Source organism: Manis javanica, chromosome 10, assembly GCF_040802235.1.
Source record: "Manis javanica isolate MJ-LG chromosome 10, MJ_LKY, whole genome shotgun sequence".
Taxonomy (NCBI): Eukaryota; Metazoa; Chordata; class Mammalia; order Pholidota; family Manidae; genus Manis; species Manis javanica.
The window spans coordinates 32078061-32200811 of record NC_133165.1 but is presented as its reverse complement, the minus strand read 5'-3'; the positions used below and the strand labels follow the sequence as shown (position 1 = coordinate 32200811).

The 122751-nt window shown below is 43.0% G+C and overlaps 4 protein-coding genes across 11 annotated transcripts; 2 read left to right on the top strand and 2 right to left on the bottom strand.

The window, feature by feature from the left end:
• The first annotated feature begins 19406 nt into the window (after positions 1–19406).
• Positions 19407–51988, top strand: ZNF12 (zinc finger protein 12). Of its 8 annotated transcripts, none has more exons than XR_012122167.1 (7): positions 19408–20466; positions 21409–21469; positions 26087–26213; positions 26485–26580; positions 27258–27337; positions 30047–30163; positions 51877–51988. XR_012122167.1 is itself a non-coding variant. In XM_073215101.1 (6 exons), the coding sequence occupies exons 2-6, from the start codon at positions 21455–21457 to the stop codon at positions 51900–51902; spliced, it is 381 nt and encodes a 126-aa protein (XP_073071202.1). In that variant the 5' UTR covers positions 19407–20466; positions 21409–21454; the 3' UTR covers positions 51903–51981. The 8 variants fall into 8 exon arrangements, 5 of the variants coding, with proteins under 5 accessions (XP_073071202.1, XP_036859586.2, XP_036859587.2 ...); XR_012122168.1 differs by lacking the exon at positions 51877–51988 and adding an exon at positions 31173–31330 and having other exon boundaries at positions 30047–30151; XR_012122166.1 differs by lacking the exon at positions 51877–51988 and adding an exon at positions 31173–31330.
• Positions 23355–118316, bottom strand: LOC108404770 (uncharacterized). The gene is made up of 8 exons (XM_073214263.1): positions 118305–118316; positions 118000–118235; positions 116619–116677; positions 97598–97656; positions 76787–76928; positions 76427–76574; positions 73727–73854; positions 23355–25971 (listed from the first exon to the last, which is right to left on the bottom strand). The coding sequence occupies exons 1-6, from the start codon at positions 118314–118316 to the stop codon at positions 76432–76434; spliced, it is 651 nt and encodes a 216-aa protein (XP_073070364.1). The 3' UTR covers positions 23355–25971; positions 73727–73854; positions 76427–76431.
• On the bottom strand, positions 49946–67794 carry LOC118969402 (uncharacterized). The gene is given in 3 exon segments (XM_037003693.2): positions 49946–50816; positions 66302–66629; positions 66632–67794. Coding segments are annotated over 3 exon segments (1173 nt in total). The 5' UTR covers positions 67326–67794; the 3' UTR covers positions 49946–50665.
• LOC108404771 (putative speedy protein E7) lies at positions 106645–110134 on the top strand. The gene is made up of 4 exons (XM_073214135.1): positions 106645–107068; positions 107521–107579; positions 108028–108113; positions 109543–110134. The coding sequence occupies exons 1-4, from the start codon at positions 106645–106647 to the stop codon at positions 109865–109867; spliced, it is 894 nt and encodes a 297-aa protein (XP_073070236.1). The 3' UTR covers positions 109868–110134.
• Positions 118317–122751: the final 4435 nt, after the last annotated feature.

Sequence of the window (122751 nt, the reverse complement as noted above, 5' to 3'; positions counted from 1 at the left end):
ACAAAGAATAAAGTGAGGGGGGGGGATTGTGCTCCCTGTCTTCAAGCTCTACTACAAAGCCACAATAATCAAGACAATTTGGTACTGGCACAAGAACAGACCCATAGACCAGTGGAACAGTACAGAGGAGGCAGATATTAACCCAAACATATATGGTCATTAATATACAACAGAGGTGCCATAGATATGCAATGGGGGAAATGACAGCCTCATCAACAGTTGGTGTTTGCAAAACTAGACAGCTACATGTAAGAGAATGAGACTGAATTATTGTCAAACCCATACGCAAAAGTAAAATCAAAATGGATCAAAGACCTGAATGTGGGTCATGAAACCATAAAACTCTTAGAAAAAAAATAGGCAAAATCTCTTGGACATAAACATGAACAACTTCTTCACGCACATATCTCCCTGGGCAAGGGAAACAAAAGCGAAAATGTACAAGTGGGTCTATATCAAACTAAAAAGCTTGTGTACAGCAAAGGACACCATCAAGAGAACAAAAAGACATCCTACAATACGGGAGAACATATTCATAAATGACATGTCTGACAAGGGGTTGACATCCAAATTACATAAAGAGCTCACGCAGCTCATCACACAAAAAGCAAATAAGCCAACTAAAAAATGGGTAGAGGAGCTGAACAGACACTTCTCCAAAGAAGAAATGCAGATGACCAACAGTCACATGAAAAGATGCTCCACATCCCTAATCATCAGAGAAATGCAAATTAAAACCACAATGAGATACCATCTCACACAAGTTAAGATGGCCAACATCCAAAATACAAAGAGCAACAAGGATGCCAAGAAAGGGGAACCCCCCTACACTGCTGGTGGGAATGTAAACTATTTCAACCATTGTGGAAAGCAGTATGGATGTTCCTTAAAAAACTAAAAATAGACATAACATTTGACCCAGGAATTCCACTCCTAGGAATTTACTCTAAGAATACAGCAGCCCAGTTGAAAAAGACATATGCACCCCTATGTTTATTGCAACACTATTTACAATAGCCAAGAAATGGAAGCAGCCTGATTGTCCATCAGTAGATGAATGGATAAAGAAGAGGTGGTACATATACACAATGGAATATTGTTCAGTCATGAGAAGAAAACAAATCATACCATTTGTAGCAACATGGATGGAGCTAGAGGGTATTATGCTCAGTGAAATAAGCCAGGTGGAGAAGGACAAATATCAAATGATTACACTCATCTGTGGAATATAAGAACAAAGAAAAAAGTGAAGGAACAGCACAGAGGCAGACTCACAGAACCCAAGGATGAACTAACAGTTACCAAAGGGAAAGGGACAGGGTAGGATGGGTGGGAAGGGAGGGATAAGGGGGAGAAAAGAGGCATTATGATTAGCACACATAATGTAGCGGGGAGCAACATGGGAAAGGCAGTGTATGCAGAGAAGACAAGTAATGATTCTGTAGCATCTTGCTGCACTGATGGATAGTGACTGTAATGGAGTATGTGGGCGGGACTTGATATTGAGGGGAGTCTAGTGACCATAATGTTCAAGTAATTTTACATTAACGATACCAAAATATACAACAACAACAAAAATGCCACATACAGAGAAAGACTTAGTGGGGAAACCTCCAATTCAGGAGAGACAAGGATGTTTTGTGAAGGTGGGGGCACACAGGGGCACAGACGCAGACTGGAAACCACCCACTTGAAGGCTTGCCACAAGCCAGGTGGCTCCTCCTGAGCTCTGAGCCTCTGCTTTTCACCTGGGCATCTGAATCTCACGTTTTCTTTTTCAATTTTTACTGTGGTAAAATAACATAAAGCTTACTGTTTGACCCATTTTTAAGGGGACAGTTCTGGGGCACTGAGCATTTTAAACTTTACAGCTGTCCCTGACCATCCATCTCCAGATTGACACTACACCCATTAAAGAACACCTGCCCTGTCTCCCCTCCACTCCCTGGCACCCACCATCCTCCCCTCTGTCTCTATAGCTTTGGCTCTTCTGGGTCCCTCATTTAAGTGGAATCCTACAAAACTGGTCCATTTGTGTGTGGCTTATTTCATTCAGCACAGTGTCCTCAAGGGCCACCTATGTGGCAGCACATGCCAGAACTCCCTTTTTAAGGATGAGTAATATGCATTTTATATACATATACACATACCACATTTTACTTATCCATCCATCAGATATTTGGGTTGTTCCTGCATTTTGGCTCTGTGTCTTACTTTCGATCCATTGCTTGAATTGGTGAGAAGGACATCCCTTTTACAGGATATACGTGAAGTTTTATTTTGTATTTTGATGACTTCCATTGTCATCAATGGAATGGTTTAGACCATACCAAGGATGAGTAAAGTCCAATCAGTTCATCTGGAAAACAATATGGAGGTTCCGAAAAGATTAAAAATAGAACCAGCATATGAACCAGCAATTCCACTTATGGGTGTTCATCCAAGGCAGATGAAAACAGGATCTTGAGATGTGTGCACTCCCATGGCCACCTCAGTATTATTCACATTTTCCAAGATAGGGAAGCAACCTAAGTGGCCATCAGCAGATAAATGGATAAAGAAGATGTGGTTGACAGATACTGATCTGCACAGAATGGAATATTATTCAGCCACGAGAAAGATGGAAATCCTGTATGGATGGACCTGAAGGGTATTATGCTAAGTGAAAGAGGCCACACAGATAAAGGCAAGTTCTGTGTGGTCTCACTTCCATGTGGCATCTAAAATAAAGAAATCAAATTCAAAGAAACAGAAAGGAGAGAAGGGTTTCCCAGGAGCTGAGGGGTGGTCTCTGAGCTTCCCCTTCTGTGACCCATATTGAAGCCCCAGGAAAATGACAGTGAGTCCTAAAGACAGAAAAGAATTCTGTGATGGGGACATGGAGAGGTGGTGCTTGGTACGGACCTCTCAGATCCTGTGCCTGAATTAAGGGCTACTTATTAAGGGCAACTGCTGGTGTTTAACTTTTATGCATTCCCCTTCCCCTATGGCTGAGACACTCTTAGTGGACCCCAAAATAAGCTTAGTTGTATTGTTGTCCTTGCCTCTCTGACAAGTGTTGCAAAAGTGACGTAAGTACCAGAGTGCCCATTTCCATGCTCTGCTCTTGTTTTGAAATAAAGATTCATCCTTTGTAAGACATTTTCAGGATTGTCTCATTTTCTTTGTTGAGATAGCAAGTCCTTCCCCACCATCTGGTCTTAAATTTCTTCATCTATAAAATAAAACACTTAGGCTGAACTGAAAGGGGCTTTCCTGTGTTAACATAACCAAGGCAGTGAGAAAGCAGCCACAGGAAAATTGACAGAACCGGGGACATAGTGTTTGGGGTGAATTGTATCCCCCCAAAACTCATATGTTGGAGTCCAAAACCCTACTTGTCATTGGAAATAAGGGCTTTACAGATGCAATCAAGTTAAAGTGAGGTGATTAGGGTGGACCTTAACCCAGTATGACTAGTGTATCCTTTTAAAAAGGGATATTTGAACACAGAGATACAAATAGAGGAAAGACACTGAGAAGAGAAGGAGAGAGGGCACAGCCATCTACAAGCCAAGGAGAGAGGCTGTGAACACATCCTTCCCCCACAGCCCTCAGAGAGAACCAACCCTTCTCACAGACACCTTGACGTTCTGGCCTCCAGAATGTATGACAGTAGACTTCTGTGGTTTAAGCCGCCCGGTTGATGGTTTTTGTTACTGTGTCCTTAGGAAACTGATAGAACCAGTATTTTGAATGAGAAGGAATTCCGATTTGACACTTTCCTGACCCTGCTGCTTCCCCTTCCTTTAATGTAAGATGGGTCCCTAGCCCTCAAAGAAGAACCCCTTCTTTTATGCCAGATCAGAAACACAAGCTTTCTTAGTTTCTGACGGTTCCCAGTCAGAGTAACCTCATGAGTTTTGAAGAGACAGTTGAAAGCTTTTAAGAAATAGAATGATTTCCAAATCTTGAAGATGGGTGCCAGTTATCTTCATAAAACTGATGCATTAAAGAGAAAGAATAATTAGGAGTAAACACGGGCAACAGCTTAAAAAATTAAGGATGGGAGAGGCTTCTTCAAGTAATGTCAAAACATGAAAAGTATGAGGAGGAAGTGAAACAATTGTACACAACAGATTAACAATGTCTATGGGAAAATAAAAGTAAGTTAAAAAGATAGATGACAAATTGGAGAAATAGTTGTGTTTTACTCAAATACAAATACAAATAGAGATAGTTTTCTATTCTAAATAGCAGTATATGAAGAAAGTTGAATGAAGCCACAGTAAAAGGTGGATTTCTGGCGAAGATGGACTCACAGGGCAGAATTTACCCTCCCAGATTAAACAAGCTTTCAATACGGGGGATGTAAAGTGACTGTTTTTAGCCGTTTGGAGAGAGGGGTGAGCCCCGCGAGCAATCCAGCTCACGGCCCAGGGAGTGTCCTGGTCACCGTACAGCGCAGGGGACCTGGGAGCGCAGCACGGCGCTGAGCTGCAGGGACGCAGTGGAACGTTGAGTGGGGCACGGCAGCTGGGAATCAGCGGGCACAGAGGCAGTGCCGGGCGGGTGCAGAGGCCATCCCAGTCTTGAGGTGAGCACCGGTCAGTGAAGGCGGGGAGGGAAAAACTGGCGCCCAGGACCCAGATTAGGAGTGCTGTGTGTCCTCACGGTTGGGCGCCAGGTAATCAGTGCAGCTTCCATCCTTCTGGTGAAAATGGAAAAGAGCAGAGAAATGAACCCTTGGAGGTGTCCCAGAAGATGGTGGTCCCTGTCATCTTCTTACGGAAAATACTGGAAAACCTGAACTGGATCAGTGACGGAAGAACCAAGCGACTCTCGGAGGTCTTGGAGTGTTGAGGTTTTATTTTACACGTGCGGGCTTAGAGGGGAGTAATCTCCCAAGGTCTGGTCCCCGAACAAAGGCAAGGGGAACAATATACATCTTTCTGCCTCCGTATCTGCAGCATTTCTACATGCAACGACAAACGAGCAAGCAAGGGGGAGTAAGTGCCTGGCATATCGAGGAGAGAAGGGGAGTGGGAAGTTAATGGAGTTTCTCTTTTCTTTGTTAAGAAGAGTAGTAGAAGGGAGCCACCTGGACTAGATTGCTGTCCTTATAAATTTTTTCCCTATCAATCTGAATTCCAGCATTCCATCGGTAAGAATTCAGGCACGGGTACGCTTATCAGCAGCAAGACCTGGGAAAGACTTCCTGGTCTCGCAGCCTCTGTGAAGAGCAATTGTGGAGAGGCACACGTTTTGCGCAGGATTAGTTTAATGCAGCAGTTTGGTGGGAGAAATTGGGAATGGGTTTGGGGCCGATTCATCTAGATGAATCCATACTACCTATTCCCTTTTTATTTATTTTTTCCCTTTTTAAAAATTAAGGTATTATCGATATACACTCTTACGATATACACATGAAAAAACAATGTGGTTACTACATTCACGCATGTTATCGTGTCCCCCCCCATACCCCATTATAGTTACTGCTCAACAGTATAGTAAGATGCCACAGAGTCACTATTAGCCTTCTCTGTGCTACACTGTCTTCCCCATGATCCCCCCACACCATGTGTGCCAATCATAATACCCCTCAATCCCCTTTTCCCTCCCTTCCCACCTGCCTTTCCCCACCCCTCCCCCCTGGTAACTGCTAGTCCCTTCTTGGAGTCTGTGAGTCTGTTGCTGTTTTGTTCCTTCAGTTTTGCTTCACAAATGAGGGAAATCATTTGGCACTCATATTTTTCCGCCTGGCTTATTTCACTGAGCATAATATCCTCCAGCGCCATCCATTTTGTTGCAAATGCTAAGATTTGTTTCTTTCTTATGGTTTAATACTATTCCATTGTTTATATGTACCACGTCTTCTTTATCCATTCATCTACTGGTAGACACTTAGGTTGTTTCCGTATCTTGGCTATTGTAAATAGTGCTGCAATAAACATAGGGGTGCATATGCCTTTTTGAATCAGAGAAATTATGTTCTTTGGGTAAATTCCTAGGAGTGAAATTCCTGGGTCAAGTGTATTTCTATTTTTAGTTTTTTGAAGAACCTCATATTGCTTTCCACAATGGTTGAACTAGCTTACATTCCCACCAGCAGTATAGGAGGGTTCCCCTTTCTCCACATCCTCGCCAGCATTTGCTGTTCTTAGTCTTTTTGATACTGCCATCCTACCTGTGTGAGGTGATATCTCATTGTTGTTTTTATTTGCAATTCCCTGATAATTAGTGATGTGGAGAATCTTTTCATGTGCCTGTTGGCCATCTGAATTTCTTCTTTGGAGAACTGTCTGTTCATATCCTCTGCCCGTTTTTTAATTGGATCATTTGCTATTTGGATGTTGAGGGGTGTGAGTTCTTTATATATTTTGGATGTTAACCCCTTGTCAGATAAGTCATTTACAAATATATTCTCCCATATTGTAGGACGCCTTCATGTTCTCTTGATGGTGTCCTTTGCTGTACAGAAACTTTCAAGTTTGATGTACTCCCATGTGTTCATTTTTGCTTCTGTTTCCCTTGCTTGAGCAGATGCACTCAGAAAAAAGTTGCTCATGTTTATATTCAAGAGATTTATGTCTATGTTTTCTTCTAAGAGTTCTATGGTTTCATAACTTACATTCAGGTCTTTGATCCATTTTAGAGTTTACTTTTCTGTATGGGGTTAGACAATTACCAAGTTTCATTCTCTTGCATGTAGCTGTCCAGTTTTGCCAACACCAGTTGTTAACAAGGCTGTCATTTCCCCATTGTATATCCATGACTCCTTTATCATATATTAATTGACCATATATGCTTGTGTTTATATCTTGGCTCTCTAGTCTTTTCCATTGGTCTATGGGTCTTTTCTTGTGCCAGTACTAAATTGTCTTGATTGTGTGGCTTTGTAGTAGAACTTGAAGTTGGGGAGGGTAATCCACCCAGCTTTATTCTTCCTTTTCATGATTGCTTTGGCTATGCGGGGTCTTTTGTGGTTCCATATGAATTGTAGAACAATTTGCTCTAGTTCATTGAAGAATGCTGTTGGTATTTTGATAGGGATTGCATTGAATCAGTAGATTGCTTTAGGCAGGATGGCCATTTTGACAATATTAATTCTTCCTATCCATGAGCACGGGATGTGTTTCCATTTATTGGTATCTTCTTTCATTTCTCTCAGGAGTATCTTGTAGTTTTCAGGGTATAGGTCTTTCACTTCCTTGGTTAGGTTTATTCCTAGGTATTTTATTCTTTTTGATGCAATTGTGAATAAAATTGTTTTCCTGATTTCTGTTTCTCCTAGCTCATTGTTAGTGTAGAGGAGTGCAACAGATTTCTGTGTATTAATTTTGTATCCTGCAACTTTGCTGAAATCAGATATTAGATCTAGCAGTTTTGGAGTGGATTCTTTAGGTTTTTTTATGTACAGTATCCTGTCATCTGCAAACAGGGAAAGTTTAACTTCTTCCTTGCCAATCTGGATGCTTTTTATTTCTTTGTGTTGTCTGATTGCCGGGGCTAGGACCTCCAGTACTATGTTGAATAAAAGTGGAGAGAGTGGGCATCCTTGTCTTGTTCCTGATCTCAAAGGAAAAGCTTTCAAGTTCTTGCTATTAAGTGTAATGTTGGCTGTGGGTTTGTCATATACGGCCTTTATTATGTTGAGGTACTTGCCCTCTATACCCATTTTTTGAGACTTTTTATCATGAATGGATGTTGAATTTTGTTGAATGCTTTTCAGCATCTATGGAGATGATCATGTGGTTTTTGTCCTTCTTTTTGTGGATGTGGTGGATGATGTTGATGGATTTCCTAATGTTGTACCATCCTTGCATCTCTGGGATGAATCCCACTTGGTCATGGTGGATGATCTTTCTTGATGTACTTTTGAATTCGGTTTGCTAATATTTTGTTGAGTTTACTTGCATCTATGTTCTTCAGGTATATTGCTCTGTAGTTTTATTTTTTGTGGTGTCTTTGCCTGGTTTTGGTAGTAGAGTGATGTTGGCCTCGTAGAATGAGGTTGGGAGTATTCCTCCTCTTCTCCTTTTTGGAAAACTTTAAGGAGGATGGGTATTAGGTCTTCACTAAATGTTTGATAAAATTCAGCAGTGAAATTAAATACCTAGGAATAAACTTAACCAAGAAAGTGAAAGACTTATACTTATACTCTGAAAACTACAAGACACTTATGAGAGAAATGAAAGAAGAAACCAATAAATGGAAACACAGCCTGTGGCTCATGGATAGGAAGAACTAATATTGTCAAAATGGCCATCCTGCCTAAAGCAATCTACTGATTCAATGCAATTCCTATCAAAATACCAACAGCATTCTTCAATGAACTACAGCAAATAGCTCTAAAATTCATATGGAACCACAAAAGACCCCAAATAGCCAAAGCAATCATGAGAAGGAAAAATAAAGCTGGGGGATTACCCTCCCCAACTTCAAGCTCTGCTACAGAGCCACAGTAATCAAGACAATTTGGTACTGGCACAAAAACAGACTCATAGACCCATGGAACAGATTACAGAGGCCAGATAAAAGCCCAAGCATATGTGGTCAATTAACATACGATAAAGGAGCCATGGATATACAATGGGGAAATAACAGCCTCGTGAACAGCTGGTGTTGGCAAAACTGGACAGCTACATGCAAGAGAATGAGATTGGATTGTTGTCTAACCCCATACACAAAAGTAAACTCGAAATGGATCAAAGTCTTGAATGTGAGTCATGAAACCATAAAACTCTTAGAAAAAAATAGGCAAAAATCTCTTGGACATAAACATGAGCGACTTCTTCATGAACATATCTCTCTGGGCAAGGGAAATAGAAGCAAAAATGAACAAGTGGGATTATATCAAACTAAAAAGCTTCTGTACAGCAAAGGACACCATCAATAGAACAAAAAGACATCCTACAGTATGGGAGAACATATTCATAAATGACATGTCTGACAAGGGGTTGACATCCAAATTACATAAAGAGCTCATGCACCTCAACACACAAAAAGCAAATAAGCAAATTAAAAAATGGGCAGAGGAGCTGAACAGACACTTCTCCAAAGAAGAAATTCAGAAGGCAAACAGTCACATGAAATGATGCTCCACATCCCTATTCATCAGAGAAACGCAAATTAAAACCACAATGAGATATCACCTCACACCAGTTAGGATGACCAACATCCAAAAGACAAACAACAACAAATGCTGGTGAGGATGCCAAGAAAGGGGAACCCTCCTGCACTGTTGGTGGGAATGTAAACTAGTTCAACCATTGTGGTAAGCAGTATGGAGGTTCCTCAAAAAAATGAAAATAGACTCACAATTTGACCCAGGAATTCCACTCTTAGGAATTTAACCTAAGAATGCAGCAGCCCAGTTTGAAAAAGACAGATACACCCCTATGTTTATCGCAGCACTATTGACAATAGCCAGAAATGTAGTCAACCTAAGTGTCCATCAGTAGATGAATGGATAAAGAAGATGTGGTACATATACACAATGGAATATTATTCAGCCATAAGAAGAAAACAAATCCTACCATTTGCAACAACATGGATGGAGCTAGAGGGTATTACATTCACTGAAATAAGCCAGGCAGAGAAAGACAAGTACCAAATGATTTCACTCATCTGTGGAGTATTAGAACAAAGAAAAAACTGAAGGAACAAAGCAGAAGCAGACTCACAAAACCCAAGAATGGACTAACAGTTACCAAAGGGAAAGGAACTGGGGAGGATGGGTGGGAAGGGAGGGATAAGGAGGAAAAGGGGGCATTAGGATTAGAACACATAATGTAGAGGGGGCGACATGGGGAAGGCAGTATAGCTCAGAGAAGACAAGTAGTGATTCTATAGCATCTTACTACACTGATGGACAGTGACTGTAATGGGGGTGGGGTGGGGACTTGATGATAGGGAGAGTTTAGTAACCATAATGTTGTTCATGTGGTTGTACATTAATGATAGCAAAATAAAAAAAATTACCAATGAAACCATCTGGTCCAGAGGTTTTATTCTTAGGTAGTTTTTGGATTACCAGTTCAATTTCCTTGCTGGTAATTGGTCTTTTCAGATTTTCTGTTTCTTCCTGAGTTAGCCTTGGAAGGATGTATTTTTCTAGAAAGTTATTCATTCTTCTAGGTTATGCAGTTTATTAGCATATAATTTTTCATAGTATTTTCTCATAATTCTTTGTATTTCTGTGGTGTCTGTAGTGATTTTTCCTCTCATTTCTGATTCTGTTTATGTGTGTAGACTCCCTTTTTTTCTTGATATTCTTGCTAGGAGTTTATTTTTTTATTTTCTTGAAGAACCAGCTCCTACTTTCATTGATTCTATTGTTTTATTCTTAATTTTATTTATTCCTGCTCTAATCTTTATTATGTCCCTCCTTCTACTGACTTTGGGTCTCATTTGTCCTTCCTTTTCTAGTTTCATAAATTTTGAGTTTAGACTATTCATTTGGGATTGTTCTTTTCTGAGGTAGGCCTGTATTGCAATATCCTTCCTTTTTAGCATGGCCTTCGTTGTGTCCCACAGATTTTGTGGTGTTGAATTGTTGTCATTTGTCTCCATATATTGCTTGATCTCTGTTTTTATTTGGTCATTGATCCATGGTTCATTTAGGAGCATGTTATTAAGCCTCCATGTGTTTGTGGGCTTTCTTGTTTTCTTTGTGTAATTTACTTCTAGTTTCATACCTTTGTGATCTGAGAAGCTGGTTGGTATAAGTTCAATCTTTCTGAATTTACTGAGGCTCTTTTTGTGGACTAGCATATGATCTGTTCTTGAAAATGTTCCATGTGCACTTGAGCAGAATGTGTATCCTGTTGATTTTGGAGGAAGTGTTCTGTAGATGTCCGTTAAGTCTATCTGTTCTAAGACATTGTTCAGTGTCCCTGTCGCTTTATTTATATTCTGTCTCATTGGTCTGTCATTTGGGATGAGTGGAGTGTTGAAATTTCCTAGAATTAATGCATTGTATCCTATTTCCCCCTTTTATTCTGTTAGTATTTGTTTAACATATATAGGTAATCCTGTGTTGGGTGCATAGATATTTTCTTTCTTTTTTTTTGTTATCATTAATCTACAATTACATGAGGAACATTATGTTTACTAGGCTCCCCCCTTCACCAAGTCTCCCCCACAAACCCCATTACAGTCACTGTCCATCAGTGTAGTAAGCTGCTGTAGAGTCACTACTTGTCCTCTTTGTGTTGCGCATCCCTCCCTGTGCCCCCCCATATTATACATGCTAATTGTAATGCCCCCTTTCTTTCCCCTGACCCCTCTTATCCCTCCCTTCCCACCCATCCTCCCCAGTCCCTTTCCCTTTGGTAACTGTTAGTCCGTTCTTGGGTTCTGTGATCCTGGTGCTGTTTTGTTCCTTCAGTTTTTTCTTTGCTCTTAAAAGCCACATATGAGTGAAATCATTTGATACTTGTCCTTCTCCGCCTGGCTTATTTCACTGAGCATAATACCCTCTAGGCCCATCCATGTTGTTGCAAATGGTAGGATTTGTTTTCTTCTTATGGCTGAATAATATTTCATTGTGTATATATACCACATCTTCTTTATCCATTCATCCACTGATGGACACTTAGGTTGCTTCCATTTTTTGGCTACTGTAAATAATGCTGTGATAAACATAGGGGTGCATCTGTCTTTTTCAAACTGGGCTGCTGTATTCTTAGGTTAAATTCCTAGAAGTGGAATTCCTGGGTCACATGGTATTTCTATTTTGAGCTTTTTGAGGAACCTCAATATTGCTATCCACAATGGTTGTACTAATTTACACACACCCCGAGCAGTTTAGGAGGGTTCCCTTTTCTCCACAACCTCACCAACATTTGTTGTTGTTTGTCTTTTGAATGGTGGTGATCCTTACTGGTGTGAGGTGATATCTCATTGTGGTTTTAATTTGCATTTCTCTGGTGACTAGCGATGTGAAGCATCTTTTCATGTGTCTGTTGGCCATCTGAATTTCTTCTTTGGAGAAGTGTCTGTTCAGCTCCTCTGCCCATATTTTAATTGGATTATTTGCTTTTTCTTTGTTGAGGTGCATGAGCTCTTTATATATTTTGGATGTCAACCCTTTATCGATTTGTCATTTACGAATATATTCTCCCATACTGTAGGGTATGTTTTTGTTCTATTGATGGTGTCCTTTGCTGTATAGAAGCTTTTCAGCTTGATATAGTCCCACTTGCTCACTTTTGCTTTTGTTTCCCTTGCCCGGGGAGATATGTTCATGAAGAAGTCGCTCATGTTTCTGTCTAAGAGATTTTTGCCTATGTTTTTTTCTAAGAGTTTTATGGTTTCATAACTTACATTCAGGTCTTTGATTCATTTCGAATTCACTTTTGTATATGGGGTTAGACTATTATCCAGTTTCATTCTCTTACATGTAGCTGTGCAGTTTTGCCAACACCAGCTGTTGAAAAGGCTGTCATTTTCCCATTGTATGTTGAGTATTTTTGCATCTATGTTCATCAGGGACATTGATGTGTAATTTTCTTTTTTGATGGGGTCTTTGCCTGGTTTTGGTATTAGGGTGATGTTGGCTTCATAGAATGAGTTTGGGAGTATTCCCTCCTCTTCTATTTTTTGGAAAACTTGAAGGAGAATGGGTATTATGTCTTCTCTGTATGTCTGATAAAGTTCCGTGGTAAATCCATCTGGCCTGGGGATTTTGCCCTTGGGTAGATTTTTTTATTACTGCTTCAATTTCATTGCTGGTACTTGGTCTGTTTAGATTTTCTGTTTCTTCCTTGATCAGTCTTGGAAGGTTGTAGTTTTCTAGAAAGTTGTCCATTTGTTCTAGGTTTTCCAGCTTGTTAGCATATAGGTTTTCATAGTATTCTCTAATAATTCTTTGTATTTCTGTGGGGTCCGTCGTGATTTTTCCTTTCTCGTTTCTGATTCTGTTGATGTGTATTGATTCTCTTTTTCTCTTAGCAAGTCTGGCTAGAGGCTTATCTACTTTATTTATTTTCTTAGAGAACCAGCTTGGTTTCATTGATTTTTTTCTATTGTTTTATTCTTCTCAATTTTATTTATTTCTTCTCTAATCTTTGTAATGTCCCTCCTTCTGCTGACTTTAGGCCTCATTTGTTCTTTTTCCACTTTTGATAATTGTGACTTTAGACTATTCATTTGGGATTGTTTTTCCTTCTTTAAATATGCCTGGATTGTTACATACTTCCCTCTTAAACCTGCCTTTGCTGCATCCCACAGAAGTTGGGGCTTTGTGTTGTTGTTGTCATTTGTTTCCATATATTGCTTGATCTGTATTTTAATCTGGTCATTGATCCATTAATTATTTAGGAGCATGTTGTTAAGCCTCCATATATTTGTGCGCCTTTTTGCTTCCTTTGTACAATTTCTTTCTAGTTTTATACCTTTTTAGTCTGAGAAGTTGGTTGGTAGAGTTTCAATCTTTTTGAATTATTGAGGCTCTTTTTTGGCTTAGTATGTGGTCTATTCTGGAGAATGTTCCATGTGCACTTGAGAAGAATGTGTATCCTCCTTCTTTTGGATGTAGAGTTCTATAGATGTCTATTAGGTCCATCTGTTCTAGTGTATTTTTCAGTGCCTGTGTGTCCTTACTTATTTTCTGTCTGGTGGATCTGTCCTTTGGAGTGAGTGGTGTGTTGAAGTCTCCTAAAATGAGTGCATTGTGTTCTATTTCCTCCTTTAATTCTGTTAGTATTTGCTTCACATATGTTGGTGCTCCTGTACTGGGTGCATATATATTTATAATGGTTATATCTTCTTGTTGGACTGACCCCTTTATCATTATGTAATGTCCTTCTTAATCTCTTGTTACTTTCTTTGTTTTGAAGTCTATTTTGTCTGATACTAGTACTGCAACACCTACTTTTTTCTCCTTGTTGTTTGCATGAAATATCTTTTTCCATCCCTTGACTTTTAGTCTGTGCATGTCTTTGGATTTGAGCTGAGTCTCTTGTAAGCAGCATATAGATGGGCATTGCTTTTTTATCCATTCTATTAGTCTGTGTCTTTTGATTGGTGCATTCAGTCCATTTACATTTAGGGTGATTATTGAAAGATATGTACTTATTGCCATTGCAGGCTTTAGATTCATGGTTACAAAGGTTCAAGATTAGCTTCTTTACTATCTTACCATCTAACTTAACTCACTTACTGATATATTATAAACACAGTCTGATGATTGTTTATTTCTCCTCCTCCATTCTTTATATGTTAGGTGTTTTATTTTGTGCTCTTTTGTGTTTCCTTTGACTGGTTTTGTGGGTAGTTGATATTATTTTTTGCCTTTCGTTAGTATTTGGTTGGTCTGCTTTCTTTGCTGTGCTTGTATCTTAGCCCCTCCCTGAGCACTGGGTTCTCGCAAGTGTAGGTGTAGCCTGGCTGTTGTACTGTATCTTCTGGTCTCTCTTTTAGGAATAGTTGTATTTGTTGTATTTCCAAAATGTATATGGTTTTGGGAGGAGATTTCCGCTGCCCTACTCATGCTGCCATCTTGGTTCCTCTGGTACATATATATTTTTACTGGTTATATCCTCTTGTTGGACTGAACCCTTTATCCTTATGTAATGTCCTTCTTTGTCTCTTATTACTTTCTTTGTTTTGAAGTCTATTTTGTGTGATACAAGCACTGCAACTCTTGCTTTTTTCTCCCTGTTAGTTGCATGAAATATCTTTTTCCATCCCTTTACTTTCAGTCTGTGTATGTCTTTGGGTTTGAAGTGAGTCTCTTGTAGGCAGCATATAGATGGGTCTTGTTTTTTTATCCATTCAGTGACTCTATGTCTTTTGATTGGTGCATTTAGATCATTTACATTTAGGGTGATTATTGGTAGGTATGTACTCTTCGCTATTGCAGGCTTTAGATTTGTGGTTGCCAAAGGTTCACAGGTAACTTCCTTACTATCTAAGCATCTAACTTAATTCACTTAGTATGCTATTACAAACACAATCTAAGGGTTCTTTTTTATTTGTCCTTGTTTTTCTTCCTCCACCATTCTTTATATGTTGAGTATCATATTCTGTACTCTTTATCTATCCCTTGACTGACTTTGGGGGTAGTTGATTTGATTTTACATCTGCTTAGTAATTAATTGTTCTACTTTGCTGTGGTTTTATTTACCCTGGTGACTTCTATTTAGTCTTCAGAATACTTCCATGGCATAGCAGTTCCTCCAAATTGCACTGTAGAGATGGTTTGTGGGAGGTAAATTCTCTCAGCTTTTGCTTATCTGGAAATTGTTTAATCCCTCCTTCAAAATTAATTAAATGACAACCTTGCCAGATAAAGTAATCTTGGTTCCAGGCCCTTCTGCTTCATTGCATTACATATATCTTGCCACTCCCTTCTTGCCTGTAAGGTTTCTGTTGAGAAGTCTGATGGTAGTCTAATGGGTTTTCCTTTGTATGTGATCTTTTTTCTCACTCTAGCTGCTTTTAATAGTCTGTCTTAATCCTTGATCTTTGCCATTTTATTATTATATGTCTTGATGTTGTCTTCCTGGGGTCCCTTGTGTTGGGAGATCAGTGCTCCTCCATGGCTTGAGAGAGTCTCCTTTGCCAGATTGGGGAAGTTTTCAGCAATTACCTCCTCAGAGACACTTTCAATCCCTTTTTCTCTCTCTTCTTTTTCTGGTGCCCCCATAATGCAAATATTCCGTTTGGATTGGTCACACAGTTTCCTCAGTATTCTTTCTTTCTTAGAGATCCTTTTTTTTGCTATGTGCCTCAGCTTCTTTGTATTCCTCTTCTTTAATTTCTATTCCATTTACTGGCTCTTCTACTACATCGAATCTGCTTTTAAATCCCTCCATTGTATGTTTCATTGTAAATATGGAATGTCTTAATGTTTGAATCTCCATCTTAAATTCATTCCTGAGGTCTTGAATATTTTTCTGTACCTACATGAGCATGTTTATGATTTTTATTTTGAACTCTCTTTCAGATTAGTGAGTTCAGTTTCATTTGGCCCTTTTTCTAGGGTTTGTGAGATTTTGGTCTGAACCACATTCCTTTGACATTTCATATTTCTATGTGGTGCCCTCTACTGCCCAGAAGCTCCAGTCTCTGGAGCTGCTCAGGCCCTAGAGTGAGGTTGGGGGTCATAGGGGAGCGAAGCTGGTACCCTGGGGTTAGGAAAGATCTGTTTCCTGATTCCCGTCTGCCCTGCCTGTCCCCAGTGTCATAGCCAGTGGGCCGAGCACACACATGTAAGCCTCTTGCTTGGCATCTCTAGCTGTTGTAGGTGGGTCCTCCATCTACCTGGCCTGATACCAGCGCAGTGACTGCTGGTTTGTGAGCAGGTGCCAGCAGGGCAGGAGGAAGGCTCAGCACGCTGCATTTCACAGTGGGTGGCCTCGTAGCTGAGTACCCAGCCAAGGGAATGGAGCGCCTGAAGCTCCTCAAAGTTCCCAACCTGCTGGGAAGAGCACGCCCAGACAACCTTGTCCACCTATCCCTTCTCCTGCACAGCAAGCTCTGTGCAAATCCCGCCCCTTCACCAGCACTCTCAGAGCTAGGAAGCCTCTCAGACTGCCTGCCTTTCCTTTCCTTTGTTCCAGAGTGGCCAGATGTGGATCCCCCTCCTCCAAAAATGGCCAGAATCTCAGTCTTTCAAGCACTTCCCCTATCGCAGCTCCCCAACCCCACCAACCTCCAGAGCACCACACAATGTAGGTTTGTGGTTCAAAGCAGACCTCCAAGGCTGGGTGTTCAGCAGTTCTAGGCTTCCACCCCCTCCCCTCTCATTTCTTTTCCTCTCGCTGGTGAGCTGGGGGGGCGGAAGGGCTTGGGTCCCGCTGGATCAAGGCTTTGGTGCATTATCCTGTTCCCTGACATCTGTTCTGTTCATGAGGTCTGCATGCAGTCTGGTGTAGCCTTCTTTCCTGTTGCTATTTTAGGGTTAGTTGTATTAACTATATTTTTGTACTATATGTGGTTTTGGGAGGAGTTCCCGGTCTCACCTCTCATGCTGCCATCTTGAATCCCAATATCCTCCTCCATTCTTGATATATTACTAATCATATTCTGTATTCTTTGTCCCTTTTTATTACCTCTGGTGACACCTATTTAACCTTAGGAACACTTCCATCTGTAGGAGTCCCTCCAAAATACACTGTAGAGATGGTTTATGGGAGGTAAATTCTCTCAGCTTTTGCTTATCTGGAAATTGTTTAATCCCTTCTTCAAATTTAAATGATATTCTTGCTGGATAGAGTATTCTTTGTTTGAGGCCCTTCTGCTTCATTGCATTAAATACATCATGCATTCCCTTCTGGCCTGTAAGGTTTCTGCTGAGAAGTCTGATGATAGCCTGATGGGTTTTCCTTTGTAGGCGGTCTTTTTTTCTCTCTCTGGCTGCTTTTAATAGTCTGTCCTTATCCTTGATCTTTGTCATTTTAATTATTATATGTCTTGGTGTTGCCCTCCTTGGGTCCCTTGTGTTGGGAGATCTGTGTACCTCCATGGCCTGAGAGACTGTCTCCTTCCCCAGACTGGGGAATTTTTCAGCATTTAACTCCTCAAAGACACTTTCAATCCCTTTTTCTCTCTTCTTCTTCTTTTGGTACACCTATAATGTGAATATTGTTCCATTTGGTCACACATTCCTCTCAGTATTCTTTCATTCCTAGAGATCCTTTTTTCTCTCTGTGCTTCAGCTTCTTTTTATTCCTCTTCTCTAATTTCTATTTCATTTATCATCACCTCCACCATATCTAATCTGCTTTTAATACCCTCCATTTTGTTCCTCAATGATTGGATCTCTGTCATAAATTCATTCCTGAATTCTTGAATACTTTTCTGTACCTCCAGGAGCATGTTTATGATTTTTATTTTGAAAGTCTTTCAGAAAGATTTATTAGTTCATTCTCCGTTGATCCTTTTTCTGGTGTTGAAATTTTGCATTGAACCAGGTTCCTTTGACGTTTCATATTTGTATGTGGTGCCCTTTAGTGCCCAGAAGCTCTACTCTCTGGAGCTGCTCAGCCCCTGGAGTGATGTTGAGGGTTGCAGGGGAGTGGTGCTGGTGCCTGGGGGAGGAAAAAGCTGCTTCCCGGCTGCTATGCCTGTCTCCACTGCCTGAACCAGTGGGCAGAACACACAGGTGTAATCCTCTATACTTTGTGTTTGTAGCTGCTGTAGGTGGGGCTTCCCTCTGGCTGGCCTGACACCAGGGCAGGGTTTGCTGGTTTGCAAGCCAGGTATGGGCTTACCAGGAGGAAGAAGTAGCAGGCTGCATTATCACTGTGGGGGGCCTTGGAGCATGGCCAGCCAGGGGAATGGAGCCCCTGAAGATCTGGACAATTTTGTCTGCCTGTCCTTTCTCCTGATCAGTAAATTCTGTGCAATCCTTGCCCCTTTAGCAGCCCTCTTGGTTTTAGGAAGTCTCTCAGACTTCCCATCCAGATTAGTCGGATATGAATCCCTGTTTTCCACAAGCAGCTGGAATCTCAGTCTCTCCAGGTATTCTGCCTGTTTTAGCTTTCCAACCCCACTATCCACCAGAGCACCATGCAATGTAGTTTCATGCTCTCAGAGTAGACTGCCAGGGCTAGGTATTCAGCAGTCCTACATCTCCACTCCCTCCCCGCTCTGTTTCTCTTCCTCCCGGCCCGGTCACAGCTTTGGTATGTTACCCTGTTCCATGAGATCTTTTCTTTTCTCCAGGTTCATGCAGTCTGGTGCAGCCTTCTTTCCTGCTGCTCTTTCAGGATTAGTTGCATGAATTATGTTTTCATATTATATGTGGTTTTAGGAGGAGGTCTCTGTCTCACCTCTCACGCCGCCATCTTTGATCCTATAACTATTCCCTTTTTAAAGAATATTTCTGTGAGAAAAGTTTAATATAAATAATTTCTCTGTCCCTTTCATATGTATCCAAATCTTTTAGAAAGCTAAATAAGTCCCTTGTCAACATTATAACCGAGGAATGTCTTTCCTAATGGGTGAGAGCCATCGCTTTGAAATGTAAACCTCAAAGAACACTGTCCTCCCCATCACCACAGGAGTTTAGGCTAGAAGGTAGGCACCTTGTTCTGAACTGTAACCACCGCTTGTCAGATCTGAGAAGTTTTGTTTTCCTTTGGATAAGGGCAGTTAACTAGCATAATGGTGACCCGGATTACCAGGTGAATTTAGAATGAACTATGGCAGAATATACAGCAAAAAAAGCTTTTATATGAAAAAGGTTACCGTGTATCTTGAGTTCATGTGTGTAATGAATTGTATCTGCTGACCTACATAAAAAGATGAGGAGCTACATAAAATCACGAGGCTCATGCCTTCCTAATTCCCACATATGTGGAGAGGAGGTTCCCCTGTTGGAGATTTCAATACCACCACCTCCCCTCCCCCACCAACCCCCTGCTTCAAGAAACAATTGACAAAGAACAAGGTTATATTATTTCACTCAAAAACGGATAAATCGTTGTCCTTAGGATCCCACTTTTGAAAAATGACATTTTTATGTAACATAAACACAATCCTGGTTAAGAAGCAAGATCCCAGGTATCTTTTCTTTTTTCGATTCCTGGGTATTCTCTGATTTTTCTAGTTTTTATGCATTAGTTGTGTATAAGTGCTACAATTTCCATTTGGGTCCCCTTCCTTGGAGGAACCATGTGCCCGTGGTAATACGGTTTTAAGTCACGGCTGGGCATTAATCGCATCCTATTATCACTAGGACTTTAGTGAACTTTCTATTATCTCAGCCAAGTGAACACGGCACACACCCTTTCCTTCCTCTTCTGCTTGGGGGGAATCTCAGTTGTAACCCGAAAGACCTCAGGGCAAAGGCCCAGGGATCCGGGACGCAATCACACAGGCCCTGCTGAGGCGGCACCTTTCCCTGCTCCTGAACGTTAACTGGTTGCGGAGCCCCCGTCCCGCCGCCCTAGCTCTCCGCACAGCGCCCCAAAGCCGGTAGGTGAGATTTAGACTGGAAATAAATTCCCTAAACTGACGGCGCGTGGACTTATGGGAAAGAGAGTCCTGGCATTTGTGGAGCTAGCGGGCGTGCGGCCCGGCAGGCGGACTTCCGGCGTCCTCAGCGCGAGTGCCGCTGGCCGTGGGGGAGCGTTCGCGCCGGCGCAGTGCCGCCGCGTCGACCTCGCTTCCTGTCCGTGCGCAGATCACCGCTGACCCCGTTTCCCAGGCTTTGGCCTGCGGCGGGCGAGGATCCCGGGCCTCCGGAGTTGGTGGCCGTCCGGCCGGGCCGGCACCCACCTGACGCGCGGCTGTGCGGGCAAGGGTTCACACGGGCTGGCCGAGGGGCCGGAGGAAGGACGCCCGGCCGAGGCGCTATCGGCAAGGGCCCGAAGGCCTCTGCGGGCTGGGAGGCGCTTGTGCCCGGGGGCCGAGCCCGCTCCTCGGCCCGCAACCGTGCGCGGTGCAGCGGAGGTGGCTGGAGGGAATCGCCCGCAGGAGCAGCGCCCTGGAGCCCTGAGAGCCGCCGGCGGATCGTCGAGTGCCGGCGCGGTAAGTTGTGCACCGCGGGCCTGGCAGCGGAGCGGGGCTCGGGAGAGCGCGCCCCGAACGAGACGCGAGCGCCGCGCGAGACACTCTGGCCGGGCTCGGGGCCGTTGCTCCCCGCGGTTGGGAGCTGCAGGTTGCTGAGCAGCAGGCGGGCCCCCAGCCTCGGCCGCTGACGTGGTCCCCAGTCCAGCCTGCGCACCCGACACCTCCGCCTCCCCTCGCCCTCTCCAGACTCCGAACAGGTCTCTAGATGGCCTTAAGGGCGTTTGTTGTCTCGCCTGAGTGAAGCTGACCCCCTCGGTTCCGCCCTGTGGAGCAGTGTAGTCCGTGCGGGACAGGTGTGCAGGGTTCTTTCCTACCGCCTCGGCTGACGAAGGAAGAGGTTGGACCCGATAAAGGAGAGGACTTATCCAAGGTCCCGGGTCTGTGCTTGAGTTGCTAACAGGGCTCAAATTCCCTGAACAGAACACGTGTTCACTGTGTTACATTTAAATCAAAGTCATTTTCTTGATAAAAGATTATTTTGAGCAGCACACCCAAGTTTGTACAGATAACTGAAAGATTTAGCCTTGCCCACCTGTATCCCTTTACTCAGCGTCCTGTGGATTTTCTGTTCTTAATAGTTTTTAAGTTAGTAAGAGAATTAGATCACTATAGTTAAATTTCTTGTGTTATCTTGTATTTAATGAGAAGGATTATTTCAATAGGGTTCTGTGTTCCTTCACTGATGAGAAATGTTTCCGGTCAGTCACCACATAATCCTGTAGGAGTTATAGACGTATAGGTGGTGCTTCCTGTCACTTCTTCCAGTCCTTTCCGAAGGTTAAGGGGACAGCCTTCTTTGTGTGTCTTTGATGAGACTTTCTGATAAGTTCTTATGCAGGAGCTGCTTCCCTGCCAGCCCCAATCATGCACTGCTTCATTGTTTGCCTTTTCCTTCCCCAGGCCTCCACTTCCACAGTGTTACACATTTTTCCAAGAGCAGGAGAAAATGAATAAGTCTCTGGTGAGTTTTTCTGTTTATGTATTTATTCCCCATTTTGCTTTATAATACACCTAAGGAGGTGAATAGCTCAAACTTTAAAATGGGAAAATAGACATAGATAAAAGATATGGATAGATGAAACAGAGCAGCAGGTCAGCACCAAGCATTTCCATCCTGTTTGCTTGTGTAGATAGTCTGATTCTTCACAGACCTTAAAGCCAATGTAGAAAGACCCCTCAGGTTCTTGATGTTAGTTGCAAAATGTGACAAATACCATTCCATACTTGCATGACCTGCCCACTTTTGTTTTCTCCTGGGTGTTAAAGATTTTTCTGTTTGTCTCACTATAATTGTCACTAACCTTCATAAGTGCCTTACTTGTATCTCCTGTAAGTGCATATAACTCTTCTGATAATTTAAATGTTGTTGTCCCATAGATACACTGTTTTTACTGCTTAACCAAGGGATAAGATGAGGACGATCTGGAGGAATAGTCTTCTCACCCTACAAATATGTGCATGCTAGACTGTGCAGTGACATCTCTGGCAGAGATGCCTTATTTCCCGTTCACATTTGGTCTCTCAGTCTTGGTTCTGCCCCTGCCCCTGCCTCTCCTCTGAACGTGATCCGGTAATGGGTACCTGAGACCTAATATACACCATCCCAGTGGAGACTGGCTGGTCCTTACCTTGGACCCCTCTGGCACTTTTCCCAGCTGCAGCGTCTCCTCTATTGGTTTCTGTGACAGAACTCTCTTTGCTCTTTTACTGACTGATTCTGTCTCCATGTGTTGTTCCCCCCCAACACCCCTTGGCTCATGACTCAGACCTGTCTGATCTCACCTTCCTGTGCTTCATCCACCTACTCTTTCAGTTCTCCTAGCTGCCTCTGTCCAGCCACCTGCCAGTGTCTACATGAAGTTTGTACAAAGGACATCTCAAGTTAATAGACCCAACAGACATCAAAATAGCTATTTGCAACCCCCCTCCTATGCCTTCTTTTGTTCCTATGGGTTCATTGTCCCATCATCTATCCTGTTCCCTTAGCCAGAAAAAGAGGACTCATTCTGAACTCCTTCTCCAGCCTCAGTTATCACATTAGATTATTCAGGCTTGTTAATGTTATATTCTGAATGGCTCTTATACCTCCCCTTCCCTGTCCCTGCTACCATTAAATTATTTATTTTCTCATCCCTTGGACTGTTATAAAGTTTCTTTCTGTGCTGCTGCTTGTTTCCTCCACTAGCTTTTTCCACATTGAGTATTGCTCCTAAAATATTCATCACATCATTTTGTCTCAGTGTGGAAAGCACTTTAGAGGCTCCCTGGGTGACTAGAAGAAAGAGGTTACCATTACAGTGACATGGGGAAGATTTTGGGAAACGCAGTTTTGAGATAAGGCCAGAATTAGGTCCTAAGCATTTTCAATCTGAGCTGTCTGTGTGCCATGCAAGTGAAGGTAGGAGATGTGTGTGACTGGGTTTGGGAGACAAGCCTGGGTTGGGAGGGGAGCATGCCGCATGCAGATATAGGGGGACCAGGGGGTTTTCCCTCTTGAAGAGTCTGGGAGGAGCAGAAACTAAGGGGCTGTCACAAGGCAAAACAGAAAACCAGGGAGCAAAGTTCTAGAAGCTATGGGAATGATGATTCCCAGGAGGGGTGAGCAACTGTCCACTGCTGTTAATAGTCAAGTGGAATGAAGACATATTATTAGCTGTTGACTTTAGCACTGGGGAGGTGATGTGGCTCCTTGATGATTAGTTTGGGTGGGTTTATAGGGTAAATCCTGATGGGGAAGATCTTGTGAAGAGGGGTAGATGAACTGGATTTAATCTAGTCCTAATTTTGTGAAGAAATTTTGCCCTATAATGGAGAAGAGAGAAATAGGACAGTAGCTGAAGTTGGAGTTGAGGTTGAAAGGACTTTATATTTTGTTTTGTTCTGATGAGAAAAATAGCGATGGGGATGGTCCAGGAGAGCATGAGGAACAGTTAACACCAGGGAGCGAGGGGAGACTTGCCCGAGGGTCCTTGTAGAGAGTTGGGCAGCAGAGCTGGGTTGGCAGTGGCACAGGAACTGCCCCCCCTTCTCAGGTAGGGAGCTCCTTGGCTGAGGCTGGGGGTTGGAGACCCCACTACTTTGGAAGACTGGCATTTTCCTGCTCTTTCTGAAGTTCCATCTTTCTCACACTGTGGATGTTGTTTACTCTTTTGGGAGCTTGGGATTATGGGGGTGCTTCTCAGCTCCTGGCACTTGGAGCTCCTGGCTCTGGGCCTGTGGAGACCCACGGTTCTGCGGACGGCAGAGCTCCCTGCAGAAGCTTCCTGCTCGCTCAGCCCTTGGCTTTGGTGGCCCTGCACATCATCAAGCCTTTTGTCTGTCTTCTCAGAAATTACTATCAAGTGCCTTCAGGTTCTGGATAGGATTTTAAGGGGTAATTCATTCTCTCAAGGAGCTTCTGTTCTTGAGGTAATTTGTGGATGTGATTACAGGAGGTAATAGGAATCTTGGTCAATTCAGGGGGATCTCTGAAAGGGCAACAAAGCACAGTCTGGCTTCAGATGTATCCTCAGGATGTGCGCCCTGGTCGTGCAGCATCAGTGGCCTCAAGCAGTTTGGCAGCCATCAGAGGTCAGGATCTGGGTAGGTGCAGATGGTGAGGGCGCTCAGGGACAGTGTGAGCTGGACTGGAGAAGGCTCCGGACGTGCCAGCGAGGACCTGCTTCCTTAGGATGTGGGCCTTCTGACAGGGGACAGAGACGGAGTGGGTGAGCGGTGAGTGTGGCTGAGAGCCTGCCTGCCCTGAGCTGGCCTTTCATCCTGTGGAGAACCTGAAACCTTTCAATTGGGAAAGTGAGTCACCTGGTAAAAAGCTGTCATATGTAGAGACTGATGCTGTCAGCAGCATGAAGTGCAGGGGTGGCGGCAGTGGGACCCATGGGTTCTAGTGAGATGCCAGGCAGAACAGGAACACGACTTGGAGTAGCCAGCTGACACAGGCCCCAGTGCTGGGATGGTAGCTTGGGTTTTTTCTTTTCTTAATCATGAGTGAGGTTGAGTATACTTCCACATATTTAGAAGCCGTTTTTTAGTAGATATTCTTAGGGCAATTTTAGGCTTACAGATAAAAAGAGTTCCACACACCCTCCCTTTCCCAGTATTGTTAATGTCTTACTGGTGTGGTACGTTGTTTCACATGGCAGACCCAAAGTGATCCGTCATTGTGACCTCAAGCCCATCGTTTGCCTTAGGGTGCACTCTTTTGTTGTATGGTTCCAGTTTTGACAAACACTTACTGACATGGATCCACCAGGACAGTGCCATACGGAACAGACCTGCCGCCCTAAACTCCACTGGGCACCACCTGTTCATTTGCTACCCCCTACTCCCAACCCCTGACAACCACTGATCCTTTACCATCTCTTAAGTTTTTTCTTTCTAGAATGTCACACAGTTGGACTCATACGGTATATAGTCTTTCCATAGTGGCCCATTTCTGTTTTTATGTGACATGCCTGTTCATGCCCACCACCAGCCTTTCTACCCCTATACTGTTTGGTGTAAACCAAATAGTCTTAAAATATTTATGTTTCCAGTTTGTGCCATGTTAGTAAACATTTTCTTCCAAGCTTATTTGCCTTCTTATTTTCCAGCATTGCCATGTGATTCTTTAATATTTGCACTTCCAGATATTACTACGCATTTAAAAAATGTTCCAAAATGAGCAGGTGTGCATGGCTAAGATTCCTCTTCAGGAATGTGCTCTCCCCTCATGGAATGTGTAATGGGAAGAAAGGGAATTCTGAGTTCCCCAGCTGGGAATTAGGGACAGCTGAATCAAGCTGTTACTGACAAGTTCTTGTGGCAGGCTGTGGTGTCAGGCCTGCTGCAGGCTTCCCTTTGCAATAAAATACAAAACTAGGTTGCATGTTGTCTGGCTGCTTGTTGCTTTGATAATTGTGGCCAACATTACAGATCAACTCATTCTGTAAGCTATAGGAGACAGGTTTGGGTAGGAACAGCAGTTGAATTTCAGGCAGGTTGAGTTTGAGATATGGGACGTATATGTCTGGAATTCAGGAGAGAAGCCTGAGTTGATGGTATAAAGTTGGAGAATATAGATATATAGATGGTAGTTAAAGCTATGAGGACAGATGGGATCACCATCAGAGCAGTGAGTGCAGATAGCAAAGAGGAAAGGATAAAAAAAAAATGAGCCTTGGGTCCTTGAACTTCAGGATGACTTGTTGAAGAGGTGGAGCCAGCAGAGGAGACTGAGAAGGAGTGGTCAGGGAAGAGGAGAACCAACATTGCTGATGTTCTGGAAGCAACATGAGGGAGGAGAGTGCATCCTGGGTTTCCATGAGTGCTTCTCAGAGGCAGGAGCTGTGTCTACTGGCCTTAGTGTCACCAACAGCCAGGATTGTTCCTGCCTCACAGTGCAAGACAAGTGTTTTCTTCCTTTGATGTATACTGAATGAACTCATGGCAGTGTATTTCTGATGTTTGTTTTCCTTCCACAATCTGTAACACAAAAAGGCATACAATGTTCATAGTTAATTTTACCAGTGAGCTTGGTAAGCTCTTGTCCCTGTACACCCTCTCTGTCACCCATTTCCAATCGTGGTGCCATTTACAGGGACCAGTGTCATTCAAGGATGTGGCTGTGGACTTCAGCCAGGAGGAGTGGCAGCGGCTGGACCCTGAGCAAAAGATCACCTACAGGGATGTGATGCTGGAGAACTACAGTCACCTTGTCTCCGTGGGTGAGGAGCACTTGCCTTCTCCATTGCTTAAATACATGGGTTTCTCTCAGATTGACTAACTTTAACTTTGAATTGATGGAACAAATGTGAGTAATCTGTTGTGGACACCAGGCAGGGCATTTGGTCTTGACCTCCCCAGTGAAAGGTTCTAATTTTGATACAGCTCATTTGGGCATTTATGTTGTGTGGCTCATAAGGCAGCACTTGGCTCATATGACAGAGATTCTGAAGCCAAGCAGCCAGGCTCAAGTTATCTCTCTTCTATTAACAGGCTGTCACATAATCAAACCAGAAGTTATCATCAAGTTGGAGCAAGGAGAAGAACCATGGATAGTAGAAGGAGAATTACTACTTCAGAGTGTCCCAGGTGTGTGAGGGGAGGCAGTGAGGAGATCGGTGACTTGAAAGTGTTTTCCCCAGGAATTTTTAATGGTCCCGGACCTTTAGAAATTACTGAAGATAGGTCCTTGTTAGCTTTAGCTCTCTTGAGTCCCACTTTCAAAGGCTTCTTCCTGCCCCGTGAAAACGTATGTATGTAGAGCTCTTTGTGCATACCTCTGCCTCGAACCAAAAATCCCATCACCACTTCTTCCTCTGAAACTTTAGGCCTTGCTCTTAACAGCATTTTCAGTAACCTATGATCATAGTTTCTTTTTTTTTTTTTGGCATTATAAGTCTATTGTTAAAAAATAACTTATGTGACTCTTATATTACCTTTCTTTTTTCTTCTTCTACACTGTGAAATGCCTCAGACTGGTTTCTACCCCATGCACTCCTCACTTTCAGTCCATATTCCAAACTCCCACCAGTGCCTAAGCCTTCTTAGTTCACCTTTGTTGTGCATACTGTGCTGGTCACTGTTACTGAGATCCAGTTCTTCTGATGTCCGGTGACAGCATTTCCTGGCTCTCCCGCTTTCCCCAGTCATTTTTGTCCCTAGTTACTCTTCTGTTCACAGCACCTTGAGTAACATCCTAGCAGGTGCTCAGTGAGTCTGAAATACAGAAGTGAATTATAACTCATTTATTCTCCTTCCCCCTCCAGAAATATCTCTGAAAGATCTGCTTCTACCTTGGGTGGTTTCTTTGTTTCCCGAGTTCTTCAGAAGGCTCCTCCTGTCTCAGGTCGAGGGTTTTGTCTGTTTTATGCTTTGCTGTCTTCCCTGTCCCTGCTCAGTGTTACTGTGTAGCAGCACCACACTCCTTCCTTCTGATTGGATTTTCCAGATGTGTCCATCTGAAGTTTCAGTGGATCTCAGTAGTCAGGATAAGCTGATAGTGATTCCCTGTTACTTCATAAAGGGAATTTAAATTCTTTGTCCTTTAAGACTTAGTCATCACAATATTGGCAGTATATTGCCTGGAAAAATTAATTTTCTATTGTTTCCCAAAATCTGCTAAACTTCATTTGGTCCACACTCCTAAATGTCTGATCATGTGACTATTTTCCCTACAGCATTTCAGTGGGGGTATGCTTTATTTGCCCAGATAACACATTACTTGTCTGAGCTCGAATATTTTACCCCTCCTTGAAGTTTTTCCTTCCAGCTCTTGTCATTATTCTCTTTTTTCTGTCAGCTTTGACTCCACCTCGTGATACCTTAAAAAAGTTAGATCTGATCAAGTAATCTGTTATTTGGTAGTATAAATTTTTTGCTTGAGCTTCTTTCCTCCCCCAGATTATAGTCCTATAAAAAAGGGCATGTTCTCTTTCCTCACTGTAGTATGGAATGTATACTATGTTTATTTCTTTGATTAAGGAATCAGGCAGGTGAAAAATCTTTCTTGGCCATCCATTCATGGATAATTTATATGTACTTACTTTTAAATATGTATGCCTAGGTCACATCCCCATATACTCTGCAAGTACTCTTAAGATGCCCATATGATTTAGGTTGAGAGCAGCTTCTCTGATTTCTATTTACAGGCTTGAAGGAAAAAGAGTCCTACTTTCTAAGAAGCAGGTTTTGGTTAAGAAATGATAGCAGAGCCACATGAGCAGAGCCATCTCATACAATGTTCATGCTCCCATGTGAGGCTCCCATGCTCCCATGTGAGGCTGCGGCACTTTATGCTAAAATAATTGTGTGGGGAGAAATTATTTTCAACTTAAAGGATTTTGAAGAGCTCTTTTTTTTTTTTTTTTTTTTTTTAAGCGTGGAAATTTCCTGAAAGGTTTTGAGTAGAGCAAGGCTGGAAGTCAAGAAAACTGAGTAAAACCACAGGGGCAAAGGTGAAAAAAGTGTGCTAGGCACAGTCAGTATAAGCCAGCAGTGTCTTGGACTGTTGTCTGTCTCTTGCAGCTTGATAGGAAAGGGCCTGATGTGAAGTCCTGATCCACTTCTTAAAAAAAGCCTACCTCCTTGAACATGCCAGGTGACACTTCTTGTCCAATAGATAGCTTGGTTTTCCTCGAGCAGCCATTATTTTTAGTAGACTAGTATAATCTTAATTTGGAATCACACTGAGAATCCAGGTGGTAAAAAGTATTCTTTTTCAGATTTTTTCTCTCATTTTTATTTGTTGATATTTTTTTGGCAGTAAACTTAGGAAAACTGGAGATTTTGGAGTACAAGATTGATATGGTTTCATTTGATGTGGGTGATAACAAGTACAGGGCTCACATTCATCTAAAATTTTTAAGATAATAAAAAATAAAGATCACTATTTTAGGAGCAGGTTGAGGAATCTGATTATTACCATTTGTTCCTAAGTGGGACTCAGGAATAGAGAAGTCTGTTCACAGTCAGAATTAGGTAACAGTGGTATGTTGAAAACAAGATTAAGGAAATTGCTAGGAGGTTGACAATGGGAAAAATAACTGCTAAACTTTCTGAGCATGCATTTTGTTCTGAAGTGCTTTATATTTATTGATTTATGTAATCCCACAACAGCCCTAAAGTAGGCATCACTGCATCTTCCTGGTGCATGACCCTGAGCCAGAAGGCATTTAAGTAACTTGCCATAGGTCCCCTAGCCAGAGTTCGTGCTATGTGTTCAAATAGGAAGAAAGAGAACACGGTAGGATGAGTCCATTTTAAATCATAACACTATTAGCATGTAAAAGAAATCTAAACTGTCGAAAAGATGGTATGCTCTGTGATCTGTTTTGTCCTTCCTGTTGGGCATCCACGTTCCTGGGACTCCTTCCAAGTGAAACACAACTAGAGCCCTGGTTAGAGGACTGTTACACTAAACATGAGGAGATTCAGTGCAAGTTTATTGGCACTACTGTGCAGATTTTGAAAAAAAGGCAAAATCATTTGGAAGGCTCTAGACTAGGCAAAATACTACCACAGCAACCTCAGGAAAAGGCAATTATGCCTTAGATCGTAATCTTTCTCTCACAACTCAATATGAAATGTCATGATATAAGGTGCTGATCCACCTCCTCCAAAAACATCCCCCTGTGGACATCTCTGAGAATCCTCCTTGTCCAGCAGCACCCTCACAGCCCTACTGGTTTACCCCATTTTCTGTAGTCCTTCATGCGAACCTTGTCAGTCATCAACATCCCTTGTCTTCTATTACTCTGTTTATACTTTATCTTCTATGCCCAGGTTTAAACAAAATCTTAAAAAGTAGCAAAGATCAAAGGTGCTTATGATTTTGTTAGGGTACATTTCTCTTTTCTCACCACTGGAGATTGTGTATGTGCATGTGCTTGTGTGTGTTTGTTCCAAACCCAAAGAGTTAGGAAACAAAGTACACTTGGCAATTATTTTTATCTGTCCATGAAGCTAACACCTATGCCACAATGATGTGCTTGTATATGTCACATTCTGTATCTTACATTGGAAGATCTAAAAAATGTTAATTTTACCTCTTTTTTAGAAGTCTGGAAAGTTGATGATCTGATACAGAGAGTCCAGGAAAATGAAGACAGAGATTCAAAGCAAATTATATCCATCAACCACAAAACCCTGACTGAAGAGAGAGGTAAAGTTCTTGGTAAGACCTTTAATGTGGAAACAAACCCTGGTCCTTCAAGAAAAATGTCCTATAAATGTGACTCATGTGAAAAGAGTTTAAAATCTATCTCAGAATATATTAGTAGTGACGGAAGCTATGCAAGAATGAAACCTGATGAATGTAGTGCATGTGGGAAATCCCTTCTCCATGTTAAGCTTGAGAAAACTCATCCAGAAGATAAATCTTGTGAGTTTAATCAAGATCAGGAAGCTTATACACTCAATGAAGAAAGTATTTATCAAAACATTCATATTTTGGAGAAACCCTTTGAATATACTGAATGTCAGAAAACCTTTCCAAAGGATACAGCTTTTGTTAGTCATATGGAAGAAAAGCCCTATAAGTGGAATGAATCTGAAATAGCATTTCTCCAAATGTCAAATCTCAATGTACACCAGAGATCTCATATGGAAATGAAGCCCTATGAATGCAATGCTTGTGGGAAATCCTTCTGTAAAAAGTCCAAATTTATTATACATCAGAGGACCCATACAGGAGAGAAACCTTATGAATGTAATCAGTGTGGGAAATCCTTCTGCCAGAAGGGAACTCTCACTGTACATCAGAGAACACACACAGGGGAGAAGCCCTATGAATGTAATGAATGTGGGAAAACCTTCTACCAGAAGTTACACCTCATTCAACACCAGAGAACTCACTCAGGAGAGAAGCCCTATGAATGTAGTTACTGTGGCAAGTCCTTTTGCCAGAAGACACACCTCACACAACACCAGAGAACACATTCAGGAGAGAGACCCTATGTTTGTCATGACTGTGGAAAAACGTTCTCCCAGAAGTCAGCACTTAATGACCATCAGAAAATTCACACAGGTGTGAAACTCTATAAGTGTAATGAGTGTGGGAAGTGCTTCTGCCGCAAATCTACTCTGACTACTCATCAGAGGACTCACACAGGAGAGAAGCCCTACGAGTGTAATGAATGCGGGAAATTCTTCTCACGGTTGTCGTATCTTACTGTACATTACAGAACTCATTCAGGAGAGAAGCCCTATGAATGTAATGAATGTGGGAAAACCTTCTACCTGAATTCTGCCCTCATGAGACATCAGAGAGTACACACAGGAGAGAAACCTTATGAGTGCAATGAATGTGGAAAGTTATTCTCCCAGTTGTCGTACCTCACAATACATCATAGAACTCATTCAGGAGTGAAGCCCTATGAATGTAATGAATGTGGGAAAACCTTCTACCAGAATTCAGCCCTTTGTAGACATCGGAGGATACATAAAGGAGAAAAGCCCTATGAATGTTATATATGTGGAAAGTTCTTCTCTCAGATGTCATACCTCACTATACATCATAGAATTCATTCAGGAGAGAAACCCTATGAATGCAACGAATGTGGGAAAACCTTCTGCCAGAATTCAGCCCTTAATAGACATCAGAGAACGCACACAGGAGAAAAAGCCTATGAGTGCTATGAATGTGGCAAGTTCTTCTCCCAGATGTCATATCTCACTATACACCATCGAATCCATTCAGGAGAGAAACCCTTTGAGTGTAACGAGTGTGGGAAAGCCTTTTCTCGGATGTCATACCTCACTGTACACTACAGAACTCATTCAGGAGAGAAGCCCTATGAATGTAATGAATGTGGGAAGAAATTCTATCACAAATCAGCCTTCAATAGCCATCAGAGAATTCATAGGAGAGGGAATATGAATGTACTTGATGGGGGAAGGCTTCTCTGAAGAGACCTTGTTTGGTCAGAGAACTCTTTTAGTGTAAAGAGTAAGAAGAAACTACCATTTTAAGTCAGAATTGACAGGTGAATGTGGACAGGCCTTTGTGCATTAGACTTGAAATCTGAAAGTTCACAGGGTAGAAACCACAATTTAAACAAGACCATGTGACTTGTTGGATAACATACTCTTAGAATGTACATATGTTTTACCATGGCTTCAAACTATCCTACTTATCAGGGAATTTATACCAAGGGGAAATCTTTCCATTTAAAGAATGTGGAAAATACACTCTTTATGAAATTAGTGATAATAAAAGTTATGTTTCTGATATAATACAAAACTTCTTGTAAAAAATAAATGCAGAAGACAGTTGTGAACAAATATATTCAGTATAAGTAGAGACTGTAAAATAATAATAATTAAGATGGCAACATAGCAGCCTTACATTCATGTGAGTGGATCTTGAGAATGTAGGACTTAGGATTTTGAGGATTTTTTGGTTTGTTTGCTTTTTAGGATGCTACATTACAGGGACTGTATGTTTAGTTTGAATCACATGTGAAAAGGCATTGTACCTTTATTAGAATAATTTGTAAGACGTATGGTAAGATTATCCATTTTAAATAGCACCACTGTGTATTTTAATATGCATTGTCATTGGACTAATAGGCATAAAGTATGCTGCATTTTATACTCTTCCCCAGTGTTTATAAATGTATTTGATCATGTTAATGAACTAAATCTTCCATAAAGAAGTTAATGTTTTTATGTTTTCAACTGTGTCTGAACCAGGAAAAGATAGAAATCTATTCATAAAATAGAAAACTGCATAGGTAACTTCAAATTGTTAATAATGCCTGACATCTGCAGTAGTGAGAAACAGTTGTAGTACTCATTGGACTCTATAGTTTTAAAATGTACTTAAAATATTCCCATTTTTATGATATTTTAATCCTTTTATTTGGATGCCTACCTAAGTTTAAGTGTGCACAGCCTGCATACCATGTAACTTGGAAATTATCTGCATTTTCATAGGATATTGTTGTTAAAGTGAGTTCTACTCCTACCTAGTCCTGAGTCAATTAACACATTCACAGGGGTTTATGGCAGATGTTAAGTGACCATCCTGGCCACTTGCTCCTTACTTACTGCTTTCTGGCAGAGTTTGGGCATCCATTCTTCCTAATGGAATACGGGATAAATCTTGATTAGTTTCAACCAATATTGATAATCCCTTTCTCATTGCCAGCAATTGGTATGGAGTGGTTATAAGACTCTATTCTGGACAGATGAAGGAGATATTTGACAGGTTATTTCTGAAAAAAATATCCTTAAAGATTCAAGGAATCAAACAAGATATAGTATTGGGTCTTTTACTGAACATTTCTTCCTCTGGATGTGATGCTTGGTTATGTCTCTCAACAAAGAATTGTAACTTAAGCATGGCAGAGGAAAAAGATGGGAAGGACCTGGAACACAGATGATGTTATTGCACCGAACTAACCAGTGGTGTAGGCACTCCACCTCTGGACTGTTTTCTTTGGTGAAAGATGAAATGTATTTTTAAGCCAGTTGATTTAGGTTGCTCACTTAGTGATAACTGAAGATACAAAGTTACACTTCTGTAGGAGTTATGCGGTTGAGAGGTGGACTTTATACCACATCAAAAATAAGTTATTTACTTCGATTTCCTTTTTTCTACAAATTTTGTTGTGAACAGTTTTAAGCATTAGAAATTATCTTGGAATAGATATGTATAGTTCCTTGAATTGTTAATTACTGACCTAAGAACCTTTGGAACCTGATATGTCAAGTATACCTTCCTTCTTATAATGCATGGCATAAACTTTGTTTAGATTAATTTATATTATTCATGAGTCATTGCTGCAATGTTAGTTGACAGTATTTGGTAGGAGGTAAGGAACTACTACTTTTGTTTGCTTTCCAATGATTAGCCTGATAACCTATATTATTTGAATTTACCCCTTATCACTGAGATGAAATGTCCTATTTTTATGTATTTGAGTCAACTTATGATGCCTGTTTTTGTGGCTCAGCACTGTTCCTCCATAATCTAGATCTTCTAGTGAGTATGCTACATCACAAGAATTAAAAGTCCGGTAGGTTTGTAGAGTTTTGTGTAGGAACTATATATTCATAGATATTTGTAGAAATGGTATCTACAAAGGTTTCCCACACTAGTGTGTGCATAATAGCTTAAATATACAGTATGTATTTTAAGTAAAATATTTGAAAATTTTAAATGGTTTACCACTTTTTTTTTCTCCATGGAGTGCTTGCACATAAAAGGGCCTAGTACGTATAAGTGGTCCTACACTGCCTCTTCAATACGTAGTAATTTGTTTTCAGAGATGTCAGTGTTTTCCTATTACTACATCTCTAAAATCAGGATCAATAGCATGTTCTACTTTAACTTGCATTTTTTCCATTCTTTCGTAGAGGTACTTAAAATAACGGTTTGTCTTAGATTTGGTGGAATGTAGTACTGAAGTTTTTAACTATCCCTGGCAAGCTTGTAAGGCACACCGGCCTGAGTCGTGGAAGCAGCACTGGGGGAACTGGCTCAGTTTACCTGGCAGGCAGCAGGGACTGAAAGCGGAATTGGAGCAGAGCAGGAGTGCTTGCTTTTTATCACAGTGACCTCACAATGTGGACTGTGAGCAGATTAAGAACTCAGAGGGATTTTCAAGGGCTGGGCAGGAGATTGGCCCTTCCTGGCAGGTGGAGGTGTGAGATTCTCATAAACTTTTTAATCATTTTAGGGTTATGGAAGTGGTGATTCATTTATTGTTGCCATGCCTTCAAATAGGTGAAAATGCACATGCGGTGTTAACACCAGGATTCTGAGACCAGAGTCCTTCACTTTGCTCCATCTCAATATGCCTGGCTGGGCTGTCACACTCCCCAAAGCAATTTGTATAATGAACCAAGTGATTGCAGCCCAAATAGTTGCCAGCTTACAGAATGCCTGTCATTAAACACAAGGGAATGTTTTTTTTTTTTCATTCCAGAGATAACTACACCCATAAATGGCTTTTCTCTGCCTTGAATCTAAAAATCTGTGAGCCTGCCAAATTGATGAACTAGTATGGGCTGCTGACTTATTTCCATAGCCCAACTTGAGATGCCACAGGAGTAAGAGCAGCTCTTGGGTACAGGGAGCTAGATTGGGTGGGGAAGCTCTGCAGCTGGATGGGCAGGTGTGGCTCTCTTGGGGGAGGTATTGCCAGAGACAGCAGAGAGCCAGGTGCTGAAGAAAGCCTCTGGATTGTAATATTTTTTTACACTATGCTTTTGTTCTCCATGGTAGTGACACAAGCACAATATTGCCACCATGGCACATCATGAGACAGGAGAGAAGGAGCATTGACAATGGCAGTTTGGGTTCCATTAGGGCAGCACTTTGGTCCAGCTGAGATGAGGGGGACACAGCAGACACAAAGTGTCAGCCTGGTGTCCTCTCCCACTCTAAAGCCAGGGCTAATAAGCAGGCATGCTTTTCTGGGCGGAAGTACTTTTGGTGATGATGTAGAGTGCCCAGGAGAGAGGGATCAGTCAGGAAGGGGGTTCATCCCAGTTAGGGGATGGTTTTTTTTTTTTTTTAATTTTTATTATGGTATGATTGATATACACTCTTATGAAGGTTTCACATGAAAAAACAATGTGGTTACTACATTCACCCACATCATCAAGTCCCCACCCATACCCCAATGCAGTCACTGTCCATCAGTGCAGCAAGTTGCCAGAAATCCACTATGTCCCTTCTCTGTGATACACTGTTCTCCCCGTGATTCCCCACACCATGTGTACTAAACACAATACCCCTCAGTCCCCTTCTCCCTCCCTCCCCACCCACCCTCCCACACCCCTCCCCTTTGGTAGCCACTAGTTCATTCTTAGAGTCTGAGTCTGCTGCCATTTTGTTCCTTCAGTTTTGCTTCATTGTTATACTCCACAAATGAGGGAAATCATTTGGCATTTGTCTTTCTCTGCCTGGCTTATTTCACTGAGCATAATGTCCTCCAGCTCCATTCATGTTGTTGCAAATGGTAGGATTTGTTTTTTTCTTATGGCTGAATAGTATTCCATTGTATATATGTACCACATCTTCTTTATCCATCTACAGATGAACACTTAAGTTGCTTCCATATCTTGGCTTTTGTAAAAAGTGCTGCAATGAACATAGGGGTGCATATGTCTTTTTGAATCTGAGAACTTGTATTCTTTGGGTATATTCCAAGGAGTGGGATTCCGGGGTCAAATGGTATTTCTATTTTTAGTTTTTTGAGGAACCTCCATATTGCTTTCCATAATGGTTGAACTAGCTTACATTACCACCAGCAGTGTAGGAGGGTTCCCCTTTCTCCACATCCATACCAACATTTGTTGTTCTTAGTCTTTTCAATGCTGGCCATCCTTACTGGTGTGAGGTGATATCTCATTGTGGTTTTAATTTGCATTTCTCTGATGATTAGTGATGTGGAGCATATTTTCATGTGTCTGTTGACCATCTGAATTTCTTCTTTGGAGAACCATCTCTTCATATCCTCTGCACATTTGTTAATCGGGTTATTCTCCCATACTGTAGGATGCCTTTTTGTTTTGTTGATGATGTCCTTTGCTGTACAAAAACTTTTTAGTTTAATGTAGTCCCATGAGTTCATTTTTGCTTTTGTTTCCCTTTCTCAAGGAGATGGGTTCAGGAAGAAGTTGCTTATGCTTATATTCAGGAGATGTTTGCCTATGTTGTCTTCTAAGAGTTTTATGGTTTCATGACCTACATTCAAGTCTTTAATCCATTTTGAGTTTACTTATGGGGTTAAAAAATAATCCAGTTTCATTCTCTTGAATGTAGCTGTCCAGTTTTGCCAATACTAGCTGTTGAAGAGGCTGTCATTTCCCCATTGTATGTCCATGGCTCCTTTATCATATATTAATTGACCATATATGTTTGGGTTTATATCAGGGCTCTCTAGTCTGTTCCATTGGTCTATGGGTCTGTTCTTGTGCCAGTAGATTGTCTTGACTACTGTGGCTTTGTAGTAGAGTTTCAAGTTGGGGAGTGTAATTCCCCCTGCTTTATTCTTCCTTCTCAGGATTGCTCTGGCTCTTCAATGTCTTTTGTAGTTCCATATGAATTTTAGGATTATTTTCTCTCATTCGTTGAAGAATGCTGTTTGTATTTTGATAGGAATTGCATTGAATCTATAGATTGCTTTAGGCAGGATGGCCATTTTGACAATATTAATTCTTCCTATCCATTAGCACAGGATGGGTTTCCATTTATTGGTATCTTCTTTCATTTCTCTCATGAGTGTCTTGTAGTTTTCAGAGTATAGGTCTTTCACTTCCTTGGTTAGGTTTATTCCTAGGTATTTTACTCTTTTTGATGCAATTGTGAATGAAATTGTTTTCCTGATTTCTCTCTCTGCTAGTTCATTGTTAGTGTTTAGGAATGCCACAGATTTCTGTGTATTAATTTTGTATCCTGCAACTTTGCTGAATTCAGATATTAGATCTAGTAGTTTTGGAGTGGATTCTTTAGGGTTTTTTGTACAATATGTCATCTGCAAACAGGGACAGTTTTTTGTACAATATGTCATCTGCAAACAGGGACAGTTTAACTTCTTCCTTGCCAATCTGGATGCCTTTTATTTCTTTTGTTGTCTGATTGGGGGATCTCTTTCTTTTGTACATCACACATCTCTACTAAAACACCCTCAGGAGGAGGAACTAGGAGTTCGTGGATATCTCAGTGAAAATGAATTCCAGAAAAAAAGACATTTGAGAAGTTTACTAAGAGCACATCATACCATGTACATAGCTGGCAAGCTTGATGGGATGTGGAAATCCAGATTTCAAAATTTTAATATCCTTGAAGAAAAATATATTGATAATATGAAGCAGAAAAAGACAGTTTATCCAAGAAAGGGGGAGGAGGTACTGGGCATGAAATAAATAATTCAATAGATGAGCTTAACAATTCATAAAGAAAAAAAAGCTATTAGTGGGCTCTGTGGTAGTGGCAAATAATTGGCCCAGCACTCCAGAAAGAATGAGTGCAATGTGAAAAATAAAAGACTGAGATGTAGAAGACAGTAGAGATAATATCCATATACTGGGATCCTCAAAGAAAAAGGGGCAAGATGGAAAGAAAATACACGAATTGAAATTTTCACAAAATGAAAAAGGGAAATTGAAACGTGCCTCTGTAATGCCAAAAGGAAAAATACAGAAGATCTCATCTATAAAGGAAAATGTATTTAACCTAAAACAAGACCAATAACTAGACTACAAGGCTGTCCAGCAGAGTAATGAGAAAAGGGCAGGAGTCAAGGACTGTGCACATGGCATTTGACATTATTAGAAATGCAAGGCAAAACAAAGACACACCTTTACACACATCAGAATGGCAAGCATTACAGCCAGATAGATACTGGTGAGGATGTCATGCTAATAGGTAACGTTTGTATACTGTGAAAGTGTGTTAAATGATACAGCCATTCTGATAAATTGACCTGGAAATATCTTAAAATTAATGTGAATGCCTTACCATGCAGTGGTACCCTAATCCGCTTATGTACCCCAGAGAAATTCCATACACAAGAGTGTTATGAGGAATTCCATCGCAACACTTCTGAGCTTTCTTAGGTGAATGCCACTAAAAAAGTAAGTAAAATGTGGGTCACATGGTGGCATGCTGTCCATTGGCCTGAAGTATATGCTATATTTGCATGTAGTACGTTTGATCAAATCTTTTAGATATGAATGAAAAATTTAGAATGAGGTTCTACGTAACTAAACCATATCTGTTTTTGTTAAAATTACACATCCACAACCCACCCATTAGTCAAAATGGTGCCAGACCCCCACACTACTCAACCTAAGATGGCGACTGTTAAGTCTCGATTTCCCGAGATTAGGTTCAGCTTCCCAGTCATAACACAAAAAACTCTGACACAGATCACTAAGTCCCGCCAGCTGACCCCAATGAATCCATAACCAATCAGCTTGTGCCAAGTGCCTTAACAGGATATATAAGCCAAAGCTCCCCAGCCTGCATGGCTGCTCTCTCACTCTCGCGGGCAGCCACCTCGCTGCTGCTAATAAATCTCTTGGTTGGATAGTCGCTTCTCGGTGTGGTTGTCTCTTCCCCTAAGGAATCTGATGGTCTTTTATTGGTGCTGTGATTCGGATGGGGCTCCTCCACCAGGAGTGGGACACCCATCTGTTAGAGGATGAGACCGCTTGAGACTTCCCTGAGATAGCCAGCCTGCACCCATCTCGATCGCCTTCTTCACATCCACCATCGGCTTCGAGATTGGTGAGTTCCCCAATCCTGAATCCCTCAACCTGAAGGGCTACAAAATGGGAAGCTGACCGTTGATCATCTGGCACTTCCCAAGGCCACCTGTGAGCAAGGAAGACATCCCACTCAGACCTTTATGGTCACAGTGGTCCTTGAGGGATTCTCATCAGTCCCGGGGCTCGGCCGGCGGTAAGACCAGACCCTTTCCTTTCCCTCTCACTCAGCCTGGGTCTCACCTTTTCTCCTGCTCTCCAAAAACCCTGGTGCCAGGTGACCCAAGGCCCTCTGACCCCTCAGGGTCCCTGAGCTATTGGGACTCAGTGACGACCGAATCCCATAGCCCAAGATCTCACCTGGTATTTGATCTGAGTGGGGACACCCCTCTAGTCAACATATCAACACCCTTATATCCACATGGGGGGGGTGTCTTCTCTGCCGGCTGACTCCCCACTAAGATGTCTTTTAGACAATTTAAATACTCTCAGCCTAACTCCAGATATCAGGCCAAAAAAACTCATCAAACTTTGTACCCAAGATTGGCCCACTTACCCATTAGATAACCAAAATAAATGGCCCCCTCACGGGTCCCTAGATCCCGCACTCCTGTGAGATCTTTACAACTATTGTGAGTGATCGAGAAAATGGGTAGACACTCCTTATGTTCAGACTTTCTCTCTCCTCCCATCTAATCCATCCTTATGCATGAATTGTAACCCGAAACATGTCCTACTAGCATATTGACCCCCCTCAGCCATCCCTTCTTCCCCCACGGAGTTTGACCCAGTGGATGAGCCACCTACCTACAGACGATAGGCTTCACAACCACCCTCCTCCTCCAATCCCAGTACCAGCCCCAGCACCAACTCCACTGGTACCAGTTCCTCCTACTCCCTCTACTCCTACTACTCCCTCAGCTGCTCCTACTCCCTCTGCTCCTACCCCCACCTCCCATTCTTTCAGTCCTCCCACCACTCGCTCCCACACCCAATCTGCTCACTTGCCAAAGGTTATGGCCCCTCTTCAGGAGGTGGCCAGAACTGAAGGAATAGTCCACGTCCATGTTTCCTTCTGTATGGCAGACCTCTTCCAAATTGAAAAGTGTCTAGTCTCCTATACCACCAATTCAACCTCATACATCAAATAATTTCAATATTTACTCCAGGCATACAGCTTAACATATGACATCTATATGATCTTTTCCAATACACTGCTCCCAGAAGAGTGCAGGCGAGTATGGGAACAAGCTGATGAAGTTCATCAAACTACCCCTGCCCATCCAATAGGGGCACAGGCTGTTCCAGACCAAGATCCTAACTGGGATTACAACACTCCTGGTGAACTGGTCCTCTGGATCAATTCTCCATCTGCCTAGTCACGGGACTTAAACGAGCCACACAAAAGGCAGTCAATTTTGAAAAGCTACAGGAAATCAAGAAAAACACGAAAACCCCTCCACTTTTCTAGACAGACTGACTAAAGCCCTTCCGCAATATACCAATCTCAATCCAGAAAATCCAGATGGCTGACAACTCCTCATAACCTATTTCTTTTCCCAGAGTCACCCCGACATATGGGCTAAATTAAAAAAATTGGACAGGGGGCTTCTTACTCCCCAAACTGAGGTTTTAGCCACAGCTTTTAAAGTCTATCACAATAGAGATGAAAAAGCCAAACGGCAAAAGTACCAGATGCTAGAGCAAGCCCTACAAAACCCCAGCCCATCCACTGTGACAGGGACAATAAGGACGTCCTCCACCAAAAATGCCTCCGGGACCCTGTTTTAAGTGTGGAATGGAAGGACATTAGGCCTGCACATGCCCCAATCTCAAGCCACCACCAGGACTGTGTCCCAAGTGCCATTCTGGAGGTCACTGGGTGGTAAATTGCCCCGGCCCTGTGTGTGTGTGGTGGGGGGGGGGATCACTCCAACCCAAACCCAGACCTCTTAGGCCTGGTGTCAGATGACTGACAAGGCCTTGAGACTCCCTTCCCAACGAATGTCATCACCTTCTAGGAGCCCAAGGTAACCATTCTGGTGGATGGATGTCCCATTAACTTCCTCTTAGACACAAGTGCCATGTTCTCAGTATTGAGGGAGTTTTGGGGACCTACCTCTCCATCTAAATCCCCTATTGTTGGGGTAGGGGGCCAAACAGTATTTCCAAAAAAGACCCCCATACTTTCCTGCTCATTCTCTGGTCATCCCTTCTCTCACACATTCCTATTCATGTCCCAATGCCCTGTTCCCTTGTTAGGAGGAGACATATTATCAAAATTCCAAGCTTCCATTTCATTTAGCCTCGCTCCTTCCCTTATCCTCATTCTTGCAGAAGCTATCGAGCCAACACCCAATCGAAGCCCTTCCATCCCCCCATCAGTGAACCCCAAGTCTGGGACACAACTACCCCCTCTTTAGCAAAATGCACGCCTGTTAAAATTCACCTAAAAGACCCCCTACACTTTCTTTGCCAACCCCAATATCTCCTGCCCACCACTAACCTTCTAGGGATTCAGCCAGTCATTGCAGATTTACATCAGAAGGGACTCATTAGGCCCACACATTCTCCCTATAATACCCCAATTTTAGCTGTAAAAACGCCTAATGGCTCTTCCCGCTTAGTCCAAGATTTAAGACTCATAAATACTGCAGTCAAACCTATCCACCCACTAGTACCAAACCCATATACAATACTATCTTCCATACCCAACTCTTCCCTCTATTTTTCAGTTATTGATCTCAAAGATGCTTTCTTCACCATCCCTTTATCCCCCAAATCTCAAGACATCTTTGCTTTTACCTGGACTGACACACACACACACCAATCCCAACAATTCACTTGGACAGTACTCCCTCAGGGCTTCAGAGATAGCCCGCACATATTCGGACAAGCCCTAGCAAATGACCTTAAGGAGCTAACACTCCCTGAGTCCACACTCCTTCAATATGTTGATGATCTCCTTCTGTGCAGCCCCTCTCTTCAAGCCTCTGAAGCCAATACCATTACCCTTCTTAACTTTCTTTAGGAAAAAGGATACCGGGTCTCCCCACATAAAGTTGAGTTATCTCAACAAAGTCACATACTTACGAGTCCAACTATCACATGGCTCCAAGGCCATCACTCTAGACTGAAGAAAACTGATTCGAGAATTACCCACTCCAATAACAAAGGAAGAAATACTCTCATTCCTAGGTCTAGCAGGGTACTTTCGAGCCTGGATTCCCAATTTCTCCCTCCTAGCTGCTCCCCTTTACCGTTTAACAAAAGGAAACTCAAGGGAACCCCTACTCAACTCTGCCAAGACTCCTTTCTTAAAGCTCCAACAAGCTCTTCTCCAAGCTCCTGCCCTTCACTTACCAGACATACAACAACCTTTTACTCTATATGTACATGAAAACAAAGGACTGGCCTTAGGAGTCTTAGGACAAATGAAAGGCCCCACTTTTGCTCCTGTAGCCTATCTCTCCAAAAAGCTAGACCCTACAGTTCAAGGATGGGCTCCGTGTCTAAGAGCCTTGGCAGCGGCATATGTCCTAATCCAGGAGGCAAAAAAACTCACTTTTGGAGGCATGATCACAATCATATCACCCCATCACTTAAAGGACCTCCTAACATATAAGGGCTTAAAGACCCTTCTCCCCTGCCAAATCATTTTGCTCCTCGTCTCCTTTCTACATGATTCTTCTATCACCTTTCAGGCCTGCTCATCCCTAAATCCTGCTACATTATTCCCCGTTATGCAAGACCTGCCCTTCTATCACTGTATTGAAACCCTCAAAGACCTCCTCCCATGTCCCTCCCATATAAAAGAAGGACTCCTAGAAAATCTTACTCATGTTTGGTTCACTGATGGCAGTTCTTTTCTAATGAATAGGGAACAGCAGGCAGGATATGCCATTGTTTCCCTAACTGAAACCATTGAGGCAAAATCTCTACCACAAAACACAACCAACCAACTGGCCGAGCTCTTTGCAGTCAAGCATGCCTCTGAACTAGCCGCTGATTGCTCCCTGACACTTTACACTGATTCCACGTATGCTTTCCACATCCTTTCTCACTTATCAATCTGGAAAGAAAGGGGACTATTAACTACCAAAGGCACCTCCATTACCAATTCTAAACCTATCACAGACCTCCTCCATGCCTCTCTCCTCCCTAGTGAGATAGGAATCATTCACTTCTGCTCACACCAATCTGACTCATCCCCAATAACAATAGGCAACTCTAAAGCAAAACTCTAAACTCTAAAGCAAACTCTAATAGGCTGCAAGACAGGCAGCTATGTCAGAAAACCCAACCATTGCTCTAGACATTCCCCATTGCTCTTCCAACATTCCTGATAATTTTCCTCCCAAACATGACCTCTTTTCCTACGTACACTCTCTATTTCACACCAGCCGACAAAATTTAAAAGTTTCTCAACTCCTTCTTTCCTCTAACCGCCAAAGACCTCAAATACATCCAAGAGCTAACCACTGACTGTCATATCTGCCAAATAACTAATCCTAACACCCCTTTGAAACCCAGCTTTTTTCCAACTCATCAGGCTAGAGGACATATCCCTAGAGCAGACTGGCAGCTTGTCTTTACTACCATGCCCAGAGTCTGAAAAAACACATATCTTCTGGTGCTTGTGGACACATTCTCAGGATAGGTTGAGGCCTTCCCCACTTCAAACAAGAGGACTTCCACCGTCACTTCAATTCTTCTCTCAGATATAATCCCGAGATTTGGAATGCCCGCCTCATTTCAATCAGACAATGGCCCAGAATTTATGTCCCACATCACACAGAGAATTACAGGAGCCCTCAACATCTGACTGCATTTCCATATTCCTTATAATCCCAAATCGTCAGGGAAGTGAAACATACCAATCGAACACTAAAAAACATTCTGACCAAACTCTCTCAAATTACATACTGATTGGATCAAACTTCCTCTAGCTGTTTTGTCTTTGAGTACTCCCAAAAAAACCTTCATTATTATCCCCTTTTGAGGTCATGTATGGTAGACCTCCGCTGCACCCCGGAATAACTCCTTCTCACCTTCTCCCTGAATACTTTTCTTACCCCCTTCTTTCTTTCATTCTCTCCCAGCTCTGGAGACATCAAGAAGCCCTATTACCCAATCCCCTGAGGTCTCACATCTCTTTACCCCTGACTCCGAGTGACTGGGTATACTTCTCTCCTCCCTCTGCAGACTCCATTCCCTTGACACCGAAATGGAAAGGACCTCTAAAAATCATTCTCTGCACTCCTACTGCTGCTCAATTAGAGGAGTTCCCTGGAAAATTAACCTCGTGGATTCATATCTCCAGGTTGAAGCCGGCCAGACCTCCAGGAGACAGCTCAGGAGAAAAAGCCTCAAATCTGACCCCTCCATGCTTCACCTGCACCCCCTGCACAACAGATCCCCTAAAACTCTGCCTCTTCTGCCTAAAGTTCCCCCCCACCATTCCGAGGATGGACCTTAGCATCCCCACCTTATTCACTCTTACCCTCTGCTTCCTTACTCCCTTTGCCAATACATCATATGTTTGGAGATTCAAGGTGAAAGAAACATATACACAAAAAACCCCACAAAAAACACTGCCCTGGCAGCCACAGCTGTTGCCCCACAACAGGCTGTGCTTCCGCCATTACAATTTCCCTACACAACTCTGAGCTGATACAACAACCCACTTGGCCCTATGTTCCACCTTCGACCAGACAAAAGAATCCTGTCGCAACTGGTGGGTTGAAACTTATGGGGGCTCCCCCTACTGGTCGTGCAAAATACATGATGCATACAATGGTGCAGGAATGTTCAAATTTAACTCAAACACAAAAACCTTCACCTTGACAATTTCAAACCCATGGGATTCCCAATGGGCAACCAGAGTGACAGGAAAATTCTATTCCAATGGGTACTCATCTCAGCCCTTCAGGGAGTTTAGCCTAAGTAGAGAGTATGTCTCCATTGCTACCCAACACTCCCAACTATTATCCAGCATACAATGCTCTGAGCAAATACTTGTTAGTCAGCTAGAAAGCCCAGACCTTGTCTCTCCCCCCTCAGATCCCTCCTCATCCCCTTCATTCTACTCTTGGCTCCATATCATACAAAACACTCTTGCCTTCTTAAACCACACTACCCTCACCCTGAAGCCAACAAACTGTTTCTTTTGTGCCTCTTCAGCTCGGCCCTTATTAGCTGCAGTCCCTCTTAACATCACAAATTATACCTTCTTGACCTCTTAGGAACCCCTATCAGCCCAATTACCAATGTTCCTTTATGGGAACCAGAAACAGACAATATCTCACTCCCCTTACATGCCTGCATTTTTCCAAACTCCCTTACTAATGTCTCTCTAGGGAGAGGCAATTGCACTTATAACCAAACCATCTCTACAACCTCCTATTCGCGACCAGGAGACTTTCTCTGGTGTAACGGCACTCTCTTAAACCAAATTCTACCCAATCAATCAGATCCTTGTTTTCTTGTCACTATTGTCCCTCAACTAACATTATACAGCAGCTCCAAAGTACAATGGTTGCTTCCTCACTCCAGAACCCACTGAGCGGCCTTTCTTCCCATTATGGTCGGGATATCCCTCTCTGCATCTGCGGCAGGAATGGGCCTCTCAGGAGACGCCTTAGGACACTCCCTATGGGCAGTAGATGACCTTAATGGCAAGCTAAAAATGGCTTTAGATTCCACTGCTGAATCCCTGTCCTGACTACAGAGACAAGTTACATCTCTAGCCCAAGTGACCCTACAAAACCAGTGGGCCCTAGATCTTCTAACCACCGAAAAGGGAGGGACTTTCCTCTTCCTTAAAAAAGAATGCTGTTATTATGTCAACGAGTCAGGACTAGTGATAGAAAACGAACACAGACTGGCCGATCTTGCAGAAAATCTAAAGGTCCCCCACAAAGACTAGCATAATGGGACTCTTCCAGTCCCCTCTCCTTACTTGGCTCCTGCCTATCCTTGGTCCTTTACTCATAATCTTTCTTTTCTGCACCTTCCTGCCCTGCATAATTAAATTCATTTAAAACCAAATCAGCAAAATTTCTAACCAGACTTTCAACCAGCTCCTCCTTAGGGACTACCAGTTGCTGAAAGATGTGGATGAGACAAGTGCTGAAATTCCTTGAAGCGCTACGGGAAGATAGCTGGCTCCTTCCAGACATCCAGCACACCAGTGATTGGTTCGAGGGACTGTTCAAAATCTGGATCCAGGGAACATTTCTTGAGTTCTCTGAGGAAGAAATCTTCACCTTTGGGGCCTGGGTATATGCCATTATGGGACTGATGGTCCCAAACCTTGTTACCTTGTTTGACCATAACTCTTCCCTTTTGCCCCCCCATCACCACCCCCTTCCAGCAGGAAGTAGCCAGAAAATTCGACATCTCCTCTCCCATACTAAATCAAAAAGGGAGGAATGTTAGTCAAAATGGCACCCAACTCCCACACTCCTCGACCTAAGATGGTGACTGTTTTTTAGGTTTCCCGAGATTAGGTTCAGCTTCACACTCATGACACAAAAAGCTCTGTGACGCAGACCAATAAGGTCCCACCAGCTGACCCCAATGAATCCATAACCAATCAGCTCGTGCCAAGTGCCTTAATAGGATATATAAGCCAAAGCTCCCCAGCCTGCATGGCTGCTCTCTCACTCTCACAGGCAGCCACCTCACCGCCGCTAATAAATCTCTTGGTTGGATATTCACTTCTCGGTGTGGCTGTCTCTTCCCCTAAGGAATTTGACAATCTTTTAATCCCCATGTAGGTTAAAGTGTATGTGTTTGAAGTTGTGAACTGACTAGTATGCATGCCTATGGGGAAAGGAAGGGAATGGAATTGAGGCTTGGTATGAAGAGGAATCAGGTAAAGTGAGAATGGGACACATACACAAACCAGCAGGGCTAACAAACACACATTCTGAAATGGGTAGTCTGAACCTTAGGACTCCTCCAGAAACATTAAAATGTACAGAAAAATTAAGATCCTAGTATTTTACTCTGTTCAGTTTACCTAGTTTTAAGGCTCAGGTGCCTAAATGGTGTCTGTACCTTTTTTGGTATCTTCAACCCAAACCAACTTTAGTAAAAAGGCTGTGGCTGCTTCACCCGTTGGGCATTCTGTACTTTTAAATGTCCCTCCTGTGATGAAAGTGTTTGCAGCACATTGTAGATTTCATTCAGTGTAAGACTGGGCTGCTCATCAACTGCAGTGCTGCCCTTTGTTTATAAGAGATGCTCCCTTCCCCTTGCGCTGCAGCAGGGCACACCACTGGGGATTTAACTTCCCCACCCTCAGCCAGGCAGGTCCCAGTGACTAAACTTTGGTCTGTGGGGTGGGAGGGGAAATAACTCATCTTTGGGTCACATTCTGAAAAGGAGACCATTGGTTCTTTGCTTCCTCTTTCCTCTTCTGTTGGGTGTGATAGAACCATGGTATTGGTGAGCTAGCTTCTACCCTGAGAACAAGGACAAAACCTGGGAGTAGGCGTGGGCAACTTGAGGCTCTATAGGCTGTCAGGTCTCTTGCAGCTGCTCAGCTCTGCCGCTATGGTAGGAAAGCACCTCCACACATGTGCAGATGAGACTGTGTTCCAGTAAACTTAGGGCGTAAACTTAGGGCTGGACACTGGCCTCTACATTTCATATAATTTTCATGTGCCATAAAATACTCTGATTTAAAAAAAACAAAAATGTAAAAACCATTCTTGGCTGACAGGCTGTATAAAAAGGCAGTGGGCCCAATTTGACCTATGATCCATATTTTGCTGACTCCTTCTTTAGGGAATGGAAAAGTAACAAGATAAAAGGGCCCTTGTCTCTTGTGAACCTCATGGGTCAGGACTGTCCTACTTCTCTGGGACCACCTGTTAGTTTGGAATTGTACATGAGATATCAGTCATCTTCATTCAGTCACTTTACTTGGCAGCGAGCCCAACACTGATACAGAATTAACCAACCAAAAATGAACTTCAGTTATTTCTTCTAAAATGCAACATTCCTCCAAAACAGTAGCATAGAAATGAGACTAAATAAAAGAGTAAGTCATAGAAGAAGTAAAAGGCAGCAAAACCTTTGTAACAGCATAAGAGCATTAGCAAAGTCAAATGGAGCAATCCTAATAAAAAATAAGTTTTAACCATTTGACCCAGGAATTCCACTCCTAGGAATATACCCTAAGAACACAGGAGCCCAGTTTTAAAAAGACAGATGCACCCTTATGTTTATCGCAGCACTATTTACAGTAGCCAAGAAATGGAAGCAACCTAAGTGTCCATCAGTAGATGAATGGATAAAGAAGATGTGGTCTGTATACACAATGGAATACTATTCAGCCATAAGAAGAAAACAAATCCTACCATTTGCAACAACATGGATGGGGCTAGAGGGTATTATGCTCAGTGAAATAAGCCAGGTGGAGAAAGACAAGTATCAAATGACTTCACTCATCTATGGAGTATAAGAACAAAGAAAAAACTGAAGGAACAAAACAGTAGCAGACTCAAAAAACCCAGGAATGAACAAACAGTTACCAAAGGGAAAGGGATTGGGGAGGATGAGTGGGGAGGGAGGGATAAGGGGGAAAAGGGGGCATTATGATTAGCAGACATAATATAGAGGGTAGAGCATGGGGAAGGCAGTATAACACAGAGAGGACAAGTAATGATTCTATAGCATCTTACTACGCTGATGGACAGTGACTGTAATGGGGTATGTGGTGGGGACTTGATAATAGGGGGACTCTAGTAACCATAATGTTACTCATGTAATTGTACATTAATGATACCAAAATTAAAAAAGTTTTAAAAAGTTCCCAATATGCAGTATTTTCATCTTTAGAAAAATGGGTGCCCAGCTCGTTTCTAAATATTATTCTCCACTAAACTGAACCAGAACTCTTTAGAATAGCAGCTTATTCTAAAGCTAATTAGAAAAACTAACAGCATAGAACATTGATTTGTACTAGTAAACAGGAAGTACCCAAGAACTGATAGGAAGTGACTTCACCAAAAATGGCAGAGTAGGTGAATCAAGGGCTCTTCTCCCCCAACTTGAACAACTAAGTAGCTGGCAACTATTGCAGAACTCTAGAAATCTAGTCCAAAGTTACAACCACCAGGGGAGGAATGGGGAAGGAGGCAGCAGCTTAGTGAGAGAGCTGACTTAACCAGCCCATCTGCCATCCCCACACCTGGGATTGGGGCCAAATGAAAGGGCAGCTTGCACTCCAGGAGAGCTGCTGGGCTTGGGGGAGAATTACCTTAATCTCAGGACACTGTGGTTGTGGGTTTCACTTATGGGGCCATCATCTGTGAGACTGTTGCAAGGGCTTCCCTTTTGTTTCTTCTGCTCAGCAGCAGGCCTGCTGCCCAGATTGCTTGTGCCAGAGCACTTAAAGACACACGTACTAGCTGCACACCCTGGGGCAGGAATGAGGCAAGGTGAGCTGTAGACATGTAGACATTCTGAGAAGCTCAGGAGGGAAGAGTTGAAAAAGGAGGTATGTGTGGAAATGAGGGCTTTCACAGCTCCTGTGTGGAGGAAGTCCAATGTGCCCAGGGTGGGGCGCAGGCTCAGACCTGCTGAGTCTCTGTCCCACCTTGCAACAGCTCACAGGCTCAGCATGAGGTGAAGTGAAGACTAATGCGGAATTTTAACCACCTGGGCTACACACTGAAGGAGTACCAGCCACAAAACCAGTCTACAAAGACTGAGGAAGTAGTTTTCTCTTTCTTTTTATTTATTTATTTTTCTGTCTCCGTGTCTGAGGAAACTGGCAAAACACACCTGACTTCTGAGTTAATGGAACAAAGAATTCAGCGGCCACACATGACAAAGAATACATACTTAAAAAATGTTGAGAAGTCAACAAAGGAGCACACAACAATAACCCACAACAAACAACAAGAGCCCTGGGGCAGAGGGCAGAATCTGATTACCAGAGTTGTCACATTATTAAAATGTCCAGTTTTCAGCAAAAAAGTTACAAAACATGCAAAGAAAAAAGAAAATATGGCTCACTCACAGGAAAAGGAGATTTACAGAAGCCCTGCCCATGTGCTCCCTGTCTCTGGTCAGCGGGGAATAGTCCCAGCCAGCCGAGTTAGGAGGGCACCAGTCATGTTCGGCAGTTATTTGAGACCAAATTTAAACACAAATTCAATCAGAATCCCAAAAGGCTTTGGAGGGGAACCTGACAAATCCATTCTAAAGGTTGTCTCTAAGAATCACACAGGAAAAGTTTTGAAAAATAGGATGAGTGGGACTTGCTCTTCAATATATGGAAAAGCATTACAAGAGCAATGAAAGCATCATCTTATTTAGCATAATTATAAAATAGCTCAATAAAACAACAAAAAAATGAGAGCACTTACAAGCTATGAGTCGCGACTCAGACTGCAAATAAGGGAAAGCCCAACATAACCAAGCTACTCCAGTATCAAAGCGCACCAATCACTGGTCTGCAAGAACTCCCATGGACTCTGACCTTAGAGGAAGTGGCCATCCTAGGAACCAAACTGGGCCAAATGGATGAGTGCCATGATTGGCCACCAGGGATTGTGCTGGCTCTGAGGTCTCTGCTTCTCTTTCTGGAAAGATGTGGGCAACAGACAAGAAGTAAAGCCACTACAAATGATAATTTAATCCAGGGTAAAGACAGTATTTCAAATCAGGGACAAAAAGGCTAATTATATGTTGTAAGGACACTCGTTAGGAAAATAAAAATAAGACCCTTACAACAAGCCACATCTTGTCAAGAAAAAAATGGGAAAAGATCAGTGAATAATTCTTTTTTTTAAAGGTTATTTAATATATAAAGAACATTTAATATGTAATTAGGTTTCAAAAGGAAACTCTGCTGCATTTCTTTCAAATAAAAGATAAATTTCACCATTACATGAAAGTTTACAGGGCCAAAAATAGTTACTGAACCATTTTATCAAAAGAACTCATTTTTGTTCCCAAATTCCTGTATCTGACATTCCTGAATCACATTTTTTTTTTAAAGTATACCTCTGCAGCATCAGGGCCTTAGAGCTGCAAGTAACAGAAAAATCTCAACTCCAATAGGCTTTAGCCAACATTACTATATGACCTCAGGTCTTGCCGATGCCGAGCAGCTTCAGAGCTGGTTAATTCAAGGCCCCGTATGCTTGCTGTCCCAGGTTCCTCCCTCTCCCTGCTCCACATCCTCAGACTACCAGCCCTGAGCAACAAGACAAAATCAACAGTTGTATCCAGATGGAAATGCCGTTCTGCTTTTGCTCCTTTTATCAATGATAGAACTTACCCCCAAATCACCCAGAATACTTCCCTAAACATCCGGTGGTCATATGCCCAACCCCAAATAATCTCTGGTGAAGGGAGGAAAAATAGGCCACACCAAGGCTCTCCAGCCAGATAGCAGCAGAGCAGCCTGCCAACCAGCTAACAGGAATGGGGTAAAGTAGGAAGAATCAAGGCACAGTCTCTGCCCCCACTATTCTGCAAACGGTTCTTAACATTAGGGTACATACACTGTATCTCTGCAGGCACCCCTTTGAGTCCCATCAGTAGAAACCATAGGTTTTCTAAACATAGCACTGTTTTCAGAGTAATGAACACCACTGTTTGCTACTATTCCTTAATACAAATGTTTATTGTCAACAGTGCATGACCTGCTGTGGATAAAATGAGAGTTCCTGGGGCCAGGATTCTTACCTGGCCCTGGTTGACTAGCTCACTGCACACCTGTGGGCAATACATGGCTGTTGACTCTATATAAAGAGCTCTGCCCAGTGCTCTGGGCATGAGTGGTGGCAGTGCCAAAGACAGAGGCCTAGAGGACAGCTGTGTGGGATGACTGTGCAGAGAGGCCCAGAGGACGGCTGTGTGGACAGAGGGGCCCAGAGGCAGAGACCAGCTTGCTGCATGCAGACTCGCTCTGAACGGGATTTTGACTGACATGCCACCTGGAAATAAAGTTGGGCATAACCCTTTCACCCCAAGAATGTTTTGCTGTCAATTTCTTTGGTCACACTGAATCCATAGCGAACTTGCCAGGGGCTGAAACCCATTGGCAAGACAACTGGCGAAAGTCGGCAGAGTTCATTGTTGACCAAGGAAAAAGACAGGCCGCCCTTATGAGAGGGGTGCTTCAGCGGGCTGCCCCTGTGAATGGGGAGACAGTGGATCTTCCACCAATGAGTATGTGGTCTGAGGTGGCTGGTCTCCTAGAGGACTGGGCCCCACCCCAGGACTGGAGGCAAGTGGAGGTGACACCTGAGGCAGTAGGGGTGGCCCCTGATACAGTAAGCAGATCGTTTGAGAAGCAGAGTGCCCGTGAGGCAGCAGGGACTGTGGGTTGGCTGCTTCTCACAGTCACAGGGGAGACCCAAGAAATGGCGGCATGAGAATGCAAGCCGCAAACTTCGGTAGATTCACTGAGGGAAATGGCATTGGTGCGACAGGTTACATGAGAATGCGAACTGCAAACTTCTGTGGATTCCGAGGAAGATGGCCTTGATGCAAGAGGCTGCACAAGAGCCGGCAGCAAGGTGTCACTGGAGACGAGACGGCAGCACTGCTGCGTGCTCTGAAGGAGGAAGAGGCCATCAAGGAAAAAAACGAACTCCTGGGGGAAGCACAGGCAGAGGTGGCACGAGAACATCAGCTGCAAAGCATTGAGCTGAAGGTAAGAGACCTTCTGAAGAATGGGGTAGCATTGCTGCGAGGCACAGTAGAGAAGGTAAAGGTTGTAGCAGAGGAGGCACTCAGGGGAGGAGAGAAAGGTGCCATCAGCCCCAGAAATGCAGGAGCTGGGGAAGGATGAAGGGGTGGTGCCAGAGACACTGGCGCCTCCTGTATTGAAAACACACCCAGTAGTTGTAAAGAAAATAAAGACCCAGCAGCTGAAAGGAGAGGAGCAGCCCCCTCCCCAGGTCATGGAGCACTCTATGGTCCACCCCTATACCGAGGCTGAGCGGGTGGATTTGGGCTCTCAGTTTAGGCAGAAGCCCTCGGAGTCAATACCAGCTTGGTTCCTGCGTCTGTGGGACATAGGGGTGGATGGAATTGTTCTGTCAGGATCAGAGTTGGGAAAGCTGTCTTCCCTGACAGTGCAGCCTGCCTTGAGGCAGTAATTACAAAATGCACATCAGACCACAAGGAGTCACTCCCTCCTCCATTGGCTTATGGCTGCACTTCTTGCTGTGTGGCCCAATCCGGGTGATCTGCCATCCTCTCCTGTTAGATGGCAGACATATGCTGAACTCCTACAGGTGCTATGAGAGCCAGGCATAAGAAATGCCATCTATAGTCCAGAGAATTATAACCCAGATGAAGAGATTTTCACTACTGGGATGAGAAATATTATACTTCAAATGGCTCCTACATGCCTCTTTGGGTCTCTAGTGGCCATTCCTTCCCCTCACTTAGGGCAGCCCATAGCGAGGTGACACGTACAGCAGCAGACTTAGGAGAGGCAGAAGCAACAAGAATCCGGAAAGAAATAAGACCTATTACTCACAAGAACAATTTACAGGGCCCTATAAAGGTTATGACGACCCAGATGTGGGTTGATTTAATACAGGCAGGAGCAGATGGAAGGAAATTAGATGGAAAGTTCAACAGGATCTTATTAGAGCTATGGCAACAGCTGAAACCGAGCAGCAGTTCCAGCCATTAAGACCAAAGAGGGAGAGGTCAGAGACAGAGCCACAAGTCCAGCCTGTGTGTCTGCAAGACTTTTTGCTGGAGAGGCTGGAGAACAATGTTCAAGCTTCCTTGCACAGGGACCATTGCAGAGGACTAAGGGCACATGGATTGAGAGGAGAGAATCCTGGAGGGGTGGAGTGTGGATAAAATGAGAGTTCCTGTGCCCAGGATTCTCACCTGACCCTGGTTGACTAGCTCACTGCACATCTGTGGGCAATACATGGCTGTTGACTATATATAAAGAGCTCCACCCAGTGCTCTGGGCACGACATGGTGGCAGGGCTGCAAGGCTGCAGGAGAGCAGAGCAGAGACTGGGGTGGTGGCAGCGCCAAGGACAGAGGTCCAGAGGATGGCTGTGTGGGACAATTGTGCAGGACAACTGTGCAGAGAGGCCTGGAGGAGGACGGCTCTGTGGACAGAGGGGCCCAGAGGCAGAGACCAGCTTGCTGCATGCATACTCACTCTGAGTGAACGGGATTTTATTGACTGACCTGCCACCTGGAGATAAAGTTGGGTATAACCCTTTCACCCCAAGAACATTTTGCTGTCGATTTCTTTGGTCACACTGAATACATAGCAAACTTGCCCGGGGCTGAAACCCATTGGCAAGACACCTGCCTTTGCCGACTTTATAAATGTGTTTTCATTAAACCAGCTAAACCAAGACAGGCAAACACTTTTTAAAGAAAGGCATTGTTTGGCTTCTTTATTGAAGAGCAAACCAGTAACAATGGCATCATTACTTATGGATGCCAAAAACCAGTAAGAGAATAGATAAGTGTTGTGGTGCTTTCCCAGAACTTTTACAAAAACTTTCAGAGTTCATTTAAGAAAAATATAGTGAACACCTATATGCTTACCACTAAGTTCAATGCTTGCTAAAATTCTCCTTTTGCTTCATCTACTATAAATTATTTTGTTTCTGAATCATTTGAAAGTTCAGATATCATGCCAGTTCATTCTAAATTCAGCATGAGTGTCCTAGAAATACTTTCATAACCATTATCACACTTAGGAAAAAGTTACCTCTAATTCCCTAACATCATCTAATACCCATTCCACATTTAAATTCCTCCAATTGACTCCAAATAATCTATGCAGATGTCTTTTAGAGACAGATGATTTTAAATCCAATCAAGGTTTGTGTGCTGCATTTGTCTCTTTAGTCTCTGTATCAAAAAGTTTCCACACCTTTCTTTTTATAAGGACATTGAATTTTGAAGTGAGGCCAGTTGTCCTGTAGAATGCCCTATGTCCCAGATTTGTCTGTCTTCTCCACTGAAGCTGTTTCACTATCTCCTGTATTTCTTGTAAACTAAAAGATTAAATACTTGATCAGACATATATTATTGTGGCAAGAATAATCCACAGAGCAACATTAAATACTTAACATGCTTCTCATCAAGAGGCACGTGTCATTGCTATTCATAATGCCGCATTTGATCACCTGGTTAAAGTGGGGCAATCATTCCATTGTAAAGACACACTTTTTCCAGTTCCAATGAGAAAGATATGTGGGTGATACTCTGGCAGTACACAAATACCGTTTCTTTTGCATCTAATGATCTTAGCATTCACTGACCATCTTTGCCTAGATGCAAAGGGGCAATTTTTCAAATTCTGTCATTCCTTCTACATTAGCTGACTTTTTCTTCTACAGACAGTCTTCCCACAATTGGAGATGGACAGGTGCTCCTACTTAAAGGACGGGGAAAGCCCATTCTTTCCTTGATTACAGAGTAAAGAGTCTATGTAAGGTTTGCCTCTAATGGTGGACAGGGGTTTAGCCTTTCTCTTTTTTGTGTGTTACTGTGGACTCAAGAGTTTTGTTTATTCCAATGTTACCATCATTCTTTTTAACTATCAAATTACCTCAAATTTGACAAGAGGGAACCCGTCAAGCTAGCCTCCACGCCCTTCAGCATATCCCCATTAATCTTGGAGTGCCTCCCTGGGTTTTGACACGAGGTCCCAGGCTCACCACAGACACTTCAGGGCCCAAATCTAGCATTGACTATTTCCCCATGGAGTCCAGTTCCTCGCAGTAAGGCAGTGTTGGTACTGAATCTGCTCATTGCTTATAGGCCCTCTGAGTGGACAGAGATAGGAAATATACATATAATTTTAATTATATTTTCAAGTCATATTTGTCATTATAGAGTTTTACATAAATTCTTTGATTTTATGGTTGTCTCCTCAAACTGGAGGTTTTGGTTCCTAGAAACTTTAAAATTTCTTTATTTTATAATGTACATAAAATAGATTGAAAACAACATTAAAATTAATGTGTGATATTTATAAATTTTTGCAGGCCCTTTTCTCCTTAAACACATCCAATTAAGGATGTATGGTCATAATACCATGTTCAAAGTTTCTTCAATTATTTTCTCTGTGAGTAGGTTACCAATTTTATATAAAGTTGTTGATTTATTTGTTTTCAATTTAGAATCTGCTTTTATTTTTGGATATGTAAACATTTACATTTGTTCATGTCAAAATTTCATAGAAAGGTATAATCAAAGAAACCTGGCTTCCATCCCCATTTCTACCACCCTGTTCACTCCTGCCTCCATAGATATCTTGTTAGTTTGTAGTTTATCCTTCTGGTGTTTCTCTTTGCAAAATAAGCAATTTGTGTGTGTGTGTGTGTTTATGTGTGTGTGTATTATTTCCTTTTACTTCTTAAAGAAAAGGTAGTATGCTATATATAGTTTTCTGTACTTAGTTTTTCTCAATAACATTGTGGTGCAGTACTTCAAATTTGTCAAACATGTCATTTATAATGCATGTTGTAGTATAAAAATACAAAGAAACATTGGCATTTAGAGGTATCTCCCACAACCATTATTCAGCTATGGGGAGATATTACCTACTGATAACTGATTTGACATCCACTATGTCAAACATTCACAACATGCACATGTTGCACACTTATCCCAAGTACACTTCAACTGTCAGCTTGATACTACAACTTGCAATTTTCAAAAGGCTTCATATTCCACTAATGAGCAACATTGGCATTAGATGTGTCTTATGTCACATTTTTAGAATTTGATCCTACATTGGAGTCATCATTTGAGTATTACATTATTTCTAGAAAAAACAATGTACCCACATTTCTTAAATTGACAGATTTCCCCTTAGCATTAATTCCTTTCTTACATAATAGTTTGATTTTTTTCTCAAAAGCATTCATGCATATAAAACATTTACACAGAGAGGGGGAGCCAAGATGGCGGCGTGAGTAGAGCAGTGGAAATCTCCTCCCAAAAACACATAGAGCTATGAAAATATAACAAAGAAAAATCTTCCTAAAATAGAGACCACAGGACACAGGACAACATCCAGACCACATCCACACCTGCAAGAACCCAGCGCCTTGTGAAGGGGGTAAGATACAAGCCCCAGCCCGGCGGGACCCGAGCGCCCCTCCCCCCGGCTCCCGGCGGGTGGAGAGAAACCGGAGCAGTTTTTTTTTTTGGCGAGCGCTTTTTGGAAGCCTTAGAGGGACGGGCCCCCGTTGCTGGGGAGGCAGGGTGGCGGGACCGGTGAGGAGGTGCCTGGGAACAGCGCCGGAGGACAAAGAATATCCCGCGTTTCTCCCTGCGAGACCTGGGGGCGGGTGCCTGAGACTGGTGCCTGAGGACGGAGGAGGTCGCGCGTTTTTCCCCTTTTTTTTTTTCTCTTTTTGGCAAGCGCTTTTTGGAAGCCTTGAAGGGACGGGGACCCCAGTGCTAGGGAGGCACGGTGGCAGGACTGGTGAGCGGGTGGCTGGGACCGGCGCCTGAGGACAAAGAATATCCTCCGTTTTTCCCTGCGGGACCGGTGGGCGGGTGCCTGAGACCGGCACTTGAGGACAGAGGAAATCGCGCGTTTTTCCCCTTTTTTTTTTCTCTTTTCTGCGAGTGCTTTTTGGAAGCCTAAAAGGGACAGGGACCCCGGTGCTAGGGAGGCAGGGCGGCGGGACTGGTGAGCGGGTGCCTGGGACCGGCACCTGAGGACAAAGAATATCCCGCATTTTTCCCTGTGGGACCGGTGGGTGGGTGCCTGAGACCAGCACCTGAGGACGGAAGAAATCGCGCGTTTTTCCCCTTTTTTTTCTCTCTTTTTGCCAAATGCTTTTTGGAAGCCTTGAAGGGACAGGGACCCCGGTGCTAGGGAGGCAGGGCGGCAGGACTGGTGAGCGGGTGCGTGGGACCAGTGCCTGAGGACAAAGAATATTGAGCGTTCCTTCCCTGCGGGACCAGTGGGTGGGTGCTTTTTGGAAGCCTTGAAAGGACAGGGACCCTGGTGCTAGGGAGACAGGGCAGCAGGACCAGTGCGCGGGTGCCTGGGACCGGCACCTGAGGAAAAAAAAAAAAAATCGCGTGTTTTTTCTTTTTTTTTTTCCTTTCTGTTCCCTCTCTCATTGTTGCTGTTGTTGTTTTGGTTTGGAGAGTGCTTTTTGGAAATCTTAAAGGGGCAGGACAGGTCACTTAGACCAGAAGCAGGGAATCTGGGGATCTCTGGGCACTCTAACCCCCTGGGCAGCAGGGAGCACAGAGGCCCCTTACGGAGATAAATAGTCTCCTGGCTGCTCCCCCTCTAACGGGGCTCCACCATTTTGGAGGAACAGCCCCAGCCAGGCCAAGCCCACAGCAACAGTGGAGATAAACCCCAAAGCAACTGGGCAGGAAGCAGAAGCCCTGTCTGCGCACAGCTGCCCAGCACAAGCCACTAGAGGTCGCTATTCTCCCAGGAAAAGGCTACAAACCAACAAGAAGGGAAGCTCTTCCAGCGGTCACTTGTACCAGCTCTGCAGACTATCTCTATCACCATGAAAAGGCAAAACTACAGGCAGACAAAGATCACAGAGACAACACCTGAGAAGGAGACAGACCTAACTAGTCCTCCTGAAAAAGAATTCAAAATAAAAATCATGAACATGCTGACAGAGATGCAGAAAAAAATGCAAGAGCAATGGGATGAGATGCAGAGAAAAATGCAAGAGCAGTGGGATGAGATGCAGAGAAAAATGCAAGAGCAGTGGGATGAAGTCCGGAAGGAGATCACAGATGTCAGGAAAGAGATCACAGAAGTGAAACAATCCCTGGAAGGATTTATAAGCAGAATGGATAAGATGCAAGAGGCCATTGAAGGAATAGAAGCCAGAGAACAGGAACGTATAGAAGCTGACATAGAGAGAGATAAAAGGATCTCCAGGAATGAAACAACACTAAGAGAAATATGTGACCAATACAAAAGGAAAAACATTCGTATTATAGGGATACCAGAAGAGGAAGAAAGAGGAAAAGGGATAGAAAGGGTCTTTGAAGAAATAATTGCTGAAAACTTCCCCAAACTGGGGGAGGAAATAATCGAACAGACCATGGAATTATACAGAACCCCCAACAGAAAGGATCCAAGGAGGACAACACCAAGACACATAATAATTAAAATGGCAAGGATCAAGGACAAGGAAAGAGTTTTAAAGGCAGCTAGAGAGAAAAAGGTCACCTATAAAGGAAAACCAATCAGGCTAACATCAGACTTCTCAACAGAAACCCTACAGGCCAGAAGAGAATGGCATGATATACTTAATGCAATGAAACAGAAGGGCCTTGAACCAAGGATACTGTATCCAGCACGACTATCATTTAAATATGATGGTGGGATCAAACAATTCCCAGACAAGCAAAAGCTGAGGGAATTTGCTTCCCACAAACCACCTCTACAGGGCATCCTACAGGGACTGCTCTAGATGGGAGCACCCCTAAAAAGAGCACAGAACAAACCACACAACATATGAAGAAGGGAGGAGGAGGAATAAGAAGGGAGAGAAGAAAAGACTCTCCAGACAGTGTATATAACAGCTCAATAAGCGAGCTAAGTTAGGCAGTAAGATACTAAAGAAGCTAACCTTGAACCTTTGGTAACCACGAATCTAAAGCCTGCAATGGCAATAAGTACATATCTTTCAATAGTCACCCTAAATGTAAATGGACTTAATGCACCAATCAAAAGACATAGAGTAATAGAATGGATAAAAAAGCAAGACCCATCTATATGCTGCTTACAAGAAACTCACCTTAAACCCAAAGATAAGCATAGACTAAAAGTCAAGGGATGGAAAAACATATTTCAGGCAAACAACAGTGAGAAGAAAGCAGGGGTTGCAGTACTAATATCAGACAAAATAGACTTCAAAACAAAGAAAGTAACAAGAGATAAAGAAGGCCACTACATAATGATAAAGGGCTTAGTCCAACAAGAGGATATAACCATTCTAAATATATATGCACCCAATACAGGAGCACCAGCATATGTGAAGCAAATACTAACAGAACTAAAGAGGGAAATAGACTGCAATGCATTCATTGTAGGAGACTTCAACACACCACTCACCCCAAAGGATAGATCCACCGGGCAGAAAATAAGTAAAGACACACAGGCACTGAACAACACACTAGAACAGATGGACCTAATAGACATCTATAGAACTTTACATCCAAAAGCAACAGGATATACATTCTTCTCAAGTGCACATGGAACATTCTCTAGAATAGACCACATACTAGCTCACAAAAAGAGCCTCAGTAAATTCCACAATATTGAAATTCTACCAACCAATTTTTCAGACCACAAAGGTATGAAAGTAGAAATAAATTCTACAAAGAAAACAAAAAGGCTCACAAACACATGGAGGCTTAACAACATGCTACTAAATAATCAATGGATCAATGAACAAATCAAAATAGAGATCAAGGAATATATAGAAACAAATGACAACAACAACACTAAGCCCCAACTTCTGTGGGATGCAGCGAAAGCAGTCTTAAGAGGAAAGTATATAGCAATCCAGGCACACTTGAAGAAGGAAGAACAATCCCAAATGAATAGTCTAACATCACAATTATTAAAACTGGAAAAAGAAGAACAAATGAGGCCTAAAGTCAGCAGAAGGAGGGACATAATAAAGATCAGAGAAGAAATAAACAAAATTGAGAAGAGTAAAACAATAGCAAAAATCAACGAAACCAAGAGCTGGTTCTTTGAGAAAATAAACAAAATAGATAAGCCTCTAGCCCAACTTATTAAGAGAAAAAGAGAGTCAACACAAATCAACATAATCAGAAATGAGAATGGAAAAATCACGACAGACTCCACAGAAATACAAAGAATTATTAAAGACTACTATGAAAACCTATATGCCAACAAGCTGGAAAACCTAGAAGAAATGGACAACTTCCTAGAAAAATACAACCTCCCAAGACTGACCAAGGAAGAAACACAAAAGTTAAACAAACCAATTACAAGCAAAGAAATTGAAACAGTAATCAAAAAACTACCCAAGAACAAAACCCCGGGGCCGGACGGATTTACCTCGGAATTTTATCAGACACACAGAGAAGACATAATACCCATTCTCCTTAAAGTGTTCCACAAAATAGAAGAAGAGGGAATACTCCCAAACTCATTCTATGAAGCCAACATCACCCTAATACCAAAACCAGGCAAAGACCCCACCAAAAAAGAAAATTACAGACCAATATCCCTGATGAACGTAGATGCAAAAATACTCAATAAAATATTAGCAAACAGAATTCAACAGTATATCAAAAGGATCATACACCATGACCAAGTGGGGTTCATCCCAGGGATGCAAGGATGGTACAACATTCGAAAATCCATCAACATCATCCACCACATCAACAAAAAGAAAGACAAAAACCACATGATCATCTCCATAGATGCTGAAAAAGCATTTGACAAAATTCAACATCCATTCATGATAAAAACTCTCAGCAAAATGGGAATAGAGGGCAAGTACCTCAACATAATAAAGGCCATATATGATAAACCCACAGCCAGCATTATACTGAACAGCGAGAAGTTGAAAGCATTTCCACTGAGATCGGGAACCAGACAGGGATGCCCACTCTCCCCACTGTTATTTAACATAGTACTGGAGGTCCTAGCCACGGCAATCAGACAAAACAAAGAAATACAAGGAATCCAGATTGGTAAAGAAGAAGTTAAACTGTCACTATTTGCAGATGATATGATACTGTACATAAAAAACCCTAAAGACTCCACTCCAAAACTACTAGAACTGATATCGGAATACAGCAAAGTTGCAGGATACAAAATCAACACACAGAAATCTGTAGCTTTCCTATACACTAACAACGAATCAATAGAAAGAGAAATCAGGAAAACAATTCCATTCACCATTGCATCAAAAAGAATAAAATACCTAGGAATAAACCTAACCAAGGAAGTGAAAGACTTATACTCTGAAAACTACAAGTCACTCTTAAGAGAAATTAAAGGGGACACTAATAAATGGAAACTCATCCCATGCTCATGGCTAGGAAGAATTAATATCGTCAAAATGGCCATCCTGCCAAAAGCAATATACAAATTTGATGCAATCCCTCTCAAATTACCAGCAACATTCTTCAATGAATTGGAACAAATAATTCAAAAATTCATATGGAAACACCAAAGACCCCGAATAGCCAAAGCAATCCTGAAAAAGAAGAATAAAGTAGGGGGGATCTCACTCCCCAACTTCAAGCTCTACTACAAAGCCATAGTAATCAAGACAATTTGGTACTGGCACAAGAACAGAGCCACAGACCAGTGGAACAGATTAGAGACCCCAGAAATTAACCCAAACATATATGGTCAATTAATATTTGATAAAGGAGCCATGGACATACAATGGCAAAATGACAGTCTCTTCAACAGATGGTGCTGGCAAAACTGGACAGCTACATGTAGGAGAATGAAACTGGACCATTGTCTAACCCCATATACAAAGGTAAACTCAAAATGGATCAAAGACCTGAATGTAAGTCACGAAACCATTAAACTCTTGGAAAAAAACATAGGCAAAAACCTCTTAGACATAAACATGAGTGATCTCTTCTTGAACATATCTCCCCGGGCAAGGAAAACAACAGCAAAAATGAGCAAGTGGGACTACATTAAGCTGAAAAGCTTCTGTACAGCGAAAGACACCATCAATAGAACAAAAAGGAACACTACAGTATGGGAGAATATATTTGAAAATGACAGATCTGATAAAGGCTTGACGTCCAGAATATATAAAGAGCTCACACGCCTCAACAAACAAAAAACAAATAACCCAATTAAAAAATGGGCAGAGGAACTGAACAGACAGTTCTCCAAAAAAGAAATACAGATGGCCAAGAGACACATGAAAAGATGCTCCACATCGCTAATTATCAGAGAAATGCAAATTAAAACTACAATGAGGTATCACCTCACACCAGTAAGGATAGCTGCCATCCAAAAGACAAACAACAACAAATGTTGGCGAGGCTGTGGAGAAAGGGGAACCCTCCTACACTGCTGGTGGGAATGTAAATTAGTTCAACCATTGTGGAAAGCAGTATGGAGGTGCATCAAAATGCTCAAAACAGACCTACCATTTGACCCAGGAATTCCACTCCTAGGAATTTACCCTAAGAACGCAGCAATCAAGTTTGAGAAAGACAGATGCACTCCTATGTTTATCGCAGCACTATTTACAATAGCCAAGAATTGGAAGCAACCTAAATGTCCATCTGTAGATGAATGGATAAAGAAGATGTGGTACATATACACAATGGAATACTACTCAGCCATAAGAAGTGGAAAAATCCAACCATTTGCAGCAACATGGATGGAGCTGGAGAGTATTATGCTCAGTGAAATAAGCCAAGCGGAGAAAGAGAAATACCAAATGATTTCACTCATCTGAGGAGTATAGGAACAAAGGAAAAACTGAAGGAACAAAACAGCAGCAGAATTACAGAACCCAAAAATGGACTAACAGGTACCAAAGGGAAAGGAACTGGGGAGGATGGGTGGGCAGGGAGGGATAAGGGGGGGGAAGAAGAAGGGGGGTATTAAGATTAGCATGCATGGGGGGGAGGGAGAAAGGGGAGGGTGGGCTGCACAACACAGAGAGGACAAGTAGTGACTCTACAACATTTTGCTAAGCTGATGGACAGTAACCGTAATGTGGTTGTTAGGGGGGACCTGATATAGGGGAGAGCATAGTAAACATAGTATTCTTCAGGTAAGTGTAGATTAAAAATTAAAAAAAAAAAAAAAAGAAAGAAAGAAAGAAAAGGGGGATTACTCCTTAACAGGATAAAACTATTGGTAAATCAAAGATCAACGCATGCTTTAAATATCCTTAATGTTGATCACTTAAAGGGTGTCAGATGATCAGCTATGGAGGTACTCTTTTCTGATAATATTCCTTTCTCTTAATTAAAAAAAAAAAAAAAAGCAGTTACTGTGTGCTGACCTCCAATGAGTTCTGCACAGTGGTATAGAGGGCATGTCAAAGTGTGGGCAAAGGGTCTGTTTGTTTCTACGCAGAAGATCAAGGCCTAGCTTGGATACCCAGAAAATGAACTAAGATACGATATGAGGAGGAGCTTCCGGCATCAGCACTCTCTGGAGGACTCGTGCCGGGGGATGATCATCAAAAAGCCTCCACAGGGATCCGGACGATGCTGCGGTTGTGGCTGCATCCAGCCCACCATCTCCTGGACTTGCCATGAGAAGGAGGAGGGAGATGTCTAGGCTGGCATGTGCATACAGTGAGACAACGAATTTGACTGGATCTGTACTGTTGGAACTCAACCAGGAGTTGGGAGGGGTGCAAGTTGTAGCACCCCAAAATCTCATGACTATAGACTATCTATGGTTAAAAGAACATATGGGATGTGAACAGATCCCAGAAATGGGCTGCTTTAATTTGTCTGATGGTTCAAGTACAGTTGGAAAATATCCATCATATCATAGATAAATTTTCACAAATGCCTAGGGTGCCTAAATGGTTTTCTTGGCTTCACTGGAGATGGCTGGTAATTATAGATTTGCTTTGTTTATGTCACCGTATTCCTATTATGTCAATATGTGTGTGCAAATTAGTTAGTAGTTTAAAACCTATACATACTTAAGGTACTATACAAGAAGATATGTCAAAGAAATAATCAATCCTCCCAAGTTTCCTTCATATGCTACATCTATAGCTTTTCTTCTTCCTTCCTAATTACAAACTTTAAATAGAATTCGTGCCTCATATCGAATTTACCGAGTATCATAATTCCTCCAGGTGGTAAAGATACCTCGAGACAAGTGCTGGGCATAGAAGCCACAGGGCATAAATCTGCAAAGAAGTAAAAAGCTAACCTTTGCAAACAATATGGCTTCTCTCTCACTTACCAACTTTACATTTCCCTGTATGGCCCCGGAAGATGACTGGTTAGCCAGAGACGGGTAAGATTCCTCAAGGGAGGAACAACCTAAGACAGGCACAGTCGCAGGGGGGCCATCAGGTGAGAATTTGGGGATCAACAGAGGTGAGGCTCAGAACCTCACCCCCCCTGCTTTGAGAGAAATCTTCTGCATCCGTGGATGTTTTGCTGCCCTTGTCTAGCCTGGATTAATACTTAGTCCATAGGCACACACCTGATCATCTGATCATCTACATTTGCCTTCTTACAGCACTAAACTATGTTTTCTACCTTTATCTTGCATCTACCTACCACTTCAGCATTTTATTAAAAATAAAAATAATAATAATAATAGGAGAAATGTGGGATCAACATATAAATCAAGTACAAAAATCAAATGAATATTCATATTTGACCTGATGGTTTATAGGTCATATTGCATGATCAAAACCGAAAGTTTCTGTGATGACTGCCCTTGTACTGTTCACCATGTAAGAATTTATTCACTCTGTAAGAATTCGTTCACCATGTAAGAACTTGTTCGTTATGCTTCAGAAGATTGGAGACTGACGAGAATTAGGCTTGAGATGGATTAATGATTGTACATTGAGCATTGACCCCCCTATACTGAATTTTATTGTTGTTAACAACCATTTGATCAATAAATATGAGAGATGCCCTCTCAAAAAAAAAAAAAAAAAAAAAAAAAAAACATTTACACAGTTTCACTCTATCAATTACCTGATTTGGTTAAGTTGTGACTTTGTAAATGTTTCTATACTTTTGTTGGATTCTTTCTGTTTTCCCCCTATGATTTCTATGAAGCTCATGTTTGGTTCTTAGGTGGACAACATTAATATATAGGATATTCTCAGGTTCTCTCTCTATGAGTTCTCTGATATTTAGTAAGGGATGACACAGGAAGTTTTCCAATATTCATTTCATTCACAGAAAGCCCACTAACCCTATCTCCATCAGTTTTCTGATGCCAACTAAGGGCTGAATTTACACAAATTACATTACTGCATTCATAAACTTTCCCCTGTGAGTTCTCTATGCTGTGACAAAATATGACTTCACACAGTAAAATTTTTCACATTTGAGTGACTCAGGGTATCTTTCTTGTGTGAATTACCTGATGTTTAGTGAGAGTTGACTTCTTTCAGAAGGACTTCTCACATTCGTTACATTCATAAGGCTTCTCCCTGTATGTGTTCGCTGATGTACGGTGAGGGCTGACTTCACACAGAAGGAATTTCTGCATCTCTTGCATTCATAGGGCTTCTCTCTTGTGTGAGTTCTCTGGTGGTTAATGAGGTTTGACTTCACATAAAAAGTTTTCCCACATTCATTACATTCAAAGATGTTCTTCCCGGTGTGAGTTCTTTGATGCACAGTGAGGTGTGATTTCATACAAAAAGATTTCTCACATTCACTACATTTATAGGGTTTATCTTCTGAGTTCTCTGATGTATAGTTGGGACTGACTTGTAACAGAAAGATTTCCCACACTTATTACATTCACAGGGCTTCTCCCCAGTGTGTGTTCTCTGGTGTTCAATGAGATGTGACTTCTGGAAGGTTTTCTCACATTCCTTACATTCATAAGGCTTCTCCCCTGTGTGTATTCTCTGGTGTTGACTGAGGGCTGACTTCATGTAGGACTTCCCACATTCATTGCATTCATATGGTTTCTTTCCTGTATGAGTTTTCTGGTGAACAGTTAAGGTTGACTTATGCCGAAAGGTCTTCTGGAATTCATTACATTCATAGGGTTTCTCTTTTGAATGTGTCCTCTGGTGGTCAGTGAGGTTTGACCTTATAGAAAAGGCTTTCCCACATTCATTACATACATGGGGTTTCTTTTCAGTGTTATTTCTCTGATGAATATTAAGAAGTGACTTCACATAGAATGATTTTTCACATTCATTACATTTAAAGGATTTCTCTCCAGTATGACTTCTCTGGTGTGTGATTAAGGTTGATTTCAAGTGGAAGGCTTTCCCACACTCATTACATTCATGTGGCTTCTCCCCTGTGTGTGTCTTTTGATGTTTAGTCAGGGCTGACTTTTTGTAGAAGGACTTCTCACATTCTTTGCATCCATAGGGTTTCTCCCCTGTGCGGGTTCTTTGATGTATAATGAGGATGGAATTCATAAAAAAGGTTCTGCCACACTTATTACATTCAAGGACTTCAAACCAGTGTGGATTTTCTGATGTTTAGTGAGATTTGACTCCACACAGATTTTCCCACATTCGTTGCAGTCATAGGGCTTCTTCCTTGTATGAGATACCTGGTTTATAATTAGGACTGACTTATAACAGAAAGATTCTCCACACTCGGTACATTTGTAAGGTTTCTCTTCTATATGCTTTCCCTGATGTACACGTAGGGCTGACTTACAATGGAAGGATTTTCCACATTCATTACATTCATAGGGTTTCTCCCTGTGTGTGTTCTCTGATGGTCAGCAAATTGTGACTTCTGTAAGAAAGTTTTCACACATTCATTATATTTAAATGGTTTTTCCCCTGTATGTGTTTTCTGATGATGCCTGAAGTTTGATTTTGCAATGAAAGATATTCCACACTCATTACACTGATAGGGCTTCTCTCCTGTGTGAAGTCTCTGATGGATTTTTAGGACTGAGCTATGACGAAAAGATTTCTTGCATTCATTACATATATAAAACTTCTTCTCTGACTGAGTTCTCTGCTGACCAGTAAGGGCTGACTTCACAGGAACATCATCACATCCACTCGGTTTCTCTCCTGTGTGAGAGATCTGCGGGTCAGTGAGTTGTGATTTCTGGAAGGTTTTTCTACATTCATTACCTTCACACAATTTCTCTCTTATATGTGTCTCCTGATGTTTAGTGAGGCAGGCAGGACTCCTGGTGAAAATATTTCTTGCATTGACTACATTCAAAGGTTTTCTCTTCTGTGTGAGTTCTATGAGGTTGGGACATCTTGCTGAAATTATTCTCATTTTCACTAGATTCATGGGTTTTCTCTTCCACATTAACTCTCTGATGCTTAAATAAGGCTGACTTCTCATACTAACTTTGGAGTGATTCTTCCATGTGTGAGTTTCTTGATGGCCTTCAAGGGTTGACTTGTCACTATTTTCCCCATGTTCCTTATAATCACAGGATCTCTCTTCTGTTTCAAATCTTTTATGTATAATAACAGCTGCCTTATTAAGGAAGTCTTCTTCACATTCACTGTCTTCAAAAGGTAGTCCCAAAGTCTGAATTTCCTGTTGCTCAATAAGGTCCTCATTATGATTTAGGGGATTTCCATCTTGGTTAATGTTCATTAGATTTCTTTCCAGTATGAGTATTTTCTTGATTATTATCCAGAAGCAACTTCCCACATGAACTGACTTCATCAGAGTTATTACTTGAATGGTTTTTATCACTAATAATTGATTCTGAAACATTTTCCAAACTCATCCCATGTGAGTCATATTGACAGGGTGTTTTTCTGAAAACATTCTCCCTCTTCTTAGTTAGTGTTTTTTTATTGATGAGTGAAACTTGCCACAAATGCTTATCTTGGTTTTCCTGGCTCCTGTCTATAAGGTAATAAGAAAAATTAGGTATACTTTAAAAATGTTAACACTTTTCCTAACTAAGTAGAATTTATTATATCACTGATTCTCAATTTTCAGTCCCAAACTCCTAGGATGAAATCCCAAGCACGTGTTCCTCCTTGCATCAGATAAAAAACAAAAATATAAAGTACCTGCTAAGTGGAAAAAGTAAAGTACAACTATAGTAAACACACCATATATTTGCTATTTTTAAAATATGACCTTCAGAACTAAAAAGGGGAAACTAAGCACAAGAAAAAGTGAACTGGGGGAAAAGCACAGCAAAGAAATTCACAGATAACTGGGTAACCCAGCAAAAGCTGTGAACAGGAAGTAGAATAGGGGCTACTAGCATGCATAGATGTTCAAGAGAAATAGCATAGGAAGTCTTAGGTGTCGGATAAAACATATGATCTATATCTGTATAAATAGAGCCCACTATCTATATACTAATAGACAAAATAAGATTTACATAGTTGTTCAAAATATACTTATAAATGTACTATATTTTTAAAAACTGTTTATCTCCAACTTCAAGTCACAAATCTGATACAGATTCTTAAATCAGCTAGTCTGCTTTCAGCTTTGGTTCTACTAAAAACTCAGATGTTCTGTACAAATGCATCTTTCTCCTACTCTTCTTTCTTTCCTCCTTCCCCCCTTTCTTCTCTCTCTCTCTTACACACACACACACACACACACACACACACACACACACACACATACTTTCTTCAAATCAGGCCTCAAGCCCCATTTTCTTGAACATTATAGTCATTTTTCATGAACACACTCTGGAAAATGTTAACTTTATCTAAATGGCATTTGATGACATTGAATTTCATAATATATTACATTATTTTGTTCACCCACGTTAATTACATAATTTCAGCCTATGTTCTTAGCAGGTTTTAATGCATCTCCAGTTGCCTTTGAATCCAGAGTATAGAGCTGGTAGCCCTCAACAAGCAGTATGCATTGGAATTACCTGGAAATTTTTATTCAAAATACAGAATATAGATTGTCATGGTCCCGTGTCAATCTGCAGACCCTATGAATCAGAATCTACAGGAATGTTATGTAGTCCTATGTACTCAGGAAATGCTTTCTGAACACATATCGGGATTAACAAATGAGTATATATATTACATACATCAAAAGAAGGATGTATAATATATAAAGTAAAAAAAAGAGACCTTCCATATGGGGACAAAAGCTTCAGGCAATAAACAGACGTTTTCAGTTATCACAGTATTTGATCAAGTCTGAGTTTCTTACGACTTAGCCGATAACTGAAATGGGAATTCTAAGGGAGAGATGAATGTTCACTACAGCAATTAAGAAGCACTTCAAAACAGAGATGAAAGATTTAGCTCAGACATAAATTACATGTAAAGATAAGCACAACAAACTATGTGGCAGGCAGTGCTCGGCCCTTTCTTAAGGATCTAGACAAGCAACCTCAAGAAGAACTGCAGATGTGGGGAAGATCTAGGAGTAATATTTAGGAGGCTGTACCAAATGGACCTTATGAGTTTCTGAGCAACAACAAAAGAGATGAATATGGAATGATATATTCATTTTGAGAAGAGGTGCCCTCTTAAGGAATAGAGGGCAACCCTAAGTTGATATATACGGCCAGCAACAAGGCAAAATGGATAGTTTAGTCTTGAAGTGAGGTACTTAGAAGTAGGAGGGAAGTAAAGCATGAGGAGAAATAAGGTTCTGGTTTGAGTGAAGTCATTGGAAGGTAAAAGTAAAGACTACAGAAGAGTGTTCAAAGGAAAATAAGAGAAACTAGGAAAGATCAGTATTACACATGATTTTCAGGAATAGGAATGTGAGAAGAACAATTTGGAAGAAATTATTTTAGGGTTTTTGCCACATTGACAATGAGAGTACTGGAGCACCTAGGTAAAGTGGAGAGTACAGAGCAGAGAAGTAAAGATGAGGGGGGTAGGGATTTTTCAATCATCAGGTAAAGAAAGAAGTTTAAGTCTTGGGAACAGATGAGGCACAGGGGAAAGTATTATAGAGAATGTCCCTCAGAAGACCTAGTCTTGACAAACTCTTCCCAGAAGTGTGATAATATGATAAAAAAATTGTTATTGTAAGATGCCTTAATTATTGCCAAAATTGGTATAAAATGCCATTTCACTATCATACTTTTTATTTATCTGATTACTAATAAAGTTGTAAATGTTCTCATTTATCATTTGTGTTTATTTCCCATTTGCCTTTTTTTCATGTATGTCCTTTGTCCATTTCTCTGTTGGGTACCTCATTTTAAGACTTTTTCTTATGAATTTGTAGAAACTCATTATTCAAAAAAATTTTACTGATAAAATGTGCTTGGCACTATCCTACAGAGTGGAAATGCAGAAATGAAAAAGTTCCCCAAATACTGTTCTTGTGAAGTTTATATTCTAGTGGGAAAAGCAGCAATAAAATGAATAATATAAAATGCCCTATTTCAATTTCTGTTTGATAAAAGCCATAAATGTATTTTTGATAATAAGCCTTTTCTGGTTACATTATAAATAAGTTATTTTACTTTATGTCATCTCTTGATTTCTTATGTTCTGATGAATGTTCTTAATAAGTCAATTTGTAGTATTTATGTGTTGTTTGGGAAATCCTTTCTTGAGGATCACACATGTATGATCATACATTTTATCAAGATCATATATATATATATATGCCCCTATTTTTTGTCTTCTAGAGTATTTATATACTTTTTTAAGCTGATTTATTTTAAATTGACTTTTATATAATGGTAATAGACAAAAATGTTTTCTCCCAGATAGATAAATAATTTTCTCAGTATCACTTATTGGATAATCTCCCCTTTGCTGGTTCTCTCATATACCTGATTTCTGTATAGGTGGAGCTGGTTATGGGATCTTATTTTTGTTCCATTTATTTTTACACAAATATCACACTCTTTATAACAAGTCATATAAGTAGCACTGATATTTGAAAGGGCAAGCTCCCAAACCTCATTCTTTTTAGGCTTCAAAAAGTGCATTGGTTATTTTGGGGTTTTACTCCTCCAAATTTTAAAATTTTGTATCTAGTAACTAAAATCTGATGTCCTTTACATTTTAATTCCATTCTGATATCCAATCCCCACTTAAGTCTTAAGTTTAGTTCTCTGTTAAATCACTACTCAAAACAGTCTTCTTCTATATTAGTTTATCATTTCTTGATTGGAGTTCATTTTCTAATAGAGTCCTTAAGAAGAATTCATGAGAACATTATTTCCCTGCATTCTTGCATATACTAACTTATTTTATCACTGTCACCTTAATTGAATGACATTTTGTCTACATATAAAATTATAGGGATGTACTTTTAATCTTTAAGGATTTTATAATTCTACACTGCTTTTAGCACTGAATGCTATTATGGATGTCTGAAATGTTTGATTTTTTTCTTTCTCTTGAAAATGACGTAATTCAAATTCTGAGGATTTAATGTACAGTTGTTACTAGTGGTGACTATAGTTAATAATCTGGTGGCGTATGCTTGAAAGTTGTTGAGAGTAGATCTTGATCATTCTCACCACACACACACAAAATTACCCATGTTAATTATTACATAAGGTAATGGATGTGTTATCTTGATCTTAGTAGTCATTCTACAATATGTATCCACATCAAGTCATCATGCTATACACTTTAAATATATACAATTACATTTGTCAATGATTCGTCAATGAAGTTTTAAAACATGACATAATTTTTCATTTTGGCAACCCAAAAGGAATCTTTCTTTGAAAATACAGTAACTTCCCTAGGGTAAATCTTGGTAGTGACCGTTCTGAGTCATTTTTCATAAGTTACACTGTCCTTTTTATGTAGATTTCCAGTCTTCTTTTACGTCAGGAAGTTTTTCTTTATGCATTTGTTCTATTCAATTACTTTTGGCTTTCTACTTTGGGGACTGAGCTGTATGTATGTTGGGTCTTTTTCAGTCTCCCACATGTAATCTCTTTAACTTTTTGTTTCCAGCCCATCTTGCTCACTTTCTCTCTTACAGGTTTGTTCCTGTAGTTTCAGCATCATTGTGCTCCTTCCAATTTCACATTTTATTGTTGAGATTTTTTTTTCTTCAAATGCACTCCCAAGCACTGGAAGCTTACAGATAATCTCCTGTGGTTCTCCATCTCCTTTATCTCCCACCTAAGTTCTTATAGTGCCTATGTACTTTTACATCATAAAAGCAATTGCTTCATTAAGTTGTAAGATGTTCATAGTAAAATACTTGGTCACAATATTTATCTTTATGACAATATTTTTCAGGTGAGTGTTTTTCATTCATGCCTTTTTTTCTTATGAAAACTTCTATGCATCCTGCACTGGCCGCTGTGGACCAAGGACTTTTTATTGAATTTGAATAGCTTTTATTTCTCCTGGAAAATCTCTGGGCATTTTCATATTCAAAGTCCTTTTTCTCCCCAGACTGCTACAAAAACCAATACTTTATGCAGCTAAGGCTTAAATTCCACTTGAACCCCACTCCTCTGCTTCTCAGAACCAAATCAGGTAATAGAGAAGTTCTTGCCACAATCGTGTTCAATCTCTTCCTGATGTTATATTAAGGGTCATGCACCTCACATTTCCTTCTGCAAGTCTCGCTCTGGTTCCAGATGCGAGTACACAGCTTGATTTTTTACTGCTTTCAACAGTTCTTCCACTTATATCATGGTTTCAAGTTCACCTATTTCCCACATTTGTAGAAATAGGAGTCTGCAACTCATTTCTCATTCCCCTGGTTGGTTTTAGATGGCTTACAGGAAGAAAAGGGAAAAAGCTCACTTAACATTTCCATCTTCAAACTAGAAATTCATTATCTCCTTGAAAAGCACCTGTGCTGGTCTCTAGAATATGCTTTCGGCTTCCTTCTATCTTACACACTGACATCTAAGTGTTGTAGAGCTCTGGATTCCAGCATCTTTTCTTACCTTTCCACATCACTCCCCAAGGCTTGGTCATCACTGCAGAACATCTCTTAACTTGCAACTTCCCAATTTAATCTGCACTCCTGTCTTCTCCAGCTCCAGATTTGTATGTCCAAATGCTTCATCAATATCTAAACTTGAAAAGTTAATAATCATCTCGAATCACTGACAATTCTGAAAGTAATCAATTAAAAATTTTCTCCCAAGCTACTCCTACCAACTTTCCCATCTCAGTGACCACCACCCACCTCCTCATGTGGCTCAAATACTAAGTTTGCCTTTATCCCACACACCACATTCTATTCAACAGCAAGTCCTACTCTCAACACACAGCCATGTTCATCCCCTCCACTGCCACATTACCCACACAAACTGTTTCTCATCTGAACCCTGCAAGCACCTCCCCTGGGGAAAGCAAAAACCATCAACACCCCCACAGCTTTGTCTCCACATGAACTTGACTACCAGTCCATGTTTTCATCAATAGGACTTTACTACATCAGGAAAGTCTTGCCCAGGAAACTAAAAGTTGCAAACGACTTTAATGTTCAGTTGATTTTTTACTGCTTTCAACAGTTCTTCCACTTATATCATGGTTTCAAGTTCACCTATTTCTCACATTTGTAGAAGCTTCCCTAAAACCTTATAAACAAACTGCTCAACTTTCCAACAAATAATGAACTTTTATTCTCCAGGACTCTTCAATCCTTGCTGTGTCCACAAATCCTAAACTATTATATTAGCATCCTTACCCAGTGGTTATCAAGCCCCTGCATTAAAAAATATACTTTAATTCATATTCTCAAACCTCATTAAAATTTTTTTTGTTTACTCCCATCCATCATCATGCTACTAAGACTGTCAGGGTGTGCAATAAACAAACTTCCCTTACCAATGGGTGATTTGGGTGGTGCTTTGGTAGAGCAAGCATTTCACATTGTCTTTCTGCTTCTATTTCTGTCCACCATCCCTGCCCCTGTCTCAAATTTTCTCTGGATGGTAGCCAAAGAAATTCTTTTAAAACATAATCAGTTGTGAGTTAGGGCAGCCAACATCCAAAAGACAAGAAACAACAAATGCTGGCAAGGATGCAGAGAAAGGGGAAACCCTACACCACTGATGGGAAAGTAAATTAGTTCAACAATTGTGGAAAGCAATATGGAGGTTCCTCAAAACACTAAAAATAGAAATACCACTTGACCCAGTAATTCCACTGCTAGGAATTTACCCAAAGAAAACAATATCTCAGATTCAAAAAGACATATGCAAACATGTTTGTCACTCAACTATTTACAATAGCCAATTTATGGAAGCAACCTAAGTGTCTGTCAGTATATGAATGGATAAAGAAGATGTGGTACACAAAAGAATATTATTCAGCCATAAGAAGAAAATAAATTCTACCATTTGCAACAACATAGATGGAGCTAGAGGGTATTATGCTCAGTGAAATAAGCCAGGCAGAGAAAGACAAGTACCAAATGATTTTACTCATTTGTTGAGTATAACAATAAAGCAAAACTGAAGGAACGAAACAGCAGCAGACTCACAGACTCCAAGAAGAGACTAGTGGTTACCAAAGGGAAGGGGATGAAGAGAATGGGTGGGGAGGAACAGAGAAGGGGATTAAGGGGCATTATGATTAACACACATGATATAGGTAGGTCACAGGGAAGGCAATACGGCATGGAGAAGACAAGTAGTGACTCTATAGCATCTTACTATGCTGATGGACAGTGACTGCAATGGGGTGTGGGGTGGGGGACTTGATAATATGGGTGAATGTAGTAGCCACAATGTTGCTCATGTGAAACCTTCATAAGATTGTTTACCAATGATACCTAATAAAAAAAAACAATCATTTGTGGAAACCCATTAATAGCTAACCATCTCATTCAAAATAAAGTCAAAGCCCTTGCCATGTTCTGAAAGACATCACTTGCCCTCTGGCTAGCTCTCTGATGTCACTCCCACCAGCATTCCTCTCAGATGCTTCCCTAAAGCCATACTGGCCTCCCTATTCCCAGAGCACCTCCAATAAAATCCTGCCATAAGAACTTGGCCCAGCTTTCCCTTCTGTCTGGAACCCCCAGAATGTACCTGACTCCTTTATCTGCTCTAATGCTGACCTCATCAAAAAGAAAATCTTTAAAAGAGCACACCCCACACCCTATCTCCTTTCAGCTTGCTTTAATTTTCTTCATGGTCCTTGTCACCACTTGGTAAGTAGGTTTATTTTTTTACATCTATCTCCCCTGCTAACAGGTAAGCTCTAAGAGCTAAGGGACACTTATGTTCACCACAATATCACTAACACCAAGATGATGGGTGGCATCGTAGGAACATTTGAAGAATTAATTAATGTCTGCTGGTGCGGGTAGAGGCCATGAAAATGGAAGGGAAAGGAATACTAGAAAAAGAAGAGCCAAGAACGAAGGTCTAAGTTGAGACAGGCAGGGGTTCAATAATGGGGACAGGAATGGCCTATTTCCCTAACAGCAAAAAAGGAAAGCATTTGTATTTCAGAGTGATAAATGGAAGGTTATCTGAGGCATGCTGGCTTGCTGTTTAGTTACTTCTAAAGGGCTGAGGACAGTAAATAGAAATCCTGAGACACAGGACACAGGTCCCAACCTCAGAACCAACACACCTGGGACCCAGTTTCCTCTAGCTTCTGTCTTTCCCCTGTAATGATTAACTCGCCTGGATCACGATGATCTGGGAATTCTCCCTCTAGTGGCCAAGGCTCTTCTTGCTCCAACCTGAAGATCACCTCTCGTTTGATGACGCAATACCCTCCAAGGGAGGTAAGAAGTAAGACTTCTTAGGAGCTGCTGGGACACTGGGGCCTCTGAAGGACATGGAAGGTGTAACTTTAGGAGTCACATGATAAAGGTGCCATTTTGAACCTTTCATTATGGAGGGAATGAATGGGAAAATTTATCTTTCACCCATGAGATGTACACACAAATATTATTAAACTCCACAGAGAGCCCATAAATTTTGACAGCTAAGAAGAAAGAAATGCATGCTGTAAGGTATTACACAGAGAGAACGCCTCACCCACAAAAACCAGGTGGCTGTAGTTCTCCAGCATCACATCCTGGTACAGGGTCCTCTGTGTACCTGTCAGCTGTAGCCATTCATCCCGGGTGAAGCTCACAGTCACGTCCTTGAATGACATGGATACCTGACAAACACATTTCTGTTCAAGCCAAAGAGATCGCAGTGAGTGACAAGAAAGGCATGTATTACCATAAATGAAATAACATGTTTATTTTGAGAATTTGCTATAAATATCATATAGGTTGCCTAATCTACACTTTTGTGTTTTACTTTGTAGGATAAAGTGATACCATGATAGGAAAACTCAAAGACAGTATATTAACTTATTAATTCAAACAAAAAAACTAAAAGTACTTACCATTTGTCTAAAACTTCCAGGAATGTAGGTAGTTAAATCAATCCTTTTTTTTCCTACCCTTAAGCAGCTTAAATCTTAGTAGAGACCAATCATAGTTATGAACATCTATCCTGTAATAAGATATTATGACAACCATGCTAGGATCATTTATAATTAACAATGGTAGGAAATATGGCTGTATTTTCTATTGTTAGATGCTGGGCTTCCATGAATAGATCTTGGGTAATGTGGCACCATCACATAAGCAGAGACAAAGAGGCCTTAAAAAAGTACGTAGCAGTGTGAGAGAACAGGGTTCAGGCCTGGGAGAAGACAAAGAGGTGCAAAGATACTCTGGAATACATTATGGAGCAATTTCGGACTTATTCCTGTAGTTTAGTGGTCTCCAAAATACTTCATCAACACCCTAGCAACAAAGTTTTTAGTACCCAAAATTTATTTTTAAATAAATAATATATGTATCTTGCCAATCCACCCAAAAATGATAAGCCTAACTGATCTCTTCTTTTTCTGGTTAAAAGTTAAATACAGACAAAAGGGATTAAAGATGCAGCATGAGAGGTGAGACAGAGAACTCCTCCCCAAAACACATATAATACGAAAATATAGTTAATACAACTAATCCTAAAAGAGCAACAGGAAAGAAGGCTGCACCAGACTGCATACACCTGAAGAACAGAGCAGACCTCATGAAACAGGGTAACATACCAAAGCCTTGATCCTGAGGAACCCAAGCCCTTCCCCCACCCCAGCTCACCAACAGGAGGGAGACAGACAGAGCAGGGTGGAAGCCTAGGACTGCTGAACACCCAGCCCTGGAGACCTGCTTTGGGAGCATGAACCTGGATGAACCTTCAGGACATTATGCCAAGTGAAATAAGCCGGTCACAAGACAAATACTGTATGATTCCACTTATATGAGGTACTTACAATCATCAAAATTATACAGAAAGGAGAATGGTGGGGGTCAGGGGTGGGAAGGGGAGGGTGGGAAATGGGGAGTTAGTATTTAGGAGAGACAGAGTTTCAGTTTGGCAACATGAGACACGTTCAGGACTTGGAACAAGATGGCTGCACAATAATATGAATGTACTTAATACCACTGAACTGTATATTAAAAGTGGTTAAAACAGTAAATTCTGTGATTTATTTTACTACACTAAAAAAACTGGAAGAGGAGGAGCCAAGATGGCAGAAGTAGGACAGCAGAAATCTCCTCCCAAAAACATACATATTTTTGAAAATACAACAAATACAACTATTCCAAAAAGAGAGACCAGAAGATACAGGAAAACAGCCACACTACATGTACACCTGTAAAAACTCAGCGCCTTGCGAAGGGGGTAAGATACAAGCTGCAGCCCAGCGGGACCCAAGCAGCCCTCACCCCAGCTCCCGGCGGGAGGAGAGGAGTCGGAGCGGGGAGGGAGAGGGAGCCCAGGACTACTAAATACCCAGCACTAGCCATCCATAAAGGGGGTGCAGACACACAGTGCGCGGGGTGATGGATACTAGGGAAATGGGACACTAAAACCTGCGAGCAGGTCCCCGCAGCCAGCGCCCCTGGGACAAAGAAAAGCGAGTGCTTTTTGAAACTCTTAAAGGGACTGGGACCCCACATATGGACAGAGGCATCCCGGCACAATCAGCTCAGCAGCTGGGAACCCAGGGAACTCCGGGCACCCTAACTCCGTGGGCGGCAGTGCAGCTCTGAGGCCCCTCACGGCGATAAACAGCCTTCCGCCTGATCCCCTTCGGCACGGAACGCCGTGGGCGGCTGTGCAGCTCCGAGGCCCCTCACGGTGATAAACAGCCTCCCGCCCGATCCCGCTTCAGCATGGCCCCACCATAGCAACAGTGCGCGGAGCTTCCTTCACAGCAGCCAGGCAAGAATCAGAAACCCTAATCTGCACACAACTGCCCAGCACAATCCACTAGAGGTCACCATTCTTCCAGAAGACAAGGGCCACAAACAAGCAAGAAGGGACATTCTCCCAACTGACATGTACCAACTACCCACAACTATCTCTATCACCATGAAAAGGCAGAAGAATTTGATACAGACCAGATTAACCCAGACAGTATCCTCTGAAAAGGAATCTGGGGAGCTAGACCTAACCAATCTTCCTGAAAAAGAATTTAAAACTAAGGTCATAACCATGCTGATGGACTTGCGAGAAATACGCAAGAGCTAAGGAGGGAGAATACAGAAATAAAACAATCTCTGGAAGGATTTAAAAGCAGAATGGATGAGATGCAAGAGGCCATTCATGGATTAGAAACCAGAGAACAGGAATGCATAGAAGCTGACACAGAGAGAGATAAAAGGATCTCCAGGATTGAAACATTATATTAAGAGAACTGTGTGACCAACACAAAAGGAACAACATCCACATTATAGGGGTACCAGAAGAAGAAAGAGAAAAAGGGATAGAAAGTGTATTTGAAGAAATAATTGCTGAAAACTTTCCCAAATGTGGGGAGGAAATAGTCACTCAGACCACAGAAGTACACAGACACCCCAACAGAAGGGACAAAAAGGAGACAACACCAAGACACATAATACTTAAAATGGCAAAGTTCAAGGACAAGGGCAGAATTTTAAAGGCAGCTAGAGATGAAGAAAAAGGTCACCTATAAAGGAAAACCTTACAGGCCAGAAGAGAATGGCATGATATATTTAATGCAATGAAACGGAAGGGCCTTGAACCAAGAATACTATATCCAGCACAATTATCATTTAAATATGAAGGAGGGATTAAACAATTCCCAGACAAGCAAAAGTTGAGGGAATTTGCCTCTCACAACCCACCTCTACAGGGTATTTTAGAGGGGGACTGCTCTAGATGGGAGCACTCCTAAGGCTAAATAGATGTAACCAGAGAAAATAAAATCACAGCAAAGAAAACAGACCAACCAAATACTAACTAAAGGCAAAAAATAAAATCAACTACCCACAAAAGCAGTCAAAGGAAACACAAAACAGCACAGAATAAAACACCTAACATATAAAGAATGGAGGAGGAGGAATAAGAAGGGAGAGAAAGAAAGAATCATCAGACAGTGTTTATAATAGCTCAGTAAGTGAGTTAAGTTAGACAGAAAGATACTAAAGAAGCTAACCTTGAACTTTTGGTAACCACGAATCTAAAGCCCTCAATTGTAATAAGTACATATCTTTCAATAATCACCCTAAATGTAAATGGACTGAATGCACCAATCAAAAGACACAGAGTAACAGAATGGATAAAAAAGCAAGACCCATCTATATGCTGCTTACAAGAGACTCATCTCAAACCCAAAGACATGCACAGACTAAAAGTCAAGGGATGGAAAAAGATACTTCATGCAAACAACAAGGAGAAAAAAGCAGGTGTTACAGAATAGTATCAGACAAAATAAATAACAAGAGATAAAGAAGGACATTACATAATGATAAAGGGGTCAGTCCAACAACAGGATATAACCATTATAAATATACATGAACCCAACACAGGAGCACCAGCATATGTGAAAGAAATACAAACAGAATTAAAGGAGGAAATAAAATGCAATGCACTCTTTTTAGGAGACTTCAACACACCACTCACACCAAAGGATAGATCCAGCAGACAAAAAATAAGTAAGGACACAGAGGCACTGAACAACACACTAGAACAGATGGACCTAATAGACATCTGTAGAATTCTACATCCAAAAGCAACATGATACACCTTCTTCTCAAGTACACATGAACATTTTCCAGAATAGACCACATACTAGGCCACAAAAAGAGCCTCACTAATTCAAAAAGATTGAAATCCTGCCAACCAACTTTTCCAACCACAAAGGTATAAAACTAGAAATAAATTGTCCAAAGAAACTAAAAAGGCCCTCAAACATATGGAGGCTTAACAACATGCTCCTAAACTATCAATGGATCAACGAACAAATAAAAATAGATATCAAACAATAAATGGAAACAAATGATACCAACACAAAGTCCCAAATTCTGTGGGACGCAGTGAAAGCAGTCTTAAGAGGAAAATATATAGCAATTCGGGCATATTTAAAGAAGGTAGAACAATCCCAAATGAACAGTCTAACATCACAATTATTGAAATTGGAAAAAGAAGAACAAATGAGGCCTAAAGTCAGCAGAAGGAGGGACATAATAAAGATCAGAGAAGAAATAAATAAAATTGAGACAAATAAAAAAATAGAAAAAAATCAATGAAACCAAGAGCTGGTTGAGAAAATGAACAAAATAGATAAGCCTCTATCCAGACTTATTAAGAGAAAAAGAGAATCAATACACATCAACAGAATCAGAAACGAGAAAGGAAAAATCACGACGGACCCCACAAAAATACAAAGAATTATTAGAGAATACTATGAAAACCTATAAGCTAACAAGCTGAAAAACCTAGAAGAAACGGACTACTTCCCAGAAAAATACAACCTTCCAAGACTGATCAAGGAAGAAACAGAAAATCTAAACAAACCAATTACCAGCAAAGAAATTGAATCGGTAATCAAAAAACTACCCAAGAACAAAACCCCTGGGCCAGAACAAATCCCCGGGATTTACCTCAGAATTTTATCAGACATACAGAGAAGACATAATACCCATTCTCCTTCAAGTTTTCCAAAAAATAGAAGAGGAGGGAATACTCCCAAACTCATTCTATGAAGCCAACATCACCCTAATACCAAAACCAGGAAAAGACCCCACCAAAAAAGAAAATTACAGACCAATATCCCTTCTGAACGTAGATGTAAAAATACTCAACAAAATATTAGCAAACCAAATTCAAAAATACATCAAAACGATCATATACCATGACCAAGTGGGATTCATCCCAGGGATGCAAGGATGGTACAACATTAGAAAATCCATCAACATCATCCACCACATAAATAAAAAGAAGGACAAAAACCACATGATCATCTCCACAGATGCTGAAAAAGCATTCGACAAAATTCAACATCCATGCATGATAAAAACTCAACAAAATGGGTATCAAGGGCAAGTACCTCAACATAATAAAGGCCACATATGATAAACCCACAGAGAACATCATACTGAACAGCGAGAAGCTGAAAGCTTTTTCTCTGAGATCGGGAACAAGACAGGGATGCCCACTCTCCCCACTGTTATTCAACATAGTACTAGAGATCCTAGCCATGGCAATTAGACAAAACAAAGAAATACAAGGAATCCAGATTGGTAGAGAAGTCAAACTGTCACTATTTGCAGATGACATGATATTGTACATAAAAAACCCTAAAGACTCCACTCCAAAACTACTAGAACTAATATTGGAATTCAGCAAAGCTGCAGGATACAAAATTAACACACAGAAATCTGTGGCTTTCCTATACACTAACAGTGAACTAAGAGAAAGAGAAATCAGGAAAAAAATTCCATTCACAATTGCATGAAAAAGAATAAAATACCTAGGAATAAACCTAACCAAGGAGGTGAAAGACCAATACCCAGAAAACTATAAGACACTCTTAAGAGAAATTAAAGAGGATACTAACAAATGGAAACTCATCCCATGCTCTTGGCTAGGAAGAATTAATATCGTCAAAATGGCCATCCTGCCCAAAGCAATATATAGATTCGATGTAATCCCTATCAAATTACCAAAAGCATTTTTCAAGGACCTGGAACAAATAGTTCAAAAATTCATACGGAAACACCAAAGCCCCAAATAGCCAAAATAATCCTGAAAAGGAAGAATAAAGTGGAGGAGATCTCGCTCCCCAACTTCAAGCTCTGCCACAAAGCCTCAGTAATCAAGACAATTTGGTACTGGCACAACAGCAGAGCCACAGACCAGTGAAACAGAATAGAGGCTCCAGATATTAACCCAAACATATATGGTCAATTAATATATGATAAAGGAGCCATGGACATACAATGGGGAAACGACAGTCTCTTCAACAGATGATGCTGGCAAAACAGGACAGCTACATGTAAGAGAATGAAACTGGATCACTGTCTAACCCCATACACAGAAGTAAATCCGAAATGGATCAAAGACATGAATGTAAGTCATAAAACCATAAAACTCTTAGAAAAAACATAGGCAAAAATCTCTTGGACATTAACATGAGCGACCTCTTCATGAACATATCTCCCCGGGCAAGGGAAACAAAAACAAAAATGAACAAGTGGGGCTATATCAAGCTGAAAAGATTCTGTACAGGAAAGGACACCATCAATAGAACAAAAAGGTACCCTACAGTATGGGAGAATATATTCATAAATGACAGATCCGATAAAGGGTTGACATCCAAAATAATATAAAGAGCTCACACACCTCAACAAACAAAAAGCAAATAATCCAATTAAAAAATGGGCAGAGGAGCTGAACAGGCAGTTCTCCAAAGAAATTCAGATGGCCAACAGACACATGAAAAGATGCTCCACATCGCTAGTCATCAGAGAAATGCAAATTAAAACGACAATGAGATATCACCTCACACCAGTAAGGATTGCCACCATCCAAAAGACAAACAACAACAAATGTTGGTGAGGTTGTGGAGAAAGGGGAACCCTCCTAACACTGCTGGTGGGAATGTAAATTAGTTCAACCATGGTGGAAAGCAGTATGGAGGTTCCTCAAAAAGCTTAAAATAGAAATACCATTTGACCCAGGAATTCCACTTCTAGGAATTTACCCTAAGAATGCAGCAGCCCAGTTTAAAAAAGACAGATACACCCCTATGTTTATCACAGCACTATTTACAATAGCCAAGAAATGGAAGCAACCTAAGTGTCCATCAGTAGATGAATGGATAAAGAAGATGTGGTACAGATACACAATGGAATATTATTCAGCCATAAGAAGAAAACAAATCCTACCATTTGCAGCAACATGGATGGAGCCAGAGGGGTATTATGTTCAGTGAAATAAACCAGGCGGAGAAAGACAAGTACCAAATGATCTCACTCATATGTGGAGTATAAGAACAAAGAAAAACTGAAGGAACAAAGCAACAGCAGAATCACAGAACCCTAGAATGGACTAACAGTTACCAAAGGGAAAGGGACTGGGGAGGGATAAGGGCAGGGAAAAAGATAGGGGGCATTATGATTACCATGTATAATGTGCGGGGGGGCATGGGGAGGGCTGTACAACACAGAGAAGACAAGTAGTAGTTCTACAGCATCTTACTATGCTGATGGACAGTGACTGTATTGGTGATTGTGGGGGGGGACTTGGTGAAGGGGGGAGCCTAGTAAAAGTAATAAAAAAATAAAAAAATAAAAACTGGAAGAGATAAAAGTGAAGTGATGTCTGTCTAAATATACATCCCCCCTATTCACTTCTAGAGCTCTGCAACCACCCCGTCCATAAAGGAGAGAGGTGAGCATATTCACATTAGCTATCGATTTTCTTCAAAATGACTGAAATTAAGAAAATAAAAAATCTTCACCTAATTGAAGAAAACAGCACAAATAAAAGATGAGAATCAAAGTAAACAAGTCAGCAATGGTAAGACCAAACCCACAGAAGAAACACCTTACGTATCTATTGATTTATGTTTTTAATAAATTAAGAGGGATATTAGGTCTATAAAAGGAGAACATTCTGCTAGGAAACAGCTACCAGAGAATATGTAGAAATTAAAGACTGGATTGTTGAATTTTTTTTAAATCCTTAAGCTCCAATAACAAATGGAACTGAGAATACATAACTGAGGAAATTGCCTGGACAGAAAGAAATTACACTGATGAAAGAAAATGTGAGACGTAAAAGCCAGATCAACACATCCAACATTTTCACAGGGGGAGAATGAGGAAGAGGAACAACAGGAAATGGTCCAAGGCAGACCAGAATGATACCTGAGCTTGGGAGTCACGTGAGCCTTCACGTCACCGGGCCATAGAATTCTCAAGCAATAATATTGAGGGTGAAACAGAGATCCAGAAATTTCCTGATAAAATATCCAAAATTGAAACTTTATAAAAATTCCTAAAAAGGAAAAAAAAAAAACACTAGTTCATGTGGTAACTGATGTTCCCCCTCCTCGTCAGAGAGGAAATGGAGAAATGGTCACAACTTTTGAAAGAGAGAGGATCTGGAACCTAGAACTGTACCCCACTCCAAACTACCGTGGAAGCCTAAGGACACTGTAAAGGTATTTTCAGGAAAGCAAGATAATTTATTACTGAAAGGAAAGGAGCGACACATAGCAGCAGTTCACCAGAGAGTTCCGCTTTATTAGGGAAAGGTGCTGGGTTATATAGGAAGGGGCATGAATTGATTGAGGTGTCACTTCTACGGGGCTGTTGGCTGTTGGCTAGGTGCTGGGATTAGGAGGGGGGCGAGAGGTGATTGGGCTTCAGGTGGCGCCGGCGGGAACTGAGGACCCCGAAGAGAAGCCGGAAGTTTGCCATCTTACTGGTGGGGACCCTTCATTCCCCCCTTTCTCCTCTATGGGTTTGTGGACGTTGCTTTCTCTCTGACTGCTTCTTGCTGAACAGGGGCGTAGAAGGGAGTGAGGGTTTGAGGATTGGGAGGAAAGGGTTGATAGGATTCCCCACAGTAAGGATGAGTAGATGTGGACTTCCTCAGGTTGGAAATTAATGAAGGTTCTTTATAACTATAGGTCGAGGACCTGTTGATTCTAATGGTGCTAAGAGGATATGGGTGTCAGGAGCTAGGCGTCTGCGGCCATTGTTTCCAGGAACAGTTTCCAGCGGAGAGAGGGGTCCATCTCAGCATGTGGTGAGGAGGTCACGTGAGGGTGAGGGATCTTCTGTGGCCAGAAGCTGGTAGTTCCTGAGTAAAAGCTGGTTGAAAGCTTGATTAGAGATTTTTCTGACTTGGGATTTGATGAACTTTATTATACAGGGTAAGAAGAGACAGGCAAGAAGAATGATTATTATGGGGCCTGCAATGGGCCAGAGCTAGGTGAAGAGGGGGTTTGTTAGTATTGACGAGAATGGGTTGGAATTGGAAGCAGAGTGGAGACTGGAGGCAAGGTCGGTGAGTTTGGTAATGTCAGTTTCTACAATGCCGGATACGTTGATGTAATAGCAGCACTCTTCCCAGAGGAAGACGCAGGTGCCGCCCTTCTCGGCTGTAAGCAGATCCAGGGCCCGCCGGTTTTGAAGGGTGACTTTAGCTAGCGAAGTGACCTGTCTTTGGAGAGAGGCTAGAGAATCGGCAGTGGATGTCAGGGCTCCCTCAAATTTGGCATTGAGATCTCTAACTGCCTATAGAGAGTGACCCAAGGCTTCTCCCGAAAACCCTGCCCCAATGGCTGAGGTGATCAAAGAGCTACTGACCATGATGGGAAGGAAAGCAGCTCTTTTTGTGAGTGAGGGCAAGGGAGGTTGGAGCTCAAGGAATTCTGCCATGCTGTAAAGTGTAAACTGTGGGATTAGGGTGACGAGAATGCAGGGTGTATCGGAGTTGAGAGGCACTGAGTTGAAAAGACTGCCATTACACCAAAAGAAGTGTCCCGGTTGCGTAAAAGTCTTAGAGCTGGAGGTAGGGGTGTAGATAGAGAGGCAGTGAAGTGCACTGGAGGGGGGTGGAGTTGGGCCTACACAGTGGTGGATGGTGAGATTATCTGCGTATTCTGGTTCCCATAGGGGTATGTCTGCCAGGGGGCGGAGGGGTTGTCTTTCTGCATGGAAGGAGTAGTTGGAAATATTAAGGGGCACGGCGGCCAGCAGTGGGCGCTGTAGTGATGCGCACAAGAAACAATTGGCTGTGTTAAGGGTGTGGTTGAGAAAGATGGTGGTGTCCTGAATGAGCTGTAATGAAGAGTAGGAGAAATGGGAAGAGGGGTGGGGATAAGAAGATGAAGAGGCACTATCAAGAGTTTGGATAATGACTTTTTCGGAATGTCTGCTATCTGATGCAACTTGAGAGATCTGGGAATGAGAGGGAACATACTTTCGAGACATATGAAGGGTACCGTGGGGGGTCGAGGACCCCCGTAGTAAACTGAGGCTGTGACTCTGGCGGCCCATCGAGAGTCCCAGGGATCTGGGATTGATAAGGAGAATGAGCCGTTGGGATATTTCATGAAATGGTTGGAGGAGTAATACTGTGGGTACTGGAAGTTACTCATGTAGTGAATGGCGCAAGACCAGTAGGGACATCTCTTATAGGTGTCTGGCTATCGCCTGCAATAGGCTTGTTTTTGGTCATAGAGGAAGCAGAGGTAGGGAGAATAAGGGTAGCTGCTAGTGAACACTTCGGTGGAGGGAGGAAAGTGGAGGTATAAAGGCTCAGAGCAGCTTTTCAGAGGGCAGTCTGGTGTGGCAATGAGGGCAGTAACTTTTGATGCTGTGTGTAAGTCTCTCTGACTTTGAATCGCCATACAAAGGAGGCTGGGGTGGTGGGGAAGACAATAGGAATGAGGAAAAAAGCAAGAGAGCAGTAAAGGAGGAAAAAGTCATGATTCGGGTATGGATGGCAAAGGGGGTGAACGGGATTTTGGAGGAAAGAGGACAGTAAGGTGAGGAGTCTGGAGGGAGGGAGAGTCTGTAAACTTTTGTAGGTTAAGAGATCTTTTAGGTGATGTGGGGACAGAATGGTAAGGGGCACCCTGAATGTCAGTTTATGAGCTTCTTTCTGCAAGAGCTGTCTAGCGGCTAATGCTCGTAGGCAGGGGGCCCATCTCCGAACTGTGGGGTCTAATTGCTTGGAGAGATAAGCTACTGGGGCAAAGGATGGGCCATAATATTGGCCTAGGACTCTTAGAGCTTGACTGGACCTCTCATGAATGTACAATGAGAGGGGCTTCGACAAATCAGGAAGATGGAGAGCTGGGGCTTCCACAAGGGCTTGACGGAGCTTAATGAAGGAGCGTCGGGGTGAGGAGGATAATGGTTTTTTAGGGGGGCTCTTGCTGAGGTCGTATAGGGGTCTTGCCAACAGGGAGCAGGGAGAAGTTAGGGATCTACGTTCTAAAATATCTAGCCAGGCTTAGAAAGGAAAGGATTTCTGTCTTGGTTTTGGGAATGGGCTGGTCAGAGAGGAGCTATTTTCTGTCTAAGGTAATGGACTTTCTTTGTTGAGATAGAAGGAATCTGAGGTAAGTGACAGAAGGGGAAGAGATTTGAGCTTTGACGGGGGATACTTGGTAACTTCTGGAAGCTAGAAGGTTAAGTAGGAGGGCAGTGTCAAGTTGAGACTGTTCTCACGAGAGACTGCAGAGTAGAAGATTGTCTACGTATTATAAGGTGGACTTGGAGTGATCATGATGAAACTGTTTGAGGTCCTGAGCTAGGACCTGTCTAAAAATATGTGGACTATGTCGGAAGCTTTGTGGCAAAACTGTCCAAGTGAGTTGTTTAGAATGTCTTGTGTATGGGTCCGTCCAGGTGAAGATGAAAAAATCATGGGAGCAGGGGTCTAGAGGGATAGAAAAATGGGTCTTTGAGATCTGGGACTGAGAAGTGGGATGCTGAGGCAGGGATCTGTGATAAAAGGCTGTATGGATTTGGAACTAAGGGATGGATAGGGACAACGGCTATGTTGATGAGGCGAAGGTCTTGGACAAGGCGGAAAGATCCGTTGGTTTTTTTAACAGCTAATATGGGGGTATTAAATGGGGAGTGAGTGGGTCTGCTTGAATGATGGGTTGGAGGCCTATGAGGGCTGAAGTGGTTAGGGGGTATTGGGCCTGACAGATATACTGAGAGGGGTCACATAATTTGATAGAGGCAGGGGGACATAGGGCCACAGAGGGGCTTGTAATGTCCCAAACTTTGGGATTTACAGGGTGTATGAGGGCAGAACCGGAGCTTTCATTGGGTGGGGGGGATCGTCAGCTATGAGGGCCATCAGAAAGGGAGTACTGGGGGCTGTGGGAGTGGATATAGTTATGGAAACGTGGAGGAGGGAAAGGATGTCCCATCTTAGTAAAGGGATGGGACACTGGGGCATAACCAGGAAGGAGTGGGAGAAAGGTATGGGATTGTCTTGGATTGTGCATAAGGGGGGGGGGGGGGTTAGTGGGAAAATCTGTTTACCTCTTACCCTGACTACAGGAGTAATGGCAGGCATGGTAGGGCCCCGGTATTCTCGCAAGACTGAGAAGGTGGCTCCTGTGTCTAGGAGGAAGGAGATGGGGCGACCGTCTACTGTTAAAGTAACCCTGGGCTCCTGTTTGGTGATGGAAATGGTCGGGCAAGAAGCCCCCGGGCCCCATCAATCTTCTTCTGCCAGCCCCACTACGGCGGGCTTAGGATGGGGTTGTTCGTCCAGCCTCCCCTTCAGGTGGTTGGGCAATCAGACCCCTAGTGGCCCTTTTTGTGGCATATGGAGCATGGGGTGGTAGGAGATCTGGGGGAGGGGCACGCCCTTGACTAATGTCCCTCTTTTCCGCACTTGAAACAAGCTCCTGGGGGGGCTTGTTTGTAGAGGGGCGCCCAGGTTGTGGTTTTATCAGCTGGGCTAACATCTGGAAATTGGCCTGATCAGCCTTTTGTTTATGGCGTTCTTTCTCCTCCTCCCGGTTATGGAAGACTTTAAAGGCCACTGTTAGGATCTCAGTCTGTGGGGTAGTGGGGCCCTGTTCCAACTTTTTGAGTTTAGCTTTAATGTCGGGGTAGCTTTGAGCTAGGAAGTATGTCATAAGGACATGTCTTCTTTCAGGTGTTTCTGAGTCCAGGCTGGTATAGTGTAATAGGGCTTGAGTGAGTCTGTCTAAGAACTCGGAGGGGTTTCGTCTCTCTTTTGAATTATGTCTTGGAGCTTTTGAAAATTGACTACTTTACGAGCTGCCTTTTTCAGACCTGCTATTAAGCAGGAGGCAAAAATATCTCGAGAGCAGAGACCCATGGCGGTGTTATAATCTCAGTGTGGTCTTGTTCCGGGACAGCAGTGGGGCCAGGGGGATAGGTGGGGTCAGTCCTGTGGGTTTCGGTAGCGTGCGTTTGGGCGAAGTCCCAAGCTCGTCTACGCTCTTCAGGGAGGAGAGTATTGGCCAGGAGCATGAAAATGTCATGATGCATGAGGCTGTAAGACTGGAGGGTCCATTGAAACTCCCTGATGTATGTCGTGGGATCAGTAGAAAAGGAACTTAGGCATTTCTCTAGTTGGGCTAAATCTCCTAAATGCCTTTGGATCTTGCTACCTCCAGGAGGGGGGCGATAATTTTGGCAGGCTCTCGGGACCAAGTCTGAGGGGGACTTTAGGGTTCTGGCTCAGTCTGTGGGGGAGAGACGTGGTCTAGCTGCGCTTATTCAAGCAGGTCCTGAAGTGCGGAAGGGGGGCAAAGAAAATAAAGAAAGATAGAATCAGACCCACGTGTTGCCAGCCTGCAGCCCAGCTGCTTGCCTCTGCTGCTTTAGTTAGGCTTGAACTCATGACTGAGGTTAAGAGTCCCATGCTCTACTAACTGAGCTACAGCAGGGCTCCAGTTAATTGCTTATGAAATGCGTAAACAATGTTCTTTGTTCTCCATTCCTGCCACATCCGCAAGTGGTGGAAGGGCATATTTAGAAGCAGGGGCGGTGTTTCTACACATCTTCAAGGTCTTTCTATTTTCAGAGTGAAGAGTCTTGGCTCATCTTCGAGGACAAGATATGTTTTTGTGGACAGATAACTTCCAAGGACTGCACCGGTTGTTTTCCAGCTTGTGCTTTCCCATGCTGCGTTCAGACATGGGGGAAGGTGCTTTCCCATTCTCCCTACAAACATGTGAGAAGATAAAGGCGGTCCCTAACAGGGGAGAAACAGGTGATGAGGGCAAAGACGTAGGGGAGAAACAGGTGATGAGGGCAAAGATGGAGGAGGCCCTTGGGACTTAGTTAAAGGGGGGGCTGAAGGCTCAGGCTTAATCTGCGGGGGACAAAGGCGGAGGAGGTGAGATAGGGGAGGAGATGGTGGGGAAGGAAGGGAGAAGGGCTGTTGTAGGAGAAGAAGGGGAAGGGAGTGAACGGGAGGCTTCTGCAGGGGCGGCGGCTTGCAGGCTAGGAGAACTTCGGAGGGGGCTGGGAGAGGAGGAGGTGGAAAGCTTCGATATAGGGAATCTCCTTCCATTTTTTCAGGCTCTGGCAGTAGTTAAAAAGATCGCGAGTGATGTTAGGATCAAGAGATCCCCCTGCGGGCCATTGGTTGTTATTGTCTAGGGGGTATGTCGGCTAATCTTGGGAGCAATATTTACGGAGAAGTTTTGGTTTTATATCAGGTGTCAGGGAGAGGGTAGCCAGATGCTTAAGCAGGCATTCAAGAGGTGAACCTTCAGGGAGGGATGAGGAGGCTCCCATGGCTGAAGGACAGAGAAGGAGACAAACAGGGGAAGACGAACAGAGATCCTCGGACTGAAAGCAGACCGCAAGGAGACAAAGGGCGTCCCCGATGATCCTTGGCGGTCTGCGGAAACTCGTATACGAGTCGGAATTTCTTAGGAAGTGTGGGTCATCACCCAGACTTCCCTAAGAAGGCAGAGTGCCGGAGTCACGAGGTACCTAGCGCTAGGCGTTTTCGGCGGACGGAGCAGAAGGAGGGGGGGGGAAGGGAGCGTTCTCATCCACAAAGGAGTCACCTCGTTTATGGCTGTTGGAGGGGGGTGCCTGAGAGTCGGCCGGAGCCGTGAAGGCCTGAGGCGGGGCTTTATGACTGTCGGAGGAGGGGCCTGAGCGTCCGCCGTAAAGGCTTGAGGCGGGGATTTATGGCTGTTGGAGGAGGGGCCTGAGGGTCCGCCGCAGCCGTGAAGGCCTGAGGCGGGGAGAGTTCCCTCCTCATCCCCAAGCGTCAGGGCCTTGCCGGACGATCACGGTCAATGGCACTGCGATAGCTCGGGGAAGAGTGGCCCACTCCGGGGGGAAAACTTACCTAAAGGCCAGAGAGGAGTGGTGAGTGTGATGAGCCAGCGCCGGAAAAAGAGGACGAGGGCAAGCTGCTGCTGGTGTCGGGGGAAGACGGGGCCCAGTTGGGGTGTCCCGTCTCCCGGGTTTCGGCACCAATGAAAGGAAAGGAGCGACACATAGCAGCAGTTCACCGGAGAGTTCCGCTTTATTAGGGAAAGGTGCTGGGCTATATAGGAAGGGGCATGAATTGATTGAGGTGTCACTTCTACGGGGCTGTTGGCTGTTGGCTAGGTGCTGGGATTGGGAGGGGGGCGAGAGGTGATTGGGCTTCAGGTGGCGCCGGAGGGACTGAGGACCCCGAAGAGAAGCCGGAAGTTTGCCATCTTACTGGTGGGGACCCTTCAATTACCACTGAAGAAAAGACTTTCCTGAAAACATTCAGTGATATAATCCACGGAGACCCAAGATCCAACAGAGAGGAACATGGGGATACAGGAACTTCACTGAAAGACCAGCAAAAACAGGGCTTTCAAAGCTGTTGTTAAGGAGCAGTTCTGAGACAGGGACCATGGGTGTAGTCAGAGTAGGGTGAGGGCCTCCAGAAAAAGCAAGGCAGGGTAATCATAGTCAGAGCAGTGTAACAACATGCAAGGAAACCCCCTACCAAAACTCTGTGTTAAATGTTAAGCTCTAGAGTCATTTTTCAGTGAGAGCAGTTAATATTCCCCAGATAAAGGAAAGTAGCCCAGGTTTTTTATTATGCTAATCATTTATTATCATGTGTAAGATTCACTTTAACATGCTAAAAGGCCCAGGCCTATGTGCTGTTTTTCCTCCTTCAAATCTGATGAGGTTATTCGCAATCTGGGCAATTAAAAATGGCAAGCAAGCCCAGCCATAAACAACATAGTAAAAGGCAGGACGGATTCCACCTTAAAGATAAGATTGCACTTTAATACCCAGGAAGATAAGTAGATTCTTAACATACTCTTTAGCAAACAGTCAATAGCTCAGCCCACCTTGGGGGCTGGGCAGGCAGTCTTGTATGATATGCGGCCAGACCAAGATGCCAGTATCTCAGAAAAATCAGAGCAGCAAATTTCTTGTGTTAATTTTAAATATTCAGGGACCAGTTAACAAGTCTACACCCCTAAGCCCCTTAACACAGCTCCGAAAATCCTCAACTGCCTATAAAGCCCCTAGACAACACACAACTACGGGCTCTCTTGTCCCCTCCCGGTACAAGTCAGAAGATCTTTCCTCTTACTTTATCTCTATATAAAGGCCTGTCACTAGCTCTCCTACTTTTACTGTTTGTGAAGTTCATTCTTTGACTCCGTGAACAAGAGGCCCAGCATTAGTTCTGGGGAACTGCAAACGTTTAACTCCTATTTAGACAGGAAGCGCTCAGTATTCACATTCCATCACCCCATTATTATGAAGGGCTTACACACACCGCTGCAGGCAATGGTGCAGGTCACAGCAGCAGAGCAGACAGACTGAGAAACCTGAGCAGGACAGCTGAGGTGATCAGGGCAAGTGAGGTGAATCTTTAAAATCACCTAATGATAGCGCTCCACGTTAAGTTAGTCCAAAGGACAAACAGTGAGAGGGTTTAGAAGACTGACCAATCAACTCATAAAAGAAAGAAAATATCAACATTCCGTGCATCAACACAAATGCTCAAAATGACATACTAGCACACAAAATTCAACACTAGGCTGAACAGGTAATATATACTAACGAAATGGGACGTATTCCAAGAATACAGACTCATTTACTTCTGGAAAATCCATTAATATAATGTCTGATAATAATACAGCTACAAAGAAAAATCTTATACCTCCAAAGATCCTGAAAGAGCTGCTGACAATATTCAAAATGCACACCTGATTGAAAAAAAAGTAAGAAATAGGAACTGATGGATACTTAAGTAACATGAACATATACACATGTATATATATACACACTTATACCTGATTATGCATAGGGTGATATACACACATGTGACACATAGGTGCATACATCTCGATCACAAATACACACATATATATATATACATACTTTTTAAGTTTACACAGACACATGAACACATGCATATATTAATGCTTCAGTCCTCACAGTTCTAAAGTCAGGATTTTACTTAATGGAGAAACACTAGACAAATTCACACTAAGGTCAGGAACAAGGTAAAATGATCATTATCTCCAATTACAGAGAACGATTAGAGGCATAATAATCAAAGACAATTCTCTGAAGAAATTCAGATGGCCAACAGGCACATGAAAAGATGCTCCACATCGCTAATCATCAGAGAAATGCAAATTAAAACCACAATGAGATATCACCTCACACCAGTCAGGATAGCCAACATTCAAAAGACAAACAACAATAAATGCTGGAGAGGATGAGGAGAAAGGGGAACCCTCTTACACTGCTGGTGGGAATGTAAACTAGCAGTTTACATTGGTTGTTCAACCATTGTGGAAAGCAGTATGGAGGTTCCTCAAAAAACTCAAAATAGAAATACCATTTGACCCAGGAATTCCACTTCTAGGAATTTACCCTAAGAATGCAGGAGCTCAGTTTCAAAAACACATATGCACCCCTATGTTTACCACAGCACTATTTACAATAGCCAAGAAATGGAAGCAACCTAGTGTCCATCAGAAGATGAATGGATAAAGAAGATGTGGTACATATACAGAATGGAATATCATTCAGCCATAAGAAGAATATATATCCTACCATTTACAACATGGATGGAGTTAGAGGGTATTATGCTCAGTGAAATAAGCCAGGCAGGGAAAGGCAAGTATCAAATGATTTCACTCACCTGTGGAGTATGAATACAAAGCAAAAACTGAAGGAACAAATCAGCAGCAGACTCACAGAACCAAAGAATGGACTAACAGTTACCAAAGGGAAAGGGACTAGGAAGGGTGGGTGGGATGGGAGGGAGAAGGGGATTAAGGGGCATTACGATTAACATGCGTAATATAGGGGTTGCACGGGGAAGGAAGTGTAGCAGAGAGAAGACAAGTGGGAACGCTATAGCATCTTACTATGCTGATGGACAGTGACTGCAAAGGGGTATGTGGTGGGGACTTGATAATAGGGGAACATCGTAACCATAATGTTGCTCATGTGAATCATTAGCTTAAGATTGCATATCAATGACACTTTCATAGAAAAAAAAAAAAGTCCAATTGGATCAATGATCTAAATGTAAAAAATTCACATGACCAAAAAAATTGGTGTATTTCCCCAGAACCTTCATGTAGGCTTTCGAATAGTGAGTCAAAACATAATTAGGACTTCTGCTTTTACTTGAGATGAGCACAGACTGCATTTACCCTCATACCTGGAACCCGAGAAAAAAACACAAAAGAACATATGCACAGCAAGGGGTCTCCAAGACACTGATCGACGGGCAGTGAAGGACAGTAACCCGTGGGACAGGAAATAAACAGGGTGAGCCCTACAGCCCCTGCCCTGAGAGTTTCCAGTCACACAGCAGCGCGGGAGCACACAGAGGTGGGGAGAAAGGGTTGAGAAACTGGGGGGAAAATGTAGGGAAGTACAACCCATCAGGAAAATAATCAACTGAAATGGGCCCAGAACTACCAGATGTTACAATGAGTAGAGAGCATTAAAAGAGCTTACAATCATATTTTTTATATTTAAAAAAAAACTGAGTAGAGACAGGGAAGATATAAAATGAAACTCAAAACTTCTATAGAAAAGACACAGCATCTTAAAATGGAAATTACACTGGGTTAGAATAACAGCACTGCCAAAAAAAAAGGATTAGTGAACATAAAAACACAGCAGTGGAAGCAGTAAGAAATGAAACACGCAGAGAAAAAACATTAAAGGGAAAGGAAGGCCATCAGTCAGCTGTGGGACAGTGTCAAGCCGTGTAATATACAGGTAATGAGAATCCCTGAAGGGAGGCTGGGGGAAGCAAGGGGAACATTTGAAGACATACGGTCAAAATTTCCCTAAAGTTGATGGAAACTGTAAACACACAGATCCAACAAGTTGCATGACCCCCAAGCACAGACACACGAGGGACACCACAGCCAAGATGAATACAGCACATCGCCTATGACCAGTGACAGTAAGAACACTTTAAAGCAGTAAGAAGAAAAACAGAATGTTCCATACAGAGGAACAGATGAAGATGACCTCAAATTTGTCTTGGAGAAAATGTAAGGAAGGAACACACTTGAAGTACAGGAGGAAAAAACAGCAAAGATCCTTTTAAAAAGGAAGGCAAAATACAGACATTTTCAGACCTATGAGAGCTGAAAGGTTCTTCATTAACTACCAGAAATGTCACCGAAAAGTCCTGCATGCAGAAGGAATAGAAGAGCACATAAAAATCTGGGTCTATACAAAAGGAATGAAAGAAAAAGAAATAGGAACTATATATTTTCTCTTATTAGTTAAGTCTCTTAAAAGGTTTACTGACTGTGTCATTGCAAATAACAATGTATTGTGGGATCGGTACTACTGTGAAAGTAAAGTGCAACAACACTGCAAAGACCACGAGGGGAGAATTGGAAGTAACTGTGAGCTTCTTATACTCTAGTGAAATGATAGATCACTTTAAGAAAAACTATGATAAATTAAAGGCGCATAACAGAAACCTTAAAGCACCTATTAAAATAACAATGTTACAGCCAACAACCCAACAAAGGTTACAAAATGGAATCAAAAAATGCAATGAAGTGAAAGGAAGGAAGATGAAGAAGAAAAAGGAGACAAAGAAGATGGGACACACTGCAAAAACAACAGACCACAAGCTACTCAGTTACACCAATAATTGTGTCAGATGGAAGTGGTCTCAACACCCCAGTTAACAGGCACAAATGGTCAGACTGGATAAAAAGGTAAGACCCAATCATATACTATCTACAAGAAAATCACTTTAACTAGAAAGGTGCAAACTTAAATGTAAAAGAATGGAGTAAGATACAGCAGGGGTGGCTCTATAAATGTCAGAGAAACTCCATGTCAGAATAACTAACAGGGACAAAACAGGCCATTTCACAACGACAAAGTGGTTAATTAACCAAGAGGATACAACAGTCTTCAGTGTTTACATACCTAACGATAGACATGAATCGAAAACCGGCAGAACTGCAAAGTGAAATAGACAAACCATACCTTGGATCATACTATTTTGGTGTCTAGATTTTACAGGCACCAAGTTTTCCTTGGGCAGCAGGCCCTTGGCTTAGACAGGCTCCAAGAATAAGGCACACATTAGAACGAATTAAGGGTTGTATTAGGAAAGCTATCTACAATTATGTCAGCTTTAACAAGGACATTTTTGTAAGTCGTAGGAAATTTTAAAAACCCGAAAGTAACAAAAGTGTCAGCTACTCACACTGCTGATCTGAGTCATGTAAAAGTATCCCCTTTCTCTGTGACTGTCAGGCCCACCAGTCACCTTTGCAGCTCTATTTCAATATCCCTCAAGTATCGTGCTACCTACACATAAGACCTCCAGAGACTCTTGGTGCTGACCTAAGACTCTCATAACTGTTTTTTTACATGGTAATGCCTTTTCCTTATTTCCACACTCCCATTTTCAAGTATGGATCTTATAAGCCTCCTAAAATGCACTACCAAAGTGCAGGAGCACACACATAGGAGAACTCACCTGGGAGTCGTGCATTTTCTGCTGCTCTTGGAAAAGTGTAGAGGCTGCTAACGATGGACCTAGAGGAGAAGCAATTAAGTGAGTCATGAGTAATGCGGCCTGCCAAGGCAGGAAACGCCTGCGTAAGAACCACCAAAAGGCTCTCTAAAATCGGACACCCTGAGAATACTCAGAGGGGGCTAAAAGGGGCATCCAGGAAAAATACGTCATCCAACAGGAGCAGAAGACAACTCGGTGGGTGCCTCCTATGATGAATATAACCATTGATTCCTTTTCTAAAAAGCCTGGCACCGTTAAATGAAAGGTGCTAACCCCACTATACTGCTTATGTATTTCATTACTGTTCTCTTACACTGTTTAGAAGCAAAGAATCCTCAGGAACGGAGAACATGAGCTGTCAAAAATGGGATAAATGTGCATCGAGGCACAGTTTTGTTTCTGATTTTCCTGATTAAACTTGGTTACCACTGCACATAAAATCTATTACTAAGAAAACTAACATACAGGACAGAACACCTGTTTGGGAGTTAGAGCCCTGTTAGGAATCCCACCACAGACCCAGAATCTTGGACAAGTCACCTTCCTTCTCAGGTCGAACCTCTTCCTCCGTCAACCGAGGTGGCAGGAGAGAACCCTGCACACCTGTCCCGCACTGACTACACTATGTGCTCCACAGGGCGGAACCAAGGGGATCAGCTTCACTCAGGCGAGACAACAAAGGTGCTGAAGGACCCCAGGTGACCTGTTCGAAATCTGGAAGGGCGAGGGGAGGCGGCGGTGTCGGGTGTGCAGGCTGAACTGGGGACCACGTCAGCGGCCGAGGCTGGGGACCCGCCTGCTGCTCAGCAACCTGCAACTCCGACGCCCAGAGAGCGCCGGCCACGATCACGGCCGCAGAGTCTCGCCCGGCACTCTTGTCCCGTTCGGGGCGCGCTCTCCCGAGCCCCGCTCCGCTGCCAGGACCGCGGCGTACAACCTACCGCGCCGGCACTCGATGGCTCTCAGGGCTCTAGAGCGCTGCCCCTGCAGGCGATTCCCTCCGGCCTCCTCCGCTACACAGCGCACTGTCGCGGAACGAGGGGCGGGCCCTGTGCCCACGGGACAAGCGCCTCGTGGCCCGCAGCGGCATCCGGGCATTTCCCGACCGCGCCTCGACCGGCCCGTGTGAACCCTCGACCCCACACCCTCGCGCTCACTGTTTGCCGGCCCAACCGAACAGAAACCAGCTTCGGAGGCCCGGGATCCTCACCCGCCGTTGGCAGACACGCCGGAGCCGGAGCCAGCGGTGACCTACGCACCGGCCGGAAGCGAGGTCGACCCGGCAGCACTGCGCCGGCGCGAACGCTCCCCCACGGCCAGCGGCACTCGCGCTGAGGACGCCGGAAGTCCGCCTGCCGGGGCACACGCCCGCTAGCCCCACAAATGCCAGGACTCTCTTTCCCATAAATCCATGCGCCATCAGCTTAGGGAATTTATTTCCAGTCTAAATCTCACCTGGCGGCTTTGGGGCGCTGTGCGGGGAGCTAGGGCGGCGGGACGGGGACTCCGCGACCAGTTTACGTTCAGGAGCAGGGAAAGGTGCCGCATCAGCAGGGCCTGTGTGATTGCGTCCCGGATTCCTGGTCCTTTCCCCTGAGGTCTTTCGGGTTACAACTGAGATTCCCCCCAAGCAGAAGAGGAAGGAAAGGTTGCGTGCTGTGTTCACTTCACTGAGATAATAGAAGGTTCACTAAAGTACTAGTGATAATAGGATGCGATTAATGCCCAGCCGTGATATAAAACCGTATTACCACGGGCATATGGTTCCTCCAAGGAAGGGGACGCAAATGGAAATTGCAGTATTTCTACATAACTAATGCATAAAAAGTAGAAAAATCAGAGAACACACAGGAATCGAAAAAAGAAAACATACTTGGGATCTTGCTTCTTAAACAGGATTGTTTATGTTATGTAAAAATTTCACTTTTCAAAAGGGGTCCTGAGGACAATGATTTATCACTGTTTTTGGATGAAATAATATAACCTTGTTCGTTGTCAATCCTTTCTAGAAGCAGGGGGTTGGGAGGGTGTTGAAATCTCCCTTCAACAGGGAACATCCTCTCCACATATATGGGAATTAGGAAGGCATAAGCCTCGTGATTTACGTAGCTCCTCATCTTTTTATGTAGGTCAGTAGATACAATTCATTAAACACATGAACTCAAAATACACGGTAACCTTTTTCATGTAAAAGCGTTTTTTGCTATATATTCTGCCATAGTTCATGCTAAATTCACCTGGTAATCTGGGTCACCATTATGCTAGTTAACTGCCCTTATCCAAAGGGAAAAGAAAATTTCTCAGATCTGACAAGCAGTTGGTTACAGTTCAGAACAACGTGCCTACCTGCTAGCCTAAACTCCTGTGGTGATGAGAAGGACAGTGTTCTTTGAGGTTTACATTTCAAAGCAATGGCTCTCACCCATAAGGAAAGACATTCCTGGGTTGTAATGCTGACAAGGGACTTACTTAGTTTTTTAAAAGATTTAGATACATATGAAAGGGACAGAGGAATTATTCATATTACACTTCTCTCAAGAAAATTTTCTTTAAAAAGGGAATTAGTCAGTACGGATTCATCCAAATGAATGGGCACATAACCCACTCCCGATTTCCCCTGCCAAACTACTGTACTAAACTAATCCTACACAAAACGTGTGCCTCCAAAACTGCTCTTCACAGTGGCTGCATCACCAGGAACTCTTTCGCAGCTCTTGTTGCTGTTAAGCATGGCAGTGCAACAATTCTTAACGATGGAATGCTGGAATTCAGGTGACAGGGACCACACTCCTCTGGGAAACCTCCAAGGGTCTCTGCTCTTTTCCATTTTCACCAGATAAAGGATGGAAGCTGCATTGATTACCTGGCACCCAACCGTGAGGGCACACAGCACTCCTAATCTGGGTCCTGACCGCCAGTTTTTCCCTTGCCTGCCTGCACGGAACAGTGCTCACCTCAGGACTGCGATGGCCTTTGCACCCGCCCGGCACTGCCTCTGTGCCCGCTAATTCCAAGCTGCCATGCCCCACTCAACGTTCCACTCCGTCCTGCAGCTCAGCACAGTGCTGCGCTCCCAGGTCCCCTACGCTATACGGTGACCCGGTAACTCTGGGCCGTTAGCTGCTCACTGTGCTCATCCCTCCCTCCAAACCGCTAAAAATAGTCAGTTCACATCCCCCGTATTGAAAGCTTGTTGAATCTGGGAGGGTAAGTTCTACCGTGTGAGTTCATCTTGGCCAGAAGTGCACCTTTTACTGTGGCTTCATTCAGCTCTCTTCATATACTGCTATTTAGAATAGAAAACTCTATTTGTATTTGTATTTGAGTAAAACACAACTATTTCTCCAATTTGTCATCTATCTTTTTAACTTACTTTTATTTTCCCATAGACATTGTTAATCTGTTGTGTACAATTGTTTCACTTCCTCCTCATACTTTTCATGTTTTGACATTACTTGAAGAAGCCTCTCCCATCCTTAATTTTTTAAGCTGTTGCCCGTGTTTACTCCTAATTATTCTTTCTCTTTAATGCATCAGTTTTATGAAGATAACTGGCACCCATCTTCAAGATTTGGAAATCATTCTATTTCTTAAAAGCTTTCAACTGTCTCTTCAAAACTCATGAGGTTACTCTGACTGGGAACCGTCAGAAACTAAGAAAGCTTGTGTTTCTGATCTGGCATGAAAGAAGGGGTTCTTCTTTGAGGGCTAGGGACCCATCTTACATTAAAGGAAGGGGAAGCAGCAGGGTCAGGAAAGTGACTGTCAAATCGGAATTCCTTCTCATTCATAATACTGGTTCTATCAGTTTCCTAAGGACACAGTAACAAAAACCATCAACCGGGCGGCTTAAAACACAGAAGTCTACTGTCATACATTCTAGAGGCCAGAACGTCAAGGTGTCTGTGAGAAGGGTTGGTTCTCTCTGAGGGCTGTGGGGGAAGGATGTGTTCACAGCCTCTCTCCTTGGCTTGTAGATGGCTGTGCCCTCTCTCCTTCTCTTCTCAGTGTCTTTCCTCTATTTGTATCTCTGTGTTCAAATGTCCCTTTTTAAAAGGATACACTAGTCATACTGGATTAAGGTTCACCCTAATCACCTCACTTTAACTTGATTGCATCTGTAAAGCCCTTATTTCCAACTACAAGTAGGGTTTTGGACTCCAACATATGAGTTTTGGGGGGATACAATTCACCCCAAACACTATGTCCCCGGTTCTGTCAACTTTCCTGTGGCTGCTTTCTCACTGCCTTGGTTATGTTAACACAGGAAAGCCCCTTTCAGTTCAGCCTAAGTGTTTTATTTTATAGATGAAGAAATTTAAGACCAGATGGTATGGAAGGACTTGCTATCTCAACAAAGAAAATGAGACAATCCTGAAAATGTCTTACAAAGGATGAATCTTTATTTCAAAACAAGAGCAGAGCATGGAAATGGGCACTCTGGTATTTACGTCACTTTTGCAACACTTGTCAGAGAGGCAAGGACAACAATACAACTAAGCTTATTTTGGGGTCCACTAAGAGTGTCTCAGCCATAGGGGAAGGGGAATGCATAAAAGTTAAACACCAGCAGTTGCCCTTAATAAGTAGCCCTTAATTCAGGCACAGGATCTGAGAGGTCCGTACCAAGCACCACCTCTCCATGTCCCCATCACAGAATTCTTTTCTGTCCTTTAGGACTCACTGTCATTTTCCTGGGGCTTCAATATGGGTCACAGAAGGGGAAGCTCAGAGACCACCCCTCAGCTCCTGGGAAACCCTTCTCTCCTTTCTGTTTCTTTGAATTTGATTTCTTTATTTTAGATGCCACATGGAAGTGAGACCACACAGAACTTGCCTTTATCTGTGTGGCCTCTTTCACTTAGCATAATACCCTTCAGGTCCATCCATACAGGATTTCCATCTTTCTCGTGGCTGAATAATATTCCATTCTGTGCAGATCAGTATCTGTCAACCACATCTTCTTTATCCATTTATCTGCTGATGGCCACTTAGGTTGCTTCCCTATCTTGGAAAATGTGAATAATACTGAGGTGGCCATGGGAGTGCACACATCTCAAGATCCTGTTTTCATCTGCCTTGGATGAACACCCATAAGTGGAATTGCTGGTTCATATGCTGGTTCTATTTTTAATCTTTTCAGAACCTCCATATTGTTTTCCAGATGAACTGATTGGACTTTACTCATCCTTGGTATGGTCTAAACCATTCCATTGATGACAATGGAAGTCATCAAAATACAAAATAAAACTTCACGCATATCCTGAAAAAGGGATGTCCTACTCACCAAAGTTCAAGCGACGGATCAAAAGTAAGACGCAGAGTCAAAATGCGGGAACAACCCAAATATCTGAGGGATGGATAAGTAAAATGTAGTATGTGTATATGTATATAAAATGCATATTACTCATTCTTAAAAAGGGAGTTCTGCCACATAGGTGGCCCTTGAGGACACTGTGCTGAATGAAATAAGCCACACACAAATGGACCAGTTTTGTAGGATTCCACTTAAATGAGGGACCCAGAAGAGCCAACGCTATAGAGACAGAGGGGAGGATGGTGGGTGCCAGGGAGTGGAGGGGAGACAGGGCAGGTGTTCTTTAATGGGTGTGTAGTGTCAATCTGGAGATGGATGGTCAGGGACAGCTGTAAAGTTTAAAATGCTCAGTGCCCCAGAACTGTCCCCTTAAAAATGGGTCAAACAGTAAGCTTTATGTTATTATACCACAGTAAAAATTGAAAAAGAAAACGTGAGATTCAGATGCCCAGGTGAAAAGCAGAGGCTCAGAGCTCAGGAGGAGCCACCTGGCTTGTGGCAAGCCTTCAAGTGGGTGGTTTCCAGTCTGCGTCTGTGCCCCTGTGAGCCCCCACCTTCACAAAACATCCTTGTCTCTCCTGAATTGGAGGTTTCCCCACTAAGTCTTTCTCTGTATGTGGCATTTTTGTTGTTGTTGTATATTTTGGTATCATTAATGTAAAATTACTTGAACATTATGGTCACTAGACTCCCCTCAATATCAAGTCCCGCCCACATACTTCATTACAGTCACTATCCATCAGTGCAGCAAGATGCTACAGAATCATTACTTGTCTTCTCTGCATACACTGCCTTTCCCATGTTGCTCCCCACTACATTATGTGTGCTAATCGTAATGCCTCTTTTCTCCCCCTTATCCCTCCCTTCCCACCCATCCTACCCTGTCCCTTTCCCTTTGGTAACTGTTAGTTCATCCTTGGGCTCTATGAGTCTGCCTCTGTGCTGTTCCTTCACTTTTTTCTTTGTTCTTATACTCCACAGATGAGTGTAATCATTTGATATTTGTCCTTCTCCACCTGGCTTATTTCACTGAGCATAATACCCTCTAGCTCCATCCATGTTGCTACTAATGGTATGATTTGTTTTCTTCTCATGACTGAACAATATTCCATTGTGTATATGTACGACCTCTTCTTTATCCATTCATCTACTGATGGACAATCAGGCTGCTTCCATTTCTTGGCTATTGTAAATAGTGTTACGATAAACATAGGGGTGCATATGTCTTTTTCAACTGGGCTGCTGTATTCTTAGAGTAAATTCCTAGGAGTGGAATTCCTGGGTCAAATGTTATGTCTATTTTTAGTTTTTTAAGGAACATCCATACTGCTTTCCACAATGGTTGAAATAGTTTACATTCCCACCAGCAGTGTAGGGGGGTTCCCCTTTCTTGGCATCCTTGTTGCTCTTTGTATTTTGGATGTTCGCCATCTTAACTTGTGTGAGATGATATCTCATTGTGGTTTTAATTTGCATTTCTCTGATGATTAGGGACGTGGAGCATCTTTTCATGTGACTGTTGGTCATCTGCATTTCTTCTTTGGAGAAGTGTCTGTTCAGCTCCTCTACCCATTTTTTAGTTGGCTTATTTGCTTTTTGTGTGATGAGCTGCGTGAGCTCTTTATGTAATTTGGATGTCAACCCCTTGTCAGACATGTCATTTATGAATATGTTCTCCCGTACTGTAGGATGTCTTTTTGTTCTCTTGATGGTGTCCTTTGCTGTACACAAGCTTTCTAGTTTGATATAGATCCACTTGTACATTTTTGCTTTTGTTTCCCTTGCCCGGGAGATAGGTTCATGAAGAAGTTGCTCATGTTTATGTCCAAGAGATTTTGCCTATTTTTTTTCTAAGAGTTTTATGGTTTCATGACCCACATTCAGGTCTTTGAACCATTTTGATTTTACTTTTGTGTATGGGGTTTGACAATAATTCAGTCTCATTCTCTTACATGTAGTTTTGCGAACACCAACTGTTGACGAGGCTGTCATTTCCCCCATTGCATATCTATGGCACCTTTGTTGTATATTAATGACCATATATGTTTGGGTTAATATCTGCCTCCTCTGTACTGTTCCACTGGTCTATGGGTCTGTTCTTGTGCCAGTACCAAATTGTCTTGATTATTGTGGCTTTGTAGTAGAGCTTGAAGTCAGGGAGCATAATCCCCCCCCCCACTTTATTCTTTGTTCTCAGGATTGCTCTGGCTATTTGGGGTCTTTTGTGGTTCCATATGAATTTCAGAACTACTTTCTCTAGTTCATTTAAGAATGCTGTAGGTACTTTGATAGGGATTGCATTGAATCTGTAGATTGCTTTAGGCAGGATGGACATTTTGACTATATTCTTCCTGGCGAAGAGCATGGGATGAATTCTCATTTATTAGTGTCCTCTTTAATTTCTCTTAAGAGTGTCTTGTAGTTTTCAGGGTAAAGGCCTTTCAGTTCCTTGGTTAGGATTATTGCTAGGTATTTAACTCCTTTTCATTGTGCATGTGACATTTTATTCATATGATAACACAAATGGTGGTGAAATTTCCAGGACAAAGTGATACACATAATCGGAAATTTTATACACAGAGTAGAATTTCTTATTTGGAATTGAGGGGCAGGCTCTGGGAAATCCATAAACTTGCTGAAATTGTAGGCACCATTTGAAGTAGGCATGAGCACAGGTACCATATTCTATGATTCCACATCCTCAAAATGTTCTCTTAGGCTCAAAGGTGCCTGATGGGTGAGGATGTGTCCCTCTGTACAGTGGTCTGTACTAGAGTCCCTCTAGTGTCAGTGAACATTGAGCAGAAGAGCTCTGTTCTGTCAACTGTTTTAAAGTGAACCTTTGAGGCCAAGTCAATGTACCTGGGATCTTTCTTACATATCTATGTTACTCTTGTAGGGCTGACTGTTTCTTCTTACCCTGAATTTCCTAGCTACTCACTAGACATGCTCCGTAGGAGAACATGACAGAGGGTGAGAGTCCACCCATGTGTCAAGTGGAGAGGACACGTCATCTGTGGGGGAGGGCTGAAAGGTGACCTGGACTTCTTGAGGATCATCTTCAGGGGTGATCACAACTTGGGCCAGTGGCAGGAGACCTTGTTTGCCCCTGTTCGGATTGGACTGGCAGTTGCCTGCTTTTCCTTCAAACTGGTTGCTAGGTTGCAGCAACCTATGACCTCACAGGATTCCAACCCTCCTGGTTGGCAGGTGCTTGGCAGCACAGGTAGCCAGAAGCACCTTCTCAGAGCTTTCTCTACTAGCGTCTCCTTAACCTGGAGTAGGGATAACAGGCTCACATTCAGTGAGAATCCACAAGGGGAGTTTGCACAGGGTCTGGTCCCAGAGAGGGCGAGACTTGGGCAGAAATCATGGCCAGTGTTCCATCAAGTTCCCAGGCTGTGAGCCAGAGGCCCCACCCTGGCCCCTCCGGGCACCAGCCGGATGTGATGCTGGACGCACAGAGACCAGGACCGCCAGGTGAGGCAGCGGAGGGACGAGGGGCTTGAGGACGGGGAGCCGACGGCCGGAAGGCCTACCCAGGTGGGGCTTGTGTGAAGGAGGGAGACACTGAGAAGGCCAGGGACTGGAGGACGAGGGTGTAGGTGTGGGGACAAGGACACACACGGGGAAGGGCACCTGGAGGAATTATCTAAATGAGGAAGACTGTTAAGAACAGGGAGACGGAACAATGGCAAAGTGGATGGGGGCAGATGGCTGCCAGCAAAGGAGAAGGATGAAGAGATGGCTGGGGAGAAGGCCACGGTCTGCGACAGCAGAGACACTAGGAGGAGCTTCTCTTTTGGGGGTAGCTGGAGTGGAGTGGGAGGGGACACGGGGACCAAGGGATGAATCCCAAAGACAACAGCTGGACGCTGTCACCTTGTTTCTTTGTCAAGCAGCCCAGGCACACAGCAGCCCTCTGCCAGAGGGCTCCAGACGGTGCAGGAAGCGGAAGAGGTCAGCCGCTCTCCAGGAGGAGTCGGAGGAGGCAGCCCCGGGCACGGCGGACTCCTGGGTCGTGGACATGCTGTGCGGCCTCAAGATGAGGCTGAAGCGACAGCGGGTGTCCCCGGTGCTGCCCGAGCACCACGAGGCCTTCAAAAGGCTGCTTGGTAGGGGGAATCCTGAGCCCATTCCCCTTTAGAGAAACTTCCAGCGACTAGACTTTTCCAATGGAAAAGAATTCCCTGTCAGTTGGTGACCTCTCTGTTCCCAGAGGACTCCTCCGGGGACACTTAGAAATGAGGCAGGATTAGGCCAGAGGCAGAAGCAGTCTGCACTTGGCACACGAAAGCTCAGCTTCCACTGCACCCCTGAGGCTTTCAAATCTAAATGCCTCCGTCAGCCTACAGGGTGCTGACAGGCCATTGGGCGCGCTGATGTGACCGTCAAGGGAGACAATGCCTGCCGCCCCCCCCCAGCCACCAAAGAAGGGTGGCACCGTGTTTCTGGCCCAATGAGTGCACCTCGGCCTCCACACCCCAAAAGGTCCCATCAGGAGGCACGGCTGCTCTCTGCTCAGCCCTGCTCCGGCTGTCCCTCTAACCTGTGCCTCTCTTCACAGGGGACCGTGTTGTGAAAAGATTCCTCGCCTGGGACAAAAATCTGAGGGTATCTGACAAGGTAACTTTGTCCACTGACATGTGTTACCTCTCCAGCATCTACCCTGGGGGGCTGGAGGGATGCCTTCTAAACCCACCATCTCGCCTCTGTCTCTAACTCGATGCCTTTTCCACACTGCCTTTGCGGGGCCTGGAGGCACCTTGTGTGTGAAGGGGCAGCCCTGCCCCCACCCCCACTCCTCTGGGTTCCGCCCCTTTGGCTGCCACCGCAAGTCCCTTCTCGCCTCAGCCCTGGGGACTCCCCTTTGTGCCAGCTTATCAAAGACCCTTCTGATAGCGGCTGTCTTAAATAGCCGGCGTCCCACCAGCAAAGCCTGCCATCCACGAGCGTCCTAAAGCCCCTCTCCCCACATGGGCGGGGTCTGCCCCCAGCCTGCCCCCTCCTCACCCCTCCATCCTTCTTCTTCTGGGATGTGACCACTCTCCTGTGGCGTTCTCCTCTTCCTCAGTATCTCCTGGCCATGGTCATAGCATATTTCAGCCGGGCTGGCCTCCCCTCCTGGCAGTACCAGCGAATTCACTTCTTCATAGCTCTGTGAGTATTGCTGTCAGTGGCTGGCAGTCAACAATGAGTCCTCTGGGAGGGCAGAGGGAGAGGTGTGGGACTCTGACCTTGCATCTATTTTCTTTTTTACTCCATACATACTGTTCACTTTGGTATACCAAGGATAGGATTATAACAGAGCTGTTTCTATACTGTTGTCTGTGGAGACAGACAAGCCTAACACCAGTTAAAACACAGGAACAAACAAAAGACCACACAAAACCCTCCTAAGAGGAGGGACAGAATGGGCACCACGCTGTCCCCAGGTGGCCAGGCTTGAGACCGCACCGCATCCCTCAAAAGCCTCGGCTGCTCTCCTGCCTGAGTCCACATCAAGTGGACCGTCCAACTCCGGGTTCCCAGGCAGACGCCACAATGCAGGCCCTCATCATGTGACACAGACTGAGTGTAAACATTCCCCACCCGTGCTTCCTACAAGGCTTTACACGCCCCAAATCCTCCGAGAACACAGGTCTAATGCTCCCCACCCCTCCTCAGCAATGTCACCGACTAAGGGGGTTCTAAGCCGAGGCCAGCCTTCTCAGTCTGAACTCAACCCTCCCCACAGTCAGCATCACACTTGCTGATGGTCCTCATATTGCACTGCTTTGTTCCAATGCTCCATCTGAAATCCCTTCCCTCTGTTTTCACATTGTGTCTTCTGACTTATAGGTGTCTTTCAGACATTTATATATTGGAAGAAAATGACCTAGTCTTAAAGTCGGTGCGAAGAGCACGACTGTTCCCATGCCTCCCCTGGCCCCCTAACTGCGGTCCCGCAGTAGCACATCAGCTGAAATCCTAGTGTCATGTCATGTTTCGGGTAATAGTCACTTCACTTCTTATCTCCCCCCTCCCCTTCTCCAAACCATCAGACCAGACACCGTTGCAGGCAGGTCTTGTCAAAATATCCACATGTTCATAAAGCCCTCAGCACGCTACTTTGTGTTGCAAATGTTTAAGCTACACTGAGTCCATGAGGCGATCAGTATGGCATTTGATTGTGAGACAAAAGCATCCATCCATCCATCCATTCATTCAACAAAATCTTGTAGACTGCATTCCATGCCAGGGACTAGGAGGGCTGGGAGGAGAGCCTTGAGAAGGGCATGTGGCACCCATCCTCCAGCGTGAGCCACATGGTAGAGAAGCTATGACTACAGAAACCGGCCAGTCAGTTCCTGCCCTCTGGATGCACATACATCCTCACTCCGCAGGGAGCCACAGGGTGTGCACATACAACCGGTTTAAAGGGCACAGCGAAGATGATGGGGACATTGCATGGAAACTGCAATGCTCAGCATCCAGCTGTGAGAGGTGCCCTTCAGGTCCATGCCCCACAGTGGCCCCGTGTGATGCTGGTAGGGCTCCCGTAGGTCCTTTGTCAAGTTAAGCCTGTGCCTCTCCTTGCAAGCTGACCTCGGCTGGGGATCCTTCCCGTCTTGCTCCTGACCAGCAGCCCGATGTCTCTCCCCAGCTACCTGGCCAACGACATGGAGGAGGATGAAGGCCACAAACTGGCCATCCTTTGGCTCCTCTATGGGAACGACCGTTCTAAGAGTCGTCTGTTCCACCAACGGAGAGTCCAATTCGCCCAATCCATGGGCTGGAGGGCCTGGGTCTCCCGGGAAGAGTGTGAGGAGGTGTGTGAGCAGCTGGGATCTGGGGGTGGGGGGGCCGGACTGCAGTGGGGGGAACACGGGATCGTGGGATCTGGAGGCGAGAAGAAACTGGAGGCTGGGTGAGGAATGAGGGGCCACCTGAGGCCAGAGCCACCTGCCTTCCAGATCCAAGCGTTTGACCCAGAGCTCCCGGTGTGGAGGCGAGACCGCAGCCTGCTCGCTGTGTGAGTGCTCCCAGGACCACGGAGGCCTGGGCTCACCGGCCCAGAAGAAGGGAAGTCTGGATCCTCAGGTGTAGACAGAGCACCTTGTTGTGTCGGCTTAGGAAGTCACCCTTCCAGACACTGACACCGCCCCCAGCCACAAGCCGAGGACACGCACAGGTATGACCCCTGCACACAACTAGAGGGGAGGGCGTGATCATCCTGGGTGATGGGGAGCCATACTGCCCATGACTCAGTCCACTGACTGCTCTTCCCCTCTCCGTCCTCTTACACCCATATTGTCTTAGTCTTAGGACGGAAAGTCACAGCCCTCCACTTCGGGGGCTGCCCACAAGTGGAGCCATCTGTATACCAAGCATCTTCAGGTATAGGGGCTTTTCCCTGCTGATAGGGACTCTCGCCTACCAATGGCTCAAGTGCAAGTTCTTCTTGCTTTCCACTCGTATAAGTCACTTGTCCAAATAACCATCAGAGATCTCCACTCAAGGGGCTATCGGAGATGGTGCTATGCTGCTACAAGTTTGCGCCCCCATTTGGCCAGTGTAGGCATCTGTGCCATGCCACTCCCTGGCTTTGGGTCCAGCTTCGCACCCATCTCTCGATGGGATAGGTGGTTATTACCTTGGTCGGAGCTGTTCCAGTGATGGGCTCCATAGCCAGCAAGGCGTGATACACAGAAGCCAGTTGCTCCTCTATTAACGGCCACCAGACCTCTTCTCCTTTCCATAATTGTGGCCAGAATCCAACAGGTTGGCGTGTCCACTCAAGCCACTGCCAAAGTCCCCATCCGTAACCATCTCCGTTTACATGAACATCTAGCTCACAGGGCCTTCATGAATCCATTACACTCAAGGACTATAACAGCCTTGACTGCTAGCTTAGTAGCAGTGAACACAGCTGCACAGGTCTCATCACGGTCCCACCTGATGCACTTTTGTACCGACTGGCATGAGGCCTTCAGAATTTGTGCCAAGTGCGGGGTAAACACCCTCCAGGAGCCCAAAACACCCAAAAGCTCTTGGACAACTGACTGCCAATGTGGTAGGGGTGGGGAAAGCCTGGACCTTGTCTAAGACCACGTCTGGGATAAGTTTAGTTTTACCCGACCAGACAACCCCCAAGAACTTGACACACAAACCAGGTCCCTGAACCATCCCTATCAAAATACTGATAGCATTCTTCAACAAACTGGAACAAATAGCTCTAAGAGTCATATGGAACCACAAAAGACCCCAAATAGCCAAAGCAATCCTAAGAAGGAAGAATAAAGCGGGGGATGAGGGGGGATTACGCTCCCCAACTAAAAGTTCTACTACACAGTCACAGTAATCAAGACAATTTGGTACTGTTACAAGAACAGACCTGTAGATCTAAGGAACAGAATAGAGGACGCAGATATAACCCACACATACATGGCCAATTAATATATGATAAAGGAATGACGGACGGACATACAATGGGGAAATGACAGCCTCTTCAACAGCTGGTGTTGGCAAAACTGGACAGTTACATGTGAGAGAGAGAATGAAATGAGATTACGGTCCAACTCCATACACAAAAGTAAACTCGAAATGGATCAAAGACCTGAATGTAAGTCATGAAACAATAAAACTCTTAGAAGTAAATCATGGGCAAGTCTCTTGAATATAAACATGAGCAGCTTTTTCATGAACATGCCTCCTCAGACAAGGGAAAAAAAAGCAAAGATGAACAAGTGGGACTCTATCAATGTAAAAAGCTTCTGTCCGGCAAAGGACACCATCAGTGGAAGAAAAAGGCATCTCTACAGTATGGGAGGATATATTCATAAGTGACATAAATCATAAGGGGTTGACAGCCAAAATATAAAGAGCTCATGCACCTCAACAACCAAAAAGCAAATAACCCATCTAAAAAATAGGCAGATGATCTGAACACACACATCTCCAAAGAAGAAATTCAGATGGCCAAGAGGCACATGAAAAGATGCTCCACATCACTAATTTATCAGAGAAATGCAAATTTAAACCACAATGAGATACCACCTCACAACAGTCAGGATGGCCACCATCCAAAAGACAGACAACAACACATGCTGGCAAGGATGTGGAGAAAGGGGAACCCTCCTACACTGCTGGTGGGAATGTAAATTAATTCAACCATTGTGGTAAGCATTACGGAAGTTCCTCAAAAAACTCAACAGAGAAATGCCATTTGGCCCAGGAATTCCACTCCTAGGAATTTAACCTAAGAACGCAGCAGCCCAGTTTGAAAAAGACATATGCACCCCTATGTTTATCGCTGCACTATTTACAATAACCAAGAAATGGGAGCAACCTAGAAGTCCATCAGTAGATGAATGGATAAAGAAGATGTGGTACATATACACAATGGAATATTATTCAGCCATAAGAAGAAAACAAATTCTACCATTTGCAATAACATGGATGGAGCTAGAGGGTATTATGCTCAGTGAAATAAGCCAGGCAGAGAAAGACAAGTACCAAATGATTTCACTCCTATGTGGAGTATAAGAACAAAGAAAAAACTGAAGGAACAAAAACAGCAGCAGAATCACAGAACCAAAGAATGGACTAACAGTTACCAAAGGGAAAGGGACTGGGGATGATGGGTGGGAAGGGGAGGATAAGGGGGTGGGGGGGAAAGAAAGGGGGCATTACGATTAGCATGTATAATGGGGGGTCACGGGGAGGGCTGTGCAACACAGAGAAGACAAGTAGTTATTCTACAGCATCTTACTACACTGATGGTCAGTGACTGCAATGGAGTATGTGGGGGGACTTGGTGATGGGGGGAGTCTAGTAAACATAATGTTCCTCATGTAATTGTAGATTAATGATACAAAAAAAAAAAACTAACTCAGAATGGACCACAGACCTAAAAGTAAAATACAGCACTATTAAACTCCTAGAAGATAACAAAGGAGAAAAATCTAGATGACTATGGGTTTGGCAATGACTTTTTCGACATGACACCAGGCATGATCCATGAAAGAAAGAACTGATGAGCTGGACTTCATTAAAATTCAAGATTTCTGCCCTGTGAAAGGCACCATCAAGAGAATGAAAAGACTGCTTTTCAACTCATAAAGGATTGTTATCCAAAATATAGAAGAGCTCTTCAAACTCAGCAAGAAATCAAACAACCTAAGACTTAAATGGACATCTCATCAAAGAAGATATATAGATGGCAAATAAGCATATGAAAACATGCTCTACATCATATGTCACTAGGGGAATGAACGCTAAAATACCAAGATACCCCCACACACCTAATAGAATATCCAAAATCCAGAACACTAACAACATTAAATGCTGACAAGGATGTGAAGATTAGGAACTCGCATTCATTGCTGCTGAGAAGACACAATGGTACAATGGCTTTTGAAGACATTTTGATGGTTTTTTATAAAACTAAACATATTCCTGCCATATGATCTAATAATCACGCTCCTTTGTATTTACCCAGTGAAGTAAAATATTATGTCCACACAAAAACCTGGCCACAAGGGTTTATAGTTGCTTTATACACAACTGCCAACACTTGGAAGCAACCAAGATGTCTATCAGTAGGTGAAAGGATAAACTGTGGTCCACCCAGACGATGAAATATTATTCAGTGCTAAAATGAAATGAGATAGCAAGCCATGAAAAGATATGGAGGAATCTTAAATATGTATTACTAGGTAGAAAATAGCCAATCTGGAAAAGCTACATATTATATGATTGCAACAACCACATGACATTCTGGAAAAGTCAAAACTATGGAGACAATAAAAATATCCGTGGTTTCCAGGGGAATAGGGGAAGGGAGGGATGACTAAGCAGAGAACAAAGGATTTTTAAGAGCAGAGAAAATACTCTGTGTGATGCTAAAATACTGGATACATATGTCATTATACATTCATCGAAACTCATAAAATGTATAATACCAAGAGTGAACACTAGTGTATGAACTTTGGGTGATTATGATGGGTCAATATAGGTTCACCAGTTGTAAGAAACATCCATTCCGATGGTGATGTTGACCATAGGGAAGGCTGTGGGAGGTAGGTGGGGAGAGGCAAGGGGACACTGGAGTCTCTGTATCATCCTCTTAATTTTGCTGTAAAACTAGCCACGCTCTAAAAAAATTAATTCTTAAAGTAACGATAGCTCCCCCTTGCATAATCCAAGACAGTATTCAGAGAAGAGAAAGGAGACCCGAATCCTCCCAGATGGCTCTGCTCTGCATTCAGGGAGCATGGTTATCCAGTAAGAGCAGAGTCTGGTTCCTCCATCAGATGAAGCCAACGACTTGTTCAGTCAGCCACAAATTCATGATGAGCACTGCGGGGGAGAGGGGCCCAGCGAGGAAGAGAAGTGTGAAGATGGGCAAGGCAGGCATCTGGATTTGGAAGGGCTAATGGTCTGTCAACACTGACAAAACAGGTCATTTCCATACCATGGGCCAAGTGAGGGGACAAGGACAGCATGAAGTATTGTGGGAGCTTAGAGTAGGGCAATTAATCCAGAGGGGAAGAAAGGAAGAGGAGGAGAACAGCTTCCTGGATGAGACATTCTCCCAATTTTAACTCCAGAGAGATGAGCCGGAACAACTAGGAAAAGGTGTGGAGCCGGGGTTCAAAGTCAGCCCATGTAATGGGAACATGAGTGTAATACACAGACCAGCAGGAACCCCGTGTGTTCAGGAAACTACATCAGATTTGGGTTACTAAATAAGTTACATGCTTACTCTTTAAATGTCACCTTCTCCACTAAATTGTGAACACTATCAGAAAGGGACCAGGTGGCTATGTCGTTTTGTAAGGCATCTGTGACACATGGCCCACCATTCAAAGTTCAGCACCCGGCACACGGAACAAAGGCCCAATAAACCACTGCTGAATAAAACGTAAAGAGTATTAGAATTTAAAAAAGAATTTTAGGAAAACAAAGAGAAGCAGGAAGTGGCTACATTTTCAGTAGCCTTTATTTCATACTAAGGAGCGTCGCCTTGCCCTTACAGGTGGTTGGAAGCTACTCAAGTGGTTTTGAGTTGAACAGCATTTCAGATTACTCAGGAAAAAGACAGACTTACCCTGGGGGAAAACGAAGCAAGAGGCTGTTCCAACAGTCCAGGGCAGAGAAAATGAAGCTCTTGAAAAGGGCAGAAAATGAAGCTCTGATAAGGGCAGAAGGAATTAGGTAGGAAGAATAGGTTTAAGGAATGTTGACATCTTAAAAATAGTAAAACCTACGTTGCCACACAGGATGAGGTGAGGGAGGGAAGTCTAGGAGGAATCTCATTGTGGTGGGTTCATTAACTGCCTGGTGTGGACAGACTAGATAGAACACAGAGGGGGGAGACTAGACAGGAAATGGGAGAGGCTGTAAATGATTGTTATACTTTTGGAACTGTTGAAAACAAGGTGCCTCTAGCACAGCACCACTGCTGGTAATAGCCAAAAGGCTGAAACAATCCCAGGTGTTTATTAGCATCCCAATGGATAAACAAAATGTGGTAACTACATAAACAAAATAATATTCATCCTTTAAAGAAATGAGTACTGACACATGTACAACATTGATGAAACTTGAAAACATATTAAGTGAAAGAAGCCAGAAGCAAAAGGACAAAGGTTATTGATTCCACTTACATAAAATATCCAGAATAGGGAAATTCATAGAAAAAGTGGATGAGAGGTGACCAGGGTATTGGGGTGCTGAGAGGACGGGGAGTTGCAGAGTTTTTGACTAAAGTGATGAAAAGGTTTAGAAATAGTGGTGATGGTGACACAACATTGTGAAAGTAATAAATGTTACTGAATTGTACACTTAAAAACAGCTAAAATGGCTAATTTTATTATGTATATTTTACCATAATAAAAACATGTGAATGGACAGGGAAGACAGTGCAGCTCAGAGAAGACAAATAGGGACTCTGTGGCATCTTACTAAGCTGATGGGCAGTGACGGCAATGGCATATGGGGGGGACTCAAAAATAAGGGTGAATGTAATAACCACATTGTTTTCCTTGTGAAACCTTCATAAGAGTGTACATCAATGATACCTTAATAAAAAAATGTGAATGGACAGATAAACGCTTGCCAAAGATAACGAGTTTGAACTATCTGCTGTCCAACCTTTACAGTTTCAGGAGTTATTTTAAGGACACGCAGTCCATTTATTTCATTCCTCCAGACGGCCTTAGGTTTTTCCCCTGATCGCAGTGGATATTCAGAAAGCTCTCTTTGGAACCCTAATGAGTTCTGCCCTCCACTTCCAGCCAAGAACAATTACAGGCAACAGGGGGGTTCCTACAAGGCCATTCACTACATAAAGACCTTCAAAGACATTTCTTCCACACTCCCGTCCAGAAAGTCCTTCTGTGCCCGTAATACTGGAAGGTTTCTCTTCATGGTCAGTGAAAATCCTATGTAGATCAGGAAGACCAAAGACAAATGTCCACTCACCCTTGATGACTCTAGAATCACATAACCTACACAGATGACAGTCACCTCTGCCACTAGTTAGGGGCCACTCACTCACTCTTCATTTACCTGAAGAAGCTTTTTACTTATTTCCATATTTCCAACATAATATGTGAACACATTTATAGAAGCCAGGAAACCCACTGGGACATGGAACAGGGAATAAAAGAAACTCACCTGGGATTTGTTCATTTTCTGTTGTTCTTGGAAGAGCAGAGAGACCTGCGAAGGCATACCTGAAAGAGAAGGAAGAACGAACAGAAAAATGAGAGCTGGCTGTCCTTGTGTCTCCTCAATTTTCTACTAAAACTATACACCAGCTGGGTCATTTTTGATCCTGGAGAAGAAAAGGAAGGTAACATGCATCCCTTAGTGCCTGTTTGAACCTGCAATGTTTTCTGCTTTAACTACTATGCTCCCTCTCACGGACACAAAAACATTTAAAATAGAATTAATAAGCAAACAATAGCATCTCAAAATATGAAATATGATGCCCTCTTTAAAACTGATGTTCCAGGGGGAGAAAACAACCAAAGGCTATTTTGTTTATCTGTTTTACTACCAATAATGTTAACCCCTCGATTCCGAGAATCCTCATGAAGTTTTGCAAAAAGGGAATAGGTGCCTTAAACAAAGGTTTTGTTTAAAACTCTCTTTTCTAATTTGATTGCGATTCCTCAAAAGGATCTTTTAAGAGGAAATTTGTTTCAAGCACGTCTGTGTGGACAGTGGCAAGCCAGGAGTCCGTGACTGACTTCTACCCACCTCTTCCTGATCCTAACAAGTCCTTTCCCTTTTCAGATTCTTTCTTCTCTCCTGTCAAATGAGACAAAGATAACCCTGTAGCTTTCTGAACCACTACTCTTAACCTTGTAGGATCCGGAAAGACAGAACATCTCCAGATGCACGACATGGTGACAGCACATGGTTAGAAAGCCGCCCAGCTTCTGTGAAGAACTGGTGGGGAAGGAAAGGAAGGTCGGGTAGGGGCTGAAGATAAAACTCGGCATCCACCGAGGGGGCATTTCTCACCCAGCCTGCCCCTTGCCACCATCCTCGGCCCCAGCTCCCTTCCCTCTTCTGCAAAGTGACTGGCAGCTTCTGAATGAGGTGAAATCCCTCGAGCCTTGGCCCCTCAGGCCCATATCTCCTTCTCTGGGAGTCTCCTGCCTTTCTCCGGAAGCTCTGATGGGTCTCGGTCAGACACGGGAGAAGGGGTCTCCTTCCGGGGGGTTCCTGCGCCCGACCCCGCTTCGTCTCGCCTCAGTGAAGATGCTTTATTCCGGGAGGGCCTAGAGGGCAGGTTCGTTTTCGTTGGAACCTTCATCAGGGGCCCCCAGACCTGCCTTTCTGCGAACACAGCTACCAGAAACCTTAAGCCGACTCGTACCCGCGCAGCAGCAGGCGAGGACATGGGCCGGCCGCCCCCGCCAGGCGCGCCCAGCATCTGCCTCCACCGCGGCTCACCGCGCGAACTGAGGAGCGAGGGAGCCGGACTTCCGGGGCGCCGGCACCCCCGGCACAGCAGGCGGCTCTGACCGGGCGGCAGAGGCCTTACCTCACGCATCCGCCATCCGGCGGGACTCGCTCCGTCTCTGGCGGCGATGGGCAGCCTCGGCCGTTACGGGGATGGAGACCCCGCAGCAACAGCGGCCTCTCCCCAAACGCAGTACTCCGCGCACCCCACTCTCCGCCCCGCGCCCCGAGGCCGAAGGCCACCGCGGGCCGCGCGCTCCGCGGGCCTTGTAGGAGGCTCCACCCGGGGCGGGGCGAGGCCTTCGTTGGACCCGCCCCCTCCCGAGCCCAGACCACCACCCCACCCCTCCCCTCCCCAATAGCACCCGGTCTCTCCACGCTCTACACCATCCCCGACATCATCCCGCTCCAAATTAGCCAGCCAAGCAATCTTTAAAAATGTGAGTGAAAAAGAAAGGGGAGGGGGCCAGAATTTAAGACGTAATACCCGAAAACTGGAAGTCAAAATGCACACAAACGAAAAGAAGAAAAAGTATCTCATTCCCCGGGAGATGACTGTACTCAACCGTTAGGCGCCCATCTTTCTGGCACTTTTACCGTAATAATTTAAAACGGTAATGATTAGCCAGAGGACAGGCCTAGGACAAATGGGCCAATGATAAAAGGGCTTTGTGATTGGTGGGAAAATAAAGTGTTGAATATGTTATGTTAGTTTAAGCAGTGACCAGGATCAAATACAATTAAGGTTAAAGTCTAGCTCAAGCATTACAGAGTACGTTTTACGTGGATCCAAGGTTTTAAAGTTAAAAAGCAAATTCTTAAAGCATACGTGAATTTCAGAACTAATTTCATGGGTGGGAAAAACCTGGAAAAAAACTTAGAAACCGTTAAGCTAAAAACTCTAAAAAGTACACATTTCAGTTTCAGATTAAAAGTGGAATAAAGTTTAGAGGTAAATTAGGAAAAGATCTTTATAATGCACCAGAAGCAAAGGTTTTATCATCTTTACTAACAGCTCTGATAAATCATTCAAAAGGTAAGCATTACTATCCTCACTCCTCAGAGATGAGACATAAGTGAGCAATAACCATGAGAAAGTCCATCATAACAAAAGACATGCAGTGCTTAAGATATTTTTGGAAAGTAAAATATGAAAATAACACTACTAACATCCAGAGTAGGTACAGATTTAGAAAAACATGCATATTCATCTCTAGCATAAATATAATGCATACAAACTGTAATCGACTCTATCAACAATAAAAACACCCTTTAATCTAGAAATTCCACTTCTAGTAGAGGATATGAATGAAATAACCATTCAAGGATATATGTACATGAATCTTGTTCACAGTTTAGTTGTAAGAGAAAAAAATGAAAGCAATATAAATTTAGACAATTTCAATGTCTAACCAAGTGAATATGTAAAATACATTGGGGAAGGAGGTAGCCACTTAAAATAATAACATAAGGCATTCTAACTCACATGGAAGAATGTTCATGATCTATTCTGGAATAAAAATTGTAGTTTTGGGGGATCTCACTCCCCAACTTCAAGCTCTACTACAAAGCCACAGTAATCAAGACAATTTGGTACTGGCACAAGAACAGAGCCATAGACAGTGGAACAGAATAGAGACTCCAGACATTAACCCAAACATATACGGTCAATTAATATACGATAAAGGAGCCATGGACATACAATGGGGAAATGACAGTCTCTTCAACAGATGATGCTGGCAAAACTGGATAGCTACATGTAAGAGAATGAAACTGGATCACTGTCTAACCCCATACACAAAAGTAAATTCAAAATGGATCAAAGACCTGAATGTAAGTCATGAAACCATAAAACTCTTAGAAAAAAACAGGCAAAAATCTCTTGGACATAAACATGAGCAACCTCTTCATGAACATATCTCCCCAGGCAAGGGAAACAAAAGCAAAAATGAACAAGTGGGACTATATCAAGCTGAAAAGCTTCTGTACAGCAAAGGACACCATCAATAGAACAAAAAGGTACCCTACAGTATGGGAGAATATATTCATAAATGACAGATCCGATAAAGGGTTGCCATCCAAAATATATAAAGAGCTCATGCACCTCAACAAACAAAAAGCAAACAAGCCAATTAAAAAAGGGTCAGAGGAGCTGAACAGACAGTTCTCCAAAGAAGAAATTCAGATGGCCAACAGACACATGAAAAGATACTCCACATCACTAGTCATCAGAGAAATGCAAATTAAAACCACAATGAGATATCACCTCACACCAGTAAGGATTGCCACCATCCAAAAGACAAACAACAACAAATGTTGGTGAGGTTGTGGAGAAAGGGGAACCCTCCTAACACTGCTGGTGGGAATGTAAATTAGTTCAACCATGGTGGAAAGCAGTATGGCGGTTCCTCAAAAAACTCAAAATAGAAATACCATTTGACCCAGGAATTCCACTTCTAGGAATTTACCCTAAGAATGCAGCACACCGGTTTGAAAAAGACAGATGTACCCCTATATTTATCGCAGCACTATTTACAATAGCCAAGAAATGGAAGCAACCTAAGTGTCCATTAGTAGATGAATGGATAAAGAAGATGTGGTACATATACACAATGGAATATTATTCAGCCATAAGAAGAAAACAGATCCTACCATTTGCAACAACATGGATGGAGCTAGAGGGTATTATGTTCAGTGAAATAAACCAGGCAGAGAAAGACAAGTACCAAATGATTTTACTCATATGTGGAGTATAAGAACAAAGAAAAACTGAAGGAACAAAACAGCAGCAGAATCACAGAACCCTAGAATGGACTAACAGATACCAAAGGGAAAGGGATTGGAGACAATGGGTGGGAAGGGAGTGATAAGGGCAGGGAAAAAGAAAGGGGGCATTACGATTAGCATGAATAATGTGGGGGGTGGGCATGGGGAGGGCTGTACAACACAGAGAAGACAAGTAGTGATTCTACATCTTACTATGCTGATATACAGGGACTGTAATGGGGATTGTGGGTAGGACTTGGTGAAGGGGGAACCTAGTAAACATAATGTCCTTCATGTAATTGTACAATGATAACAAAATTAAAAGAAAAATTGTAGTTTATACTCCAAGATATAAGATAGGGCACCCCTTTCTTTTAACTTCACATGTACCCTAAAGGATATAAAGAGCTATGTGGGTTTTTTTAATGAACCAAGAAAGCCCACAAACACAATACAGAACAGGGTGGACATTCTGGACATAGCTCAGTCACAGAATCTAAAGAATAGAATTAATACCTGAACACCAACTCCAAGGAGACTACCCTGTAAGGATGGCACAGAATGTCAGCTTTACTATTATGTAATTCCTGACAGTTTTTTGAATGGCACTTATTATCTCAAGTTTTGGGCTTATCATGAAATTTTTAATATTTTATTAGCATGACATTGAATCTGCATATTTAAAAGACTCATAAGAATGTGACAGCATTTTTATTGTTTCCTCAATAGCTACTGTATGCATATATAAGTTCATAAAAAAGGTCAGGATGGCTGCACAATTAATTGATGATAATGATTTCCTCTGAGGAGAGGACCTATACTGTCTAAACAAGATGTCAGATTTCTCTGAAAATATTTACCCTTTTCACAGGGAAAAGATAATCATTCCTTATTTGTGGAATCTTAAGACTCAAGGCAGCACTTAATAGTAATCCTGCTCTAGAAAAGGTTCAGCTCACATTTGCAAAGATGATTCCAACAAGGGGCAGCTTGGTCCTAACTATGGTTAACCTTGTTCAAGGTCCTTCATCTGCCTGGACTTCAGTGACCCCACCCATAAAGGAAAATGGAATGGGCTTTGTAGTGAGTTCCCAGCTGAGATTCCACAAGTTTATGATTTTACAATTCCAGCATTCCATGGAGGAGAATACTATTAAAAAGCCCCCAAACTCTTGGAAATCTGGGATCTGCAGTCTCCCTAACACTATGAGATAAAAAGGACGCTGACAGCAGGTATCCTGCTGTTCAGGCATAGAGCTGGCTCTGTGACATTGGGTTGGTGAAAATATGCTGAAACCCCAATCGCAATGTGGTGGTATTTGGAGGTGGGGCCTTTAGGAGGTAATTAGGTAGTGAAGGGCAGAGCCCCCAAGAATGGGATTAGTGTCCTTATAAGAAGAGGTCAGAACTAGGTGTGACAATACAAAGAGCAGTCAGTCGTCTGCAACCCAGAAAAGGGGTCTCACTAGAACCCAACCATGCTGGTCCCATGATGTCAAGCAACCAGCCTCCAGAACTGTAAGAAATACATGTCCAGTGGTAATTTGTCACAGCAACCCCAGCGAACACAGACACCATGGGGCTTCACACCGCATCCTTTCTGCAGCAGCCTCTCAGGCCAGGTTCCACATGGTACAGCTTCAAGAAGGCAGAGCCACTCGCAGCATCTGCCAGGTGTCTGCAGGACTGGGGGTAGCAGCTCCACCCCCACCACAGGTATTAATCAGAAACAGAAATCAGTGCTGTTGTGTGAAGCTGCAGAGAATCTGGGGTCAGTAGTTTGTCACAACAGCAAAGCCTAAGACACTGTACCAAGCTCTTCCCACACCTAATTCACAGCAACCCTATCATGTCGTTATGCACCCTTGTGTATGTGAGAAAGCAGAGGCTTTTCGCGCTTAAGTCACCCGCAGGGGCCATAAAACCGGTAAGTGCTGGCACTAAGATTGCTGGGGCCATTTACCTCAGCTCCAGCTCTTAAGAATAAGCAGATTGGCACCACTAACAAAGTACTTGTCCTACCATGCTGCCAGCAAACCTTAGGGGGGGCTCCATCCAAGGGGCCACC

What these genes read in the sequence shown, in the direction of transcription:
- ZNF12 (XM_017644418.3), top strand. An exon ending in CAGTCACCTTGTCTCCGTGG is followed by an intron (nt 26,214 to 26,484) that starts GTGAGGAGCACT and finishes TTCTATTAACAG; the next exon opens with GCTGTCACATAATCAAACCA. An exon ending in ACTACTTCAGAGTGTCCCAG is followed by an intron (nt 26,581 to 30,046) that starts GTGTGTGAGGGG and finishes CCTCTTTTTTAG; the next exon opens with AAGTCTGGAAAGTTGATGAT.
- LOC108404771 (XM_073214135.1), top strand. Translation starts at nt 106,645, where the DNA reads ATGGCAAAGTGGATGGGGGCAGATGGCTGCCAGCAAAGGAGAAGGATG. An exon ending in GGCCTTCAAAAGGCTGCTTG is followed by an intron (nt 107,069 to 107,520) that starts GTAGGGGGAATC and finishes CTCTCTTCACAG; the next exon opens with GGGACCGTGTTGTGAAAAGA. An exon ending in ATCTGAGGGTATCTGACAAG is followed by an intron (nt 107,580 to 108,027) that starts GTAACTTTGTCC and finishes CCTCTTCCTCAG; the next exon opens with TATCTCCTGGCCATGGTCAT.
- LOC108404770 (XM_073214263.1), bottom strand. An exon ending in CCGGATGGCGGATGCGTGAG is followed by an intron (nt 116,678 to 117,999) that starts GTAAGGCCTCTG and finishes CTTCTCTTTCAG; the next exon opens with GTATGCCTTCGCAGGTCTCT. An exon ending in AGAAAATGAACAAATCCCAG is followed by an intron (nt 97,657 to 116,618) that starts GTGAGTTTCTTT and finishes CTTCTCCTCTAG; the next exon opens with GTCCATCGTTAGCAGCCTCT.